The sequence below is a fragment of the Tamandua tetradactyla genome, chromosome X (assembly GCF_023851605.1).
Source record: "Tamandua tetradactyla isolate mTamTet1 chromosome X, mTamTet1.pri, whole genome shotgun sequence".
In the NCBI taxonomy this organism is placed as follows: Eukaryota; Metazoa; Chordata; class Mammalia; order Pilosa; family Myrmecophagidae; genus Tamandua; species Tamandua tetradactyla.
The window spans coordinates 41,164,530-41,308,708 of record NC_135353.1 but is presented as its reverse complement, the minus strand read 5'-3'; the positions used below and the strand labels follow the sequence as shown (position 1 = coordinate 41,308,708).

The 144,179-nt window shown below is 37.6% G+C and overlaps 1 pseudogene; it reads right to left on the bottom strand.

The window, feature by feature from the left end:
• Nucleotides 1-31,651: 31,651 nt before the first annotated feature.
• On the bottom strand, nt 31,652-82,985 carry LOC143671788 (E3 SUMO-protein ligase PIAS2 pseudogene; annotated as a pseudogene).
• Nucleotides 82,986-144,179: the final 61,194 nt, after the last annotated feature.

The following is a 144,179-nucleotide window of genomic DNA, read 5'->3' as shown; positions in this document are numbered from 1 at the left end:
TGTAAAAGTGGTGTCATCATTATGAGAAGGAGGATGCAACTAACTGATGTTCTTGGAGAGACTGGGTGCATCTGGGTTTCAGGGCCTAACTGGAATAAGAACAATCTGAAGTTTTAAGTTTCTGAAAAATAATTTTAGTGAGTGAAACTTTCATAGAGCCTCAGATAGAGAGCACCAGGTATTCTTTATGGTTTTCAGGAATACTGTTGGTTGGGGCTTAGCATAGCATGGAAATTAGAACTATCTAGCTGAAGCTTACACAAGGTTAACCTCCAGAATAGCCTTCTGGCTCTATTTGAAATATCTTAGCCACTTGTAACTTATTTCATTACATTCCTTTCCCCATTTTGGTCAAGAAGGCTTTGTGAATCCCACGATGTCAGGGCCAGGCTCATCCCTGGGAGTCATGTCCCCTGTTTCTAAGAGGGCTTATATCCCTTGAAGTCATATCACATGTAGGGGGGAGGGTAATGAGTTTACTAGCAGGGATGGGCTTAAAGAGAACCCACATGTGAGTAACAAAAGAGGTTTTCTGTAAGTGACTCTTAGGCATAATTATAGGTAGGCCTAGCTTCCCCATTACAGAAATAAGTTTCATAAAGAGCAAGCCTCAAGATCAGGGGCTTGGCCTATTAACTTGGGAGTCTCTAATGATAGAGAGATTGTCAGGAATTTCCCAGGTGGGGCATTTAAAAAAAATTTTTTTAATTAAAAAATTTTTTTAAACATAACATACAAACACAAACATTCTTACCATATGGTCATTCCATTCCTGATATACAATCAATAACTCACAATATCATCACATGGTTGTATATTCATCACCATGATCATTTCTTAGAACATTTGTATCAATTCAGAAGGAGAAATAAAAAAACTTGTACATACCATACCCCCACTCCTTTCTCTCATTGACCACTAGTATTTCCATCTCCCATTTTAGCCTTTGTTTCCCCTATTTTTTTCTATACCTCTTATTACTCCCTTTCATTGATCACTAGCATTTCAATCTACCAAATTTATTTTAACACTTGTTCCCCATATTATTTATTTATTTTTAATCCATATGTTTTACTCATTTGTCCATACCATAGATAAAAGGAATATCAAACACAAGGTTTTCACAATCACACAGTCACATTGCAAAAGCTGTATCATTATACAATCATCTTCAAGAAACATGGCTACTGGAACACAGCTCTGCATTTTCAGGCACTTCCTCCAGCCTCTCCAATATACCCTAACTAAAAAGGTGATTTCTATATCCAGGCGGGGCATTTTAATTCTTCCATATTTTTTCTCCAGTCCCTCTTGGGACCTTGCCAATATTTTTTAATTATCTGCCCAACATGCTCTGGAATATATCAGGGTATTATATTAAGCTATTCAGAATTAAAAGATCTCATTCCCAATCCTAGATTGTATGTGTTTAAGTTGATTAAATGAACTAGCTAGGCAGGTTAAGTTAGATTGTGTGCTACAGAAAATTTAAGGCTTGGGCAAAATAAAAATCTCTTCCTTTGTTCTCATACAGTAGGCAAAGTTCCAAAATATAGAAAATATTGTCCTTTATCTTGTATTTTGATTTACATTAGTCCCAACTAGATCAGCTTTGTTCTTATCTCTAATTGAAATCTGATCTCTTTTTCAACTTCTTTAGCAGTTGCTGTATGGAGCAACACTGAATTTCATTGCTACAGAATTTAAGTTCTGAGTCTTAGGTCTCATATAGGTACCCAAAGTTCTACGGAAATACTAGGTTATACATGTAGAACACAATATCTAAGAATTTAGAAATAAGACTTAAAACTCAGGAATAAATGTGATTACTGCAAGAGCTTACATTCTAGACCCCAATTTTCTTATAAGTATTTTCTAAAAGACACTGTACAATCTTTGTCCTTTTGTCTCTGGCTTATTTTATTCAACATAATGTCCTCAATTTCATTCACCTTGTTGCATGTCTCATGAATTTATTCCTTTCTGTAGCCTCACAATATTTCATTGTATGTATACACCATAGTTCACCCTTCTGCTTCTCAGTTGATGTACACTTCAACTACCTCCATCCATTAGGTATCATGGATAATGTCACCATAAACATCTGTGTGCAAATGTCTATTTGAGTCCCTGCTTCCAGTTCTTCCAAGTATATTCCCAGCAACAGGACTGCCTGATCATATGGCGACACTATGTTTAGTCTCCTGTGGATTTGCTACATTACCGTCTTGAAAGGCTACAGCAGTTTGCCACCCTATGAACATTGAATAGGTATAACTCTGTCACCACATTCACTCTAGCACTTGAATCTTTCTGTTCATTTATTTTGAATTGTAGATTTTGTTAAGTTATAGTCACATAGCATATATTCTATCCAAAATAAACCATGAATGTCTCACAATATCCTCACTTAGTTTTGTACAACTAAATCATCATTCTCATTTTTAGATAATTTTATTCCTCAAAAGGGAAAGTAACAGGTAGTCATACCCACATCAAATAGAAAACCCAAAACACCCCATAACTCTTATCCCCCCTATTATTTACTAATATTATTGTGGTACTAGTGATGTGTTTCTGTTAATTATAGTCAATAACATGCAATGCAATGAGTATTTTTTTCCCATACACCATTTGTGATGGTTATGTTCCTGTGTCAACTTGGCCAGGTGATGGTGCACAGTTGTCTGTCAGGCAAGCCCTGGCCTATCCATTACTCTGAGGACATTTTTGTGGACTTAAATCACCAGTTATTTGTTTGGATCTCTGGCTGATTACATCTATGATCAACTGAGGGGAGTGTCTTCTGCAGTGAGAAAATCCAGTGAGTTTCATTCAATATAATCAGCTGGATATAATCCAATCAATTGAAGACTTTTAAGGGACAGGGAACAATTTCAGTAGTCATAAGAGAGAACTTTAATCTCCACTTCAGCCAGCTAGCCTCTCCTAGGGGGTTTGTCACAAATCTTCATTGTGTTGCCAGCTTCTGACCTGCCCTACCGAATTTGGACCACACTTCCCCAAAGTTGCATAAGACACATATAAAATCTCATACTTACAGATATCTCCTGTTGGTTCTATTTCCCTAGAGAATTCTGACTAATACCCCACTTTACTATTAGCGTTTTGTACAACTGTCATACCTTTGAAGTAGTTCAAAGAACTTATTTAGATTTGTGGTGCTAATTGGTGAATACACGACTTTAAACATCCCCTTTCAATCTTACCTTTAGTATGGCACTATTGTAATCCCACTCACAAAAACTTCTATGCATTCCCATACACTTAAGTTCAATCTCATTAACAAGCAGGTACATATTAGGTAACCGCTCTCCCTTCTCTAGCTTCTGTCTATATCTAGGTCCCTTATATCTATCCTTTAAGAGTCTGAGTTTGCATTTTCTAGGGGTTTCATATTGCCGAAGTGATATACTATCTACCCTTTTGCATCCGGCTCATTTCACTCAACATTACATTCTCAAGGTTCGTGCATGCTGTCATATGCTTCAGAACCTCACTTCTTCTTACTGCTGCATAATCGTATGTTTATATCACAGTTTATCCACTTATCTGTTGATGGACACTTGAATTGTTTCCATCCTTTGACAATTGTGAATAATGTCACTATGACCATTGGCATGCATATATCTGTTCGTGTCACTGCTTTCGGATCTACTGGGTGTATACCAAGTAATGGAATTGCTGGGTTTTAGGGTAATTTGATACTTAGTTTTCTAAGGAACCGCCAAACTGTCCTCCACAGTGGCTGTACCATTATACATCCCACCAGCAGTGGATAAGTGTTCCAATTTATCCACATTCTCTCCAATATTTGTAGTTTACTGATTGTTTAATGGCAGCCATTCTTATAGGTGTGAGATGATATTTCACTGTGGTTTTTATATGCATTTCTCTAAAAGCTAGTGAAGATGAACATCTTTTCATGTGCTTTTTAGACATTTGTATTTCCTCTTCAGAAAAATGTCTGTCTTTTGCCCATTTTATAATTGGGTCATTTGTTCCTCTGTTGTTGAGTTGTAGGATTTCTTTATATATACTGGATATTAAATGCTTATCAAATACATGGTTTCCAAATATTTTCTCCCATTGAGATGGCTGCCGCTTCATCTTTTTGACAAAGTTCTTTGAGGCACAGAAGCATTTGATTTTAAGGAGATCTCATTTATCTATTTTTTCTTTTGTTGCTTCGGCTTTGGGTGTAAGGTCTAAGAAGCTACCTCCTATGACTAAGTCTTGAAGATGTTTCTCTATGTTTTCCTCTAGGGGTTGAGTGGTACTGGGACTTAATTTAAGTCTTTGATCCATTTTGAGTGAATTATTGTATAGAGGTGAGGTAGGGATCCTCTTTCATTCTTTAGGGTGTAGAGATCCAGTTCTCTGAGCCCCATTAATTGAAGAGACTATTCTGTCTCAGTTCAGTGAATTTGGGGGCCTTGTTGTCAATCAATTGACCATAGATCTGGAGGCCTATATCCACATTCTCAATATAATTCCACTGATCAATATATCTACCTTCATATCAATACCATGCTGTTTTGACCACTGTGGCTTTATAATAAACTTTAAAGTCTGGAAGTGTAAGTCCTCTCATTTCATTTTTTTTAAAGGATGTTTTTGACAATTCGAGGCCTCTTTCCCTTCCAAATAAATTTGATGTCTAGCTTTTCCAAGTCTGCAGAGAAGGTTGCTAGAGTTTTTATTTGTATTGCATTGAATCTGTGGATGAATTTGTGTAGAATTGACATCTTCATGATATTTAGAGTTCCTATCCATGAACATTGAATGTCTATCCACCTTTTTAGGTCTTCTTTTACTTCTTTTAGCAAAGTTTTGTAGTTTTCTGTGAAGTCTTTTACATCCTTGGTTAAGTTTATTCCTAGATACTGGATCCTTTCCGTTGCTACTGTGAATGGAATTTTTTAAATTAATTGCTTTCTCAGTTAGGTCATTACTAGAGTATAGTAACATGACTGATTTTTGTGCATTAATCTTATGTTCTGTCACATTGCTGAATTTGTTTATTAGCTCAAGTAGCTTTGTCGTAGATTACTCAGGATTTTCCAAATATAGTATCATGTCATCTGCAAATAATGAGAGTTTTACAATTTCCTTTCTGATTTGAATGACTTTTATTTCTTTTTCTTGCTTGATTGCCCTAGCTAAAACTTCTAGCCCATTGTTGAATAGTAGTGGTGACAGTGGCCATCCTTATCTCATTCCTGATCTTGGGAGGAAGGCTTTCAGGCTCTTGCCATTGAGTATGATGCTGGCTGTGGGTTTTTTATATATGCCTTTTATAAAACTGAGGATATTTCCTTTGATTACTACCATTTGAAGTGTTTTGTCAGAAAAAGATGCTGTATTTTGTTGAATGCTTTTTCAGCATCAATCGAGATGATCATGTGATTTTTCTCTTTAGATTTGTTAATGTATTATATTAATATATAATAGAATATATCAATTAATATAATTAATTGATTTTCATATGTTGAAGCACCCTTGTCTGCCTGGAAAGAGCCCCACTTGATCGTGGTGTATAATTCTTTTGATGTGCCTTTGGATTCACCTTGAAAGTATTTTGTTGAGAATTTTTCCATCTTTATTCATTAGGGATATTGGCCTATAGTTTTCCCTCTTTGTATTTTTATCTGGTTTGGGTATTTTTAGAGTGATGTTAGCCTCACAAATGCATAAGGTAGTGTTCCTTTTTCTTCAATTTTTTTTTTGGAATTGTTTGAGCAGGAATGGTGTTGGTTCTTTTTGGAATGTTTGGCAAAATTTCCCTCTGAAGCCATCTGGCCCTGGACTTTTCTTTGTGGGAAGATTTTTGATGACTGAATTGCTTTACTTGTTATTGGTTTTTGAGATCTTCTATTTTTTCTTGAGTCAGTGTGTGATGTTCATGTGTTTCTAGGAAATTGTCCATTTCCTCTAAGTTGTCTATTTTGTTGGCATACAGTTGTTCATAGCATCCTCTTATGATGCTTTTATTTCTTCAGGTTCCATAGTAATTATCCCCCTCTTGTTTCTGATTTTTTTTGTCTGCATCTTCTCTCTTCTAGACTTTGTCAGTCCAACAAAGGGTTTTTCAATCTTGTTGATCTACTCAAAGAACCAACTTTTGGTTTTACTGATCCTCTGTATTTTTTTCTCCAGTTTATTTATTTCTGCTTTAATCTTTGTTAGATCTTTTCTGCCACATGCTTTAGAGTTAGTTTGTTGTTCTTCGTCTAACTTTTTAGCCTTGATTTTAACTCTTTCTTCCTTTTTAATGTATGCATTCAGAGCTATAAATTTCCCTCTCAGCACTTTCTTTGCCACATCCCATAGATTTTGATGTGTTGTATTCTAATTTTCATTTTTCTTCAGATAGTTACTGATTTTTTTGTACAATTTTTTCTTTGATCCACTGTTTTTTTAAGAATGTGCTGTGTAACATCCATGTTTGTGAAAGTTCTGAGTTTTTTTGTGGTTATTGATTTCCAGCTTCATTCCATTATGGTTAGAGAAAGTGTTTTGAATGACTTCAATCTTTTAAAACTTATCGAGGGCTGTTTTGTGCCCCAGCATTTGATCTATCCTGGAGAACATTCCATGAGTGCTAGAGAAGAATGTATATTCTGGTGTTTGGGATGCAACGATCTGTATATGTCTGTTAGGTCTAATTCATTTATCATGTTGTTTAGGTTCTCCATTTCCTTATTGATCATCTGTCTGGTTGCTCTCTATATAGAAGAGAGTGGTGTATTGAAGTCTCTTACTATTATTGTTGGAACTTCTATTGCTCCCTTCAGTTTTGCTGATGTTTGAATGTTTGTGTCATGTAGTTTGGAGCTCCTTGATTGGGTACATAAACATTTTTTATTGTTATTTCCTCTTGGTGAATTTTATTGACCAAGAGTCCTTCCTTGACTCTTATGATATCTTTGCATTTAAAGTCTATTTTGTCTGATATTAGTATAGCTAGTCCTGCATTCTTTTGTTTATAGCTTTGTATGGAATATTATTTCCATCCTTTCATTTTCAATCTATTTGTATCCTTGGGTCTAAGATGAGTCTCTTATAAATGGCAGATAAATGGATCATATTTTTAAATCCATTCTGCTAATCTGTATGTTTCAATTAAAGAGTTTAATCCATTCACATTCAAAGATTTACTGTAAAGACAGTTGTGCTGGTTTCTTTTTACTCAAGAGTTCAGTTCTGAGCTTATCTCTTTCCTTTCACATTTCAGTATAAGCTGTGAGGAGAAACCAGGCTGCACTTTCGACACTTAATTTGGAAATCTCTTCTGCTAAATATCCAAGTTCATGGCTTTTAAAATCTACCTTCCAGCCAAAGCCACTAGTCAATTTTGCCAGATTATCTGCCATTTTAAAACAAGGCTCACTTTCCTTCCAGTTTTCAATAGCACATGCCTCATTTCTGTCTAAGGCCTCATCAGAGATATCTTTAGAGTCTACATTCCTACCAACAGTCTCTCCAAAGCAGTCTAGGCTTTCTCTATCAAGATTTTCACAACTCCTCCAGATTCTTCCCCTTATCCATTTAAAAAGCTGTTCCAACATGTTTGGGTATTTGCAAACTGCAGCAGCAGCACGCCACTTCTGGTACCAAAATCTGTTCTAGTTTGCTAGCTGCTGGAATGCAATATACCAGAAACGGAATGGCTTTTAAAAAAGGGGAATTTAATGAGTTGCTAGTTTACAGTTCTAAGGCTGAGAAAATGTCCCAATTAAAACAAGTCTAAAGAAATGTCCAATCAAAGGCATCTAGGGAAAGATACCTTGGTTCAAGAAGGCCGATGAAGTTCAGGGTTTCTCTCTCAGGTGAGAAAGCATATGGTGAACACAGTAAGGGCTCCTCTCTCAGCTGGAAGGGCACATGGCGAACAAGGCGTCATCTGCTAGCTTTCTCTCCTGGCTTCCTGTTTCATGAAGCTCCCCGGGAGGCGTTTTCCTTCTTCATCTCCAAAGGTCGCTGGCTGGTGGACTCTCTGCTTCGTGGTGCTGCAGCATTCTCTGCTCTCTCTGAATCTCTCATTCTCCAAAATGTTTCCTCTTTTATAGGACTTCAGAAACTAATCAAGACCCACTCAAATGGGTGGAGACATGTCATCCCCTAATCCAGTTTAATAACCATTCTTAACTAAATCACATCAACCAGGGAGATGATCTCATTACAGTTTCAAATATACAGTATTGAATAGGGAATATTCTACCTTTAAGAAATGGGATTTATATTAAAACATGGCTTTTCTGAGGGGGCATACTTCCTTTCAAACCAGCACAACAGTCCTTCAACCCACAATCTTATCCCTTGGTTTGTTTGTTATTTTTTAAATTCAACATAACAACATACAAACATAAACATTTTTACCACATGATCATTCCATTTGTGATATGTAATCAGTAACTCACAATATCATCACATAGTTGCATATTCATCATCATAATCAGTTCTTAGAACATTTGCTTCAATTCAGAAAAAGAAATAAAAAGAAAACAGAAAAAAATTCATACAAACCATACCCCTTACCCCTCCTTTTCATTGATCACTAGCATTTCAATCTACTAAATTTATTTTAACATTTGTTCCCCCTATTATTTATTTTTATTCCATATGTTTTACTCATCTGTTGATAAGGTAGATAAAAGGAGCATCAGACACAAGGTTTTCACAATCACATGGTCACATTGTGAAAAGTATATCATTATACAATCATCTTCAAGAAACATGGCTACTGGAACACAGCTCTACATTTTCAGGCAATTCCCTCCAGCCTCTCCATCACACCTTAACTAAAACAGTGATATTTTATAATGTGTAAGAATAATCTCCAGGATAACTTCTCAACTCTGGAATCTCTCAGCCATTGACACTTTATTTTGTCTCATTTTGCTCTTCCCCCTTTTGGTCAAGAAGGTTTTCTCAAGCCCTTGATGCTGAGTCCCAGCTCATTCTAGGATTTCCGTCCATGTTGCCAGGGAGGTCCACACCCCTGGGAGTCATGTTCCACATAGAGAAGGGGCGGACAGTGAGTTTGCTTGTCATGTTGACTGACAGAGAGAGGCCACATGTGAGCAACAGAAGAAGTTCTGTTGGGGGTGACTCTTAGGCCTAATTTTAAGTAGGCTCAGCCTATCCTTTGCGGGGTTAAGCTTCATATGAACAAACTCCCAGATTGAGGGCTCTGCCTATTGCTTTGGTTGTCCCCACTGCTTGTGAGAATATCAGGCATTCTCCACTTGGGGAAGCTAAGATTTCCCCCTTTCTTTCCATTCCCCAATAGGGGCTTTGCAAATGCTTTTTAATTCACTGTTCAAACACTCTGGGATTTATTGGGGCATCACTCTGGATAAACCTACAAAATCTCAGGCCCTACTCAAGGTTCCATGTACTTACGATGTTCAATTAAGCTGTCCACATAAGTTATATTAGGAAATTCACTAGTCAAAATATAAATTTTATACCAAATAAATATTTTTTGATTTAGTCTCACACATAAGTTAAAGTTTTAAAAAATGAATTACCATCTAATTTCAACACCCTGCAGTATTGACATTCCCTTTGTTTTTTATTTGTCAGATTTATTTTCTCCTTGTCTCTCTTTATATGCTTAGGTTAACCTTACTAATGGTTTTCAACTCTGTGCCTTTCTCCAGACCTCTCTCTCCTCTCCTTTTTTTTAGCCAACAGAACTCCTTTTAGTATTTCTTGTAGGGCAGGTCTCTTATTAACACGTCTCTTGGCATTTTTTTGGTCTGTGAATATTTTAAACACTCATTTTTGAAGGACATGCCAGATAAGGAATTCTTGGCAGACAATCTTTCTCTTTCAGAATGTTAGATATGTCACATGCTGCCTTGTTGCCTTCATGGGGACCATGGAGTAGTCAGAATTTAGGCTTATGTGGCTTCCTTTGTTCCTTTGGCTACTTTCAGGACTTTCTCCTTCTCTTCAGCATTTGACAATCTGATTAGTATGTGTCTTGGAGTGTATCTACTTGGATTTATTCTATATGGGGTTCATTGGCCTTCTTTGATTTGCATATTTATGTCTTTTATAAGGATTGGGATGTTTTCCCCAATTATCTCTTCAAATACTCTTCTTAACCCTTTACTCTTCTCTTCTCCTTCTAGGACACCAATGATTCTTGTATTTATGCATTTCATGTACTTTTTCACCACTTGTTCTTTGTGCATTTGCATTCAATTGCCCTATCCTCTAGTTCATTTACTCTTTCTTCTCTGGCATGGCAGGCAAGAACTCTGCCACTGAGCCACTGTCACACCACTTTCTAATATATTTTTAATTTGATCTACAATATCCTGAATTTCCATAAGATCTGCTATTTTGTATTTACTTTTTTCAAATTCTTCTTTATGCTCTTCTAGTGTCTTCTTGTTTTCCTTTATGTATCTTGCCAACTCATTGAAGTCATTTAGTACATTTCTATGCACTTATTTAATTAGTTGTTCCAAATTCTGTGTCTTCTTCAGCTTCTTAAATTGGTCATTTGGCTTGGCCATCTCTTCTTATGTCTTCATGTGCTTTGTGATTTTCTGTTGATTTCTCAGCTTTTGGTTATCTTGATAAGATTATTTTGAAAGTTATATTCCTAAGATTTTAGATTTGATTGAATTTTCTTTGAAGTTCTGAAAAGTTGTCTGCCAGAATGCGCATTTCACTGTCTTCCAAGAATTTGGAGCTTTTGGGCTACCTCTTCTCTACAACTCCTTCTCTCCCCAACTGTGGTAGCATGCTGGGCCAGGCCCCAATTGGGCTACAGTCCAGCCAAGTTCACCACTCTCCATGGTGCTGTTAGCCGCTGACTCCAGGGGTAGGGAGTGGGCACTGTAAACCATGAGCAAGGCCCCGCCTTTAGGCACAATGTCTGGTGCTTCTCAGGCTCCCATGTGGAAAAGCCTTGGGTTGCAGGAGTGAGACTTTTCAGTTCAGTAGTGAATAGCTGGCCCAAGATTGATCTAGTTTTTTCCATTCAGAAAAACTTGGGTTTGTATTAGAGCACTGCTTTGACTGTTGGGTTGTCCATGTTTATCAGCCAAAACAGGGCTGACTTCCTGTGCAGGGGGTGTAGACCAGCTCTGACTGTGCCTGGGATAGGGGCTGGAGAGGCTCTGGCAAGCCCTGTAATCCCTCTGCACTTTCTGGCCTGTCCAGCAGATGGTGCTTAGTTGTCCTTAGAAGATTTTGGGCTCTGAACCTAGGCAATATCTGATCAGGTGGGACTAAATAACCTCCAGGTCCCAGCTATGTCTGACCAGGCAGGGGTGAATTATTTCCAAGTCCCAGCTGCATCTGACCAAGTGGTTCTGAATTACCTCATGGGGCTCCTGCAGCATCTGATCAGATGGGGTTGCAGCTTTCAGATTCCTGTGCCCTCACTTTGCCACCAAAATTTGGCCCAATGTAGCACTGTGTCCCCCACTTTACTTGTGATGGAAGATTCATCCACTTGCCCCAGTATTCCACCTTCCCCCAGGCAAGGATCAGTCTTCATGCTGTGATTTCCCTCACAGGTGGTTGAGGAACACCAGGACCAAGGGGTGAAAACACAGTCTCTGTCCACATTTTCTCAGATTTTGTCCTTCACTGATCTGGACCTTGAAATGTCCTCCTCTGTGTTTGGTAAAATGTCTGGTATTTTCTTATAAATATAAACATTCACATACCCCTATGATCCAACAATTCCACTCTTAAGTGTTTGCTTATCAGAAGGGAAAGCATATGTCCAAACAATGACCTGTACATGAATGTTGTTTGCAGTTTTATTTATAATAGCCCCAAACTTGAAATAACTCAGGTTTGATCAATAGGAGAATAAATAAACATACTGAGTCTATTTGTACAATGGGCTATGACTCAGTAATAAAAAATAATGAACTACCAATATACGAAACAAGGACAAATCTCAAAAACATGCTGTGTGAATGAAGTCTGACACAATGGAATACACAGTATATATCTCCACTTATGTGGAGTTCTAAAGCAGATGAAACTATTTTACAGTAGAAAAAGTCATAATAATGGTTAGCCCTGGAGTATAGAGGCTAGGATTGACTGGAAAGAGACATGAGGGAATTTTCTATGGCGGTAGTGATGTTCTATATCTTGGTAAGTTTGGCCCTGTGTAACTCAAACTTCCACACTTAAGATTTCTGCATTTCACGTTATTTATATTTTACCTAAAGACAAAAATCATAAACAAAATTTTAACTCTGGTTAATAAATGTGCTGATGTGTTTCAGTGTCATGTGTACTGATGTCTTCAACTTACTTCAAAATATATAAAAAATATTAATTTATGGATGATGTGGATAGATGGATATGTGATAAAGCAAGTGCAATTAAAATGTTAATTGTAGTGGATTTATATGTGTTCACCATGTAATTCGTTAAATTTCTCTGTGTTTGAAAAGTTTCATGGCAAAATGTTAGGGAAGGTAGGGTCAAAAGGAGGAATGAGGAAGGAGAGAGAGAGTAAGCAGGAAAGAAGGAAAGAAAAGAAAGACTCACTTATCCCTTCCTTCTGCGGTTGGAGAATTTAGTCTGTAGAAACAGGTAAGACTAGCAACCTGTTCCTGGTACCAAGTAAATAGACACCGAGGTAGTTAATTGACAATACACAAACAATATACAGTTTTGGAAGAACAGTTAATTTACCACTGTTTTATAAAAGTGTGCAATTTTAATTAAAGAGCTTAAACAACAAAACACTACTGATGGCTTATTCACTTCCCTTATGGCAGAACTTCTCAAACTTAAATCAACCCAATCTGTTAAAATATGATTTTGCCATTACATAATTGGTACCTTGGCTGGATCAGAAAACCATTTAATTTTTATGACTCCTTATAGATTTGTAGAGCTGGAAAGAACCTTAGAAATCCCTAATCCACCTCTCCTCCTTTTATACAGAAGGAAGCATGCCCAGGGAATAACCATGTGGGTTAAAGGCTGGGTCAAGGTAAGAGCACAAGCTTTCCTGACTGACCTGTGTCTTGTTTTCCTCACTATCAGGAGTTTTCAAACATTTTAGTTGAAGAACTACCTTGTAAAATGAAATAGTACACAGAACCTGTATATGCAAAAGAGATAAAAATAACAAATTAGTTCCATAGGTAGTTTAAATCTCCATTCTTTGATAAAATATTTAACTGAAGACCCCCTAATGTTTGTAGGAGCCCATTTTGGAAAATATGGTTAAAGGCAAAAGGCTTTTGTTTGTTTCTTGGTATATTTTGTATCTATGCTTTGAAGGCAATTATTGAAATGCAAGAGGGCGGTTTTACAGTTCTCTTTTGCCCAACTGAAGCCTGGTTTGCTTTCCTCCAATATTCAAGGTCCTGTTGTTGCTCAGTCATGATTTGTGGAGTGACTAAACAGCCATTAACGTTTACATCCCATTTGGCTCAAACAAGGATAATATAACAATGTAAAAATAAGCAAGTAATCAGGATAAAGGGTAATAGAAAGTAAAAATTAAAGGCAGAATTGAGGGACTGTACACCTTCTAGAAGCATAAATTTGTTTTACCACTTTCTAAAGGTGAACACCCAAGGGGAAAAGTGATCAATTACAGGATTCATGTCTGGAATATAAAAAAAAAACAGTTTTTCATACTAAGCCTAACTCTTATTAGTATAGGATCTTAGGCAATGGAAGGAAGAATCTGACATTAAGACAAAACTCTAGTGTATTCTTCATGATGTCCTCATGATATCCCTAATGGTGTAGGCTATTAGTAGTAAAGGCAAATCCATAGAAATATTATTTTCAGTACCCAAAAAGTAAAAACAACCCAATTGCCCATCAAGTGATGAATGGATGAAGAAAACATGTTATGTCTATGCAATTGAATAATATTAAAAAATATTTTTACTGTAAACCTTAACAAACAGACATACAAACATTATTGACATACAAACATTCTTTACATGGTGTGCAATCAATGGCTCACAATATCCTCACATATTTGGGTACTCATCACCATGACATTTTTTTTTGAACATTTGCATCTCTCCAGCAGAAGAAATAAAAAAAGAAAAAAGTAAAAATTCATACATACCATAGACCTTGCCCCTCCCTCTCACTGACCACTAGTATTTCAATCCACTCAATTTATGTTAACCTTTGTTCCCCCATTATTTGTTCATTTTTATACATATTTTTTACTCATCTGTCCATATCATAGATAAAAGGAGCATCAGACACAAGGTTTTCACAATCACACCATCACATTGTGAAAGCTATATCATTATACAATCATCTTCAAGAAACATGGCTACTGGAACACAGGTCTACAGTCTCAGGTACTTTCTTCCCTCTAGCCACTCTAATTACCATAAACTGAAAGGGGATAGCTATATAATGAATAAGAATAACCTCCAGGAAAAACTCTTGACTCTGTTTGAAATCTCTCAGCCACTGACATTTTATTTGTCTCATTTGGTGGAGAAGGTTTTCTCAATCCCTTGATGTTGAGTCCCAGCTCATCACAGGATTTCTGTCCCATGTTGATGGGGAGGTTTACACCCCTGGAAGTCATGTCCCATGTAGAGGGGGTGGAGCAATGAGTTCACTTGCCATGTCAGCTTAGAGAGAGAGAGGCCACACCTCAGCAACAAAAGAGCTTCTCTGGGGGTGACCCTTAGGTCTAAATTTAAGTAGGCTTAGCCTATCCTTTGCAGGGATAAGTTTCATAGGGCCGACCCCAAGATTGAAGGCTCAGCCTATGGAATTGGTTGTCCTCACTGTTTGTAGGAATATCAAGAATTCCCCAAAAGAAAAAGTTGAATTTCCCCCCTGTTCTAGTTTGCTAGCTGCCAGAATGCAATATACTAGAAACAAAAAGCTTTAAAAAGGGAATTTAATAAGTTGCTAGTTTATAGTTCTAAGGCTCAGAAAATGTCTCAATTAAAACAAGTCTATAGAAATGTCCAATCAAAGGCATTCATCCAGGGAAAGATACCTTGGTTCAAGAAGGCCGATGAAGTTCAGAGTTTCTCTCTCAAGTGAGAAGGTACATGGCGAACACTGTCAGGGCTTCTCTCTCAGCTGGAAGGGCACATGGTGAACATGGCATCATCTGCTAGTTTTCTCTCCTGGCTTCCAGTTTCATGAAGCTCCATGGGAGGTGTTTTCCTTCTTCATCTCCAAAGTTTGCTGGCTGGTGGACTCTGCTTCACGTGTCTATGTCATTCTGCTTTGCTCTCTCTGAATCTCTTTCATTCCCCAAAATGTTTCCTCATTTATAGGACTCAGAAACTTATCAAGACCTATCCAAATGGGTGGAGACATGTCGCTCCCTGATCCAGCTTAACAACCACTCTTGATTAAATCACACTTCCAGGAAGATGATCTGATTACAGTTTCAAACACACAGTATTGAAGAGGGATTATTCTGCCTTTAGAAGATGGGATTTAGATTAAAACATGGCTTTTCTAGGGGACATACATCCTTTCAAACCAGCACACCCCTCTTTCTCCCCATTCCCTAAAGGGGATTTTGCAAATACTTTATTCAGTGTTCAAATCAGTCTGGAATTTATCAGGGCGTCACACTAACCTGGAGAAACAACAAAATCTCATGCCCCATTCAAGGTTTCATGTACTTATGGTGTTCAATTGAATTGGCAGAAAAAGTTAAATTAGGAAATGCCCAGTCAAAATATAAATTTTGTACCAAATAAACATCTCTCTGTTTAGTCTCACACAGCAGTTGAAGTTTTAAAGTATGGATGACTATCTATTTTCACACCCTGAAATACTGACATTCCTTTGCTCTTCCTCATGCAAAAATATTTTTTAATTTGTATGTTTAATTACCATCATTATACACTCTAGGCATTCCTAAATTATACCATCTCAGTCTTTATCATTTATCTTTCCTCCTGGTTTCTGGTTTCATATGTGCCCCCAGCCCATTCCCCTCTATCTTTCTCACATTCAGCTTCATTCAGTGTACTTTTGTTATTGTGCTACAATCAGGTAGTATTGTGCCATCCATTTCTGAATTTTTACAATCAGTCCTGTTGCACAATCTATTTCCCTTCAGTACCAATTACCCAATCTCTACCCTATTTCTATCTCTGGATAACCTGTGCTCCTCACTGAAATTCTCCAAGTTCACTCATTAATGTTAGTTCATATCAGTGGTACCATACAGTATTTGTCCTTTTGTTTCTGGCTAATTTCACTCAGAATAATGTCTTCAAGATCCATCCATGTTGTTACATCCTTCATAATTTTATTCTGTCATTATGGCTGCATAATATTCCATTTTATGTAGATACCACAGCTTGTTTAGCCACTTATCCATTGATGGACATTTGGGTTGTTTCCATCCCTTGGCAATTGTAAAAATTGCTGCTATAAACATACGTGTGCAAACGTCCATTTGTCACCTTGCCTTCATGTCTTCTGAATAGATACCTAGCAATGGGATTGCTGGATCATATGGCAATTCTATACTTAGCTTCTTGAGGAACCACCAAACTGCTTTCCACAGCGATTGTACTATTTTACATTCCCACCAACAATGGATAAATGTGCCTCTTTCTCCACATCCTCTCCAGCACTTGCCATTTCTGTTTTATTGATAATGGCTATTCTAGTGGGTATGAGATGATATCTCATTGTGGTTTTGATTTGTATTTCCCTAATAGATAGGGAAGTTGAGCATCTTTTCATGTGTCTTTTAGCCATATGTATTTCCTCTTCTGAGAAGTGCCTGTTCAAGTCTTTTGTCCATTTTTTAATTGGATTGTTTGTCTTTTTGTTGTTAAGTTGAACAATCTCTTTATATATTCTGGATACTAAACACTTATCTGATATGAGGTTTCCAAATATTGTCTCCCATTGGGTAGGATGCTTTTTTACTTTCTTGACACAGTTCTTTTTTTTTCCCTTCATATGGGCAGGCTCCAACAAAGTTCTTTGATGCATAAAAGGGTTTAATTTTGAGAAGTTCCTATTTATTTATTTATTTTTTCAATGCTCATGTTTTGGGTGTAAGATCTAGAAAACTGCTTCCTATTACAAGTTTCATAAGCTATTTCCCTACGTATTCTTCTAAAAGTTTTTATGGTCTTAGCTCTAAGGTTTAGGTCTTTGATCCATTTTGAATTCATTTTTGTATAAAGTGTGAGATATGGATCCTATTTCATTCTTTTGCATATGGATATCCAGTTCTCTAAGCACCATTTATTGAAGAGACTGCTCTGTCCCAGATGAATTGGCTTGACTGCCTTATCAAAGATCAATTGTCTATAGATGAGAGGGTCTATATCTGAATACTGTATGTGATTCCATTTGTCAGTATAGCTATCTTCATGTCAGTACCATGTTATTTTGACCACTGTAGCATCATAATATGCCTTAAAGTCAGGTATTGTGAGACCTCCAACTGCATTTTTTTCTCAATATATTTTTAGCTATTTGGGTTACCCTTCTCTTACAAATAAAGTTGGTTATTGGCTTTTCTATTTATGCAAAGTAAGTTTTTGAGATTTTAATTGACATTGCATTGAATGTATAAATAAATTTAAGTAGAATCGACGTCTTAACTATATTTAGTCTTCCAATCCAGGAACATGGTATGCCTTCCCATTTATTTAGGTCTTCCATGATTTCTTTTAGCAATTTCTTGTAGTTTTCTTTGTATAGGTCGCTTGTATCCTTAGTTAAATTTATTCCTAATTTTTTTATTTTTTTGGTTGCGATTGTAAATGGATTTTTTTTCTTGACTTCTTCCTCAGATTGCTCATTACTACTGTATAGAAACGCTACTGATTTTTGAGTGTTGATCTTGTACCCTGCCACTTTGCTATACTCATTTATTAGCTCTAGTAGCTTTGCTGTGGATTTTTCAGGGTTTTTGACATATAGTATTATATCATCTGCAAATGGTGAGAATTTTACTTCTTCCGTTCCAATTTTGATGTCTTTTATTTCCTTTTCTTGTCTAATTGCTCTGGCTAGAACTTCCAACACAATCTTGAATAACAGTGGAGAGAGTGGACATCACTGTCTTGTTCCTGATCTTAGAGGGAAAGCTTTCAGTCTTTCCCCATTAAGAATGATGTTAGCTGTGGGTTTTTCATATATTCCCTTTATCATGTTGAGGGAGTTTCCTTATATTCCTATCCTTTGAAGTGTTTTCAGCAAGAAAGGTTGTTGAATTTTGTCAAATGCCTTTTCTGCAGCAATCAAGATGATCATGTGGTTTTCTGCTTTGATTTGTTGATACAGTATATTACATTAATTGATTTTCTTATGTTGAACCATTCCTGAATACCTGGAATAAATCCAATTTGGCCATGGTATATAACTCTTTTAATGTGCTGCTTTATTCAATTTGCAAGAATTTTGTTGAGGATTTTTGCATCTATATTCATTAGAAATGTTAGTTTGTAATTTTCTTTTCTTGTAGTTTCTTTGTTTGGCTTTCATATGAAGGTGATGTTGGCTTCATAGAATGAGTTAGGTAGCTTTCCTTCCTCTTCAATTTTTTTTGCAAAGTTTGAGCAGCATTGGTACTATTTCTCTCTCGAATGCTTAGTAAAATTCACATGTGAAGCCATCAGGTCTTGGACTTTTCTATTTTGGCAGCTTATTGATGATAGAGTCTCTTTACTTGTGATTGGTTTGTTGAGGTCATCTATTTCTGTTCAAGTCAATGTTGATTGTTCATGCCTTTCTAGGAAGTTGTCCATTTCATCTACATTGTCAATTTTATTAGCATAAAGTTTTTCACAGTGTCCTCTCATTACCTCTTTTATCTCTGTGGGGTCAGTAGTTATGTCTCCTCTTCCATTTCTGATTTTATTTATTTGCATCCTCTCTCTTTTTGTCAAGTTTTCTAAGGGCCCATCAATTTTATTGATTTTCTCAAAGAACCACCTTCTAGTTTTGTTGATTTTCTTGATTGCTTTCATATTCTCAATTTCATTTATTTCTGCTCTAATCTTTGTTATTTCCTCCTTTTTGCTTGCTTTGGGGTTCATTTGCTGTTCTTTCTCTAGTTTTTTCCAAGTGAATAATTAATTCCTAGATGTTTGCTCTTTCCTCTTTTTTGATATAGGCATTTAAGGCAATGAATTTCCCTCTTAGTATTGCCTTTGCTGCATCCCATGAATTTTCTATTTTCATTTTCATTTGCCTAGAGATATTTACTGATTTCTCTTGTAATTTCTTCCTTGACCCACTGGTTGTTTAAGAGTGTGTTGTTTAGCCTCCACATATTTGTGACTTTTCTAGCCCTCTGCCTGTTATTGATTTCCAACTTCATTCCTTTATGATCTGAGAAAGGGTTTTGTATTATTTAAATCTTTTAAAATTTACTGAGACTTGCCTTGTGACCCAGCATATGGTCTGTCCTTGGAATGATCCATGAGTACTTGAAAAAGAGGTGTATCTTGCTGCTGTGGGGTGTAATGTTCTATAAATATACTGTTAAGTGTAGTTCATTTATTGTAGTATTCAAATTCTCTGTTCCTTTATTGATCCTCTTTCTAGATGTTGTATCTATTGATAAGAGTAGGAAATTGAAGTCTCCATCTATTATGGTAGATGTGTCTATTTCTCCTTTCATTGTTTTCAGTGTTTGTCTCATTTATTTTGGAGCACTCTGGCTTGGTACATAAATATTTATGATTGTTCTGTCTTCTTGTTGAATTGTTCCTTTTATTATTACACTGTCTTTCTTTGTCTCCTTAAATTGTTTTACATTCGAAGTCTAATTTGTCTGATAGTAATATAGCTACTCCTGCTCTTTTATGATTGTTGTTTGCATGAAGTATCTTTTTCTACCCAGTTACTTTCAATCTATTTTTGTCCTTGGGTCTAAAATGAGTCTTGTGTAGACATCATAGAGATGAGTGCTGTTTTTAAATCCATTCTGCCAGTCTATGTCTTTTGATTGAGGAGTTTAATCCTTTAACATTTAGTGTTATTACTGTAAGGGCAGTACTTTTTTCTAACATTTTGCCTTTTGGATTTTATGTGTCATACCTAAACTTTTTTCTCTCTTTACCTTTACTGATATTCTTCATTTATACATTCTCCTCCACATCTGTCTCTCCTGTCTTTTCTTATTTGCCTCTAGTACTCCCTTTAGTATTTCTTGCAGAACTAGTCTCTAGTCACAAATTCTCTCAGTGATTGTCTGAAAGCATTTTAATTTCCCCTTCATTTTTGAAGGACAATTTAGCTGGATGTAGAATTCTTGGTTGGCAGTTTTTCTCTTTTAGAGTCTTAAATATATCACACCACTGCCTTCTTGCTTCAATGGTTTTTCCTGAGAAATCCACACACAGTCTTATTTGGCTTCCCTTGTATGTGATGGATTACTTTTCTCTTGCTGCTTTCAAAATTCTCTCTGACATCTGACAGTCTGATTAGTAAGTATCTTGAAGTAATAAATATCTATTTGGATCTATTCTGCTTGAGTATGTTGCATTCCTTGGATCTATAATTTTATGTCTTTCATAAGAGATAGGAAATTTTCAGTGATGATTTCCTCCATTAGTCTTTCTCCCCCTTTTCCCTTCTCTTCTTCTGGGACACCCACAACATGTATATCCGTGCACTTCATGTTGTCATTCAACTCCCTGAGTCCTTGCTCATATTTTTCCATTCTTTTCCCTATGTTTTATTTTGTGTGTCGAATGTCAGATGTCTAATCCTCCAGTTCACTAATCATTTTTCTTCCTCTTCAAATATAATGCTTTAGGTTTCCATTTTTAAATCTCTTCTCCTGTGCCTTTCATTCCCATAATTCTGTGATTTGTTTTTTCAAATCTTCTTGATATCTTCTTTTTGTTCATCCATTTCCTTCCTTATATCCTCTCTCAACTCATTGATTTGATTTTTGATGAGATTTTCTGTCTTTTCAAACATCCTGAGCTAGTTGTTTCAACTGCTGTATCTCATTTGAATTGTTGGTTTGTTCCTTTGACTGGGCTATATCTTTGATTTTCCTAGTATGACTTGTATTTTTTTGCTGGCATCTAGGCATATGATTTCCTTAATTAGTTTATTCTGGAGATTGTTTTCACTATCTTACCTAGGATTTTCTTGCTGGATGGCTTTGTTATCTATCTGCTCTTTGACATTCAGTTCAGTTCATTCTAGACTTCTAGCATAGGTTTTGTTTAACTGATCAAAATTTTTCAAGTCTTGTTTTTCTGTTTCTTGGTCTACTTATATGGACCCTTCTTTTTTAGAACGGTCTACTCAGATATTATAGACCCCAGTCAGATTTTCCCAGACAAGACTGGCCTCCTCTCAGGAGGAAACAGTCACCTGCATCAGTTTTCCCTGAGGGTGAGACTCAGCAGGTTGACAGATTTTCTCATGAAACCTCTAGACTCTGTGCGTTTCCTATTCTTCCTTGTATACAGTGCTTGTCAGCCTGCAGCTTCCCAGCAGCATAAAATGATGTCCTTTTAGAAGTAGTGTCTTTAACTTCAGCAGACTCTCCCTGCTGGGGGAGTGGTTGAGACAGGCTGGCTTTAATTGCTTCAGTTTTCCAGTCCCTGGGGCCTGAATTCCTTGAGTGAGGGATTCCATCTGAATTTGGCCTCGCACCTCTCCTGGGGAAGGCACAGCCTCCAGGGAATTAAATTCTTTCACCTGACCAGCCACTTTTTTCTCTCAGACAAGCTTAATTCCGCCTTTGCTTCAGGCATTTAGAGTCTGAGAAGACTTGCTGTTCTATCTAATGTGGTGTTAATAGTAGAAACAAAGCAAGAAAAAATCCTTTTTGGCACAGGACTCCCATTCCTCAGGTTTGTTAATCAAGAACTTAAGTTGGTACATTGCTCTATGTATCTCCAGGCTCTCTGTGCCCCTCATTTTCTAGGGTCCAGCTCTTTTCAAGTATTTTGTGCTGCCTGATCCAAAAAGCCTTTGATTTTTTTTCCAGTCACCCTGTCCCCTCTCTACTGGGGCAAAAACTCCTAGTGCCTTCAGCTCTCATTCCAGGTTTATATGAGCTGGGAGACTATTTTCTGTAGTCAGAATTTGTTAATTAATTCTGCAATTAGAGCTTGGTTGAGCTAAGACCCTGATGCTAGGAATTTCTCTTTCCTTTCTCCTCAGGGAACCAGGCTGCTGTGCCCATGGTGGATAGGCACTCACCTCTGTGGCTTGGAGTACTTACAGCTTTGTGTGGGATCAAAGCCAGTCCAGCTTGTCCAGACTGGTGTATGGTGTATGTCCTGTCACTGATGTGGCCCCAGCAGTTGTTCTGAACAGTTCTTGGCAATTTTCTAGCTGCTCTAGAGGATGAACTAGATTCCACACCACACTACATTTCATCATCTTGCCCAAAATTGAATAATATTAATCCATAAAAGAGAATGAAGCATTAATGCATGCTACAACACGGATGTCTCTGGAAAACATGCTCAGTGAAAGATGTCATTCTCAAACGACAACATACTGCATGATTCCATTCATATAAAACCTCCAGAATAGGTAAATACATACAGAAAGAAAGAGAGTTAGTGATTGTCAGGTGTCGAGTGTAGGGAGAATGGTGGTGAAGGGAAAAGGGGTGTGACTGCTAAAGGTTTTGTGTTTTTTGAAGGAGGTGATGAAAATGTATAAATAAATAAATAAATAAAATTAAATTTATTGTGATGGCTGCACAAACCTGTAAATATTCTAAAAACCATTAAATTTCACAATTTAAATAGTGAATTGCCTCAGGAATTCATGATATTCTCAAAATTATTAGGGATTCCTAATTTAATAAGTCAGGCCCTTGATCTTGGGACCTGCCTTTATAAAACTTAATCCTGAAAAGGAGATGCTATGCCTACTTGTGATTATGCCTAAGAGTCATCCCCAGAGAACCTCTTTTGTTGCTTTGATGTGGCTTCTCTCTCTCAGCAAACTCTGCAAGTAAACTCACTACCCTCCTCTTATATGGGACATGACTCCCAGAAGTATATGTTTTCCTGGCAATGTGAGACATGACACACAGTGATGAGCCTGGCCCTTGCATTGTGCAATTGAGAATGACTTCTTGATCAAAAGAGGGAATAAATGAAACAAAACAAAGTTTCAGTGGCTGAGAGATTTCAAGTACAGTAAAGAGGTTATTCTTATGTATTATATAGATATTCCTTTTTAGTTTCTAGTGTGTTAGAAGAGCTGGAAGGATATATCTGAAACTGTTGAACTGTAATCCAATAGACTGAATTCTTTATGATTGTATAAATATATAGCTTTTATTGTGTGACCATGTGATTGTGAAAACTTTGTAACTAATACTCCCTTTATCCAGTTTATGAGCAGATGAGTAATATAATAAAGACAAAATAAATAAATAATGTGGAAGTGATAAGGAGTATGTGATGCTTTACGTGTTCTTTTTGTTTTTTTTCCTGGAGTAATGAAAATGTTCTAAAATTGATTGTAGTGATGAATCCACAACTATATGATGATACTGTGAGCCATTGATTGTATACTTTGGATGGATTATTTGGTGTGTGAATATATCTCAATAAAATTGCATTTAAAAAATAAAAATAGGTGAATTGTATGGTGTGTAGATTATATCTCAGTTAAAATAATACAATTTCCTTGATGGGCTCACTTTTATCCAGGATGAATTTTAGACTATATAAATGGATTGACTTCATTGCCTTCAGGCAATCCTCTGTAAATATTATTTCACTCAGCTGAGCTTTTGATAAATATTGAGCTGCTGTGAGTTTGAGTGTATGCTTTCTGCTATTCCTTAGAACACATCTCTTCTGTTTTGCCGAAGTACAGATCTGTGTGTTTTAAAAGTTAACCCAAACGAAAGATGAGCCAAACAAGGACCATCCTTGAATAGAATGCCATTGGCCTTCTGCATGGAGGCTGGCTGAAGGAGTACTCACTGTCAAGGCCAATATAATTCTTGAGAAATATGTTGTGGTCTGCTTTATTACATTGATGAACTAGACTACAAGTTTCTAAACCAAAGAAGAGTCACCACATTCATTTTAGGCTGGGAAAAAACAGTAATTGTTCTAGTTTGCAAGCTTCTGGAATGCAATATACCAGAAACAGAATAGCTTTTATAGAAGGTGAATTTAATAAGTTGCTAGTTTACTGTTCTAAGGCCAAGAAAATGTCCCAATTAAGGCAAGTCTATAAAAATGTCCAAATTAAGGCATACATGGAAAGATACCTTGGTTCAAGAAGACTGATGAAATTTAGGGCTTCTCTCTCCACTGGAAAGGCACGTGGAAAACATGGTGACATCTACTGGCTTCCTCTCCCAGGCCTCTCGCTTCATGAAGCTCCCCCAGGGGCATTTCCTTTCTTCATCTCCAAAGGTCTCTGGCTGATGGAGTCTATGGTTCTCTCCTCATTCTGTCATAGTTCTGAAGCTCTCTCCTCATTCTCAAAAAGGAAATCTCTCCAAAATATCTCCTCTTTTATAGGAGTTCAGTAAACTAACCAAGACCCACATAGAATGGGTGGAGACATGTCTCCATCTAATCAAGTTTAATGCCCACAATTTACTGAGTCACATCAACCTAATCAAGTTCCCAATCTATAGTACTGAATAGGGATTAGAAGAAACCATTGCTCCCACAAGATTGATTAGGACTAAAACATGAAGTTTCTAGTGTACACAAATCCTTTCAAACCAGCACAGTAATCAAAACTCAGTGTGCTGGTTTGAAAGGATGCATGTCCCCAAGAAAAGCCATGTTTTAATCAAAATCCCATTTCATAAAGGTAGAATAATCCCTATTCAATACTGTATGTTTGAAACTGTAATCAGATCATCTCCCTGGATGTGATTTAGTCAAGAGTGGTTGTTAAGCTGAATTAGGTGACAACATGTCTCCACTCATTTGGGTGGGTATTGATTGGTTTACTGGAGTCCTATAAAAGAGGAAACATTTTGGACAATGGGAGATTCAGAGAGAGAAGAGAACGCTCCAGCACCATGAAGCAGAGAGTCCAGCAGCCAGTGACCTTTAGAGATGAAGAAGGAAAATGCCTCCTGGGGAGCTTCATGAAATCAGAACCCAGGAGAGAAAGCTAGCAGATGATGCTGTGTTTGCCATGTGCCCTTCCAGCTGACAGAGAAGCCCTGACTGTGTTTGCCATGTGCCTTCTCACTTGAGAGAGAAACCCTGAACCTCACTGGCCTGCTTGAATCAAGGTATCTTTATCTGGATGCCTTAGATTAGACATTTCTATAGACTTGTTTAAATTGGGACATTTTCTCGGCCTTAGAACTGTAAACTTGCAACTTATTAAATTCCCCTTTTCAAAAGCCGTTCCGTTTCTGGTATATTGCATTCTGGCAGCTAGCAAACTAGAACACTCAGTCAGGAAAAAAATGCCAAGAAAAGTATGGTTTTCAACAACTTAACATCTTGATGAGCCAGACACCAAAAAGAAGCTGACTAAATGGTATGCCTAGGTAATTGAGTGAATTGACTTACTGAACAGAATTGTTAGTGATGAAGTTGATAAATGTTGAGGAATGTTTACAACAAAATGGTGACTTTGATTTTCTCAGGGTTGGTTTAAAGTCCCTCTGTATAGCTACCACTCTTAGTTTGTGACAATAAAATCTTCTGCTTATGGGCATGGATGAAGCATCAATCTTCTGAACTCAAAGTGGTATTATGTTATGCAAGTGCACCTAAAATTGAGGAGGAGCCAGAACATATGCCTGTTGATTGAATCATAAAATTTCCAGTGGGTTAATGGAATACTTCTACTGATTATAACATTATTGCTTAATTGCTGACTAGAGATAATATTTAGGCAAAATGTTAAATGGCCAAGTGTTAAAATCAACAGTTTCCTTGAAGCCAAGGCCCAAGCCCAATATTACCATTGGGGAAAAAACTTCTGGATTACAACAGTATATCCAAAATGGTGTTGAAAGTTATTACATTTCTTTTGTTAAAAAATTGGGTTTTTTAAATTTAAAATTTTGACATTGAAATGCAGGAACACTAATTTCTTAGCTCTCATTTTGGGGCATTGCTTAAAGAAAACACTTTTGAATATTTTCAGAAACAGTTTTAAGATTATTACCCTCATTTGTGTTGTTATTTCTGATGTTTTATAAGACTTTACCTTTTTTCTTTCTTTAGTGGATTATTTTAAATTGCATTTATTTTATTCATTAATTTAACATATGGTACAATTGACTGTTTTGGGGGGATACAGCTCTAAAAGGAGTTCACAAATAATTTTATGGGTTCATTTTCCTGAGCTTCTTCCTTGCTATGACCTCCTTGGAACTTTCCTGGGGTTCCCCTTTTCAGTCCTCTGGTCAGAATGTGGGGGTTTTACTTACTCTATTCTGTGATGTGTGTGCTTCTTGTAACTGTGTCCACATCTGGGGGAGAAAGTGAATGCAATTAGAGTTTGTACTACCCTACTGGGATTACAGCTTCCCTGACTGAAGAGGAAGGTTAGCCCTCCTCAGATTTTTATGCCCTTACTTCTGCTGCTGCCCCAATAGGATGGCTTGCGAGTGCTAGTTTGGTGGTGAATTGAATTCTTGTCTTTCTCAAGATGTCTGCTATCACATACTTCAGAGAGTCCTCAAATAGCTGCTCCATGCATTCTATAAAAGGTGCATACCTGTATTCAGTGAGAGAGACAGGTGGACTGTGCTTCCTTTTTCTTAACTGGAACTGGTACCTGCCTTTGCGGTTTCGTACAACCATTTGAGAAAAATTTGTCTTTAAATAATGTATTTAGAAATGTGACAGTGGAGCAATGTGACTCTTAAGAGAGAAAAATCATCATTGAAATTCCACCTGTATCTTAGAATTCATTGCATGCATACCTATTTTAGCTTCTTCCAATAATAGAATGAGGGAGGATTCTTACAACACATATGAAAAGGGTATATTTGCTCAGTTGAGGCACATCAGTTTGGTAACATTCCAGTAGATTCAAGCAAATTCACTACTTTTCTCTTCAAATGATAATAAGGATTAAGAAAATTTATGCAAAATTCACAAATAAAAACAAAGGATATAACGTCAATGACTCCATTTTCAATAGCACAGCACAGCAAACCAATTATATAGTTTTTAATTATCTTGGGGATGTACTTTTTATCTTTTATTTTATTATTTTTATTTTTGTACAAGTCTTTTATGTCCTTAATTAAGTTCATTCCTAGGTACTTGACCTTTTAGTTGCTATTTTGAATGGAATTTTTCCTGTAAGTGTCTCCTCAGTTAGGTCATTGCTTGTGTATAGAAACATTACTGATTTTTGCAGTTTTTAACTTTATATTCTGCCACCTTGCTGAATGTGCTTATTAGCTCAAGTAACTTTGTTGCAGATTTCTCAGGATTTTCCAAGTATAGTATCATGTCATTTGCAAATAATGAAAGTTTGACTTTTTCCTTTCCAATTTGGATACCTTTTATTTCTTTTTCCTGCCTAATAGCTCTAGCTAGAATTTCTAGTACAATGTTGAATAATGGCGGTCACATAGTGCATCCTTGTCTTATTCCGGATCTTAGAGGAAAAGCTTTCAGTCTCTCACCGTTGAGTACAATGCTGGCTATAGGTTTGTCATATATGCCCTTTATTATATTGACAAAGTTACTTTTAATTCCTATCTTTTGAAGTGTTTTTTTTTGTTTTGTTTTTACTAGCATATTTTATTATTTTTAATCATAAGTATTTCTGACCCATTTGGAATTTATATAGCTATACAGTATAAGGAATACATCCAATTTTATATTTTTCCACATGACTATCTAGCTGCCCAATGACACTAATTAAAAAGGCTTCCCTTACAAAATTAAGTTCTACCTGGACTGTAATTCTAAATGAGAAAGGTAAAACAATAAAACTCGGACTTCCGGAGAAGATGGCGGCTTAGTAAAACCCGCGGGTCTTAGTTCCTCCTCCAGAAAAGCAACTAAAGAAACAGAAACAATACGAAACAGCTCCCGGAGTCACGACAGAGACCAAAAAGACAGCGTACCCCATTCTGGAACAGCTGAACGGGCAGGGAGAATCTGCTGCGGTGAGCTACCCGAGGGGCGCGCGTTTTCCCGGCCGGGGCGGCTGGCGACTGGGGTCCCCTCCACGCACGTGGCTCCCCGGTCTGACTGGGAACGTTGGATAGCGGGGCCCTCCCGTCACGCTTGGCGTTTTGGGCCAGCTGGGCAATTAGGACCGGCACTCTCCCAAGCCAGGGCGGCCGGCAACACCCCCCGCCCTCCACGCGCGGTTTCCCGGGCCGACTGCCGTGCAGACAGACGAGTGCCACGAGCGCCACCTACTGGGCAGGAAAAGAAAAACAGAGCCCAGAGATTTCACAGAAAAACCTTTCAACCAGCTGGGTCCCACACCCAGGGAAATCTGATTAAATGCCCAGACACCAGCAGAAAATAATGGATGACGCTTGGAAAATTGAAGATATGGCCCAGTCAAAGGAACAAACCAATAGTTCAAATGAGATACAGGAGCTGAGACAACTAATGCTGAATATACGAACAGAAATGGAAAAATTCTTCAAAAACCAAATCAATAAATTGAGGGAGGACATGAAGAAGACATGGGCTGAACAAAAAGAAGAAATAGAAAATCTGAAAAAACAAATCACAGAATGTATGGGAGTGAAAGACAAAGAAGAAAAAATGGAACAAACAATGGATACCTACAATGGTAGATCTAAAGAGACAGAAGCTACAATTAGTGAACTGGAGGATGGAACATCTGAATTCCAAAAAGAAACAGAAACTATAGGGAAAAGAATGGAAAAACTTGAGAAGGGGATCAGGGAACTGAATGACAATATGAAGCGCACAAATATACGTGTTGTGGGTGTCCCAGAAGGAGAAGAGAAGGGAAAAGGAGGAGAAAAACTAATGGAAGAAATTATCACTGAAAATTTCCCAACTCTTATGAAAGACCTAAATTTACAGATCCAAGAAGTGCAGCGCACCCCAAAGAGAATAGACCCAAATAGGCATTCTCCAAGACACTTACTAGTTAGAATGTCAGAGGTCAAAGAGAAAGAGAGGATCTTGAAAGCAGCAAGAGAAAAACAATCTGTCACATACAAGGGAAACCCAATAAGACTATGTGTAGATTTCTCAGCAGAAACCATGGAAGCTAGAAGACAGTGGGATGATATATTTAAATTACTAAAAGAGAAAAACTGCCAACCAAGACTCCTATATCCAGCAAAATTGTCCTTCAAAAATGAAGGAGAAATTAAAACATTTATAGACAAAAAGTCACTGAGAGAATTTGTGACCAAGAGACCAGCTCTGCAAGAAATACTAAAGGGAGCATTAGAGTCAGATACGAAAAGACAGAAGAGAGAGGTATGGAGTAAAGTGTAGAAAGAAGGAAAATCAGATATGATATATATAATACAAAAGCCAAAATGGTAGAGGAAAATATTATCCAAACAGTAATAATACTAAAAGTTAATGGACTGAATTTCCCAATCAAAAGACATAGAATGGCAGAATGGATTACGACCCAGCAATACCACTGCTAGGTATCTACTCAAGGGACTTAAGGGCAAAGACACAGACGGACATTTGCACACCAGTGTTTATAGCAGCATTATCTACAATTGCAAAGAGATGGAAACAGCCAAAATGTTCATCAACAGACGAGTGGCTAAACAAACTGTGGCATATACCTACGATGGAATATTATGCAGCTTTAAGACAGACTAAACTTATGAAGCATGTAATAACATGGATGGACCTAGAGAACATTATGCTGAGTGAGTCTAGCCCAAAACTAAAGGACAAATACTGTAAGGTCCCACTGATGTGAACCGACATTTGAGAATCAGCTTGGAATATATCATTGGTAACAGAGACCAGCAGGAGTTAGAAACAGGGTAAGATAATGGGTAATTGGAGCTGAAGGGATACAGATTGTGCAACAGGACTAGATACAAAAACTCAAAAATGGACAGCACAATAATACCTAAGTGTAATGTAACTATGTTGGAACACTGAATGAAGCTGCACCTGAAATATGGTTTTTTGTTTGTTTGTTTGTGTGTTTGTATCTTTTGTTTTTGTTTTTTTTTCTTTTTCCTTTTTATATATATATATATTATTAGTATTATTATTTTAATTCTCTTCTCTATATTAACATTCTATATTTTTTTCTGCTGTTTTGCTAGTTCTTTTCCTAAATCGATGCAAATGTACTAAGAAATGATGATCATACATCTATGTGATGATACTAAGAATTACTGAGTGCATTTGTAGAATGGAATGATTTCTAAATGTTGTGTTAATTTCTTTTCTTTTTTTTTGATTAATGAAAAAATTAAAAAAAAAACAAACAATAAAACTCCTAGAAGATAACACAGGAAAATACTTCATAATTTGGAATAGGTAAAGATATTTAAAATGGAACATAGCACTAACCACACACACACAAAAAACTTTTCTCCTGATAATTTTTACTTTCTTTAGAATATTCTAAGTTTTTAAAAAATCAAGAGGTTAAAAAATTTTTTCTGACCAATAAAATGTTCACCTTTCCTTTACTATCTGGTAATCTTGGGACCCTCTGACTCAGTTTCTAATTTGTAAAATTGGAGCTGGTCAACAACTATTTGAAGGCCATTGAGGATTAATTGAGAAATTTGTTCTAAAAACACTGAAGCAGTATCTATTATACAGATTATGATTAACAAAAGCTAGTTTATCTCTAATTATGCCAAAATTTGTAAGTATAAATAAAGAAGATAGGTTGAGTCTGAAAATTTTTACCTAGCTCTAGAAATTGGCACTCTCAGGTCCTGACAGACAATAACAAAGGCAGACAATCACTGTAATATTAGTTGTTACCTGGCCCTAGAAACTGGCATCCTCGAGCCCTAACAGCAGCCCACAGATTAGCAGACAATTGCTGAGGGTTCTGGTGCTGTAATATTAGTTCTGTAACAGTTCTTTCTCCAAGTGAACGGGCTGCTCTCATGGCTCTTACACGACCTTCTTCCTCCACCAGTTGACAGTTTACAAGTGTCACCAGCTTCCTTTGCATTGGACGGCTCAGTGCACTCGGTTCAAACTAGCTACACCTCTTCCTCCACTTAGTGGTTTTAAGTAGAATGCCAAATCCTCAACGCATTTCTTTGCAACCTCATAGTGTTTGTTCTCACCTAGTTTACTTAATTTTATTGACTGATGATCTGGTACCTGGGCTCCAACTAACTGGAGAAGTGCAAAGTTGACAGGAAGCACATCAATATCTGTGTTGATGGCAGTCTGATCAAAAGGACAAGCTTTTCGGTGAAGTTTATTCAAGCAGGTCTTGCAAACAGTGTGTGAACAACCTAAACTGATGGGTTTGTGCACATTCTCATCAAATTCATTATAGCAGATTGGACAGGACAGAAATTCTGTCCATTGAGCTGCCTGCACAGGCATTTTGGAAGCTGGATGCACAGTCTAGCAGATCATTATTTTTCTGTGTAGTGTTTTGTAAGCTGAGGGGGCCTGGGTGGGGTCGCTAAGGGCCGCTCCCGGGAGCCCTGCGATGGCACGTCTCAGCGACTGAGGCGCCTCATCTTGCCGGGGCAGAGCTCGGCGGTGGCTCTACAACCTCAAGCTCCATTGGGAGCTACAGGGACAGCCCCGTTGGCGGTGGCAGCGGCGGCGGAGGCCGCTATGGGGCCTCCTCCCTCCGCCTCCTCCTCTGAAGTGTTTTTATCAGAAAAGGATGTTGAATTTTGTCGAATGCTTTTTCAGCATCAATCAAGATGATCTCATGGTTATTTCCCTTTTGACTTGTTAATGTGCTGTATTACATTAATTTTATTGTGTTAAACCATCCTTGCATTTCTGGTTATAAACTCCACTTGATTGTGGTGTATAATTCTTTTAATGTGTTGCTGGATTCAGTTTGGTAGTATTTTGTTGAGAATTTTTGCATCTATATTCATTAGGGAGATTGGCTTGTAGTTTTCCTTTCTTGTAGCATCTTTACCTAGGTTTGTTATTGAAGTGATGTTAGCTTCATAAAATGAGTTAGGTAGTGGTCCTTTTACCTCATTTTTTTGGAAAAGTTTGAGCAAGATTGGCATTAGTTCTTTTTGAAATGTTTGATAAAATTCTCCTATGAAGTCCTCTGTCCTGGGCTTTGCTTTGTAGGAAGATTTTTGATGACTGACTGAATCTCTTTACTTGTGATTGATTTATTGAGATTTTCTATTTCTTCTTGAGTCAGTGTAGCTTGTTCTTGTATTTCCAGGAATTTGTCGATTTCATATAAGTTGCCTAGTTTGTTGGCGTATAGTTAATAGTATCCTCATAATTTTTAAAAAAATTTCTTCAGGGTCTGTGGTAAGGATCTCCCTTTCATTTCTAATTTTGTTTATTTGCATCCTCTCTCTTTTTTTTCTTTGTCAGCCCTGCTAGTGGTCCACCAATTTTATTGATTTTCCAAAAGAACCAACTTTTAGTTTTATTGATTCATTGTATTGTTCTTTTGTTCTCCCATTCATTTAACTTTGTTTTAATCTTTGTTATTTCTCTTCTTCTATTGCTTTGGGGTTAGTTTGCTGTTCTTGAGAAAAGAACAGTTTAAGTCCTTGATTTTTGCTCTTTCTTCTTTTTTAATGAAGGCATTTAGGTCATAAAATGTCCCTTTCAGACTTTGCTATATCTCAAAAGTTCTGATATGCTGTATTCTCATTTTCATTCTTCTCCACATAGCTAGTAATTTCTCTAGCAATTTCTTCTTTGGCCTACTGGTTGTTTGAGAGAATGCTTATTTAATCTCTGATTATTTGTGAAACTTCTCATTCTTTGATGTTTGCTGATTTCCAGCTTCATTCCATTGTGATCAGAGAAAGTGCTTTGAATAATTTCAATGCTTTTAAATTTACAAAGACCTTTCTTGTGTCCCAGCATGTGATCTATCCTGGAGAATATTCCATCAGCACTAAAGAAGAATGTATATCTTGGTGTTTTGGGGTGTAAAGACCTATATATGTTTGTCCGGTCTAATTCATTTATCAAATTGTTTAAGTCCTCTATTTCCTTGTTGATCCTCTGTCTGGTTGTTCTGTCTATAGAGGACATTTGTGTATTGAAGTCTCTTACTATTATTGCTGAGACATATATAGCTCCCTTCCGTTTTATCAAGTTTGTCTCATGTACTTTGGAGCTCCTTGAGTGGGAGCATAAACATATGATTATTTCTTCTTGGTGAATTGTCCCTTTTATTAATATATAGTATCTTTCTTTGTCTTCTATGGGTGGCACTTTACATTTAAAGTCTATTTTGTCTGATATTAGTACAGCTACTCCTACTTTCTTGTACTTACAGCTTGTGTGGAACATCTTTTTTTTATGTCTTTTCACTTTCAATCTATTTGTATCCTTGTGTCTAAGATGAATCTCTTATAAGTGGCATATAGCTGGATCATATTTCTTAATCCATTCTGCCAATCAGTACCCCTTAATTGGTTAAGTTTAGTCCATTAACACTCAAAGTTATTAATGTAAAGGCATTTCTTGAATCCACCATCTTATCCTTTGGATTTTATTTGTCAGATCTATATACTTTTTCCCTCTTTCTCTTTTTATCCTCTAAGTTATTCTTACTGGTACTCTTCAATTCTAAGCCCTCCTCCATACTTCCCTGTCCTGTCTTTTTATTTCAGCCAGCAGAGCGCCCTTTAGTATTACTTGTAGGGCCAGTCTCTTGTTGACAAATTCTTTCAGGATTTGTCTTTGAAAATTTTAATCTCTCCCTCACTTTTGAAGGTCAATTTAGCTGGATACAGAATTCTTGGTTGGAAGTTTTTCTTTTTCAGGATCTCAAATATATCATATCACAGCCTTCTCAACCCCATAGTGCCAGTTGAATAGTCCAAACTCAGTCTTATGTGGTTTCCCTTGTATGTAGTAGATTGCTTTTCTCTTGCTACTTTCAGGATTTCCTGCTTCTCTTCAACATTTGACAGACTAATTAGTACGTGTCTTGGGGAAGGCTAATTTGGATTTATTCTATTTGGAGTTATGTCATTATCCATCCCATAGATTTTATTTAGTAGAGTTATATGAACATCTTTGATTAGTTGTTTCAAAGTCTGTGTCTCCTCCAGTGTTTTAATTTGGCCATTACACTGGGTTATATTTGTCTACATCTTGATATGATTAGTGATCTTCTGTTGCCTTTGAGACATATAAATATCTGGATAGGGTTACTTTTCAAGTTCGATATGCCTTTTGGGGGTGGTGGGGGTAGTGCATGGTCCAGAAATCGAACCTGGGTGTCCTGCATGAAAGGCAAGCATTCTATCTCTAAACCACTGGATACGCCTTTTTAAATGTACTATTTACTATATATTTTTCTCATGCAAATGGGATTTACCCCCTAGGCTACTAGTTTTTTTATTCGAGAAATTATGGGCTTATTTCATGTATAAATACAGGATTCCTATATACCACCTGTTCTAGTTTGCAAGCTGTTGGAATGCAGTATACCAGAAACAGAACAGCTTTTAAAAAGGGGAATTTATTAAGTTGCAAGTTTACAGTTCTAAGGCTGCGAGAATGTCCAAATTAAAGCAAGGCTATGAAAACGTCTGATCTAAAAACACCAACAAGAGGTTACCTTCACTCGAGAAAGGCCGATGAAGTTTGGGGTTTCTGTCTCAGATGGAATGGCACATGGCAAAGTCTGTTAGCTTTCTCTCCTGGCTTCTTGTTTCATGAAACTCCCCCGGGGGCATTTTCCTCCTTAATATCCAAAGGTCTCTGGTTGCATGGGCTCTAAAGCTTTTTCCCAGATGTCTCTCTCTTAAAGGGCTCCAATAAGCAACTCCACCTTGAATGCATGGAGAGACATCTCCATGGAAACCATCTAATTAAAAGTTACCATCCACAATTGGCTGGGTCACATCTCTATGGAAGCAATCAAAACCTCCCACACAACAATATTCAATGAGGATTAAAGGATATGGCTTTCCTCTGGTCCACAACAGATTCAAACTGGCACACCACCCCAGCACCAACACCCTTCATTGGTGTGGAATATTTGTTACAATCAGTGATTGCATATTATTATTATTGTACTATTAATTAAAATTTGTGGTTTAACTTAGGGCTCATGGTAGTGTAGTTACACGGATTTATAAAAAATTTCAATTCTGTTACCATATATACAATCTGACATTTCCCCTTTTAATCATATTTAGATCTATATTTTAGTGCTGTTAATTGTGTTCACAATGTTGTCTTACCATCACTATCATCCAATACAAAATATTTCCATCATTCCAAATAGGAACCCTATACATTTTAAGCCTCAACTTCCCCTTCCCTATCCATACACCATTCCCCTTGTAACCTATATTCTAGTTTCTGATTCAATGAATGTTCTTATTCTAATTGTTTCAAATCAGTGAGATAATACAATATTTGTCCTTTTGCATCTGGTTTACTTCACTCAACATGACATCTTCAATGTTCATCCATGTTGTTACGTGTATCAGGACTGCATTCCTTTTCATTGCTGAATAATATTCCATTGTATGTATACACTATATTTTATTTATTGATTCATCTGTTGTAGACACTTGTGTTGCTTCCATCTTTTGGCAATTGTGAATAATGCCATATGAACATTGGACTTCAAATATCTGTTTGAGTCATCGTTTTCATTTTTTTGTGTTTATACCTAAACACAAAATATTTAGGTATAAATGGTAGTTCTCTAATTAGCTTTCTGATCAACTGCCAAATTGTCTTCCAGGATGGCTGGATCATTTCACATTGTCACCAGCAATGAATAAGGGTTCCTATTTTTCCACATCTTAAACATTTGCAAGCTCTGGTTTTTTAAATAGTGGCCATTCTAGTAGGTGTGAAATGATATTTCATTCTTGTTTTGATTTGCATTTCCCTAATACCAAGAGATGCTGAGCATTGTTTTGGTTTGATAAATGCTGCCAGAATGCAATACACAAGAAACATAAAGGTTTTTAAAAGGGGGAAGTTATTAAGTTACAAGTTTACCATTCTAAGGCCATAAAAATGTCCAAACTACAGCATCCAGAGGAAGCTATCTTGACTGAACAAAGGTCAATGTCTGTCACATGGGAAGGCAAGTGGCTAGCTTCTTCTAGTTCTTGTTCCAGTTCTGTTGCTTCCTGTTTCTGATGCCAGTGGTTTCTTCTGTGAGCATCTGTGGGCCTTCACTTAGTTCCTCCAGGACACAACTCTGAGCTTTGACTTGCTTACCATCTCATGGAAAAGCACATGGTGACTGTTCTAATTTTCTAACTGCTGGAATGCAATATACCAGAAACAGAATGGCTTTTAAAAAGGGAATTTAATAAGTTGGTAGTCTACAGTTCTAAGGCCGAGAAAACATCCCCATTAAAATAAGTCTATAGAAATGTCCAAGCACAGGCATCCAGAGAAAGAAACCTTGGTTCAAGAAGGCCGGTGAAGTTCAGGGTTTCTCTCTCAAGTAAGAAGGCACATGGCAAACATAGTCAGGGCTTCTCTGTCAGCTGGAAGGCCACATGGCAAGCATGGTGTCATCTGCTAGCTTTCTGTCCTGGCTTCATGAAGCTCCCTGGGAGGAGTTTTCCTTCTTCATCTCCAAAGGTCGCTGGCTGGTTGTCTCTGCTTCTCGTAGCTATGTCATTCTTCTCTGCTCTTTCTGAATCTCTCATTCTCCAAAATGTTTCCTCTTTTATAGGACTTCAGTAAACCAATCAAGCCCCACCCAAATGAGTGGAGACATGTCATCACCTAATCCAGTTTGATACTTGATTGATCTCCAGGGAGATGATTGAATTACATTTTCAAACATACAACATTGAATAGGGATTAGAAGAAATGGCCACCTTTTACAAAATGGGATTAGGATTAAAACATGGCTTTTCTAGGGTACCTAAATATTTTCAAACCAGCACAGTGACATTTGCTGAGCTCTTCATCTCCAGACATTTGTGCCTATTTTTCTGCCCTCTGTCAGCATTCCAAACATCTCCAATTGTCTGTGTTTCTGTTAGTTCTGGTTCCTGTCTAGCTTCTGTTGGCTCTCTCAGCTCCTGGTCTTTCCTGAGTCTTCTGCATTTCTAAACATCTGTGTCTGCATCTGTATGTGAGGTTTCTCCAAGTGTTTCCTCCTTTAAAGGACTCCAGGAAACTAATCAAGACCCACCTTGAATGGGCAGAGTCACATCTCCATCTAATCAAAAGGTAACACCCACAGTTGAGTGTGTCACATCTCCATGGAACAATCCAAAGTGTCCTACCTCACAAGATTGAATCAGGATTAGAAGAAACATGGCCCTGCAAGATTGGATTAGGAAAAAGACATGGGTTTTTTGGGGTACATAACAGCTTCAAACTTGCACATTTGACCCTCTGGACTCCAAAAAGACATGCTCTTTCCATACACAAAAAAACATTTATTCAATCACAATATCACAAAAGTCTTCCCATTTCAGTGAAAATTTGAATACAATACCATGTTAAAAGTAGTACAAAATCTCATCAAAGTTGTTTAGGGGCACGGGCTGTTCTAAGGCAAAAAATTTCTCTGGCTGTGACCTGTGAAACTCAGAACAAGGAATCTGCTTCCAATATACAAAGGAGGAATATTCATGGGATACATGTTCTCATTTCCATAGGGACAAATTGGAAAGAACACAGGGGTCACAAGATGAACTTTTTGTCTATCTGTTCTTTGACATTCAGTTCAGTTTTTTTCTGGACCTCTAGCTTAGGTTTTGTTTAACAGAAGAGAATTTTTCAGTTCTTGTTTTCTTGTTTCTTGCCCTGCTTGTGTGGTGCCTTTCCCCCCCGCCCCCCACCCTTAGGAGGGTCTACATAGGTATTATAGACCCCAGCCATATTTTCCCAGGTCAAACTGGCCTCCTATCAGGAGGAAAGAGTCACTTGCATCAGTTTTCCATGAGGGTGAGACCCAGCAGGTTGAAAGACTTTCCTGTGAAGTCTCTGGGCTCTGTTTTTCTTATCCTGCCCAGTATGTGGTGCTTGTCTGCCTGCAGGTCCCACCAGTATAAGATGATGCAGTACCTTTAACTTTGCAGACTCTCCCTGCTGGGGATGTGGTGGAGACAGAGGAGAGGCTGTAGGCTGGTTTTAATGACTTCAAATTACCAAGCCCTGGTATCTGAATTCCTTGAGGGAGGGACTCCACCTGAGTTGGGCTTCACCCCTCCTCTGGGAAAGGCACAGGCTCTAGAGAAGCCCTCAAACGAGCTTGTTTCTGCATATGCCTGGGGCTGTTGCAGCCTGAGAAGCCCTGCCACTGGATCCAAAGGCAGCTAAGCCTTTGTAGAAACACAGCCACAAAAATCTGTTTCCTTTTTTTTTCTTCTTTTTCTGTTAGCCCTGCCCTCTTGGTGCTGGGGCAAAAATGAGCAACCTCCACTTTGACCAGGTTCACCTGAGCTGGAGGCCTATTTTTAGTAGTCAGAATTTGTTAATTAATTCCACAATTGGCATTTGGTTGGGCTCGGCCCCTGCTGCTGCTAAAGTCTCTTTCCTTTCCCCTCTGGGAAGCAGCCTGTGGGGGAGGGGCACTGGCCACCACAGCTTGGGAAACTCATGGTTCTGTGGGGGCTCATAGCCAGTCCAGCTGCTCCGGACTGGGGTACACTGTGTGTCCGGTCACTGATGTGGCCCCACGAGCTGTTCTGTACTGTTTCTGGTTATTTAGTAGTTGTTCTGGAGTATGAACTAAAATGCACACATTGTTAAACTGCTATCTTTACCATGATCATTTTTTGAACATTTGCATCTCTCCAGCAAAAGAAGGAAAAAAGAAAAACCAAAAACTCATACATGCCATACCCCTTACCCCTCCATCTCATTGACCACTAGTATTTCAATATACTCAATTTATTTTAACATTTGTTCCCCTATTATTTGCTTATTTTTAATCCATATGTTTTACTCTCTGTCCATATCCTAGATGAAAGGAGCATCAGACACAAGATTTTCACAATCACACAGTCACATTGTAAAATCTATATCATTATACAATCATCTTCAAGAAACATGGCTACTGGAACACAGCTCTACATTTTCAGGCAGTTCCCTCCAGGTTCTTCATTACACCTTAAACTAATAAGGGAATATCTATATAATGCATAAGAATAACCTCCAGGATAACCTTTCAAATCTGTTTGAAATTTCACAGCCACTGACACTTAAGTTTGTCTCATTTCTCTCTTCCCCTTTTTGGTCAAGAATGTTTTCTCAGTCCCTTGATGCTGAGCCCCATCTCATCCTAGGATTTCTGTCCCACATTGACAGGGAGGTTTACACCCCTGGAAGTCACGTCCCATGTAGAGGTGGGGAGAGCAGTGAGTCTGCTTGCCATGTCAGCTAAGAGAGAGAGAGGCCAGATCTGAGCAACTAATGAGGTTCTCTGTGGGTGACCCTTAGGCCCAATTTTAAGTAGGCTTAGCCTATCCTTTGCAGGGTTAAGTTTCATATGGGCAACCCCAAAATTGAGTGCTCAGTCTACTGATTTGGTTGTCCCCACTGCTTGTGAGAATATCAGGAATTCTCCAAATGAATTTTCCCCCCTTTCTCCCCATTCCTCCAAGGGAACTTTGCAAATACTTCTTTGTTCATTGTTCAAATCAGTCTGGGATTTATCAGGGCATCACAAACCTGGACAAACCAACAAAATCTCATGTGCTATTCAAGGTTCCATGTACTTATGGTGTTCAATGAAACTGTCCATATAAGTTAAACTAGGAAATGCACTAGTCAAAATATAAATTTTGTACTAAATAAACATTTCTCCCTTTAATCTCACACAGAAGTTGAAGTTTTAAAATATGAACGATTATCTATTTTCAACAACCTGCAATGTTGACATTCTTTTGTTTTTCCTCATGCAAAAAACATGTTTTAATTTTTACATTTAATCACTATCATTGTATACTCTAGGCATTCCTAGATTTTACCATCTCAGTCTTTATCATCTATCTTTCCTTCTGGTTTCATATGGGCCCCCAGCCCTTCTCCCTCTAACATTCTCACATTCAGCTTCCTTCATTGTGCTTACATTATTGTGCTACAATCAGGTAGTATTGTGCTATCCATTTCTGAATTTTTACAAGTCCTGCTGCACAATCTGTATCCCTTCAGCTCCAATTACCCAATCTATACCCTATTTCTATCTCCTGATAACCTATACTCCTAACTGAAGTTCTCTAAGTTCACTCATTAATGATAGTTCATATCAGTGAGACAGTATTTTTCCTTTTGTTTCTGACTAATTTCACTCAGCATAACATCCTCAAGGTCCATCCATGTTGTTACATGCTTCATGACTTTATTCTGTCATATAGCCATGTAATGTATATATACTACTTGTTTATCCACTCATCTGTTGATGGACATTTGGGTTGTTTCCATCTCTTAGCAATTGAAAATAATGCTATTATAAACATAGATGTGCAAATCCCGTTTGTGTCCTTGCCCTCATGTCCTCTGAATAGATAACTAGCAATGGTATTGTTGAATCATACGGCAATTCTATACTTAGCTTCCTGAGGAACCACCAAACTGCTTTCCACAGCAGTTGTACCATTTTACATTTCCACCAAGAGTGCATAAGTGTGCCTCTTTCTTCACATCTTCTCCAGCACTTGTTGTTTTCTGTTTTTTTGATAATGGCCATTCTAGTGGATGTCAGATGATATCTCATTGTGGTTTTGATATGCATTTCCCTAACAGCCAATGAAGTTCAGCATCTTTTTATGTGCTTTTTAGCCACTTGTACTTCCTCTTCTGAGAAGTGTCTGTTCATGTCTTTTGCCCATGTTTTAACTGGGTCGCTTGTCATTTTGTGATTGAGGTGAACAATCTCTTCACATATTCTGGATACTAAACCCTTATCTGATATGTGGTTTCCAAATATTGTCTCCTATTGTGTAGGCTGCCTTTTTACTTTCTTGACAAAGTTCTTTGATGCATAAAAGTGTTTAATTTTGAGGAATTCCCGTTTATCTATTTCTTTCTTCAATGCTTGTGCTTTGGGTGTAAGATCTAGAAAACTGCCTCCTATTACAAGTTTTATAAGATATTTCTCTACATTTTCTTCTAAAAGTTTTATGGTCTTAGCTTTAATGTTTAGGTCTTTGATCCATTTTGACTTAAGTTTTGTGTAAGGTGTGAGATACGGATCCTCTTTCATTCTTCTGCATATGGATATCCCATTCTCTAAGCACCATTTATTGAAGCGACTGCTCTGTTGGTGAATTGGCTTGACTGGTTTATCAAAAGATCAGTTGTCCATAGATGAGATGGTCTATATATGAACACTCTATTCAACTCCATTTGTCAGTATATGTATCCTTATGCCAGAACCATGCTGTTTTGAACAATGTAGCTTCATAATACGCCTTAAAGTCAGGTAGTGTGAGACCTCCTACTTTATTTTTCTTTCTCAATATATTTTTAGGTATTCGTGACACCCTGCCCTTCCAAATAAATTTGGTTATTGGTTTTTATATTTCTGTGAAGTAAGTTTTTGGGATTTTAATTGGCATTGCATTGAATCTATGTATCTATTTAAGTAAAGTTGACATGTCAACTATATTTAGCCTTCCAATCCATGAACACGGTATGCCCTTCCATTTATTTAGGCCTTCTGTGATTTCTTTTAGCAATTTCTTGTAGTTTTCTTTGTATAGCTCTTTTGTATCCTTAGTTAAATTTATTCCTACATGTTTTTTCTTTTGGTTGCAATTGTAAATGGAATTTTTTTTCTTGACTTCCTCCTCAGATTGCTCATCACTAGTGCTTAGGAACACTTCAGATTTTTGAGTGTTGATCTTGTACCCCACCACTTTGCTATACTCATTTATTAGCTTTAGTAGTTTTGTTGTGGATTTTTCAGGGTTTTTGACATATATCATCATATCATCTGCAAAAAGTGAGTTTTACTTCTTCCTTCCCAGTTTTGATGCCTTACATTTCTTTTTCTTCTCTGATTGCTCTGGCTAGAACTTCCAGCACAATATTGAATAACAATGGTGACAGTGGACATCCTTATCTTGTTCCGGATCCTCAGGGAAAAGTTTTCCATTTTTCCCCATTGAAGATGATGTTAGCTGTGGATTTTTCATATATTCCCCTTTTCATGTTGAGGAAATTCCCTTCTATTTCTGTCCTTTGAAGTGTTTTCATCAAGAAAGGATGTTGAATTTTGTCAAATGCCTTTTCTGCAGCAATCAAGATGATCATGTGGTTTTTCTGCTTTGATTTGTTGATATGGTGTATTACATTATTTGATTTTCTTATGTTGAACCATCCTTGCATACGTGGAATAAATCCCACTGGGTCATTGTGTATAATTCTTTTAATGTGCTGCTGGATTCAATTTTCAAGAATTTTCTTTAGGATTTTTGTATCTATATTCATTAAAGATATTGTTCTGTAATTTTCTTTTCTTGTAGTATCTTTATCTGGCTTTGGTAAGAGGGTGTGCATCAGCCATTCTTGAGTGAAGATGCATGTGTTATTTCAAACCGGAAGGAAGGTGTGCTGGTTATCAAGGACTGTGTACCCAAGAAAAGTTATGTTTTATCCTGATCCATCTTGTGGATACAGCCATATCTTTTAATTCCTATTCAGCACCATAGGTTAGAAACTTGATTAGATTATCTCCAGAAATGTGACACTGAATTTATATTCAGCACTGTAGGTCGGAAACTTGATTGATTATCTCCAGAGATGTGACACACTGAATTGTGGGTACTAACCTTTGATTAGAGAGTGATGTGGCTCCACCCAATCCAAGTGGGTCTTGATTAATTTACTGGAATCCTTTAAAAGAGGGAACATTTTGGAAAAAGCTTTAGAGCCACAAGAACCACGAGAACCCACACAGCTGGAGACCTATGGAGATGAAGAAGGAATATGCCCCTGGGGGAGTGTCATGAAACAAGAACCCTGGAGAGAAAGCTAGCAGATGTCACCATTTTCACCATGTGCCTTTCCACTTGAGAGAGAAACCCTGAACTTCATCAGCCATTTTGAACAAGGGTAACCTCTTGTGGGTGCCTACAGGAGATTCACTTTAGACCCAAGGGAAAACATATTGAAATTGAAGGTTTGGAAAAAGACACTTCATGCAAATAACATGAAGAGTGGGGATAGCTATACTAATATTTGACAACTTAGACTTCAAATGAAAAATGATTAATAGAGACAAATAATGACACTATGACTATGTATTAATAAAAATAACAATCCATCAAGAAGATATAACAATCATAAATATTTTCTTTTAATTTAATTGAAATATAGCATATATACAAAAAGCAATAAATTTCAAAGCACACCAGAACAATTAGTTATAGAACAGATTACAGATTTTGCTATGGGCTACAGTTCCACGATTTTAGGTTTTCCTTTTAGAGTCTTCAAAACACTAGAGACTAAAATAAATACCAATATATTGATTCAGCAGTCATACTCATTTGTTAAATCCAATCTTCTCTGTTATAACTCCACCTTCTCCTTTGATCTTTCTCCCAATCTTTAGGGGTATTTGGGCTATGCCCATTCTAATTTTTTCATGTTGGAAAAGGCTGTCAATAATATGGGATAGGGGGATGAAACTAGATGATATTCTGGAGAGACTGACCCTTCTGGATTTCAGGACTTACCTGGCTTAGGAACACATCTGGAGCTTGTAGGTTTCTGGAAATAATTATAGTGCATGGAACCTTTGTAGACTCTCAGAGCCCTATGTGTTCTTTAGGGTCGGTAGGAATGGTGTTGGTTGGGGCTTGGCAAACCATGGTAAATAATGATATCTAGCTGAACCTTGCATAAAAGTAGCCTCAAGAATATCCTCTTGACTCTATATGATCTCTCTTAGCCACTGATACCTTTTTAATTTATGATTATTTTCCCTCTTTTGGTCAGGAGGGCATTTTTGATCCCATGGTGCTCAGGCCAGCCTCACCCCTGTGGGTCATTTCCCACACTGCCAGGGAGGCTTTCACCCCTGGATGTCATGTCCCATGTATGGGGGAGGGTAATGAACAATCATAAATATTTATACACTGGGCCAGAGTGCCAAAAAATACATGAGGCACACACTGACAATACTACAATGAGAAGTAGATACCACTACAATAGTAGTTGGAGACTTCAATACACTGCTTTCATCAATGGATAGAGTATCTAGACAGAGGATAAATAAGGAAATAGAGGTTTTGAATGGTATGATATATGAACTAGACTTAACAGACATTTAGAGAACACTGCATCCCACAACAGCAGGATACACATTTTCCTCAAGTGCTCATGGACAATTCTTCAGAATAGATCACATGTTGGGTCCCAAGCAAGTCTCAAGAAATGTAAAAAGATTGAAATTATACAAAATACATTCTCAGATAATAACAGAATGAATTTGTAAATCAATAACAGACAGAAGCCAGAAAAGTCACAAATATATGGAGGCTAAACAACACACACTTAAACACCCAGTGGATTAAGGAATAAATTAAAAGAGAAATCACTAAATGTCTCGAGGAAAATGAAAATGTAAACACAGTATATCAACATTCATATGCAGCAAAGGCAGTTCTGGGAGGGAAATTTGTTACCCTAGATGCCTATATTAAAAAAGAAGAGAGCAAAAATCAAGGAAATAAATGCATACCTGGAAGAGCTAGAGAAATAACAGTGAACTTACTACAAAGCAAACAGAAGGAAAGAAATAACAAAGATTAGAGCAGAAATAAATGAAATTGAGAACATGAAAACAATAGAGAGAATCAACAATACCAGAAGTTGGGTCTTTGAGAAAATCCATAAAATAAGATAGGCTGACAACAAAAGAGGGAGGATACAAATTAATAAAATGAGAAATGGGAGAGGGGATGTAATGATTGACCCCACAGAAATAAATGAGATAATGAGAGGATACTATGAGCAACTACATGCTAATAAACTAGACGATGCACATGAAATGGACAACTTCCTAGAAAAACCTGAAAAATCAACATTGACTTAAGAACAAATAGAAGACATCAACAAACCAATCACAGGTAAAGAGATTGAATCAGTCAGCAAAAATCTCCCATGAAATAAATGCCCAGGGCCATATGGCTTCACATGTGAATTCTACCAAGCATTTAAGAAAGAATATTGAAGAGGAAGTAAAGTTGCTGAACACATACTATGAAGCCAACAGTACCCTAATACCAAAGACAGACAAAGATACTACAAGAAAAGAAAATTATAGACCAATCTCTTTAAGGAATATAGATCTAAGAATCCTCAACAAAATATTTGCAAATTGAAACCAGCAGCACATTAGAGGAATTATACACCATGGCCAAGTGGGTTTTATTCCAAGTCTATAATGGTGATTCAACACAAGAAAATCAGTTAATGCAATACACCACATTAATAAGTCAAAGGAGAAAACCACATTATCATCTCTTTTTAAACAGAAAAGGTATTTGTCAAAATTCAGCATCCTTTCTTGATGAGAATGCTTCAAAGAATAAGAGAAGGAAAATTCATCAACATGGTGAAAAGAATACAAGAAAAGCCCACAGCTAGTGTCATACTCAATGGGGAAATACTGAAAGCTTTCCCACTAAGATGTGGAATGAGACAAGGATGCCCACTGTCACCATTGTTATTCAACATAGTGCTAGAAGTTCTAGCTAGAGCAATTAGGCAAGAAAAACAAATAAAAGGAATCCAAATTGAAAGGAAGAAGTAAAACTTTCACTTTTTGCAGATGACATGATAATATATGTAGAATATCTCAAAAAATCTACAGCAAAACTACTAGAGTTAATAAATGAGTACAGTAAAGTGTGAGTGTACCAGATCAACACCAAAAATCAAGAAATCAGTTTCTATACACTGGTAATGAGAGTTCCAAGGAGGAAATCAAGAAATGCATTCCACTTACAACAGCAACCAAAAGATTTAAATATTTAAGAATAAATTTAACCAAGGCCACAAAAGATCTATACACAGAAAAGTACAAGAAATTTCTATAAGAAATTACAGAAGACCTAAATAAATGGAAGACAATACTTTGTTCATAGATTGATGTGCTGGTTTGAATCTGTTGTGTACCCTAGAAAAGCCATGTTCTTTATTCCAAATTCAATATTTGTGGGTAGGATTTTATTGTTTCCATGGAGATGTGACCCACCCAGTTGTGGGTGGTAACTTTTGATTAGGTGGTTTCTATGGGAGATGTGTCTTTACCGATTCAAGGTGGGGTTGCTCACTGGAGTCTTTTAAAAGGAAATCATTTTGGAAAAAGTTTTAGAACCGAGAGTCCCACACAGCCATAGACATTTGAAGATGCCTAAAGAAAATGTCCCCAGAGAAGCCCCTGAAGAAGCCTGGAGAGAAAGCTAGCAGATGTTGCCATGTGCCTCTCCAGCTAAGAAAGAAACTCTGAATGTCATCAACTTTCTGGAATCAAGGTATCTTTTTCTGGATGCCATAGTTTGGACAATTTTATAGCCTTGCCTTAATTTGGACACTTTTATGGCCTTAGAACTGTAAACTTGTAACTTAATAAATTCTCCTTTTAAAAGCCATTCCATTTCTGTTACATTGTGTTCCAGCAGTTTTTACAAACTAAAACTATTGGAAAAGTAAATATAGTTATGAGGTCAATTCTAACCAAATTGATTTATAGATTCAATGCGAAAACCAGCAACTTACTCTACAGCCATAGAAAAACCAATAGCCGAATTTATTCTGAAGGGCAGGGTGCCCTGAGTAGCTAAAAAATATCCCGAGAAAGAGGAATGAAGTGGGAGGTCTAACACTATCTGATTTTAAAGCATATTGCAAAACTCCAATGGTCAAAATAGCATGGTGCTAACATAAAGATAAATGTACTGGCCAATGGAACTGAATTGAGTATACAGAAAAAGACCCTCTTATCTACAGACCATTGATCATTGATAAGGTGGTGTGCTGGTTTGAAAGGATATATGCCCCCTAGAAAATCCATGTTTTAATCAAAATCCCATCTCATAAAGGTAAAATAATCCCTATTCAATAGTGTATGTTTGAAATTGTAATCAGATCATCTCCCTGGATGTGATTTAGTCAAGAGTGGTTGTTAAACTGGATTAGGTGACGACATGCCTCCACCTATTTGGGTGGGTCTTGATTGGTTTACTGGAGTTCTATAAAAGAGGAAACATTTTGCAGAAAGAGATTCAGAGAGAGAAGAGAATGCTGCAGCACCACGAAGCAGAGCGTCCACAAGCCAATGACCTTTGGAGATGAAGAAGGAAAACGCCTCCCAGGGAGCTTCATGAAACCTGAAGCCAGGAGAGAAAGCTAGCAGATGATCCTAGGTTCACCATGTGCCCTTCCAGCTGAGAGAGAAACAAAGAAAATGCCTCCCAAGGAGTTTCATGGAACCAGAAGCCAAGAAAGAAAGCTAGAAGATGATGCCAGGTTTGCCATGTGCTCTTCCAGATGAGAGAGGAACCCTGACTGTGTTCACCATGTGCCTTCTCACTTGAGAGAGAAACCCTGAACTTCATCAGCCTTCTTGAACCAAGGTATCTTTCCCTGGATGGATGCCTTTGATTGGACATTTCTGTAGACTTGTTTTAACTGGGACATCTTCTCGGCCTTAGAACTGTAAACTAGCAACTCATTAAATTTCCCCTTTTAAAAGCCATTCTGTTTCTGGTATATTGCATTCTGGAAGCTAGCAAACTAGAATAGCTGGTCAAGCCAACACAAGTGGAACAGGGCACCAGAATGAAAGATGACCCACATCTGACACCTTACATAAAAATTTACTCAAAATGGATCAAAGACCTAAATATTAGAGCTAGTACCATTAATCCTTTAGAAGAAAATTTAGAGAAATATCTTATAGATCTTGTGCTAGGAAGTGGTTTCCTAGACCTCACACCCATTGTGTGAGCAATGAGAAAAAAAATAGATAAATGGGCTCTCTTGAAAATTAAGCACTTTTGGGTGGGCCACGGTGGCTCAATAGGCAGAGTTCTTGCCTGCCATGCCAGAGACCTGGGTTCAATACCCAGTGCCTGCTCATGCAAAAAAAAAAAAAAAAAAGATTAATCACTTTTGTACATCAAAGGAATTTGTCTGGAAAATAAAAAGGCAGCCTATGCAATGGGAGACAATATTTGAAAACCATATAGTAGATAACGGTTTAATATCCAGGATATATAAAGATATTCTACAACTCAACAACAAAAAGACAAACAGCCCAATTAAAAAATGGGCAAAATAGTGGGTGCAAGGGTAGTTCAGTGTTAGAATTTTTACATGCCATGAGAGAGACCCAGTTTTGATTCCCAATCCATGCACTTCCCCCAAAACAAAACAATCAAGCAAAACAAGCAAACAAACAAAAATTCAACAAATGGTGCTCAATAACGGTATACTCACATGGAAAAACAATGAAATGTGACCCCCCCCCCATATAGCGTACAAAAAAAAATGGACAAAAGACATGGACAAATACTTTTCAGAAGAAGAAATACAAATGGTTCACAAACATACGAAAAGATTCTCAACCTCATTGGCTATTGGGGTAATGTAAATCAAAACCACAGTGAGATATTATCTCACAGCAACTAGAATGACCAGTAGAAAAACCCCAGAAAACTACAAGTGCTGGACAGGATGTGGAGAAAGAGGCACACTTATTCACTGTTTGTGGGACTGTAGAAATGTGCAACTGCTTTGAAAGAAGGCAGTTTGGCAGTTCCTCAGGAGGCTAAGTATAGAATTGCTGTATAATCCAGTAATCCTATTACTAGTTATATGTTCAGAGGGAACTGAAGAACAGGTTATACATTCAGAGGACACAAATAAACATTTTCACACCGAGGTTTATAGCAGCATTTTCCATGGTTACCAAGAGATGGAAACAGCACAAATGTCCATCAACAGAAGAAAGGCTAAACAAACTGTGGTATATACATATGGTAGAATATCATGCAGCTGTGAGACAGAATAAAGTCATGAAGCTTGTAGCCACATGGATGAAGCTTGAGGACATTATAATAAATGAAATTAGCCAGAAATGAAAGGACAAATGCTGTATGGTTTCACCAATATGTACTACATTAATGAGTGAACTTTGAGAGTTAAAGTGAAGAACACAGTTTGTTAAGAGTTAGAAAGAGGGTAGAGATTGTACATTTGAGGCTGAAGGAGTAGGGAATGTTCAACAGGTTTGATTTTAAAGATCCAGAAATGGATAGCAGAATATTTTCTAGTGGTAGCACAAAATTGTAAGTATACTGAATGAAGCTGAGTGTGAGTACAGTTGAGTGAGGGTGGCTGGGGACAGGTATGACATCAGAAGGAAAGACAGAGGATAATAATTGTGATGGTATAACTTAGCAATGCTTAGAGTGGACAATAATGATGATTAAATATATATAAGAATATTTCTACTTGAGGGGAAACAAATTAATTTCAACATTGCAAGGTGTTGAAAATGGGATGGTATACAGTGAAAAAATACAATCAATGCAAACTATAGTCTATAGTTAACAGCAATATTGTAATATGTTTCCATTAATGTAACAAAGGCAATATGTCAATGTCAAATGTCAATAAGCAGAGGATATGGGGGATGGGTATCGGATTCTTGGCAGAAGAAATGGAATTGTCCTCATATAGATTGTGGTGGTGAAGACATGGCTATGTGATTATACTTGGAACCATTGATTATTTACTTAGGTTTGATTGTATGATGTGTGAATAAAGCAGTTTAAAACAGAGATATACAAGTGTTGGAGAAAATGTGCACAGAGAGACATAATTAGTCACTGTTGGTAAGGAAGTAGAGTGGTACAGCCCCTGTGGTGGGCAGTGTCGTGGCTCCACAGGAGGCTAACTGTTGGGTTGCCATTTCATCCTGCAACCCTGTCGTTAGGCATATTCTTGGAGGAACTGAGAGCAGGGAAATGAATGGACACTTGTACACTGGTATTTATGGTGGCAGTGTTTGCACTTTGCCATGGATGGAGGTGGCCTATGGGTACATCAACTGAGGAATGGAAGAGGGAATTGCGGTGTATACCTATGTTTTAGTTTCATAATGCTGCCAGAATGCAGTATACTAGAAATGGGTTGTTTTTTATAATGGGAATTAATTAAATTACAAGTTTATAGTTCTAAGGTCATAAAAATATCCTAACTAAAGCATCCAAAGAAAGATACCTTGACTCCAAAGACAAGCCAATGTCTGTCACATGGGAAGGCATGTGGGAAGTATCCGCTGGTCCTAGTTTCTGGTTCCATTGCCTACAGCTTCTGATTCCAGTGGTTTCATCTCTAAATGTCCACACTTAGTTGCTCTGGGGCAAAACTCTGGCTTTCATCTCTTCACTTAGCATCTCCTGGGTCAGAGATTTCTTCTCTTCAGGTTCTGGCTATTTTCATGTCTCCTTGCTTAACACCTGCACAATTTCTGTCTCAATTTCCAAATACCTCTCTCAGCACTTCAAGCATTTCTAAATATCTCTGTCTGTTGGCTTTGAACTCTTTCCTTCTTTGTGAGTGCTCTCAAAGACTAGCATAAATAAGACCCACCTTGAATGGACACAGTCACATCTCTATCTAATCGAAAGATTACAACCACAATTCAATGTATCACACTTTCATGGAAGTAATCTAATCAAAATTTCACACCCACAGTTGAGTGGGTTAATCTCCATGGGAACAATCTAATCAAAGGTTCCACCCTAAACAATAGCTCTGCCACCATAAAATTGGATCAGGATTAAGAGAATATGGCCTTTCTGGGGTACATAACAGTTTCAAACTAGCACAACATACAATGGAGTAGCTGCAAGAAGGAATGAAGTTGTGAGGCATGCAACTAGGCGAATGAACATTGGGGATAGCATGGTGAATGAAATAAGCCAGAAATGGAATGACAAATATTATTATGCTCCACTACTACAGACTAACTATAATGTGCAAACTCTGTAAATTGAATTTGAGAGCATAAGTTATCAGGTGAAGGCCTATTGTAAAGGTTTCAGGATTGTAAACTCTTACAGCAGTCACATCTATTCCAGAGTTGTAACTGTTATTTTTAAATTTTGAGATGCTGGGTTTTTTGTATATAACCTGTCCATTCCCTGGAACTTCATGTATTTGTGTGACACCTGAGACTCAGAGCTAGATTTATGCAGCTATGAAAGTCAGTATTACCCCTTACAGCAACTGTTAAAAACACTGAAAAAATGATCAGATTTCAATTAGAGATATGAATGAAGGTGATATGGGTAGGAGTAAGGTAAAGCAGGTTAAAGGGTTAAGGATGATATTGACTAAATTTTTAAACTTCAACTTTTGTGTGAGACCAAAGGAAGAGACATTTATTTGATGCAAAATTTATATTTTCAGTAGCACACTAATCTGACTTGTATGGTCAGCTTATTCAAACACCACTATTACATGGAACCTTGAATAGGGATTGAGAGTTTGTTGGTTTGTGCAGGCTGGTGTGATGCCCTGCTACATCCTAGAGTAATCTTGACAGAAGATCAAAAAGTACTTGCAAAGTCCCCTTGAGGGACTGGGAAAAAGCGGGAAATATTAAACTTCCCCACCTGGGGAAGACCTGATATTCTTGCATTCACTGGGGACGGCCAATTTGATGGGCCAGGCCCTTGATCATGGGGCTTGCCCTTAAGAAACTCTTCCTGAAAAGAAGCTAAGCCTATTTATGATTATGCCTAAGTTTCACCCTTTAAGAACCTCTTTTGTTTCTCAGATGTGGTGTTTCTCTTTAAGCCAGCCCCACAGGTGATTTCACTGCCCTCCCCTATACATGAGACATGACTCCCAGGGGTGTAAATCCCCCTGGCAACATGGGACATGACTCCTGGAGATGAAACTGACCCTGGAATTGTGGGTTTGGGAAAGACTTCTTGCCAAAAAGAGGGAAGAGAAATGAAACAAAATAGAGTTTCAGTGGCAGAGAGATTTCAAATAGAGTTGAGAGGTCATTACAGAGGTTATTTTTATTAAGTATATAGATACCCCTTTTCAGTTTTTTGTTGTAATGGAGTAGACAGAGGGAAATACATGATACTGTTGAACTGTAATCCAATAACCTTGATTCTTGAAGATGATTGTATAACTACAGAACCTTTAAGGTGTGACCGTGTGATTGTGAAAACCTTGTGGCTTACACTCTATCCAGTGTATGGACAGATGAGTAAGAAAAAAAAATGCAAAGCATAAGTACATAATGGGGGGGTGGGTAAGGGATGTTTGGGGTGCTCTTTTTTACTTTTATTTATATTTTTATTTTTTATGGGGTAATGAAAATGTTCAAAAATCAATTACAATGAACACACAGCTATATGATGATACTGAGAAGCACTGATTGTACAGTTTGGATGATTATGTAGTATGGAAATATATAATGTATTTCAATACCACTCCTTAAATCCTCTGAGGAATTATTTTTAATGCAATTAGTTCATAATACATTGCATAAATTAGTTTCAAGATCAGTGTTACTTTCTCAGAATGATTTCCTACGCTCATAATTTAATATTTCCTTGTATCACCTTCGCATATATGAATAAATGTAAACATCACAAATAAGGAAAAGACTCACATGAAGTATTAAGGCACTTGTTGGAGAAAGCTGTGTGGCTCTCCATCTCTCACAATGACTCACAGTGTTGAATTGCCTTGTTGAATCTACCATGGTTCTGGTACAAGTCCTCAGTTTAGTAAAACCAGAAATTAGATTCGTTACATCACTAAAGGTGTCTCTGTGTCCCTAGGACTTACACTAACCAAGAGACTGATACATGAAATCAGAATATCAATTTATTAATTCATAATGATATGTGGGACTGCTTGTGGACCAAGTGAAGAAGTCCAATTATAATTAGAAAATGTATTGATGATCATGGAATCAGCAGAATTCAGGTAAGATACATTTACTAGAATGTAAGTGCCATGAGGGAAAAATTTTTTGTCTAATCTTTCCACTGCTGTAATTCCAAAGACTATAACTCATAGGATACAATAACAGTCTGTTGAATTAAAAAATATTATTAATTTCTTAATTAACACTGGAGCCTCTGTACCCTAAACTGCCACTCTAGCTCTACCTCCACTTGGGCTTGCCTAGTTATGGGAGTTGACAGTAAAGCCAAAACTAAAATCTCCACTATGCTTCTCCTTTGTCAAGGACATTCTAGTGTCAAATCAATTTCTCATGGTCCCTGAATGACCCACCCCTTCTAGGGATCTTTAAAAAAAATTGTGTAAAAAAACATTTACACAAAAAGGCAATAAATGTCAAAGTACATTTTAACAAGTAGTTATAGAACATATTTTAAAGTTTGGTATTTTTGTGTTTTCTTCTAGTTGCTCCAAGATACTGGAGACCAAAAGAAATATCAATATAGGGATTCAGCAGTCATGGTCATTTGTTAAATCTTATCTTCTCTATTATACTCCTTCTTTTTCTCTTTTCTTGAGAAAAATAACACATACACAAAAAAGCAATACATTTAAAAGCACATCACAAAAATTAGTTGTATAGCAGATTTCAGAATTTTGTATGGGTTAAAATTCCACAATTTTAGGTTTTCATTTCTAGTTGCTCTAAGGTACTGGAGACTAAAATAAATATCAATACAGTGATTCAGCACTCATACTCATTTGTTAAACCCTACCTTCTTGCATAATTCCACCATCACCTTTGATATTTCTTCCACACTTTAGGGATATTTGGGCTATGCTCATTCTAATTTTTTCATGTTGGAAGGGCTGGCAATAATATGGGATAGGGGGATGGAACAAATTAATCTTCTGGAAAAGCTGTCTCCTTTGCATTTCAGGACTTATCTGGTTTAGGAACCCATCTGGAGGTTATAGGATTCTGGAAAGTTATCCTAGTGCATGGAACGTTTATAGAATCTTATATAATACCCTAGGTATTCTTTAGGGTTGGCAGGAATGGTTTTGGTTGGGGTTTCACAAGTCATGATAGGCAACATCTAACTGAAGCTTGCATAAAAGTTACCCCCAGAATAGCCTCTCAAATCTATTTGCACTCTCTCAGCCACTGATACCTCATTTGTTATACTTCTTTTCCCTCTTTTGATCAGAATGGCATTTTTTGGTCTCTCAGTGCCAGGGCCAGACTTATCCCTGGAAGTCAACTCTCACACTACAAGGGGACTTTCATTCCTGGATGTCCTGTCCTATGAAAGGGGAAGCATAAAGTTTTCACTTGCAGATTTGGACTTAGAGAGAAAGAGGCCATATCTGAACAACAACAGAGGTCCTCTGGAGGTGACCTTTAGGCATAGCTATAGGTAGGCTAAGTTTCTGTACTACATACATAAGCTTCACAAGATCAAGCCACAAGACCATGGGGGCTTGGCCTATTGATTTCGGTGTCCCTAATGTTTGACACAATATCCAGGGTTTCCCCCATGGTAAAGTTTAATAGTTCCTTATTTTTTCTCCCATCCCCCATGGAACTTTGCCAATACTTTTTCATTATCTGCTTAATATACTCTGGAATGTTTCCAGGCATTACATTAAGTTATACAGGATTAAAGGCTCTCATTCTTATTCTGGGCTCCCTGTGCTTGGTTTGTTTAAATGATCTATCCAGGCAGGTTGAGTTAGATTATGTGCTATAGAAAATGTAAGTTCTGGACAAAAGAAACATTTCTTCCTTTGGTTTCAAAGAATGGGTGAAGTTTTAATATATAGACAATGTCTTCCTTACCCGTGCATTCTGAATTACCTTAATCCTGTCCTGTCAGTTTCATTCTTATCTCTAAATACCAGGTTATTCATATAGAAAACAAACCCTCAAAATCCGGAAATAACAATTACTGCTCCAGACTAAATGTGATTACTCTAAGAGCTTACAATCCAGGCCCCACTTTTCTTATAGGTATTTTCTAAGTGAGATCATATAATATTTGCTTTTTTATTTCTGGTTTATTTTGCCTCACCAAATGTCCCACAGGTTCATTTACATTACTGCATGCCTCACAACTGCATTCTTTTTCATAGCAGCACAATGTTCAATCATATGTATACACCATCATTCACCAATCTACTTCTCAGTCAGTGCATCTTTCAGCCAGCTCTATCAATTGGTCCTCATGTATAAGGTCCAAAGTCAACAGTCCATCAACACTCTCAATTTTAGTTAATTTAATTGTTCCAAGAGAAAGATAGCCAATAAACACCCTTACCAAATAGAAAATCCAAAATTCCCCCTAATTCTTATCCCTCCCAGCTCACTTACACCTTGGAATTGCTATTCTTGTTGTTTTTCTGTCACTTGGGGTAGGGATGAACTCAACCCATCCTATTCCATCTTCTTCCCAGAACTCTCTAGGGAGATCTTTTTCATTCTCTGAGGACCATAAGACTAGTAAACTCAGCTAGTGTTTACCCCCTTGTTTGTCCTGAAGCTTGTATAGATCGAGGCTCCTTGGCATCTCCCCCCAAATCCTTAAGCAAATAAATCTGTCTGTATGGAAAGGCATCCCAGGGTGAGACTGTAGAGTATGAATCTGAATGTCTGCATTCAAATTTTCAGTCCTAAATTTTAAAAATTCATTTTTTGTATCACTCTTCACCATAATTCTCAATACCTATTGGCTGTTAATTGGCAGGGACTTAAAAATAAGATTCCCACCCTACTCACTTAGACATTGCTACCCCAAGGGTTTAAAAATAATCCTTGTATCTTTAAAAATGCCTTAGCAGCAAACCTTACTGTCCTCTAACTGTCTCAAAGTACAGTCTTGCAATATGTTAACTTTGTAAACTAGCATACTCATAATATAAAAGTGAATTTTGTTTGTTGTAATCATTGCAAACTGAATGGATATGAAAAGTCACAAAAAGTTTTAAGAAAGTGAATTTTGTAGTTTTTACTGACTACAAGTCCTGAATATATGTGTAAAGTTGTGGAGAATTTAAGAAAGCAGGTTTTATTTGTATTAACTGCTGACTATTAGAAGTCATAGAGAATTTATAAAAATGAAGTCAGTCTGTTCTGTCCTAGCCAATGCTGCTCTCTGTTAAGCTGCTCTTATTGAAAAGTTATAAAAAGTTTTTCTTAACAATCTGTGTTCTCTGTCTAAAAATAAAATTTAATATCATATAAGAATAATATCCTTGTGCTGGTTTGAAGCTGTTGTGTACCCCAGAAAAACCATGTTCTTAAATTCTCATTCAATATTGTTGGGTGGAATATTTTTTATTGTTTTCATAGATATGTGACCCACCCAATGGTGGTTGGTAATTTTGATTAAGTGGTTTCCAGGCAGATTTGTCTGCACTGATTCAAGGTGGGGGTTGCCTACTGGATTCTTTTAAGAGGAAACCAATTTGGAAAATGCTTTAGTTCTGATAAAGCCCACACAGCCAGAGACCTTTGGAGATGCAGAGAGAATACCCCCTAGGTAAGCCACTTGAAAAAGCTGGCAGAGAAAGCTAGGAGACATCATTATGTGCTTTCCCAGCTGACAAAGGTGTCCAGAAGCCAAAGACCCCAGTAGCTGCCAGCCCTCTTATTGGCTGACCAAGGTGTTCCAGACAGCATTAGCCTTTCTTGAGTGAAGGTAATCTCTTGTTAATGCTTTAATTTGGGCATTTTCATGGCTTCCTAACTCTAAATTTGCAACTTAATAAATTCCCTTTTTTAAAAAGTCATTCCATTTCTGGTATATTGCATTCTGGCAGCTTTGGAAAAACTAAAACAACCTTTGTTAATGTTTATGTTAACATTATCATCCTTTACTTCAGTAGACAAATCACCTCACTCTTTAAAAAAAATATTTTCATTGAGATATCTTCATCCACATACTGTCCATCCAAAGTATACAATTATTGGTTCACAATATGATCACATAGTTGTGTATTCATCACCATGATCATTTTATAACATTTGCATAACTCCAGAAAGAAAAAAAAGAAAAATCTCATACATCCCATAACCCCTAATCCTCCCTCTCATTGAACACTAGTATTTCAATATACCCAACTTTTTACCCTTTATCCCCCCCGTTATTTATTAATTTTTAATCTTTTTTTCTCATTGTTCATACCTTGGATAAAAGAGCATTAGACACAAGGTTTTCACAATTACACAGGCACATTTTTTATTTTTTTTAACTTTTTTATTGTATAATATAACATATATACAAAGCAATGAAATAAAAAAGCACTCTTCAAAAAGTGGTTACAGGATAGATCCCAGAGTTTGTCCACATTTGAGCAACAAAAGAGGTCTTCCAGATGTAACTCTTAGGCATACCTACAGGCAGTCTAAGCTTCTGTGCTACCTACATAAGCTTCACAAGAGTAAGCCTCATGATCAAGGGCATGGCCTATTGATTTGACACAGTATCAGGGGATTCCCTGATGGTAAGGTTTAATAGTTCCATAGTCTTTCTCCCCTCCCTTGGGGGACTGTGCCAATACTTTTTGATTATCTGCTTAATATACTGTAGGATGTTTCCAGGCATTACAATCATTTACACAGGGTTAAAGGACCTGTTTCTCATTCTATGCTCTCTGTGTTTCAGTTGTTCAAATGAGTTATACAGATAAGTTGAATTAAATTATGCACTACAGAAAATTTCAGTTCCAGATCAAATAAACCCTTTTTCCATTGGTCTCAAAGAGTATGTGTGGTTCTAAAATATAGTCACTGTCTTCCTTACCCCTATGTTCTGAATTACTCTAACCCCAACCTGTTTGGCTTCATCCTTATCACTAAATATCAGATTATATGTATAAAACAGCCTCTCAAAATCCAGAAATAATAATCACCACTCTGGACTTAATGTGTCTTCTGTAAAAACTTACATTTTAGGCCCCTGTTTTCTTATAAGCATTTTTTAAAAGTGACCGTACATTGTCGTTTTTTTTTGTTTCTGACTTACTTTGTCTCACCAAATATCCCACATGTTCATTTACATCATTGCATGTTTCATGACAATGTTCCTTTTTGTAGCAGCACAGCCTTCAGTCATAAGTATACACCATCGTTCACCACTCTACTTCTCCATCAGTGCATCCTTCAGCCACCTGCATTCATCAGACATCATGTAGATGGCCCAAAGTCTGTAGTTCATCAACATTCTCAATTTTAGATAATTTCATTGTTCCCAAGAGACAGAAAACCAATAAACACACCCTCACCAAATAGAAGATCTAAACCTCTTCTTAACTCTTGTTCCTTGTCCCATTATTTATCTGTGTTGTTGCTGTGGTAATGCTGATGGTTTCCTTTTCAACATAGTTCATAGCATGCAACAGAAGTATTCCCCCTGTACCCTGGACTTAAACACTCATTATACTAGAATCATATCTTTGATGTGATTCTTACAAGAACTCATTTATATTTGTAGTGTGAGTCAGTGGGACACATAGGTCTATATAACCGCTTTCAATCATGTCCATCTTCAATATGGTAATATTAGTTCTAGACCCACTAGAGAATCACCTTCGCTCCTATCTATTCCCTTACATTGGAGTTCAACCTCATCAGCTAACGGTTCATCCATCTCTAGCTTTCATATATCTCTAAGTCCCCTATATTCTGTATTATAAGCCTCTGGTTATACCTTTATGCTGGTCATAAAAGTGGAATCATACAGTATCTGTCCTTTTGTGTCTGGATAATTTTCCTCAGCATTATGTCCTCAAGGCTCATCCATCTTGTCATGTCCTTCAGGATATCATTTTGTCTTACTGCTGCATAATATTCCATCATATGTATATAGCACATTTTGTTGATCCACTCATTTCTTGATGGGCATTTGGTTTGTTTCCATCTTTTGGCGATTGTGAATAATGCTGCTATGAACATCAGTGCACAAATGTCTGTCTGTGTCATTGCTTTCAGCTCTTCTGGGTATATACCAAGTAGTGCTGTTGCTGGGTCATAGGGCAGCTCGGTATTTAGTTTCCTAAGGAACCACCAAACAGTCTTCCATAGTGGCTGCACCATTGTATATTCCCACCAGCAATTCATAAGTGTCCCAGTTTGTCCACATCCTCTCCAACATTTATCATTTCCTGACTGTTTAATTGCAGCCATTCTTATAGGTGTAAGGTGGTATCTCATTGTAGTCTTGATCTGCATTTCCCTTATAGTCAGTGAAAATGAGCATATCTTCATGTGCTTTTGAGTCATCTGTATTTGCTCTTCAGAAAAATGCCAATCATATCTTTGGCCCATTTTATAATTAGATTGTTTGTTCTTTTGTTGTTGAGTTGTATGATTTCTTTGTATATACAAGAAAGTAAACCTTTGTCTGATATGTGATTTCCAAATATTTTCTCCCATTGAGTTGGCTGCCCCTTCACCTTCTTGACAAAGTCTTTTGAGGTGCAGAAGCATTTGATTTTGAGGAATTTCCATTTATCTATTTTTTCTTTTTTTGCTTGTGCTTTGGATGTAAAGTTTAGGAAGCTGTCTCCTATTACTAAGTCTGGAAGAAGTTTCCCTAAATTTTCTTCTAGAAGCTTTATGGTGCTAGTTCTTATATTTAGGTGTTTAATCCACTTTGAGTTAATTTTTGTGTAGGGTTTAAGATAGGGGTCCTCTTTCATTCTCTTGGCTATTGATATCCAAGTTCTTCCAGTTCTTCCATGCCCAATTATTGAAAAGACTATTTTGTCCCAGTTCAGAGAATTTGGGGTTTGTGGTAGTTAGATTCAGTTGTCAACTTGGCCAGGTGAAGGTGCCTAGATCTATTGCTGTGGACATGAGCCAACAGCATGTGAGCCTCATCTGTTGCTGATTACATCTGCAGTCGGTTAGGAGGCGTGCCTGTTGCAATGAATGATGTTTGACTTAATTGGCTGGTTCTTAAATGAGACAGCTCAACGTAGCACAGCTCAAGCAGCTCAATACCTCATCTCAGCATTTGCAGCTCAGTCCAGGCCTTTGGAGATGCAGAAAGGAATCACCCCAGGGAAAGTTGTTGGAACCCAGGGGCCTGGAGAGGCCAGCAGAGATCACCCTGTACCTTCCCACATAAGAAAGAACCTCAGTTGAAAGTTAGCTGCCTTTCCTCTGAAGAACTAATAAAATAAATTCCCTTTTATTAAAAGCCAATCCATCTCTGGTGTGTGACATTCAGGCAGCTAACAAACTAGAACAGCGGCCTTGTCAAATATCAGTTGACTATAGGTTTGGTGGTCTGTTTCTGCACTCTCAATTCAATTCCATTGGTCCATGCTTCTGTCTTTGTGCCAGTATTATGCTTCTTTGACCACTGTGGTTCTGTAATAGGTTTTAAAGCCAGGGACTATTAATCTTCCCATGTCATTCTTTTTTTTTAGGATGCTTTTAGCTATTCAGGGTCTGTTTCCCTTCCAGATGAATTTGGTAGTTAGCTTTTCCAAATCTTCAAAGTAGGTTGTTGGAATTTTGATTGGTACTGTGTTGAATTTGTAGATCAATTTGGGGAGAATTGACACCTTAACTATATTTAGCCTTTCTATCCATGAGCAGGGAATGTCTGTCCACCTATTCTGATTTCCTTGGATTTCTTTTAGCAATGTTATGTAGTTTTCTGTGTACAAAGTCCTTTGCATCCATAGTTAGGTTCATTCCTAAGTATTTGATTCTTTTAGTTGCTATTTTGAATGGAATTTTTTCCTTAACTGACTTCTCAGATAGCTCATTGCTTCACACAGTCACATTTTAAAAACTATATTCGTTTCACTCTTAAAGTAAAACTGTTACAAAAAAATTTGTTCTCTCACTTTGTTAATGTAAAGTGCTAAAATAGTTTTGCATATAACATAAAAATAGTGTTTAAGAAGTATTACAATAATTAAAATAGATTTTCTATCCTTCTGTTAGGTGAATTTGCATGGGTATTCATATATTTAGAAATTGTTTCTATCCTACTACTGATCTGTATAATATTTAAAGTTACAAATCATGGGAACAACAAAATTTGTCAATTATGCAACCTTACTCCAAACCTTCTCTAAAAGCACAGGTGGTCAGCTATAAGTCAAAGTTCATCTTCAGGGCAGGCCACGGTGGCTCAGTAGGCAAGAATGCTCACCTGCCATGCCAGAGGACCCGGGTTCGATTCCCGGTGCCTGCCCATGTAAAAAAAAAACAAAAAACAAAAGTTCATCTTCAACAAAAAGCATTTTAAAGGAGAAGCAGGGAAAGTATACAAACTATGTTCTACCTGTTAATTAATATAACCTTGGTAAAGTGTAAAAGGAAAACAGGACAAAACTCCTCTATAGTTTGTAGTTGATGACCCCAATAACTACAAATATAAACAACTTTCAAATATTTTTATTTCTAAAAGTAGTGTCATTAGCCAACCAACCAACCAACCAAACAAACAAACAAATGAAAAACAAAACAAAATATGCAGTGGTCAGGCAAACCAAAATGAAGCCAAACCTTACCCCCAGAGATTTTAGGTCAAAAAGTAAAACAAATTGCCCTCACCTGAGCTCTAGAAATAAGAAAAAGCTATTCCTTCCTAGTCCTGCATGCACATACAGCAGTGTAAGAGTGAGGCTTTCTCCAATTAAACACCACCAAGAAATACTCAATTGCTTAAATGCCACACCTTTAATGACAGATAGAGCTGTAATTCATTGCCCTGGCCATAAAAATAATACTAACATCTGTTAAGAAAATAATCTGGCTAGTATGGCAGCAAAACCTGCAGTCCAATCAATCAAACCCTTTCTAAACCTCATTCCTGCACCCCTTAATTTAGCACATATACTCTCTTATTCCCCAGTTGAGCAGGAATAAGCCTCCCAGCTAAGATTCACTCTTGGACCTGAAAGATGGTCATTTCCTTCCCTCTTCCTCAGGTTCACTTGGTTAATGCATCTCCTAAGCCTACTGACTTCTATCCTCTTCTTACTATTGATCAGCCCTTGCATTTTTTTTTTTGTTTGTTTTTTTTGCATGGGCAGGCACTGGGAATTGAACCTTGTCTCTGGCATGGAAAGTGAGAACTCTGCCACTGTGCCACCATTGCCTGCTCCAGCCCTTGCATTTTTAACCTTCTCACCCAGTTTATTTCTTCTAGGCTGAAGCCTTTCACACTAAACTGATACCTGAGGATTTTCAGCCATTCCAAACACCACTCTGGACTCTTCCATTCTCAAATTAAATGAGACAGCCAAAAAGTTCTGTGCCCCATCAGACAGGGTCTATAATCCCTGACAAGCCAGAAGCATCTACAGAAGATAGACCCTCATCCCTCAGACCCCTTAAGATTAAGGGGCAATATCTCTCTGAGGGGAGAATTTGAGGCTGGCCAGAACAGGGAGAGGGGAGAGAAAAAAAACATGAGGGAGCCCTTAAGCAAGGATGATTAATCCTGGTCAGGAGGGCCCATATTCTCAAGAGACAACCTGCATGGGGGCTATCCTGTTATGGGAAACACCCAGCAACAGCCAACCCATTTAAAGCCAAATGACCCCTACCTGAGCGATTCATCTACAGAGAAGTGTAAGCCAACCAACACACCCCAATGCACTACTTTCTATCATCAGGCACCACCCTGTAAAGAAGGTAGGTAGAAGAAAACGCCCTTAGCAAAGAAGGGGTAGGGGAATAAGTAAAGCTAATCTATAAAAGCAAATGTTCCCACATTGCCTATTGCTTCTTACCTTCAAACCTCTGTCTTTGAGAAAGTGCCTGCATGTCCTTTTACATGTGTTCTCAATAAATTTTCTGCCTGCTTACTCTAAAAAAAAAAGAGTGTGTTTTTTAACTTCCATATATTTGTGACTTTTCTAGCTCTCTACCTTTTATTGATTTCCAGCTTCATTCCATTATGGTCAGAGAAATTGCTGTATGTAATGTCAACCTTTTAAAAATTTCTTGATGTTTGTTTTGTGAACCGTCATGAGGTCTCTTCTGGTGATTAATCCATGAGCACTTGAGAATATAGATTTTGTTGTTTTGGATACAGTGTTCTATACATGTCTGTAATGACTAGTCAGTTTATCACATTATTCAAGTTCTCTGTTTCCTTATTGATCCTTAGTCTAGTTGTTCTACATATTGATGAGTGTGGTATATAGAGGTCTCCAACTATTATTGTAGAGTTATCTATTTCTCCCTTCAGTTTTTCCAGTATCTGCTTCATTATGCACCTAGCTGCATAAATATTATTTATTTATTTATTTTGTTAGCTGCATGAATATTTACTATTATTATTTCTTCTTGATGGATTGCCCCTCTATTAATATATACTATCCTTCTTTGTCTCTTATAACAGTTTTGCATTTAAAGTCTACTTGGTGCAGTGTTAGTATAGCTATGTCAGCTCTTTTCTTGTTTACTATTTGCATGGGATATCTTTTTCCAATCTTTCACTTTCAAGCTACTTGTATCTTTGCATCTAAGGTGAGTCTCCTATAGACAGCATATAGTTGGATCACACATTTTTTATCCATCCTACCAATCTGTGTCTTTTGATTAGGAAGTTTAATCTGTTAACATTCAATATTTTTTTCTTCATCAATTATTTATTGAGTGTCCATTTTGTGTCAGGTAGTATTCTTGGGATACATCAGAGAATAAGACAAAATATGGGGTTTACACTCCATTAGAGGTTTTGTTTAATATGATTTCCTACCTTCCAGAATTCTTGTGTGATTCAATTGAGATATTGTAAGTAAGGGCCCTTTATAGAGTGGTAACTAACATTGTCTAAGCTTGGAATTACTAAGAAGTCAACCATGAGACAATAATTTGAGTGTAAGGACTTTGTTTGGGAGTTCGGGAAATACTGGTAGTGGGTAAATGAGATAGGGAAGAAAAGGCATCTAATTAAGAATGCATTAGCTAGGAATTCACCGCTGTGGGAAACTAGAAATATCATAGGAAACTGTGGGAAATGCTGCAAACCCAAGCTTCTGTGATACTCCACTCCAGAGGTGTGGGAGTTGGGGTATTTATACACCAACTACTGAGAATCATAAGTTGAGGGTTGCTCCAGGGGTATTAACTCCCTGGAAGAGCAAATCAGTCTTCTGTGGATTTTGAGAGAGCCCTCAAGTACAGAGATGCAGATGCTAGTAATTGGAAATCAACATGAGTGCCCTGGCGATGGAAAAATATGGAGGGGGAATGTCAGAGAATGATACAGACATGCAAATAATTAATCCTATTGACATCATCATTACTCTGTCTCTCTAATGGTGCCTGCCTATCCCCATCCTGAACCCATGAGCTGCTAACATTTACCAGCCATCCACTTATCCACTGTTGGTGGGAATGTCAAATGGTACAACCCTTGTGGAGGGCAGTTTGGCGGGTCCTTAGGAAGCTAAGTATAGAATTGCCATATGACCCAGCAATACCATTGCTAGGTATCTACTCAGAGGACATGAGGGCAAGGACACAAACGGGCATTTGCACACTAATGTTTATAACAACATTATCTACAATTTTGAAGAGATGATGTATTAGTTAGGGTTCTCTAGAGAAATAGAATCAACAAATATAAAATATATTTTATATTTTACAAACATAAAATTTATAAAAGTGTCTCACGTAACTGTGGGAATGCAGAGTCCAAAATCCACAGGGCAGGCTGTGAAGCTGATGATTCCAGTGGAGGGTCTGGATGAACTTCACAAGAGAGGCTCACCGGCCAAAGCAGGAAGAGAGCCTGTCTCTTCTGAATCCTCATTAAAAAGCTTCCAGTGATTAGATTAAGCATTGCTCATTGCAGAAGACACTCCCTTTGTCTGATTACAAATGGAATCAGCTGTGGATGCAGCTGATGTGATCATAATTTAATTCTATGAAATGTCCTCATCGCAACAGACAGACCAGCACTTGCCCAACCAAACAGGTACCACCACTTGGCCAAGTTAACACATGAACCTGACCCTGACAGCTACCCTGCAGCACATTTGTTATCTTTCTCATTAACGAGTTGTATCTGGAAATATTTTAATCCTAAATTTCTGAATTTCTCAAGTAGGAATTTGTGGGCTCCTGTGGGTCTGTAGATGTAGCCTTCAGAGACCATAAAGTCAATGACAATTTTTCAATTTGCTTCACCTTCACTGTGAGAGATAATTTTGCTGGATATAAGAGTCATGGGTGAAAGTTGTGTGTGTGTGTGTGTGTGTGTGTGTGTGTACTGCCTTATGGCCTCCATTCTTTCCAATTAGAAGATAATTGTTAATATTACTGGAGTCCCTTTGTAATTGAAGAATCTCTGTCTTGATGGTTTCAAGATGCTCTCCTTGTCTTAAGCTTTCAGTATTTTTATTATTTTGTGTTTGTGTATCTCTTTTCATTTATCCTACTTGGGGTTCATTGATCTTTCTGTGTGTGTAGATTAACATTTTTCAGAAATTTGGAAAGTTTTCACCCACTATTTCTTCAAATGTATTTTCTGCTCCTTTCTTTTTCTCCTCTCCTCATACTCCCATTATGCTTATGATGGTTCACCTAAAGAGATATGTCACACATCTCTAAGGCTCTACTTATTTTTCTTCACTAATTTTCTGTCTGTTCTGCAGATTGTGTAGTCTCTATCAATCTTTAATTCACTGATTCTTTCTTCTCCCAGTTCGAAACTACTATTAAATGCTTCTAATGACAATTTTTCATTTCAGTACTTTCAACTCCAGGATTTCCTTTTCATAAAAAATAATTTCTATCTATTGATTTTTTTTATTTTATGAGAAATTGTCTTCATACCTCCCCTTACTTCTTTTTTCTTTTTATTGACAAAACATAACAACATGCAAACATGAACATTATTAACATATGAACATTCCATTCTTGGTGTATAATCAATGACTCACAATATCATCGAATAGTTGTATATTCATCATGATGATCATTTCTTAGAACATTTGCATCACTCCATAAAAACAAATAAAAAGAAAAAATTCATGCATACCATACCCCTTGCCCCTTCCTCTCATTGACCACTAATATTTCCATCTACCCAATATATTTTAACCTTTATTCCCCTATTTTTCCATACCCCCTACCACTCCTTTTCATTGATCACTAGTATTTCAATCAACTCAATTTATTTTAACATTTGTTCCTCCTATTATTTGTTTATTTTTAATCCATATGTTTTACTCATCTTTCCATACCATAGATGAAAGGAGCATCAGACACAAGATTTTCACAATCACACAGTCACATTGCAGAACCTATATCATTATACAATCATCTTCAAGAAGCATGGCTACTGAAACACAGCTCTACAGATTCAGGTACTTTCCTCTAGCCTCTTTAATACACCTGAAACTAACAAAGGAATATCTATATAATGCATAAAAATAAACTCCAGGATAACCTCTCAACTCTATTTGAAATCTCTGAGCCACTGACACTTTATTTTGTCTCATTTCTCTCTTCCCCTTTTTGGTAAAGAGGGTTTTCTCAGTTCCTTGATGTTGAGTCTCAGCTCATTCTAGGATTTCCATCCCATATTGCCAGGGAGGTTTATGCCCCTGGGAATCATGTCCCATGTAGAGAGGGGGAAGGCGGTGAGTTTACTTTCTGTGTTGGCTGGGAGAGAGAGAGAGAGGGGCCACATCTGAGCAACAAAAAAGGCTCTCTGGGGGTGATTTATAGGCCTAATTTTAAATAGGCTTAGCCTATCCTCTGCAGGGATAAGTTTTATATCAACAAACCCCAAGGTTGAGGGCTAAGCTTATTGATTTGGTTGTCTTTACTGCTTTGAGAATATCAGAAATTCTCCAAATGTGGAAGTTGAATTTCCCCGCTTTTTCTCAATATTATTACTGAAAATGCAGTGCTTACATCAACCGGTTTATCCTTTGGTTTTTATATGTCATATTTTATTTTTGTCTATTTATCCTTTTAGTTATCACTACTTATAATTTTCACTTCTACACTTTCCTTCAAGCCTCTCTCCTTTCTTTTCCTTTCAGCTTGCAAAACTCCATTTAGATTGCCCTTAGATAAGGGCATATCTCTTATTGATAAACTCTCTCAGTTTTTGTCTATCTCTGAATATTTTAAACTCTCCCTCATTTTTGAATGACAGTTTTGCTAAATAAAGAGTTCTTGGCTGGCAGTTTTTCTCTTTACATGAACTATACCATACCACTGTCTTCTTGCCTCTATTGTTTCTGATGTGAAATTGACCCTTAATCTTATTGTGGTCACCTTGTATGTGATAAATTGCTTTTCTCTTGGTGCTTTCAGAATTCTCTCTGTCTTTGGCATTTGGCATTTTGATTAGTGTGTTTCTTTGAGTAGTTCTATTAGGATATACATTTTTTGTGGGGAGTATCTTGTACTTCCTAGACATGTATATTTAAGTCTTCCATAATGGTTGGGATATTTTTAGCCCTTACTTCCTCAAATATTCTTTTATCTACTTTTTTTTTCTCTTCTCCTTCTGGGACACCCATGACATATATGTTTGTGCACCTTGTGCTGCCATTCAAATCCCTAAGAGCCTATTCAACTTTTCTACATTCTTTTCTCTGTAAGATTTTGGTTATACTGTCTTCTTGTTTGCTGCTTTTTCTTCTGCCTGTTCAAATCTGCTGTTTATGCCTATAGCTAATTTCAGTCTCTTCTATTGTACCTTTCTTTTACATGGTTCTGTTATGTTTCTTTTATTGTTACTTTCAAATTTTTGTTTATGCTCATTCAGTGTCCTCTTAATATACTTTATTTCTTTAGCCATATATTCCTCTACTCCATGAATTGATTTATGTGACTTGTCTGATATCTTTGATTAGTTGTTCCAAATTCTGTGTCTCTTCCACCTTTTTAATTTGTTCCGTTCACTGGGCCATATCTCCAAATCCTCCTGCTTCTTAGGTGGCTTGTAATTTTTTGCTGAAATCTAGGCATCTGATCATCTTGATGAATTTTTCTCTGAAAATCAGTTTCTCTTTATTGCATAATGTTTTATTGGATATTGGCTTTGTAGTAAGGTTCTTCTTTGATGCCTGGTTCAACTTATTTTAGACCTGTGGAGTAGCCCATGCTTAACTGATCAGATATTTTCAACTCTTCTTCATTGATTCTTGCCATGAATATGCAGTTCAGTTTTACAATTGCACTATTTGTGCAATTGTTTCACCTCCAGGAGAAAGCTTCTTTCCTCTTCCTTCTTCAGGAATCTTGATCTGTTTTGTTTCTTTTTGTTTTGCCTCCTATTTTCTTTACCTTCCTTTCATTGTCTCTTGCTGATTTTTCTTAGAGGGCAAATTCTGGGAGGAGGGTCACTCCAGAGAAGACCTACCCAAGTCAGTATTTACCAGCCAAAGCAGGGCCATGGACTTATAAAATGGGGCACAGTCTGGCTCCAAAGTGACCTGGAGAGGGGATCAGGAAACCTCCTTGATGGATTCACAAAGTTGAGCTTTCCTGGCCTACACATCAATGTAGTCCTTCCACTAACTGTTCCCCACAACCCTGAGGGAAGCACTTCATGTTTAAATTTCCACTACCTTGGTTCCTGTCTGGGGTGTGGTTGAAGCAATGGCTGCCACCATCTTTTTCCAGGGTAGGCTGAAACAGTACCTCAGAGCCAGGACTCAGCGTTACGATTTTGCTAATCAAAAGTCATGATCAATGATTAGTCATTCCCATCCCTGTTCTTAGAGAAGAAGGTTTTAATGTCCTTTTCTGAATACAGTGAGCCAGGGATTGGGCCCCAAGTCATCCTGCAGTGAGATTGGGACATGGAAAACAGTTGCCATGTGGAGAGAGTGATACACTGTTCTCCACCATTATTTATCAGCCTCTTCCTCTGCTCTTCCCTGGATGTTGTACAGCGTTCTGGCCTCCAGAAGCACAGAACAGTTGTCTCAGACAGTATCTGCAAGTTCAACAATTGTTTTGGTGGAAGGACTGAATTTGGATCTACCTACCCCACCAGCTTCGCTGGAAGTCCTTAATCCAATAAAACTTTCTGAGGATTCTCTTTTGAATCAGTTTTATTATCCTAATAGTTCACTCATTAATGAGTTAAATAATTCTTTGACACATTTTCACTCTATATTTGTATGAGTTATGTTTTTAAATTTTTGAAAATTATACTCTGATAGGTGGTTAGTAAGTCCTACTGTATTGCAAGTGTTATCTGCAAGCAAGATGTCTCTTATTTAGGATGCTTTAAAAAGTTTGCAATTTTATTTTGTATGAGCATCTTGTAGAGCAGTTCCAGATTCTTTTTTCAATCATGGCTTTTGCTGAAAAAGAATGACTAATGTGTTCCAGTATCTTTCTGCTTATGGCCTATAATAGTTTATATTATGCTGTACTATTGTTCCTTTTGAATCCATAACAGAAACCTGTGAAAAAAACACTGTATGATTGTGAATTCTAAATCTCTCATAATACTTGTTATTTTGTTCCTTTGTAAATGAGAAGTGCATGAAGCTTTACTTTACTGATTACCCATGCTATAACTATTATTTTAATCAGACTTACTTCATTTTTAGCTACATGAGCCCAGAAACTTCTCAGTAAGGTGAGAGGTTGATTGCATTCTTGGTCCCAATTAGTGGTCATCACTATACCCTTTGCAATGGACTTCAGTTTCTCCCATCAAGAGGTGGAATCTGTTTCCCAATCTCTTAAGTCTGTGTCTCGCACAGACTTGTGTGGTTTGAAGCTGTTATGTGCTCCAGAAAAACCATGTTCTTTTAATCTAGTCTTATGGATTCAGACTTATTATGGGCAGGACCCTTTGATTAGGTTGTTTCTATGGAGATGTGGCCCACCCAATTCAAGGTAGGTCTTAACCCTTTTACTTGAGCCCTCTATGAAGAGAATAAAAGACAGAAAACATGGAGACAGCTTGGAGTCAAAACAGGCAGCAGAGTGATGACAGATGCTTGGAGACAGATAATGCCTGGAGAGATGCTAAGCCAAAAAATAAAATCCAGAGTTTGCCCCAGAGAAGCTAAGAGAGGACCCTCAGATGCCTAGAGAGAGAAAACACCCCAGGAGAGGACAGAAGGGCCCACAAGAGCTAAGAGAGATATTTTGGAAACCAACTCAGGAAAGAAGGGCCAGCAGATGTCACCATGTACATTCCCATGTGATAGAGAAACCCCGGACATGATCAGCCTTTCTTTCTTTCTTTCTTTTTTTTTAAATATTTTTATTGAGAAATCTTCACACATATACATTCCATACATGGTGTACAATCAGTGACTCAGAATATCATCACATAGTTGTGTATTAATCATCATGATCATGTTTAAACATTTGCCTCACTCAGAAAAAGAAATAAAAGGAAGAAAGAAAAAACCTCATACAAACCATACACTTTACCCCTCCCTCTCATTAACCACTAGAGTTTCAATCTACCCAATTAATTTTATCCCTTATCACCCTATTATTTATTTATTTTTATCCATATTCTTTTACTCATCTGTCCACACCTGGATAAAAGAAGCATCAGACACAAGGTTTTCACAATCACACAGCCACATTGTAAAATTATATCTTTATACAATTGTTTTCAAGAATCAAGGCTACTGGAACACAGCTCAACAGTTTCAAGTTACTTCCCTTCAGCCACTCCAAATACTCCATAAATTAAAAAGGAATATCTATATAACATATAAGATTAACCTCCAGGGTAATCTCTTGACTCTGTTTGAAATCACTAAGCCACTGAAACTTTATTTTGTCTCATTTTTCTCTTCCCCATTTAGGTCAAGAAGGCATTCTCAATCCCTTGGACATCAACCTTTCTTGAGTGAAGGTACCCTGTTGTTGATGCCATAATTTGGACATTTTCATGGCCTTAGAACTGTAAATTTGTAACCTAATAAATCCCCTTTGTAAAAGCTAATTTTTTTCTTGGTATATTGCATTCTGGCTGCATTAGCAAACTGAAACAGACTATTAGAATGCAACAGAAGAATGTGTGCCAATTCTGAGCCTATGCCTCACAAGGCTTTATGCTCTTCTCTCCCTTGCAACTCTGCCAGCAAGAGAACAGTCTTGGGCTATCATGCTGGAGCATGGCAGACCATGCGGATAAGACCTGAAAGGCCCTAACTTATATCCAGTCAACCCCCAGAAGTAGAGTGGCCTAGCTGACTCTCAGCTGACCATAGATAAATGAAGCAGTCTGGCAGAAACTAGACTACTGGCCAACTCAAAGAAATGTGAGCTAATTAAACAGTTGTTATTTTAAGCAAGTAAGTTTTAGGGTGATTGTTTACATAGCAATAGCTAACTGATGAAAGTGTAAGCAAATAAAACAAAAGCATGAATTGATAGTGCTGTCCAATTAAAAAAAGATTTCTGGTTGTTTCCACATGTCCTAGTGTATAATGTAAAAAATTTAAAATTTTCTAATAGTATCAATAATTTTGCATTCAGGAGAATATAATTGAGACAAAACATTCCCCTGTAATTTAGTTTATAAAAGGGACTTTGCATCTGGAATTCATAGCTTGGACAAGCCTCAAAATTAGTCAGTAGTTTCAACTACTGAAGATGGTTGGTAGTCTATTAATGTCACATCAAAAGTTTTGTGTAGATTTTCAAACTCCATAGACTCCAAACAATAAGAAACTGTCTTCTTAAAACATTCTTGTAAAGTCTGTTGTTTTGAAGTTTGCTTAGTGAAAATTAAATAATTAAATAAGCTTTGGTTGTCTCAATTGTCTCTGGCACTTTCTTCCTTTCATATTCATTGCATTCTTTGTACATGTAATGGATGAAACACGTTTTATTATGTTGTTCATGATTTTGGAGTTTTTTCCTCTTTATGAAATTTTGAGATTGAAAAATTGACATTTAGCTTTTATTTCATCTTCATAAGCTATGAACGGTTCCCAAATACAACTTTTTCTTAAAATACTCATGATTTTATTACAATCAAATAATTCAAAATTAAATACTATTATTAAAATTTATTTTGCTTATGGTTATGAATGCTGATAGAAAAACTAATTCTACAAAGATTGAAATTATGATATAATCTAATTTTAATTTTTGTCTTATATTTAATTTAAAACTTATTGGCTCAAAATGGATATTATGCTCTTCAATTTCCTTGACCACTGCATGACCTCTTAATATTTATTGAGTGTTCATTTATTTCCCTATTTAACTGTTTGTACTTTCCTAATAATTGTTTGTACATGAAATTAAAAGCTTTCACAAACACCATTAAGCAGTATAGAATTTCACTCTTGCCATGATAAATATGCATTTATACTTAGACTGACTATAAGGATTTCAATATATAAAGCATATAGGAATATTTTCATTCCAGTTGGTGTCTAGAATGGTTACTTATATTTAACCATTTATATGGTTTATATTTGATTGGTGTGTGAAACATATACAAGCACACAATCATGTGACACCAAATATGCTCTTAGTGTTTAGCATCAGGTGTTACTTCAGCTCCTCAGTGACTATTGAGTATTTACTCTGTGCATAGGTTTGGCTCAGTATTATGGGCAGCAAAGAAGTATTAGACATAATCTCAGCCTTCACTGGGGTTAGGTAGATGCACCCATGAAAAATGAAAACAAACAATACAAAACAATATAATATTAAATATTAAGTAGTACAGATGTTAAGTTTTACTGGAGTTAATGTCAATAATTAATACATATTGCTTATCTTTTCAGTCAAGGTCCATTTTACTGAAGGTGCAATAGCACACTGACTTTAGTTTTACTTTATAAGGAGACTATGTAAGTATAGAAGACAGCAGGGGCTATGGAAGGGCATATAATTTAAAATTCAACTCATGTTTCAATGAGGAGGTAGCTTGAAAATTTTGTGATCTAATTAAGCCCAGTGTCTTCAAGGTCTGTCCCATCCATAGGTGGACTGAAATTTTAAAAAGTCTCATCTCCTTGGTCATTTTTTGTAGAAATTGATCCACAAATTTCTTTTGTAAAAGCATTATGCCTTCTGGAATACCCTATTAGAGTACTATTTTTGGAAATACCTTTTGAGCAAGCATTAATACCTTAGCATAGATTGGTTTATCTTACTGTAGATCTGGTAAACTTTAATAAAAATTAGAAAGACACTGAATACAGAGTATGGACACTATCCCCTTTAGAAGATAGTGAAAGAGAATGATGAGGTGTAGAACAGAGTGTGAAAAGACACTGGACATTGTCTCAATTATTTCAGGTAGTTGTGAGGATTCTGAAGGTTCCCTTTCTGTTGATCAAAAGCTCCTGTAAAGATCTAATGGCAAAAAGATTAGATCCTCTACTTCCTCTTTAAACTCTGATAAAGAGTTGTACTCACACTGGCTTTCCTCATTCTTGTAGAATCCTGTAAATCTTCAGTTGACTGCTTTCAGTCAATTTTAGGATTAGGGAGGCTCAAGACACTTCAACTCTGTCAGAAGAGCCAGTTATGTAGCTAACCCCTTCTTTTACCCCAAAATAGCTCTTTGGCAGGTTTGAGGCCAGGAAATATCCTATTAGAGTCCTTGTCTACAGGCCTTTTGGGTGTCATGAACCAGGCCTGGACTATAGATAGTACTGAGTATTGTTCTAAGACATAGTGATGATATCAGGGAATGACTTAAATTTATCTCAATTTAATGAGATCAGATACATGTACAAGAGATGTTGGAGTGGGGGGAAAGTAATAAAATATAAATCATGTTTCTTTTTATTCTGTGACAGTGTTAACATAGCACATTTGTAAAAACCAAGGTAGAAAATAAAAATAAAGAGAAACTATGAACACCACGTCACAGAGGCCTGCCACTGCTATATAAGATTGATTCCTATCTCCTCCATATCATCACCAGTCACCTACCTATTAATGTCTGCTGGTAAAAGCAGTGTCAAAGGCCCAGCCACTCTGCCAAAGTGAAAGATAGAAAGACCCCATCCATTCCTTCTTGGCTGCTCTAAACAAATCATCTGAGAGTGGAAATAATGCAGTGATTAGGTTTCCTTGGTTTACTCTGTTTAAAGCAATTTATCCAGATAAGCCTTCCCTTTTCCTCCATTTTTTCTGGCAAAATGCCATCAGAAAAGATCATGCAAAGCAAATATACTAGGCTTAAAGATTTCCCTATATATTCCACTTCCAAAAAATAGATTTAATGGAAACAAAATGAATTATGAAGTTATCTTTTCTGGTTTTAACCCAAATTAACCAAGTTAACACCTGGAAAAAACCTCAGCTTCTCTTGCTTCTGTAAAATTAGGTGGTGATTGAAGATTGTGAAAAATATGCTGATAAAGTCAAGAGGAAAGTTTTAAAGTGAAATATTGTGATTAAAAATTCCATCAAGAATTTGGAGAACAATTTGACAGAATTCAAGCCAACCAGTGTCATTTATAATACAGTTGACTCCAAGGACTGTGTGTGAAAAACAGATTAAAATGACTAGTTCCTGGGGAAAAAGGATTTGAATACGCAAACACTTTTCTACACCAGCCATATTTTAAAGTGTTTGAAAAGACTTTAAAACTCACATTTGTACTTTTTTTTTAATTTTTGGAAATGTAACTCATGTTTCTTTGGATAGAAATGGGCATTTATTTTATGAGAGAAACTGTCTCTTATTTCAAAACTATACCATAAAGTTTCTATTGGTGTAATAAAACAGTTGAATTAGTTTTGAATATTTGTACAATCAAAATGGCATCATGTATGAATTAACTCTATTATTATAATTCCAATACCCTGCTGTTACAGTATCAATACCCTGCTGCTTTTATGGTGTGCCTTGTTTTTTACTCAAGCAATGTTCAGGAAGATGAGTATGGAAACAGAATACTGTTATCCTCCACTAATATTACCTAATACAGTTCTGCTGCTTTATGGATACTACTTATTTCCCCCTCCCCTTCTTTTCCCCTTTTTTGTCCCTTACCCCTACTCCTGTCCAGTTCAGTAAGGTGCACTGGGCCAAAAGGACAGGAAGGGGAGAAGTGATATATTTGTTGGAAAAGTAAACTATTTTTTCCTAATAAACTCTTGAATGCAAACTACCTCAGGGTGGCTTAAGAGCATTTGCTAACACATTGAAGCAACTGGTATGATTTACATTTACTTTTTTCAGTCAACAAACAATAGCTGGATATCTTCTGTGTGCCCATTATTTCAAGCATTGGAAATACAAACATGAATAAGACAATCCCTGACTCAAAGAATTCACTGTTTAGTGTATGTGTTGATGGGGAAGTCTGTAAGGAGGGCAAGGCAGAAGGAATGGATGTACAAGGCAAGAAGAAACCATAAACAAATGGTGAGGGAAGAGGGGGCAGTAGGTAGCCAAAGATGGGGTTGGGAAGGGACAAGAATTATATCACAAAGGGTTTAGTGCACCACTGTTCATTACAGAGGTGGTTTCTTTTATTGGAAGGGGATGTTTCATGCAGTCTGGATGAAATATCCTCCCAAATCATCTGCTTCCCTTTATTCTCATTTCATGCTTACCAAGTTATTTTTTTTTGCTTGATTTTAGAGACACCATTTATGGTGAATTGTACTGTGTCCCCCATTTTGGACATGTTCTTGGACTTGGTTCACATTCTGGGATGTTTGGGCCCATTGTAAATATCTTCAAGATGTTACTTCAGTTAAGATGTGGCCCAACTAAATCAGGCTGGGCTTTAATCCAGGTTGCTGGAGTCCTTTACAGGTAAAGTGAAAGCCACACAAAGAGAGAAGCTAAGAGAGGCTGCTGTGTGTACTGCCATATGACAGAAAGGTGAAGGACTGAAGATTGCTGGCAACCAACTCCAGAATGTCATAGTCTTCTTTAAGAAAGCATCACCTTGCTGATGCCTCAAGTTTGGACTTCTCCTAGCCTCAAAACCATGAGCCAATAAGTTCCAATGTGTGGTATTTGTTTTAGCAGCTGGGAAACTAAAACACCATGATATCAGGAAAGGGTTACATACAGCAGTGGGCAAAATAACATGGTAACTGGAAAAATGAAACCGTCATTTAAAATGAAATAAATTGGACAGAATACAGGGCCTATTTGGGGCCCAGAGTATTTAGGAATTAATTATATGATAAAAATAGCATTTCAAATCAATATGGAAAATATGAACTATTTAAGAGATGAGGTTGGAACAACTGGTTAACATTTGGGAAAAGAAGAAAACTCAATCCATGGCTCATTCTTTATACTAAGTGTATTAGCTAGGGTTCTCTAGAGAAACAGAATCAGCAGGAGATATCTTTAAAAATAAAATTTGTAAAAGTGCTTCACATATAAAAATCTACTTGCAAAGTCCCCTTGGGGAAATGGTGAGAAAGGGGAAAAACTCAACTTCCCGAAGTGGAATTCTTGATATTCTCACAAGCAGTGGGGACAACCAAAGCAATAGGCTGAGCCCCCAATCTTGGGGTTTGTATATATGAAACTTAACCCTGCAAAGGATAGTTAAGTCTACTTAAAATTAGGCCTAAGAGTTATCCCCAGAGAACTTATTTTGCTGCTCAGATGTGGCCTCTCTCTCAGCCAACATGACAAGTAAACTCACTGCTCTCCCCCTCTCTACATGGGGCATAACTCCCAGGGGTGTGGACCTTTCTGGCAACATTGGACAGAAATCCTGGAATGAGCTGGGACTCAGCATCAAGGGATTGAGAAAACCTTCTTGAGCAAAAGGGGGAAGAGCAAAATGAGACAAAATAAAGTGTCAATGGCTGAGAGATTCCAAACAGAGTTGAGAGGTTATCCTGGAGGTTATTCTTGTGCATTAAATAGATATCACTTTTTAGTTAAGGCGTAATGGAGAAGCTGGAGGGAAGTGCCTGGAAATGTAGAGCTGTGTTTCAGTAGCCATGTTTCTTGAAGATGATTGCATTATGATATAGCATTCACAATGTGACTGTGTGATTGTTGAAAACCTTGTGTCTGATGCTCTTTTTATCTTCCTTATTGATAGATGAGCAAAACATATGATTAAAAATAAATAACTAGTAGGGGGAATAAATATTAAAATAAATTTAGTAGATTGAAATGCTAGTGAGAGAGAGGGTTAAGGGATATGTTATGTATGAATTTTTTCTGTTTTCTTTTTATCTCTTTTTCTGAATTGATGCAAATATTCTAAGAAATGACCATGATGATGAATATACAACTCTGTGATGATACTGTGTTATTGATTATATATCAAGAATGGAATGATCATATGGTAAGAATGTTTGTGTTTGTATGTGGTTATGTTCAATTAAAAAAAAAGTGTCTCACATAACCGTGGGGATGTAGAGTCCAAAGTCTGTGGGGCAGGCTCTGAGCTGGCAGCTCCAATGAAGTTCCTTAATGAACTCGCAGGAGAGACTGGCTGGCTGAAGCAGGAAAAGTGATTGTCTCTTCTGAATCCTGCTTAAAAGCCTTTCAGTGATTAGATTAACCACCTCTCACTGCAGAAGACACTCCCCTTAGCTGATTAAATGCAATCAGCTGCGGATGAAGCCAATGTGGTTATTATTTAAGTCCATGAAATGTCCTTATACCAACAGACAGGCCAGCATTTGCCTAACCAGATAACTGGGCACAATCACCTGGCCAAGTTGACACATGAACCTGACCATGACATTCTACCCCTAGTCAACTTGGCAACTATACACATCACCTTAAACCGTACTTAATCCCTAAATAGAAAACAATAACAGACACATTTTTCCCTGCCTAACAATACTCAACTGTCCGACATACAATCAGAAATGCAATAAATCCCTCCAGAATAAGGTGCAAGTCCTTGGGTAATAGTTACTCTTAAACTGGATATCTTACAACTTAAATACTATAACATGAACAAAACAGCTTATGTCATATGATAAAGGAGATAAAATAAAGAGGAAAACAAAGATATTTGAGTTATGTATAAATACATAGATACTAATTACAAAGCAAGGAAGAACTAGTCATACCATTACAGGCCTCGTTTCTGCAACTGATCAAGTGGTCATAGTTCATATTTATCATTATCTCCTTCCACTACCTATTCCATGTTCCCTTTACCCTCAGCAAGCACTTCAACTGGCTGTGATTCTTTGCCTGGTGGGGTGACTCAAACCTTCATTCCTCAAATTTCAGAGCCATTGGTAGTCCAGCCTGGATTGGGTTGCTGCAGGTTTCCATTGCTTTTTTTTTTTTTTTTCACTTTTTAACCTCTTATTATGGAAATTTTAAATATACACAAAAGTAGAGAGAACAACATGTGCTCAAAAACAAACTTTAAAAATTATCAGGGTGTTGTCAATCGTTCTTAACTCATCCTCCCCAAAACAAAACACACACGCCACATGCACAGACATTAATATTTGCTCCTGGGTTATTTAACAGCAAATTACAGACATGTCATATAACCCAATCCAGGCTGGACTACCAATGGCTCTGAAATTTGAGGAATGAAGGTTTGAGTCACCCCACCAGGCAAAGAATCACAGCCAGCTGAAGTGCTTGCTGAGGGTAAAGGGAACATGGAATAGGTAGTGGAAGAAGATAATGATAAATATGAACTATGACCACTTGATCAGTTGCAGAAACGAGGCCTGTAATGGTATGACTAGTTCTTCCTTGCTTTGTAATTAGTATCTATGTATTTATACATAACTCAAATATCTTTGTTTTCCTCTTTATTTTATCTCCTTTATCATATGACATAAGCTGTTTTGTTCATGTTATAGTATTTAAGTTGTAAGATATCCAGTTTAAGCATCTCTAATAATACTTAAAAAAAACAAAATGAACAGAACTGCAACCTTAAAAAATTAACCGTAATTCCTTAAAATCATCTAATCCCCAGCAGCATGTGCCTCACGATGTTTTGCAATAGGAAGTATGCAATATACCCTATTGCTGGGGACTGGCTCATTCCCCCTTCCTCAAAGATGTCTTTTTAACTTTCATTGCAGGAAATTTCAAACACATACACAAACAGAGAAAAAAGATATAATGGACCACAAATACCATCACCCAGGTCAATCATTTATTTTCTCATAAGCAGGCATTATCCACTCCACCTGACTTTCATCCCAGATTATTTTAAGGCAAATACCAGACATCATGTAATTTTATTCATATATAGTTCAGCACCTAAAAGATGTTCTTTCACTTTGAAACAGCATCTAAACTGGAGTCACAGTTTGTACTTAAATGTGTCTCCCAAGATTCAATTTATTCATTTTTTTTAAAAAAATTTTATTGTGAAATATAACATATATACAAAAAAGCAATAAATTTCCAAGTACATTTTAACAAGTAGTTATAGAACAGATTTCCATTTATTCTTTAACAGCCCCCCCACACTCCTTTTTTTCCCCAATGCCATTGTTATGTTAGACAAACTAGGAGTTTTGACCTAAAGAATGACCTTATATTTTAAATCAGGTAGCTGGCTTCCTCATCATATGAAGTTTTACTGCTCTATCTCCATACATATTTTTTAAAATCAGTAGTTGTCTTAGAGGCTGGATTAGACTCAGGTTCAAATTTTCAGAGGCAAACAGTTCATAAGTATATTTTAAAAATACTTTCTCTGTGGTTACCCTGGCATTTATATTACACAATCAACATAGAAAATGTACCAATTTAGTGCCCCAAAATATATGAGGCAAATACTGGCAAAAATGAAGGGAGAAATAGACAGCAATAAAATAATAGTAACAGACTTAAATACACCACTCAACAGGCAGAACATCTAGACAGAGGATCAATAAGAAAACAGAAAACTTGAATATGCTTTTAACAGTGTTTAAAACATGAAAATGCTTAACTTATTTTAGCCTATATTTACTGTGGGGTAGACCACTGTAATGACTAATAAATACCTGAGAAAGAACATTATGAGTTGAACTGTATATTCCAAGAAGATATACTGAAGTTCTAACACCCAGTACCTGTGAATGTAATCATATTTGGAAAAAGGGTCTTTGCAGATGTAGTCACGTTAAGGTGAAGTCATATTGAATTAGGGTGAGTTCTAGCTCAATATAACTGGTCTCCTTATAAAAGGAGCAGAGACCTGGGGAGAAAACCATATGCAGACAAGGCAGAGACTGAAGTGATGCCTCTACAAGCCAATGAATGCCAAGGACTACTGGCAAACACCAGAAGCCAGAAGAGGCAAGGAAGGATTCTCCTCTATAGGTTTCTGAGGGAACATGTACTTGCCAACACCTTAATTTTAGTATTCTAGCCACAGAGCTGAGAGACATAAGTTTCTGTTATTTTAAGGCATTTAGATTGTGGTACTTTGTTATGACAGCTTTAAGAAACTAAGACAAAGCAGAGATCTTGGAACTCAGAAATATAATTTATTAGGTAAAAGAGCTAGTACTGACAAGTCTTCTGGCTGCATAAAGAAGAACTATGTGGATATTTCTGCCAGCTAAATTGTAGCACGCATCCTCTCTATTCTTTAACTCTTTTTTTTTTTTTTTTAAAGGAAAGACAGAGAGAAGGAAGGAAGGAAGAAAGGGAAACATCTTTAAACATTTTCTTGTTTTATTGTATTTTGTTTTTTTGTTTTTGTTACATGGGCTGGGGCCGGGAATCGAACCGAGGTCCTCCAGCATAGCAGGCAAGCACTTTGCCCGCTGAGCCACCGCGGCCCGCCCTCTTTAACTCTTTTAAAGAAACACTCCTGTCATCCCGCATCCCCATTTTTGCTGCCTTACAACTCCTCAAGTTTTTAGAAATTTCTCCTCATCTGTTTAAAAAGGAAAGTAATTCAGCCTCTCAAAATAACTCCTTTAACAAAGAGTGTCTTTTTTTCTCTTCTGCCCATAAAAACATGGAATTTTCTCATTTGACTGACAGTCTGTATACTGGCAACCTTTGGAGTAAAAGTCCTGCGGGAGAGTCTCTGAGGTAGCTTCATTTGGTGTTTCTATTCTTCACACATCGTCATCTTCCAAACCCTCTGGGTGGGTCACTTGTCTTCCCTGTATCAAGAGAATCTGGCATAATCAAAATGGGAAGTTGTCTTGTAAAACTCATCATCTCAATGTTGGTAAAATAGCACAAAGGCTACTGATGAAAGTAGCCTATTTGTCCAAGGACACCATGCTATTATCAAAGTAATACCATTTTCCTTTTGGTATATTTACACAGGCAGTACAGTGGCCATGGTTCCATAATGTTTGGATACTGTAATAAAGCTATGTACATAGTATCTTGCTCCAGGATACATACAAACTCAAACATATTCAGAGCTCTAAAAATTATAATTATATCAAAGCTTGACCCTCCAAGTCCTGTCAGAGTCACTTCCCAGCAAGTTCTCCCCATTGACTTCAGCTTTTCAAATCTGTCTTTGCATTCCTCCTAATCCTCCATTATTTCTTCTCTTTCAAAAGTGCCCCTGGCTCTATGGATGAGAGCATGACTCATCAGACTAAAGATATTTTATGTAGCAGCTGATATATTCACAAACGATGTTGTATGGTATTGAATAGTTTCTACTTGAGAGGTTTATTAGTGCTTTGGGGGAGAAGTGAGCAGTGACAATGTGAGCGTAACATTGTCCCAGGGGAAGAGCTGAACTACCTAGACTTGCTATCTCTCAAGGGGACAGCAAAAGTGACAGATTCAGAGCCATCCATGGTGTTGCTGCAGACCTTATACATGAAGATATTATCCCAAGACATGGCACGATTGATCCATTTGGAAAATTTTCTGGAACTTGTTTGTATACACCTGTAACACCATGTTTTCTGCAGCAATGCCATGGATTTTAGTCAGTCTCTCACACATTTTAGACATGGCCTCCATCATCAGCATAGTCACATGATAATGGAAAGGTTTTCAGACATGAAGCCTTAGTTAAATATTTCTAGTAGTAAGAAAATCAAAAAGTGATGACAGTCAAAGATCAAAGAAATCTTAGCACATTCATGGAAAGTATCCAGAATCATTCTGTTTGTGATTTTGCCAGACTTCTTTTGCCACCACATCTGACCACCCATTGGCATCCTTCAGCTCCAAGTAGGAATGCTTCTTCTCACAATTCAGATCTTTGTGCAGTGCATTTAAATAAAAGACAGCTCCTGAGGATCTTGTTGCCAGTAGCCAAAAAAGGAAAAGGAAACAGCTTCCCATTTACTTGTTTTTTTTTTAATTGACAGCCTCCAGGAATCGAACCCTGGTCTCTGGCATGGCAGGTGGGAACTCTGCCAGTGAGCCACTGTTGCCCGACCTCTCATTTACTTTCATACATAAACTATTAGGATAATTATCTTCTTGAGAGCAACTTGTTTCTGCCAGGCAAAGTTTCAACTGAATTTGGACTGTAAAAGCTCTCCTAACATCTGGCAAAATCCCTTGAAATGCATATCTCTCTAACTTGCTGAGGTGTCAGAGCAAAAATAAATAAGTAAAACTTCTCTTTAAATCGTTAAATACTGCTTTGAACTAAACTCGGGGACTTGATGAAACATCAAGGATGTCCTAAAAGGGCAGTTTTTTTTTAACTGCACATCAGGATGGACAGGAGGAATTGGGGCAGATGGCTACTGCATCTCAAACGTGGGTTTAGTGTCTTGAAGAAGAACGGAACCAACAGGAGAAGACGATGAGTGAGATCCAACTGAGGTGGAAGGTAATGAATGGATTCCAGCTACGATGGTCAAGTCAGGTTCTACAGGTGATGAGCTACGATCCAAATTGAAAACTGATGATTTTATTGTGGATAAATCAGTAAGTCCTTCAAGAGTCCGTGGGTATCAGCATCTATACAATTCTCTGATTTTGATCTGAACTGCAGGGCTGCAGCCACTCTTCAATAAATGCAGAGCTCTCATCAGGAGGTCATGTTGCATCCAATTTTATTTTGTCCAGCAAAGCCTAGTAATACTTGTAGTTCAAACACTGTAAAACTAGAAACCATATTTCTCAACTCCTTGAAATCTGCCATTTTATACCACGGGTGGGCGCCGCAGCTGGTACTGTCACCACAGACCCTGCTGCCGCTAATTACTCCACCACCACCAGGGCCACTTCCATTGCCTCAAGCACAGTCCTGTACTGGGCACTCCTAAATACATTGCCTCCATTGATTTTTTTTTTAACATGGGCAGGCACCGGAAACGAACCCCGGTCTCCAGCATGGGGGGAATTCTGCCACTAAGCCACCATCCCACCACGCTGGCCTCCAATGATTTAAATCACAAGGCATGGTAGTACTAAGAGATGCCCTAGGGGATCACCTAAATTCCAGGAAAATTCTTCTTTACCTCCATTGTGTAGTTGCAGTCCTATTTCCCCCTGATAGTCGGGGTCAATCACCCCAGCCTTTTTGATCAAGGGGCATGAGTAGCTTAAAGTGACCAGGTGGCCGTCTTAGATTCCAGTTAAATGGAATCATTGTTGTTTCTTCTGGTGGAAGCATTCCAATTTCTAGAACTAAAACCTATAGGCCCGCAGAGGTCAAGGTTGTAAGGATAGAAAGCAAAAATTTTCCTAGTGGATCACTAGGGGTAACAGTGAATGGTGCCATTCCTATCTCCACCCCTCAGTTCCTGGACCCGTGAATCCTGGCTACGGGAAAAGCCGCACCATACAGTGTATGTTGACTCAGAGCATGCACAGCATCCTGGAGAACATCACCCCAGCCCTGCAAGGTATTGCCACCTAGTTGGCACCACAATTGAGTTTTCAAAAGGCCATTCTATCATTTTATCAATCTAGCTGCGTCTGGATGATGGGGAACACGGTAAGACCAGAGAATTCGATCAGCATGTGCCCATCCCTGCACTTTGTATGCTGTAAAGTGGGGTTCCTTGATCAGAAGCAATGTTGTATGGGATACCATGATGAAGGATAAGGCATTCTGTTAGTTCATGGGTGGTAGTTTTGGCAGAAGCATAGTGTGCAGGGAAAACAAATGCATATCCAGAGTACATGTCTATTTCAGTTAGATTAAATTGCTGCCTCTTCCATGATGGAAGTGGTCCAATGTAATGAACCTGCCCCCATGTAGCCAACTGATCACCTCAGGAAATGGTGCCATATCAGGGGCTGAGTGTGGGTCTCTGCTGCTGGCAGATTGGGCACTCAGCAGTGGCTGTAACCAGGTCAGCCTTGGTGAGCGGAAATCCATTTTGCTGAGCACATGCATAACCTCCATCCCTACCAACATGACCACTTTGTTCATGAGCCCATTGGGCAATGACAGGAGTTGCTGGGGAAAGAGACTTTCTCTTTCACAGAGCGGGTCATCTTATCCACTTGATTATTAAAACCTTCCCCTGCTGAAATCAGCCTCTGGTGTGCATCCTCATGGAACATAAATATCTTCATGTTTTTAGCCCATTCAGAAAGGTCTATACACATACCTCTTCTGCAGACCTCTTTGTCACCAATTTTCCAATCATGCTCTTTCCAAGTCCCTGACTGTCTAGCCAAATCATTAGAAACAGCCCATGAATCAGTACACAAACACACCTCTGGCCAGTTCTCTCTCCAAGTGAAATGAACAACCAGGTGCACTTTTCAAACTTCTGCCTGCTGGGAGGATTTCCCCCCACAACTGTCTTTCAGGGATATACTGGAAGGGGTTGTAGTGCTGCAGCTGCAGCTGTCCACTTTTGGGTGGAATCTGCATATCGTGCAGAACCATCTGTAAACCACACCCGAGTTTTCTCTTCCTCAGACAATTCACTGTAAGGAACTCCCCAAGAGGCCATGGCTCTGGTCTGGGAAAGAGAAGGTAATGTGGCAGGAATGCAGACCATGGACATTTGGGCCACTTCCTCATGTAACTTACTTGTGTCTTCAGGACCTGTTTGGGCCCTATCTCTTATATTCTATTTCCATTTTATGATGGAGTGCTGCTGCACATGCCCAAATTTATGGCTTGGTGGGTCAGATAACACCAAGCTCGTGATAGATGACTAAGATCTCATGGTAACTTGGTGTCCTATGGTTAAGTGTTCAGTCTCTACTAAGGCCAAGTAGAAGGCCAAAAGCCATTTCTGAAAAGGAGAGTAGTTACCTACAGCAGATGGTAAACCTTTGCTTCAAAATTCTAAGTGTCTGTGTTGTGATTCTCCTATAGGGGCCTGCCAAAGTCTCCAGACAGCATCTCTATTTACCAATGACACTTCCAGCATCATTGGATCTGTTGGATCATATGGTCCAAGCGGCAGAGCAGCTTGTACAGCATCTTGGACCTGTCTCAGAACTACCTCTTGTTCAGTACCCACTCAAAATTAGCTGCTTTTCTGGCCACTCAATGAATGGGCTGGAGTAGCACACCCAAATGAGGAATATGTTGTCAGCAAAATCCAAAGAGACAAACTAGGTGTTGTGTCTATTTGTGGTCATAAGAGGGTCCAGATGCAGCAACTTATCCTTCACCTTAGAAGGGTTATCTCATCATGCCCCACACCACTGGACACCTAGAAATTTCACTGACATAGAAGGCCCCTGTATTTTTGTTGGATTTATCTTTCATCTTCTGACACACAAATGCCTTAGCAATAAGTCTAGAGTAATTGCTATTTCTTGCTCACTAGGCCCAATCAACATGATATCATTAATATAATGGATGAGTGTGATGTTTTCTGGGAGGGAGAAATGATCACAGTCCCTGTGGAAAGATTATCACATAGGGCTGGAGAGTTGATATACCCCTGAGGTAGGTCAGTGAAAGTATACTGCTGACCTTGCCAGCTGAAAGCAAACTTTTTCTGGTGGTTCTTACTAACAGCTATTGAGAAAAAAGCATTTGCCAGATCAGTAGCTGCATACCATGTACCAGGGGATGTATTGATTTGCTCAAGCAGTGATACCACATCCAGAACAGCAACTGCAATTGGAGTCACCACCTGGTTGAGTTTACAATAATCCACTGTCATCTTCCAAGACCCATCTGTTTTCTGCATAGGCCAAACAGGAATGTTGAATAGGGATGTGGCTGGAATCATGATCCTTGCATCCTTCAAGTCCTTAAGAGTGGCACTAATCTGCACTCCCTCCAGGAATTTGGTATTGCTTCTGATTTACTATTTTGCTAGGTAGGGGCAGTTCTAGTGTCTTCCACTTGGCCTTTTCTACCATATTAGCCCTCACTCCACGAGTCAGAGAGCCAATGTGGAGATTCTGGCAGTTGCTCAGTGTGTATATTCCAATTATGCATTCTGGAACTGGGGAAATAACCACAGACTGGGTCTGGAAACCTACTGGATCCACTGAGATGGACCTGAGCTAAGATTCCATCAATCACCTGACCTCCATAAGCCCCCACTCTGACTCATGGACCACAGTGATATTTGGTGCTCTGAATCATTGTTTAATAATCCCCCAACATCTGATCATTTCTTTTTCACCAATGCACAGTTACTCTGGTAAAAGGCCATAGGTCTCCTTAGGGAGGCTTCGAGGAAGATTAACAGTATAAATTTGTGACAGTGTAACAGGGTCCTCCCCAAAGGGACCTGGCCTTCCTCTCATTCAAGGGGCTCTGGGTCTGTAGTCTGTTTCAAGTCTGAAAATTTATTAAGGGGCCATGACTCTGTTTTTGCAATTCAAGTTAGACTTTTGTTCAAGTTGACTTAGAACTCTTCTACTTATACAGCTCAAAGAAGAATTTATTGACTGCTGTGGTAGTTAGATTCAGTTGTCAACTTGGCAAGGTGAAGGCACCTAGTTCTGTTGCTGTGGACATGAGCCAATGGTACATGAACCTCATCTGTTGCCGATTACATCTGCAGTCTGCTAGGAGGTGTGCCTGCTGCAGTGAATGATGTTTGACTTAATTGCTGGTGTTTAAATGAAAGAGCATAACATAGTATGGTCCAAGCAGCTTGTCATACCTCATCTCAGAGCTCGCAGCTCAGCTCAGGCCTTTGGAGATGCAGAAAGAAATCACCCCGGGGAAAGTTGTTGGAACCCAGAGGCCTGGAGAAAAGGCCAACAGAGATTACCCTGAGCCTTCCCACATAAGAAAGAACCTCAGATGGAAGTTAGCTGCCTTTCCTCTGAAGAACTAATGAAATAAATTCCCTTTTATTAAAAGCCAATCCATCTCTGGTGTGTTGCATTCTGGCAGCTAGCAAACTAGAACATATTTGGTACCAGAGAGTGAGGTGCTGCTGCGGTTTGCAAATACCAGATACATTGGAATGGTTTTTTTTGGATGGCTAAGGGAAAGATTTTCGAGGAACTGTGAAGAGAATGATGGAAAAGTCCTGGAGTGCTTGAAGAGACTGCTGGTTTAAACAGAACCACTGCCAAGCTTTTTTTTTTAAATTAATTTATTTATTAATTAAAAAAAATTAACAACAACCAAACTAAAACATTAACATGTTATCATTCCGTTCTACATATATAATCAGTAATTCACAATATCATCACTTAGTTGCATATTCATTTCTTAGAACATTTGCATCAATTCAGAAAAAGAAATAAAAAGACAACAGAAAAAGAAATAAATCGAAAACAGAAAAAAAAATTATACATACCATACCCCTTGCCCCTAGCTTTCATTGATCACTAGCATTTCAAACTAAATTTATTTTAACATTTGTTCCCCCTATTATTTATTTATTTTTTAAAAATTTATTTATTAATTAAAAAATTAAGAAACCAAATAAAACATCAACTATATAATCAGTAATTCACAATATCATCACTTAGTTGCATATTCATCATTTCTTAGAACATTTGCATCCATTCAGAAAAAGAAATAAAAAGACAATAGAAAAAGAAATAAAACGAATACAGGAAAGAAAAAAAAGATTATACCTACCATACCCCTTACCTCTCGCTTTCATTGATCACTAGCATTTCAAACTAAATTTATTTTAGCATTTGTTCCCCTTATTATTTATTTTTATTCCATATGTTTTACTCCTTTGTTGACAAGGTAGATAAAAGGAGCATCAGACACAAGGTTTTCACAATCACACAGTAACATTGTGACAGCTATATCATTATTCAATCATCCTCAAGAAACATGGCTACTGGAACACAGCTCTACATTTTCAACCACTGCCAATCTTGACAAAGGAGGACACAAAAGGGAAAAAATTGGAGTTTGCAGAGTGAGAACCATGGAAGCTCGGGTCTGAAGCCAAGAAACCTCAGCCAGGAGAGTGGACTGACCCATATACATGGAGAGGGTGAGTTTATCCTGAAGAGTGAGGATGAGTTTCCCACCTCATTGCAGTGGAAGAGTCATGCGGCCTCAGACCTTGGAGAAGGTACAGCATGCTCTCTGGGGGACTGGGGAGAGTCTGGCTGCCACCACATGGAGGGATTGAGCATGTGCCCTGGAAAAGGCAGAGAGCCCAGGGGTGGTCCTGATGCCTGGAGAGAGTGGAGCCAAGAAAAAGATGGTCTGTTCAATGTTCCCCAAGGTTGATTTGGAAAGAGGCCAGCCACTGCATAGGCCCTCGGAAAGGGTGGGACTGCCACTTTCTAAACCAAAGGATGAATGACTTTCAGACTTTGAAATCCAATGGTGTTTGCCCTGTAGGTTTTACATCTGTGTTCTTCCAATTTCACCCTATGGAAATGAACCTGTATCCTGTGAATATCCCCCTTGACATATTGGCACCAGACAATTTGTTTTGAGATTCACAGGTCCACAGCCAGAAGAGAATTTTTTGCACCTTAATATTGTTTAAGGTGATGTCTGTAGTTGCCAAGTTGACAAGGGGAGGAAATGTGATAGTTAGATTCAGTTGTCAACTTAGCCAGGTGAAGGTACCTATTTCTGTTGCTGTGGACATGAGCCAATGGTACATGAACCTCATCTGTTGCCAATTACATCTGCAGTCAGCTAGGAGGTGTGCCTGCTACAATGAATGATGTTTGACTTAACTGGCTGGTGCTTAAATGAGAGCACAACGTAGCACAGCCCAAGCAGCTTGGCATACCTCATCTCAGCACTCGCAGCTCAGTCCAGGCCTTTGAAGATGCAGAAAGGAATCACCCCAGGGAAAGTTGTTGGAACCCAGAGGCCTGGAGAGAAGGCCAACAGAGATTACTCTGAGCCTTTCCATGTAAGAAAGAACCTCAGATGAAAGTTAGCTGCCTTTCCTCTGAAGAACTAATGAAATAAATCCCCTTTTATTAAAAGCCAATCCATCTCTGGTGTGCTGCATTCCTGCAGCTAGCAAACAAGAACAACTGCCCATCTATTGTACTTCTAGGTACCCCATGATATACTAGCCAGTGCCACAAGCCTCTGTGTCTCAGATTATTTTGATTCTTGCTTTGAATCTGCTGTCCATTATGATAGCCATGTTCACCTTGTCTTTGGAGATAAAGTGCTGCTACCTGGTTTCTGCTAAATCAGGATCTGATCATCCCCATTGTGTTTAAGGATTCCAGCTCAGTCATGGCAGTTCCCACAGTAATATCTGACCTACAGAGAAGGACGACTATAGAGCTCTTTAGGGATGTGGAGCTAGTCTCACAAATTTATTTCTCACAGTTCAGGTAAATGGTGCATCCTCTGGACACTCCTGGGGTGTATAAGCAGGCTTTCCATGATAAATTCACACTAACATTCCAATCTCTCTAAGCCAATGGATCCCACATTTACATTTTACAAGGGCAGCTCTGGTAATTCAACCTCAGGTAATGTTGGCCACCTTTTGATCCATGTTTCAACCAACCATTCAAAACAAACTGTTAGTGCCCTTTCCAATCCCTCGGGCTATAACTGAATGCAGAATCTCTGCTTAATGGGCCCATATCAATAAATTTAGCCTGATTCAGCTTTATATTATCCCACACCTTTAAAACCCATTGCCACACATATTCCCCTGATTTCTCTCTATATAAATTGTAAAACTCATGCAGTTCTTTTGGGGTGTAGTGTACCTCTTCATGGGTGACACTTTGTACCTCACCTTTTGGGGTTTATTGAGACTTTAGTCTAGTTATGGGTTATAGTTATGGGTTTTTTGAAGAAAAGAGGGGTGGTTGGAGCGGGTCATGAAAAGAATTAGAAATATCTTCCAAGCCAATTGCTTCAGGGCCTTCATTTGCAGTTTCATCTGATTAAACATGATAAATCACTCCAGGAAGAGGAGCAAGGACTGTTTCCCCATGGAGGGTAATTACATCTTTCACAGGTACTGAAAGATTTATCCCTTCAGGTGGAGGTTGGGTGGCCAATTCCTCAGATCAGGCTAGAGGTGGGGTGACTCTGTCCTCAAGACACTATTACAGGGTTAACTAGAAAAGACTCAGCACGATCTAGGGTTTCAACATCTCCACAGCCATCAATCCATATGTCAGCATCCCATTTTTCAGGGTCCCACTCCTTTCCAATCAATTCCTTCATTTCAATGGCAGACACCATGGAAGGTTGAGATTTGAGTTTACGGTTTTTTAAAGTTGCTACTCTAACAATGAGACTCTGAGTCTTATTTTCGACTCAGAAAATAAGGTTATATTATCCCACACCTTTAAAACCCATTGCCACACATATTCTCCTGATCTCAAGTCTCTGGCTATAGGAAATAAGATTTTCCTTCAGGACACTCATAGAAACTTTTACATCTGTCATTTGAAGCCTTTAGCTCATCCCTTTCCATCATCAGTGAGTACAGTTTATCTAACAGCACACAGCCAACATCTCTATACCTCTTAATTCCACAGAACTCTGTAAGGGTGTCAAAAACATTGTCACCCAAATCCTGGCTTATATAAGTGAACAATTAGAAGAATCTAATGGTGATATTTTGACTATTTCTTTTGTCAGCTCACCCCATGGATTGACAGTGTCATTCTGATTAGGGGAAACAGAGTCATTAGTGCCTTTGAGTCTAGTCAGAGTAGAAAACCAATCATAAAAAATACATTTTTAAGATTATGTTTCTTAAGAACCACTCCCCTGGTATCCAGGTCTATTAGCTAGTGTTCTCTTGGGAAACAGAATCAGCAGGAGATATCTGTAAATACAAAATTTCCAAAAGTGTCTCACATAACCGTGGGGATGTAGAGTCTAAGATCTATAGGACAGACCACCAGCTGGCAGTTCTAATGAAGGTCCTCAACAAATTCTCAGGAGAGGCTGGCTGGGCAACCACAAGGCTGTAAGAATCCAAGATCTGTAGGGAAGGCCACAAACTAGCAGCTCCAATGAAGGTCCTCAATGAACTCTCAGGAGAGGCTGGCTAGTGAAGCAGGAGGAGTGTTTGTCTCTTTTGAATCCTCCTTAAAAGCCTTGCAGTGATTAGATTAAGAATCACTCATTGCAGAAGACACCCCCCTTAGCTTATTGCAAATGCAATCACCTGTGGATGCAGCCAGCATGGTCATGATTTAAGTCCATGAAAGGTACTCATAGCAACAGACAGGTCAGTACTTACCTGACCAGACAACTGGGCACCACTGCGTGGCCAAGTTGAACATGAACCTGACCATGACACCAAGTAAATTACAGTTGGAGCAAAGATTTAAATACTAAAACAAAAAGATTAGAAGAAAGTATGGGAAAACATTTCAGTATTCTTGAAATAGGAAGATATTTTAAGTATGATTTCAAACTCAGAAACCTAAATTAAAAAAATAAAAATTTGATTACATAAAAATTTGAACTTCCTAATAGCACATGAGAATATAAACAATGAACTGGAGAAAACATATGCAACATTTATAACAAAGTACAAATTTACTTAATGTATAAGGGTTCTTTTGAATCAGTAAAAAGAAAAAACCCAACAAAAGAATGAGGAACAAGGTCAATGCATGTTATAATGAAATCAGCCTCTCCCTAATCAAAATAACTTTAAATTATGTATTATAAATGTTAAAAGTTCAAGTAAAAATTCCTTAATGTTTTATTTCCTCAACCCCTTTCATTTTTCTGTGACTGTAACACTTTCCTTTTGTAATGTGTATATTTAAATCTCCATTCAGGTGAATATTTTACCTTCTTTATTGTGAAGGTTGTTGTTTTCAAAATGTATACTTGAATTGCTTTTCACATATATATTATTAACCTTTTGTAGTATATTTACTTGTGAGTACAAGGGTCTTTCCCTGTGAATTCCAAAATAATACATGGAAAGGTATGGGGGTAGGTCTTAGTGCTCACTTGAAAAGAAAACTTAGTGGAACTGATGTGTTGAGAGCTGAGGCTGTGATGGTCCCTGAATTTTGGCTGGTGCCCAGTCCCCCTCATTTCTTCTTGCAGGCACATAAATCACAAAAGCCATACTTCAACTTTTCCAAGTCTGTGGTTTTATTTCTGTTATGTATATTAATGATCAATTCATTAAAAAATACAAATGGCCAATAGACAAATAAAAATGCTCAACCTTACTGGTAATAAAAAAGATACAACTTAATCCAACACTGAGAAAGTTTCTACCTCTAGACGGTAAAATTAGAAAAAAGATAGTGGTGAACTGTGTTTGAGAAACCTTTATTCATTTACTTGTCAAATATTTATTATGTGTCAAGCACTGTGCTAGGAAAACAACAGTAAACAAGACAAAGTCCCTTACTCTCATGGAGCTGACATTCCAGTTAGGGAGACAAATAATAAACAAGTAAACCAAATCATAAGATATTTCAAATTGTGATATGTATTAAAAAAAATAAAACGAGGTAATAGAATAAAGAGTGCCTGTCCTTCTTAGGTGGTGATACTTGAGCTGAAACCTAAAACTCAAGAGTGAAACCATTTTAGTTTGTTAAAGTTGCTGGAAAGTCAGTATACCAGAAAATGGATTTTATAAAGGGGATTTATTAAGGTTACAAATTTATAGCTCTAAGGTTATGAAAATATCTGAATTTAAGGCATCAACAAGATAATATCTGGACTCTGAAGAAAGGCCATTGGCATCTGGAACACTTCTTTCAGCTGGGAAGGCATGTGGTTGGCTGGCATCTGTTGGTCCTTGCTCCTGGCTCATTTGCTTTCAGCTTCTGATACCAGTGACTTTCTTTACTATGTCCTGTAGGTCTTGTCTTAGCATCTCCAGGGCATTTTTTTCTCTAAGCATCTATGAGTCCTCCCTCAGCTTCTCTGGGGCAAACTCTGGATTTCATTCCTTAGTTTCTTTTAGCTCTCTCTGTGTTCTGAGTCCTTCTAGTTCTGTGGGTCCTTGCTTAGCATCTCCCAGGGGTTTCTATCTTAGCTCCTCTAAACTCTCTAGGCTCTCTTAAAGGATTCCAGGAAAGGATTAAGACCCAGTGTGAATGGGCAAGATCACATCTTCATGGAGACAACTTAATCCAAAGGTCCCACTCAACCATAGGTCTGCCCCAACAAGAATGGATTAAAAGAACATGGCTTTTCTGGGGACACAAAACAGATTCAAACCAGCACAGCCCTCATGCCAACCTGGAGGAAGAGCCTTCCAGAGAGAGGAAATGGCAAATGCAAAGGCCTTGAGGTAGGAATGGACTTAGCATGTTCAAGGAAGAGAAAAAAGTGTACCTGAGTGTAGTGAACTAGGAGGAGAGAAGGTGTCAGAGAGGTATGCAGAAGTCTTCATGTAAGGCAAGGATTTACCCAACATTTTTTCTTTTTTGATATCCTGACACATAGCAAAAATATTTATTTATATTGTGATAAAATGCACACACTTGAGAGAGAGAGAGAGAGAGAGAGAGAGAGAGAGAGAGAGAGAGAGAGAGAGAGAGAGAGAGAGAGAGATGTATATAACCAAAACATTGTAAATCAGCATACACATACATATATAGAAATCTCTGGAAGATTACATTTTCCAAAGACAGCCACAGCAATCCTAACCTATATTGATATTGACACCATTATATCAAGAGGTAGGATCTATGTTCACTCCTCTTGAACCTGGGCTGACCTCTGTAACTGCTTCAAACAATAGAAAATTGCAGAAGTGATGGTTTGTAATTTCTGTGGGTAGGTCAGAAAAGGTATTGGAGTTTCCACCTGGATTTCTTGCTCTGGTGGAAGTTTGATGTCATTCCATAAGGACACTCAAGCGGGCCTGTGGAGAGATCTACATGGAAAGGAAGTGAGACCTTCAATGAACAACCACATGCATGAACTACTTTGGAAGTGGAACCTGTAGCTCAGTGAAACCTTCAGGATGACTGCAGCCTGGGTGACACATTACTAGAACTGCATGAGAGAATGCAAGTGAGAACTTACCAACTAAGCCATTCTTGAATTTTTAACTATGACATGTAATAAATGATCATTGTTGTTTTAAACTGCTAAGTTTTGAGGTAATTTGTCATGAGCACTAGATAACTAATACAACTGACCCAAAAGTTTTGTGAGATATCTGCGAGTGATGAGCTCTGACATTTTCTCTCCTCTTCTATAATATTTAACTTTAAAAAAAAATTGGTCTTAACTCTCCAAACTGATTTTATGACCCACTAATGGGCCACAAAGTGCTGCTCAGAAAATGTTACCAGATATGGTAAGGGATTTACATTTCCAACCAATTTATAGGACTGCATACTGGTTTAAGATTTCTAGATGGTAGTTTGAGTATATACATACATGCTATGTGCATACAAATTATATATATATATATATATATATATATATATATATATATATATATATATATAGTGGTTTGAAGCTGCATGTATGTCAGAAAAGATCACATTTAGAAAAAGATTTGCTAATCCATTCCTGTGTGAATAGATGTATCATGGGTAGCCCCTTTAGATTAGGTTAGTTCAGTAGAGGATGAATGGGTCTTAATCCTTTCACTGGAGTCCTTTATAAAAGGAGAAAACACAGACACAAACAAACAGAGTAAAGTCCCAGAGAAGCTAAGAGTGCCAGAGAGGAAGACACTGAAGCCAGACGCTGGAAGCAATGAAACCCTGGAGAGAAGGGAGAGATCAGCAGATGTGCTGGGTGCTTTCCCAAGTGATAGAAGAGCTGAGGATGCTTGGCAGCCTGCCTTCAAAGTCTAGGTATCATCCTGTTGATGCCCTGATTTGGACATTCTCATAGTTTTAGAACTGTTAGCTTGAAAGTTAATAAATCTCCATTGTAAAAGCCAACCCATTTTTGGCATATCGAATTTCATCAGCTTTAGCAAACTAAAACAGTATATATGCATGCATTGTGAATTAAAATAAATAGAGGTTATGTTTATCCAGTCACTGAAAGATAAATTGTGTGTGTGTATATGTGTGATTACATGCAAGGAGAGATTTCTGGAAACAGGTTCACCAATGTTAACATCACCATCTTTGTCTCTTCAACAGAGAGACAGATAAGTTTGTTTAGATTTATGAAAATAATAATTTGTTCAAGTTACCACCTTCACCAGCCACCTCACTACAAATGAGAATTTCCTGACCATTTCATTAATGTGCATTAGTTCCTCAGAGACTGAGTGATTCTTGGTACACCAAGTAAGCCAAGTTTCTAGTCCTACAAAAGTAAGGGTCAGACCCTGGACCATTGTGGTTCTACCAGGCAATAGCCTCTTTAAAAAGGCAGCAGAACTCATGTATCCATTCATTTAACGAATATATATTTTCTTCTTAGAAATTTTTTATTTTAGAGTTTCTTATTTCAAGAAAATATGAAAGTACAAATGTTTTTACAATTAACATATGGAAATCTTATCTCATGATATCATAGCTTTAAAATATATTTCAACTATTACTATAGCTACTTATGATTTCTCTTGGTTACAGCTTACATAAACATTTATTTCCTCCCTTTGTATTCTTGGGTCTAAGATAAGTCTCTTGTGAACAGCAAAAAGATAGATCATATTATTTAATCTGTTCTGTCAATCTGTGTCTTTTATTTGGTGATTTTAGTCCGTTAACATTCAAAATTATTGCTGTAAAAGCAGCTCTTGGATCTAGCATCTTACCCTATATCTATATTTACAAATACAGATATCAGAGTTTTTAAAATTCTAAATATTAAACACTAACTTCAATACCATTTGATTAGCTTTCAAATCTGTGAAGGTTCTTGAAATATCAAGTAGAAAGTTATCACAGATATTAACTTTGTTATAGTAATGACCTATGTTAATGAGCATTGTCAAGTTTTGAATTTCAAGAAAATATAAAGATACAAATATTTTTGTAATTAACATTTGAAACTCTGAACCACCAAAATGGATGTCTTAGTTTGCTTATTCATAGGCATATTAAATAAAATATAATCATTGTAAAGCCTGTGTTTGTACAGAAAGTTTCATAAACTAATTTAAAATTTAGGCAAATCAAAAAAAATTAAGGCAAACCAGGAAGAAACCTAGAGGTACTGATATTAGAGATTCTTGAACTCTAAATATTCAACCCTAACTTAATTACCATCGATTAGCTATCAAAACTGTGCACATTCTCAAAATATCAAGTAGAAAGTTAATAGAAACATCAACTTTGCTCTAGCAATGAACAATGTTACCAAACAACAACAAATGCTTATTGTGGATATACAATGGGCTAGGCATTGGAGAATACTGCAGTGAATAAAACATACAAAAATCTCTGCCTTCGTGGAAATTACACTCTGGTATACTTGATAGGTGTTTCTATTCATTCATTCACTTATGAAAAAATTCATTCAATAAATGTAAATTATGCATAAATGTGGGGTCAGACACTTCATTGCATCAGTAATTCAGACTAGCAGAATCAAAGTTAACAGCCCTAGTGGTTTTTTTTTCAATTGAGATAAAATCAACAGAATGTAAAATTCAGCATTTTCACCACTTTAAAGTGTATAATTAAGTGGTTTTAGGTATATTCACTACTATCTAATTATAGAATATTTTCATCCACCAAAGAAACCATATATCCATTAACCAGACACTCCCTTCTCCCTCAAACCCCTGGACATAAATCTGCTTTCTGTCTCTTTGGATTTGCCTATTCTGGATATTTCACTGTGGTAGGGGACAGTCTTAGTGTGGCCTGCAGGCTTTCACTGGGACCCATGAAAACATCTTATGCTCAGGATTAAGTGTGTCAGCTTGGCAATATGAAACACATACCTTTAGTAGATTAGGAGACCATGGGTATATTCCTTTTCCCATCACTCCATGCATATGTAAACATGAGTCTGTCTCTGGTGGGCATGTTTTTTATGACATTCAACTCACACCCTTGTGTCGTATCTCTCCCTGACATGGGGGGAGTGGCATTTCACCACTGCAGCAGCACATGAACATCTCCCTGCTTCTGCCAAAGGATTAAGACATGCTGGCTATAGGGAATGGTCACCCACTTAGTGAATCTGACCTTGTTTTCTCTTCTCTGTGTGAGTAAAATATTTTTCCACCAGAAACCTGTGTGAATTGTGCTTTTGCTGGAAGATTCAACTGTATTATAGTTCATTGACATCTCTTTTGGTGTCTCTCCTTCTGATCAATATTCATATAATGGAATCAAACAATACATGATGTGTTATGTCTGGCTTCATTCACTCAGCATAACATTTTTGAGGTTCATCTACATTGTAGCATGTATCAGTATTTCATTTCTTTATACAGTTGAATAACGTTCTGTTGTATGGATATATCATATTTTGTTTATCCACTCATCAGTTGATGGACATTTGGATTGTTTCCACCTTTGGGCTATTATGAATAATGTTGCTATGAGATTTTTTGTATAAGTTGTTGTGTGAACATATGTATTCAATTCTTTTGCATATATATATATATATATATACCTATGAGGGGAATCATTGGGTCATATGGTAACTCTATGTTCAGCATTTTAAGGTACAGCCAAGTTGTTTTTTATGGTACCCACACCATTTTATATGACCACCAGCAAGATACGATAGTGCTCATTTCTAAATATTCTTGACAACACTTGTTATTTTCCATTATAAAAATAGCCATTTGGGTGAGTATAGAGTGGTATTTCATTATAGCTAAAATTTTTTATATATATGATGAAATTTGCCATTTTACACATTTTAAGTGTACAATTCAGTGACATTAATTACATTTACAATGTTGCACTATCATCACCATGATCCATTACCAAAATTTCTAATCTCCCAAAGTAGAAACTCTGTACTCATTGAGCAATGAGTGTCTAATCCTTCTACCACCTAGCCCCTGAGGACCTTTATGTCTCTATGAATTTGCTTATTCCAGATATTTCAAGTAAATGAAATATACAATATTTATCCTTTGTGTCTGATTTATTTCACTTGGCAAAATGTTTTCAAGGTTCACCCATGTTATATCATATATTAGCAACTAATTCCTTTTTATTCTTCCAAAATATTCCATTGTAAGTTTATTCCACATTTTGTTTATCCATACATCTGTCAATTGACACTACAGTTGTTTTCACCTTTTGGTCATTGCAAAAAATGCTCTATGAACATTGGTATACACATATCTGTTTAAGTCCCGGCTTTCAATTCTTTTGAGTACATACTTAGGAGTGGAATTGCTGCGTCATGTTGTCATTCTATATTTAACTTTTTGATGGAATGCCAAACTATTTTCCACAATGACTGAACCATTTTACATTTCCACAATTAATATACAAGGGTCCCTAATTCTTCATATCCTTTCCAGCTCTTGCTATTTTCCATTTTTAAAATAATAATCATCTAAGTGGGTCTGAAGAGGCATTTCATTGTGGTTTTGGTTTGCATTTCCTTAATGGCTAATGATGTTGAACATCTTTTCATGTGCTTATTGGTCCTTTGTATATATACTTTTTGGAGGAATGTCTATTCATTTCAGTTTTAACAGGGTTCTTTGTCTATTTTTTAATGGGTTCTTTATCTTTTTGTTGTTGAACTCTTTATATATCCTGGATATTAAACCCTTATGAGATACATGATTCACAAGTATTTCCCCCAATCTGTAGGTTGTCTTTTCACTTTTAGATAGTGCACTTTGATGCACAAATGTTTTTAATTTTGATGTAGTCCATATTATCTACTTTTCTTTTGTTGCTCATGCTTTTGGTGTCATACCTAAGAATTCTTATACTTAAGAATCCTTTGCTTAATATGAATTTCTAAAGATGTTCCCCTGTGTTTTCTTCTAAGAGTTTTGTGATTTAAAATCTTATATTTAGGTTGCTGATACATTTTGAGTTAATTCTCTATATGGTATAATGTAGGGGTCACTTTCATTCTCTTCCCTATGGACATCCAGTTTTCACAGAACTATTTATTGAAGAGATTATTCATTCCATATTAGCAGACTTGGAAACCTTGCAAAAATCAATTGGCCATAGAGGTGTGAGCTTATTTCTCAGCTCTAAAATCTATTCCATATATCTATATGTCTAGCCATATGAAAATACCATACTGGTTTGGTTACTCTGGCTTTATAGTAAGTTTTGTGATTGGGAATGTGAGTCCTCCAACTTTTTTTCTTCTTTTTCAATGTTGTTTGGCTATTTGGAGTCCTTTGCTATTCCATATGAATTTGAGAACTGTTATTCTAGTTTGCTAGCTGCTGGAATGCAATGTACCAGAAATGAAATGGCTTTTAAAAAAGTGAATTTAATAAGTTGCTAGTCTACAGTTCTAAGGCCAAGAAACTGTCCCAATTAAAACAAGTCTATAGAAATCTAAGGCATCCAGGAATAGATACCTAGGTTCAAGGAGGTCGATGATGTTCAGGGTTTCTCTCTTGGTTGAAAGGGCACATGGAGAAGTCTGCTAGCTTTCTCTTCTAGCTTCTTGTTTCATGAAGCTCCCCAGGAGGCATTTTCCTTCTTTATCTCCAAAAGTCACTGGCTGATGGACTCTGCTTCATGGTTTTGTGGCATTCTGTCATCCTGCACTGCTCTTTCAGAATCTTCAAAGGTTCCTGCTCATGGACTCTGTGCTTCATGATTTTTGCAACACTCTGAAGCTTTCTCCAAAATGCTTCCTATTTTAAAGGATCCCAGTAAAGTAACCAAAACCCACCTGGAATGGGTGGAGACATGTCTCCACCTAATCAAGTTTAATACCCACTTGATTGAGCCACATCTCTATGGAGATAATATAATTAAAGTTTCCAACATACAGTACTGAATAAGGATGAGAAGAAATGGCTGTCTTTACAAAATGGGATTAGGATTAACACATGGCTTTTTCAGAGCACATTCTACCCTCAGGACCCTAAAACAGACATGCCCCATATACAAAATACAATTCATTCCATAACAATATCAGAAAACTTAAAAGCATTTCAATAAAAATCAAATGAAATACAAGGTTAAAACCAGTACAAAGTCTCGTCAAAGTCAGTTACAGGCATGGTCTGTTCTAAGGCAAAATTCTCCTCTGACTCTTGACCTGTAAAACTCATAACAAGTTATTTGTTGCCAACATACAAAGGAGAAACAGTCACAGGATACATATACCCATTTCCATAAGGAGGCAGGAACAAAGAGTCACTGGACCCATATAGTTTTGAAAACCCACAGGACAAAGTCCATTAGATTTTAAAGCCTGAGAATCATTTATCTTCAGGGCTTTAGAAAGCAGCAGTCCAAACTTTTCCAAGGGCCTACGCAGTGGCTTACCTGTCTCTGAATGCAACCTTGGGGGACATTGGGGAGTAACCTTTTTCTTGGCTCCACCCTTTCCAAGGATTGGGGCTGCACCTGGACACTGTGCCATCTGTGATGCACATGCACAACTCTTCCATGTTGTGGCAGGCAGGCTGTCCCCAAACCCCAAGGAATGTGCTCCACCTTCTCCAAGACATGAGGCTGCATGGCTCTTCCACTGCAATGAGGTGGAAGGCCTATCCTTTGTCTTTGGGGCAAACTCACCCTCACCACATGCTTGGGTAGGCCCTTTCTCCTGGCCTGAGGCTTCTTAACTTCAGAACCTAGCCTCCTTGGCTTTGCCTCTGAAGTTATTTTTCCTCCAATGTGTCCCTTTTCTATCCCTATCAGTTCCAGTTGGCAGTGGTTCTCTTTATACAGATCCTACAGCACTCTTGTTGGCATTTTATGCAGTAACCTTGGGTTGTACCCATCAGACATAAGGAGTTTCCACAAATCTTTCCTGAAAAACTCCATGCCCAATCCTGGCTTTCTCTGAAATGGCTGACTGGTTCTTCATTTGGCCAAATCCTCATATGGGGCACCATTCTTTGGGGTCTCCCTTCCTGGAAGCCCAGAATTTTCCAGAACATCAATTTCTTGTTTCTTTGTACCAAAGAGTTCAGTTCTCAGCTTATTTCTTTCCTGTTGCATTTCACCATAACCTGTGAGGAGAAACCAGGCTGCATTTTACACATTTAATTTGGAGATCTTTTATGCTAAATATCCAAGTTCATGGCTTTTAAAATCTGCCTTCCAGCCAAAGCCACTAGTCAATTTTGCCAGATTATCTGCCATTTTAAAACCAGGCTTACCTTTCTTCCAGTCTATAATAACACATGCCTCATTTCTGACTAAGGTGTTATCAGAAGTGTCTTTAGAGTCCACATTTCTACCAACAGTCTCTTCAAAGCATTCTAAGCCTTCTTTATCAAGTTCCTCACAACAGAGTTGAGAGGTTATCCTGGAGTTATATAATTACACAATTATCATAAAGAACCAAGGCTACTGGATTACAGTTCAACAGTTTCAGATTTTTCTTTCTAGCTGTTCTAATATATAAGAAACTAAAAAGGAAACTCTATATAATGCTTAGGAATAGCCTCCAGAATGATTTCTTGATCCTATTTGAAATCTTTTAGCCACTGAAACTTTATTTTGTTTCATTTATTTTCTCCCTTTTGTTCAAGAAGGCTTTCTCAATCCCATGATGCCAGAGTCAGGCTCATACCTGGGAGTCATATGCCACATTGACAGGTAGCTTTACACTCCTGGGAGTCATGTCCCACATAAGGGGGAGCGTAATAAGTTTATTTATATGCAGAGTTGGTTTAGAGGGTGAGGCCTCATCTGAGCAACAAAAGATGTTTTCTGGGGGTGATTTAGGCACAATTATAAGTAGGCTTAATTTCTCCTTTGCAATAATCAGCTTCATAAGGGCAAGCCCCAAGATTGAGGATTTGGTTTATTAAATTGGGAGTCCCTAACTCTTGTGAGAATATCAGGAATTCCCCAGGTGGATAATTTAATATTTTCACCCTTTCTTGAGTCCCTTAAGGAGACCTTGCAAATAACTTTTGATTTTCTGCCCAAATTACTCTGGGCTGTTTTAGAGTATCACATTAACCTTTACAAAATAACAAGATCTCATTCCCTATTCAAAGTTCCATGCAATTTTGTTGTTTGAATAAACTGATGATACAGGTTAAATTAGACAATGTGCTACAGAAAATATAAATTTTTGTACCAAATAAACATCTCTTCCTTTGGTCTCACAGAGAAGTTGAAGTTTTAAAATACAGTCAATGTCATCCTTCTGATTTACCTTAGTCCTAGCCAGATCAGCTTCATTTATATCTCTAATTGAAGTCTGATCTCTTTTGCATCTTGTTTAACTGTTGCTGCATTGGGTAATGCTGACTTTCAGAGTTGTAGAACTCTAACTCTGAGCCTCAGGTGTTACACAGATACCCAAAGTTCCAAGGAACTGCCAAGTTATATGCAAATAACTTAGCATCTCAGAATTTAGAAATAACAGTTAAAGCTCAAGAATAGAAATGACTGCTGTAAGAGTTTACAATCTAAGAACCTTTACAGTAAGTCATATTGAACATTACATGTATGCCTTAATCATTTATTGCCCTGTCTTTGCCCATGTTATATTCCCTGATAACCTGTGCTCTCAAACTCAATTCACAGAGTTTGCTCATTATAGTTAGTCCATATTAATGAGGCCTTACAAAATTTATCCTTTTGTTTCTGGCTTATTTCACAAGACATAATGTCCTCAAGTTTCATTCACCTAGTTGCATACTTCACACCTTCATTCCTTGCAACCACCCAGTATTTCATTGTATATACACAGCACAGTTCACCCTCTCATTCATCAGCTAATGTACCCTTAGGCCTCCTCCTTCCATTGCAAATTGTGAATAATGCCACCATAAATACCAGTGTGCAAATAATCTTTCATGTCCCTGACTTCAGTTCTTCCACTTATACACCAAATAATGCAGTCACAGGATCATATGGCTCCTGTGGAACCACCACTCTGCCCTCCAGAGGGGCTGCATTGATCTACTTCCTTACTAACAGGAAATAGGTATATCTATCTCTCCATATCTTCTCCAGCACTTGTATTTTTGTTTATTTTAAACAGTTTTATATCTAAAACACTTGTGCTTTAAATAATAATCATCCTACTGAGTGTAAAGTGGTATTTCATTGTAATTTTGATTTGCATTTTCCTAATGAGTAATGATGTTGAGCTTCTTTTCAATTTATGAGGCTTGCTGCACATCCTTGCCTGGTTTCCAGCACCATTTGTTGAAGAGACTGTTTTGTTCTTTTCCCATTGAGTGAACTTGGCTTCCTTATCAAAAATTAAATGACCATAGATGTGAAAGTGTATTTCTGCACACTCAGTTTCACTCCATTTGTCTATATGTCTCCTTGTGGCAGTTCCACATGGTTTTGATTACTGTAGTTTGTAGTGAGTTTTGAAATTCTTTAATTATATTTATTCATAGGTATTTTGTTCTTTTTGATGCTACTGTAAATGCAATTGATTTCTTAATTTTCTTTTGGGATTGTTCATTGGTGGTTTATGGCAACCCAACTGGTTATTGTTTGTTATTCTTGTACCCTGTAAATTTGCTAAATTTGTTTATTAACTCTTGCAAATTTCTTTGGATTCTTTAGAATCTTCTATTTATAGGATCAGTTCATCTGTGAATAAAGACAGTTTTATTACTTCCTTTCCAATTTGAATGCCTTTTATTTCTTTTTCTTGTCTAATACTTTTGGTAAAGTATTAACTAGCAGTGTTGAAAGTGACTATTCTTTCTTGTTCTGATCTTAGGGGGAAAGCTTTAAGTCTTTCACCATTGAATGTGATGTTAGCTGTGGCTTGTTCATAAATACCTTTCAACATGTTGAGAAAGTCCTATTCTGTTCCTAGGCTTCTGAGTGTCTTTATTCTGAAGGGCTGTGGAATTTTGTCAAATCCATTTTCTATATCAATTAAGGTGATCATGTGTTTTTCCCTTCATTTTATTAATGCAGTGTATCCCATTGATTGATTTTCTTATGGTGAACTACTGTTGCTTTTGGATGATAAAAATAGAACTTAGTCATGGTATATAATATTTTTAATATGCTATTGGAGTCACTTTGATTTTTGGTGAGGAGTCTTCTATCTCTGTTCATAAAGGATGTTAGTCTGAACTCTTTTTTCATGGGTTATCTTTATTTGGCTTTGCTATTAGGGTATTGCTGGCCTTATAGAATGAGTTATGAAATGCTTCCTCTTTGTTATTGATTGGATTGTGTCATCCAAAAATATATGTTGAAATCCTAACTCCCTGTTTTAGTTTGATAAAGCTGTTGGAATGCAATACACCAAAAATGGATTGAATTTTATAAAGGGAATTTATTTAGTTACAAATATGCAGTTTCACAGAGTAAAGATAGCTTGCTTTCATTTGAGTTTCTCTGTCACATGGGAAGGCACATGGTGACATCTGCTGGCCCCGTCTCCCAGATTCTGTACTCAAAGGACTTTCCATGGAATGTTTCTTCTCTGCATCTCCAAACATCTGGGTTTATGTTGGCTCTGAGCACTGAGCTAAGGTGTGATGGGTTGCTGAGCTCTGCTGAGCTCTCTTCTGACATCTCATTTTTAAGCCTCCAACTGATTAAATTAAATGCCACTTATTGCAAAAGGCACTCCCCTTAACCAACCACAGATGTAATCAGCCAAAGTTGAATTTCACATGCTGATGATTTAAGTCCACAGCATCAGAACTGGACACCATCACCAGGCCAAGGTAATGCCTGAACCTACCTAATACACCCCAAGAAATATTGACATTATTTGGAAATAGGATTTAGCAATGTGAATCAAGTTAAGATGAGGTCATGCTGAATTAGAATGTGCCTTAATCAAATATAACTGGTGTCCTAATAAGAAGAGAAGAAGAGATACAGACTCAGACACAGAAGAAAGACAAAACTAATACACTCCTAGTTTTTGGAATAGTTTGAGAAATTATTTTTTCTTTAATATTTGGTAGAATTCACCAATGTATCCTTATGAGCCTGGGCTTTTCTTTGTTAAGAGAAAACAAGAGAACTACTGATTCAGTGTCTTTATTTGTTATTGTTCTGTAGAGATCTTCTATTTCTTCATGAGTCAGCTTTAGTAATTTGTGTCATATTTTTTAACGTTTTTCAGTAAATGTCATGAAGTCATCTTTTCATCTTAGATCCCATCTTGGTTATTTTTATCTTTTCTCTTTCCTTTTTTATTGACTGAACTCATTGACAGGTTTTCCAATTTTGCTAATAGTTAAAAAATACCTCTCAGCATTGTTTCAATTTTATATGTTTTAAGTCACTTGTTTCTTTTCTTTTTTCTTTCCTTCTACTTTTCTTATGACTTTGTTTTTGCTCTTTTTATCTAACTTATTAACATAGATGCTTTGTTAATTTTCAGCTTTTCTTCTTTTTCAACATATATGTTAAGCTGGACTATATAAAATTGACTTTTATATAGGTAATTTATGATAAATTATTGGTAATTTCATGTAGTCTATCCTAATATTAAAGGTAAATTTTTGTTATGTGCACTATTTCTCACAAGCAAATAATTTATTTTTACAAAATTACTTAGTTTGTGAGTACACTAATCTTTTGTAAAGTTGCAAATCATGCATGAGAAAGATGCACACCAAATTTAGGATGGTAGTTCCCTTGGGGAAGGAAGCGATAAGGAAGAGATATATATGTAGTATTTAATTTCTACAAAGGAACAATTAAAAATAAATATGTGATGAAAAGAAAGCAAAATATTAACATCTGTTTAATTTTGGTGGTAGGTTAGACCTACAAGACTTGCTGGTTGGATTTAGAATTTTGTTATACAATTCAAAATATTTTCATATATTTATTGTGATGTGTGATTTCTTTTTCTTTCTTTCCTTCCTTTTTTAATTATTTGGTTGTTTCAAAGTCTCTTTTTAAATTTCCATATAAATGGATATTTTCTAGTATGTGTTCTGTGCAAGTATGTGTGTGTGTAGAAAGAGAGAGGGGGACAGATGTGGTAATGCATCAATATTTGGGGAATATGGCTGAAGGGTAGATGGGAATTCTTTGTAGAATTATCAAAACTTTTCTACAGTCTGAAATTATGTCAAAATTAAAAGTTAAAAAATATTTAAAAAGACAGATCCAAGAAGTGCAGCATATCCCAAAGGGAATAGATCCAAATAGACATACTTCAAGACACTTACTAATCAGAATGTCAGATGTCAAAGAGAAAGAGAAAATCTTGAAAACAACAAGAGAAAAAAATCCATAACATATAAGGGGAGCCCAATAAGACTATGTGTAGCTTTCTCATCAGAAACCATGGAGGTGAGAAGACAGTGGGATGACTTATTTAAGACACTAAATGAGAAAAACAGCCAACCAAGAATTATATATCCAGCAAAATTGTCCTTCAAAAATGAGGGGGAAATTAAAATATTTACAGACAAAAATTCACTGAGAGAATGTGACCAAGAGATTGGCTCTGCAAAAAATACTAAAGAAAGCACTAGAGACAGATAAGAAAAGACAGGAGAGAGAGGTGTGTAGAATAATATAGAAATGAAGACTATCAGTAAAGGTAAAAATAAGAAAAATTAGATTTGACATATAAAATCCAAAAGGTAAAATGGTAGAAGAAATTATTGCCCATACAGTAATAACACTAAATGTTAATGGATTAAACTCCCCAATCAAAAGATATAGACTGGCAGAATGGATTAAGAAACAGAACCCATCTATATGCTGTTTACAGGAAACCCATCTTAGACCCAAGGATAAACAGGTTGAAAGAGAAAGGTTGGGAAAAGATATTTCATGCAAATAACAATCATAAAAGAGCAAGAGTAGTTATACTAATATCCAACAAATTGGACTTCAAATGAAAAACAGTTAAAAGAGACAAAGAAGGACACTATGTATTGATAAAAGGAACAATTCAACAAGAAGACATAACAATCATAAATATTTATGCACAAAGCCAGAATGTTCCAAAATGCATGAGGCAAGCATGGAAAATTCTGAAAAGAGAAATAGACACATTGCCATAATAGTTGGAGACTTCAATTCCCCACTCTGATCAATGGAAAGAACATCTAGACAGAAGGTCAATAAAGAAACAGAGAATTTGAATAATACAACAAATGAGCTAGACTTAACAGACATATATAGAATACTACACCCCACAACAGCAGGATACACCTTTCTCTCAAGTTCTTATGGATCATTCTCAAAGATAAACCATATTCTGGGTCACAAAGCAAGTCTCAATAAATTGAAAAAGATTGAATTCATACAAAACATTTTCTCAGATCATAAAGGAATGAGGCTGGAAATCAATAATAGACAGAGTGCCAGAAAACTCACAAATATATGGAGGCTCAACAACACATTCTTAAACAACCAGTGGGTCAGGGAAGAAATTACAAGAGAAATCAGTAAATATCATGAGCCAAATGAAAATGAAGACACAACATATCAAAATGTATGGGATGCCTCAAAGGCAGTATTAAGAAGGAAATTTACTGCCTTAAATGCCTATATCAAAAAAGAGGAGAGAGCAAAAATCGAGGAATTGACTGTCCATTTGGAAGAACTAGAGAAAGAACAGCAAATTAAACCCAAAGCAACCAAAAGGAAAGAAATAATGAAGATTAGAGCAGAAATAAATGAAATTGAGAACATGAAAGCAATTGAGAAAATCAACCAAACCAGAACTTGGTTCTATGAGAAAATCAATGATTGATGGACGCTTAGTGAGGTTGACAAAAAGAAGAGAGAGGATGCAAATAAATAAAATCAAAAATGGAAGAGGAGACATAACCACTGACCCCACAGAAATAAAGAAAGTAATGAGAGGATACTATGAACAACTTTATGCTAATCAACTCAAAAATGTAGATGAAATGGACAACTTCTTAGAAAGGTATGAACAATGAACATTAACTCGAGAAGAAATAGATGACCTCAACAAACCAATCACAAGTAAAGAAATTGAATTAGTCATTAAGAAGCTCCCCCAAAAAGAAAAGTCCAGGGCCAGATGGCTTCACATGTGAATTCTACCAAACATTCCAGAAAGAATTAGTACCAATCCTGCTCAAACTCTTCAAAAAGATTGAAGAGGAAGGAAAGCTACCAAACTCATTCTACAAAGCCAACATCACCTTCATGCCAAGCCCAGTCAAAGATATTATAAGAAAAGAAAACTACAGACCAATCTCTCTAATGAATATAGATGCAAAAATCCTCAACAAAATTCTTGCAAATCAAATCCAGCAGCACATTAAAAAACTTATACACCAGGACCAAGTAGGTTTCATCCCAGGTATGCAAGGATGGTTCAATATAAGAAAATCAATTAACATAATACACCATATCAACAAATCAAAACAGAGAAACCACATTATCATCTCGATTGATGCAGAAAAGGCATTTGAGAAAATTCAACATCCTTTCTTGTTTAAAACACTTCAAAGGACAGGAATAGAAGGGAAATCCTCAATATAATAAAGGGAATATATGAAAAACCCACAGCTGACATCATCCTCAATGGAGAAAAACTGAAAACCTCACCCCTGAGATCAGGAACAAGCAAGGATGTTCACTATCACCACTGTTACTCAACATTGTGTTGGAAGTTCTAGCCAAAGCAATTAGACAAGAAAAAGAAATACAAGGCATCAAAATGGGAAAGGAAGAAGTAAAACTCTCACTGTTTGCAGATGATATGATACTATATGTCAAAAACCCTGAAAAATCCACAGCAAAACTACTAGAGTTAATAAATGAGTACAGCAAAGTGGCAGGTTACAAGATCAACCCTCAAAAATCTGTAGTGTTTCTGTACACTAGTAATGAACAATCTGAGGGGGAAATCAAGAAAAAAATTCCATTTACAATTGCAACAAAAAGAATAAAATATTTAGGAATAAATTTAACTAAAGAGACAAAAGACCTATAGGAAGAAAACTACAAGAAATTGTCAAAAGAAATCACAGAAAACCTAAATAAATGAAAGGGCATACTGTGTCCATGGATTGGAAGACTAAATATAATTAAGATGTCAATTCTACCTAAATTGATTTACAGATTCAATGCAATACCAATTAAAATCCCAAAAACTTACTTTTCAGAAATAGAAAAATCAATATTCAATTTATCTGGAGGCACAGGGTGCCCTTAATAGATAAAAATATCCTGAGAAAGTAAAGTGAAGTTGAGGGCTCACACTACCTGACTTTAAGGCGTATTATGAAGCTACACTGGTCAAAACAGCATGTTACTGGCATAAAGATAGATATACTAACCAATGGAATCAAATAGAGTGTTCAGATATAGACCCTCTCATCTATGGACTACTGATCTTTGATAAGGCAATCAAGCCAACTCACCCAGGACAGAACAGTCTCTTCAATAAATGGTGCCTAGAGAACTGGATATCCACATGCAAAAGAATGAAAGAGGATCCATATCTCACGCCCTATAAAGAAATTAACTCAAAATGGACCTAAGACCTAAACATTAGATCTAAGACCATAAAACTTTTAGAAGAAAATACAGTGAAATATCTTATCAATATTATGATAGGAGGCGGTTTCCTAGACTTTACATCCAAAGAAAAAGCATTGAAGAAAGAAAGAAATGGGAACGCCTCAAAATTAAACACTATAGTGCATCAAAAATCTTCATTAAGAAAATAAAAAGACAGCCTACACAATGGGAGACAATATTTGGAAATGATATATCAGATAAAGACCTAGTATCCAGAATATATAAAGAGATTGTTCAACTCCACAACAAAAAGACAGACAACTCAATTACAAAATGGGCAAAAGAATGAACAGATACTTCTCAAAAGAGGAAATACAAATGGCCAAAAGGCACATAAAAAGATGCTCAACCTCCCTGGTTATTAGGGTAATGCAAATCAAAACCACAATGACATATCATTTCACACCCACCAGAATGGCCATTATCAATAAAACAGAAAATGACAAGTGCTGGAGAGGATGTGGAGAAAGAGGCACACTTATCCACTGTTGGTGGGAATGTCAAATGGTACAACCACTGTGGAAGACAGTGTGGTATTTCCTCAGGAAGCTAAGTATAGAATTGCCATATGATCCAGCAATACCCCTGCTAGGTATCTACTCAGAGGACATGAGGGCAAGAATACAAACGGACATTTGCACACCAATGTTTATAGCAGCATAATTTACAATTGCCAAGAGATGGAAACAGTCAAAATGTCCATCAACAGAAGAGGGGCTAAACAAGCTGTGGTGTATACATACAATGGAATATTATATAGCTGTATGACATAATAAAGTCATGAAGCATGTAACAACGTGGATGGACCTTAAAGACATTATGCTGAGTGAGATTAGCCAGAAACAAAAGGACAAATACTGTATGGTCTCACTGATATGAACTAACATTAATGAATGAACTAGGAGAATTTCAGTTAAGAACAGAGACCATCAGGAGATAGAAATATAGTAGATATTGGGTAATTGGAGCTGAAGGGATACAGATTGTGCAACAGGACTGATTGTAAAAATTCAGAAATGGATACCACAATCCTACCTAACTGTAACACAATAATGTTAGAACACTGAAAGGAGCTGTGAGAATGATAGAGGGAGGAGGGCAGGGGGCACAAATGAAATCAGAAGGAAAGAAAGACCATAAAGACTGAGATGGTGTGCTGGTTTGAAAGGACTATGTCCCCTAGAAAATCCATGCTTTAATCAAAATCCCATTTCATAAAGGCAGAATAATCCCTATTCAATACTGCATGTTTGAAACGGTAATCAGATCATCTCCCTGGAGATGTGATTTAATCAACTGTGGTTGTTAATCTGGATTAGGTGACGACATGTCTCCCCCTATTTGGGTGGGTCTTGATAAATTTCTGGAGTTCTGTAAAAGAGGAAACATTTTGGAGACTGAGAGGTTCAGAGAGAGCAGAGAATGCTGCAGCACCATGAAGCAGAGAGTCCATCAGCTAGCGCTTTGGAGATGAAGAAGGAAAATGCCTCCCAGGGAGCTTCGTGAAACAGGAAACCAGGAGAAGAATCTTGCAGATGATGCTGTGTTCACCATATACCCTTACAGATGAGAGAGGAAACCTGGCTGTGTTCACCATGTGCCTTTCCAGATGAGAGAGAAACTTTGACTGTGTTCACCACATACCCTTCCACTTGAGAGAGAAACTCTGAACTTTATCGGCCTTCTTGAACCGAGGTATATTTCCCTGGATGCTTTATATTGGACATTTCTATAGACTTGTTTTCAATGGACATTTTCTCAACCTTAGAACTGTAAACTAGCAACTTATTAAATTCCCCCTTTAAAAAGTCATTCTGTTTCTGGTATATTGCATTCCAGCAGCTAGCAAACTAGAACAGATGGTATAACCTAGGAATGCCTAGAGTGTATAATGATAGTGACTTAATGTGTGAATTTAAAAACATTTCTGCATGAGGAAGAACAAAGGAATGTCAATAATGCAGGGTGTTGAAAATAGAAGGTAATCAATATTTTAAAATTTTAATGCGTGTGTGAGACAAGCAAAAAATGTTTATTTGGTAAAAAATTTATATTTTGACTAGTGCATTTCCTAATATAACTTATGTGGACAGCTTAATCGAACACCATAGTACTTGGAACCTTACATAGGGCATGAGATTTTGTAGCTTTGTCCAGAGTGATGGCCAGATAAATCCCAGAGCAATTTGAACAGTGAATAAGGAAGCATTTGCAGAGTCCCATATGGGAAATGGTGAGAAAGGGGGAAAACTCAACTTCCCCAAGTGAAGAATTCTTGATACTCTCACAGGCAGTAGGGACAGCCAAAGCAATAGGCTGAGCCTCCAATCTTGGGGTTTGTTCATATGAAACTTAATCCCACAAAGGATAGGCTAAGCCTACTTAAAATTAAGCCTAAGAGTCACCCCTAAGAGAACCTCTTTTGTTGCTCAGATGTGGCCTCCCTCTCTTGGCCAACATGCAAACAAACTCACTGCCCTCCCCCTCTCTATGTGGGACATGACTCCCAAGGGTGTGGATCTTCCTGGCAACTTGGACAGAAATCCTAGAATGAGCTGGAATTCAGCATCAAGGGATTGAGAAAATCTTGTTGACCAAAAGGGGGAAGTGTGAAATGAGACAAAATGAAGTGTCAGTGGCTGAGAGATTCCAAACAGAATTGAGAGGTTAATCATGGAGGTTATTCTTACTCATTAAATAGATATCACCTTGTTAGTCAAGATGTAATGGAGAAGCCAGAGGGAACTGCCTGAAAATGTGGAGCTGTGTTCTGGTGGCCATGTTTCTTGAAGATAATTGTATGATGATATGGCTGTCACAGTGTGACTGTGGGTTGTGAGGGCTTTGTGTCTGGTGTCCCTTTTGTTTATCTTATGATGGACAAGTAAAACATATGGATTAAAAATAAATAAATAATAGGAGGAACAAATGTTAAAATAAATTTAGTAGATTGAATTGCTGGTGATCGGTGAAGGGGAGGGGTAAGGGGTATGGTATGTATGAATTTTTTCCTGTCTTCTTTTTAGTGCTTTTTTTGAATTGATGCAGATGTTCTAAGAAATGATCATGATAATGAATATACAACTATGTGATGATAGTGTGAGTTATTGATTATATTACAAGAATGGAATGATCATATGATAAGAATGTTTTTGTATGTGGTTATGTATCATAAATAAAAAATAAATAAATTTAAAAAAGAAAGGGAGGGGTAAGGGGTACAGTATGTATGAAAATTTTATGTTGTCTTTTTATTTCTTTTTCTGAATTGGTGCAAATGTCCTAAGAAATGATCATGATGATGAATATACAACTATGTGATGGTATTGGGAAGTACTGATTATATATGTAGAATGGATGATCATATGTTAAGAACATTTGTGCTTCTTTGTTGTCCTATTTTTTTAATTTAATAATTAATAAAAAATTAAAAATATATATTTAAAAAGGATATTTGCCTTCTATGGACACTTATGCTTAAAATAAACTTTCTTTAGTTGTATGGTATAAAATTTATTTTAAAAGACTTGCATGTTAAGGCAGTGTGACAGCGGCTCAGTGGCAGAATTCTCGCCTGCCAGGCCAGAGAACTGGGTTCAATTCCTGGTGCCTGCCCATGAGAAAAAAAAAGACTTGCATTTTAACTTTCTCCTTTTATCTCTTCTTTTCTATAGTACTTAACAAGAATGAGTATATTAAAAAATTCCAGTATTTTTTTAACTCTTTCTGATTAGATTTATTTATTTATTTACTAACTTTTCAAATTGTATGGTATAATATATATACAAAGCAAAGAAATAAAAAAGCAATAGTTTTCAAAGCACATGTCAACAAGTAGTTACAGGACAGATCTCAGAGTATGTCATGGGCTACCATAAGATCCTTTCATATTTTTCTTTCCAGCTGCTCCAGATATATGGGGCTGGAGGGCTTAAATATTTTTTTTATCATCGCAATTGACTTTTTCTCCTTCTGAAAAATGACATATATACAAAAAGTCTTTAAATTTCAAAGCACAGCACCACAATTAGTTGTAGTGCATATTTCAGAGTTTGACATGGGTTACAATTCCACAATTTTAGGCTTTTACTTCTAGCTGCTCTAAAATACTGGAGACTAAAAGAGATATAAATTTAATGATTCAGCATTCATATTCATTTCTTAAATCCTATCTTCTCTGTACAACTCCACCATCACCTTTGATCTTTCCATCCCTCCCTTTCGAGGTGTTTGGGTTGTTGCAATTCTAAATTTTTCATATTGTAAGTGCCTGTCACTAATATGGGGTAGGGGAATGAAATTTTATCTGATGTTCTGGAGAGGCTGGGCTAGATTTCAAGACTTATCAAGACCAGGGACCCATCTGGATGTTGTAGGTTTCTGGAAAGCTATTCTAGTGCAACGAACCCTTGTGGAATCTTATATATTGCCCTAGGTGTTCTTTAGGATTGGTTGGAATGGTCCTGGTTGGGGTTTGGCAGGTTATGATAGGTAGCAAGGTTTAATCGAAGCTTGTGTAAGAGCAACCTCCAGAGTAGCCTCTTGACTCTATTTGAACTCTCTCTGCAACTGATATTTTATTAGTTACACATTTTCCCCCTTTTTGGTCAGGATAGAATTGTTGATCCCATGGTGCCAGGGCCAGATTCATCCCTGGGAGTCATCTCCCACATCACCAGGAGATTTTCATTCCAAGATGTCATGTCCCACATAGGGAGGAGGGCAATGATTTCACTTGCAGAGTTGGGCTTAGAGAGAGTGAGGCCACATCTGAGCAACAAAAGAGGTCCTCCAGAAGTAACACTTAGGCATGCTTATAGGTAGTCTAAACTTCTCTGCTACCTACATAAGCTTCACAAGAGTAAGCCTCATGATCGATGGCATGGCCTATTGATTTGGGTGACCCTAAAGTTTGACACAGTATCAGGAGATTTCCTGATGGCAAGGTTTAATAGTTCCATATTTTTTCTCCCATCCCTCTGGGGACTTCAACATTACTTTTTGATTATCTGCTTAATATACTCTAGGGTGTATCCAGGCATTACAATAATCTATGCAGGATTAGAGGACCTCTTTCTTATTCTCTGCTTCCTGTTTCAATTGTTCAAATACAGTTAGGTTGAATTAGATTATGTACTATAGTAAATTTCAGTTCCAGACCAAATAAACCTTTCTTCCATTGGTCTCAAAGAGGTTTATTTGGTCTGGAACTGAAGTTCTAAAATATAGACATTGTCTTACTTACCCCTATGTTTTGAATTACTTTAAGCCCAACTTGTTTAGCTTCATTCTTATCTCTAAATATCAGGTTATATATATATAAAACAGCCTCTCAAAATCCAGAAATAATAATCACCACTCCAGACCTAATGTGCCTGCCCTAAAAGCTTACAGTCTAGGCCCCTATTTTCTATAAGCATTTTCTAAAGGTGACCATATCATTCTTGTTCTTTTGTTTCTGGCTTATTTTGTCTCACCAAATGTCCCACACATTCATTCACATCGTTGCATGCCTCACAATTTGTTCCTTTTTGTAGCACTCAACCTCTGTTCATAAGTATAAACCACTGTTTGCCAATCTACTTCTCTGTCAGTGTATTCTTCCGGCACCTGCATTCATTGTGCATCATGTAGAGGTACCAAAGTCCACAGTCCATCAACATTCTCAATTTTAGATAATTTCATTGTTCCCAAGAGAAAGAAAACTAAAAAACACACCCTCGCCAAGTAAGAAATCTAAGCCTCCTCTTAACTCTTGTCCCTCCCCCCATTATTTACCTCTGCTGTTGCTGTAGTAGTACTGATGTTTTCCTTTTGAACATAGCTCATAGCATGCAATAGCAGTTTCCCCCCTGTATTCTGGACTTAAGCACTCGTTGTACAAGGATCATATCTTTGAAGTAATTCTTGCAAGAACTAATTCATATTTGTAGTGTGAATCAGTGGGACACGTAGGTCTATACAACCCCTTTCAATCTTGTTCATCTTCAACATGGTAATATTACTTATAGACCCACTAGAGAACCACCTTCACTCCTATCTATTCCCTTACATTGGAGTTCAACCTCATTAGCTAACAGTTCACCCATCTCTAGCTTCTATGTATCTCAAAGTCCCCTATATTCTGTATTATAAGCCTCTGATTATACTATTATGCTGGTCATAAAAATGGAATCATACAGTATCTATCTTTCTGTGTCTGGCTAATTTCACTCAGCATTATGTCCTCAAGGCTCATCCATCTTATCACATGCTTTAGGATGTCATTTTGTCTTACTGTTGCATACTACTTCATCATATATATATACCACATTTTGTTGATCCACTCATCTGTTGATGGGCGTTTGGAATGTTTCCATCTTTTGGCGATTGTGAATAATACTGCTATGAACATCGGTGTGCAAATGTCTCCTTGTGTCATTGCTTTCAGCTCTTCTGGGTATATACCAAGTAATGCTATTGCTGGGTCATAGGGTAACTCAATATTTAGTTTCCTAAGGAACTGCCACACAGTCTTCCGTCATGGCTGCGCCATTATACATTCCCACCAGCAGTGCATAAGTGTCCCAGTTTCTCCACATCCTTTCCAACATTTATAGGTTCCTGTTTGTTTAATATCAGCCATTCTTATAGGTGTGAGGTGGTATCTCATTGTAGTCTTGATCTGCATTTCCCTTATATGCAAAGAAAATGAGCATCTCTTCATGTGCTTTTGTGCCTTCTGTATTTGCTTTTCAGAAAAATGCCTATTCCTATATTTTGCTCATTTTATAATTGGATTGTTGCTAAGTTGTGATTTCTTCGTATATACTGGAAATCAAACCTTTGTCTGCTATGTGATTTCCAAATATTTTCTTCCATTGAATTGGCTGCCTCTTCACCTTTGTGACAAAGTCTTTTGAGGTGCAGAAGCATTTGATTTTGAGGAGTTTCCATTTATCTATTTTTTGTTGTTGTTGCTTTTGCTTTGGATATAAAGTTTAGGAAGCTGCCTCCTATTACAGGGTCTTGAACATGTTTCCCTACATTCTTCTAGAAGTTTTAGAGTGCTGGTTTTTATATTTAGGTGTGAGGTCCACTTTGAATAAATTTTTGCATAGGGTTTAAGTTAGGGGTCCTTTTTCATTCTTTTGCCTATTGATATCCAGTTCTTCCATGCCCAAATTATTGAAAAGACTATTTTGTCCCAGTTCAGAGGATTTGGGGACCTTGCCAAAAATCAGTTGACCATAGATTTAGTGGTTTATTTTGGCACTCTCGATTGAATTCTATTAGTCAATGCTTCTGTCTTTGTACCAGTATCATGCTGTTTTGACCACTGTGACTTTATAATAGGTTTTAAAGTCAGGGACTGTTAATCCTCTCACTTCGATCAACTTTTTAAAGATGCTTTTAGCTATTTGGGGCCCCTTTCCCCTTCAGATGAATTTGGTAATTAACTTTTCCAAATCTTCAAGGCAGGTTGTTGGAATTTTGATTGGTACTGTGTTGAATCTGGAGATTAATTTGGGAAGATTGACATCTTAACTATATTTAACCTTCCTATCCATGAGCAGGGAATGTCTTTCCACCTATTTGATCTCCTTTGATTTCTTTTAGCAATGTTATGTAGTTTTCTGTATACAAGTCCTTTACGTCCCTAGTTAAGTTCATTCCTAAGTATTTGATTCTTTAAGTTGCTATTTTGAATGGATTTTTTTCCTTAACTGACTCCTCAGGTAAGTCATTGCATGTGTATAAAAATGTTATTGATTTTTGTGCATGAATTTTATATCCTGTCACCTTGCTGAATTTATTAGTGCAAGTAACTTTGCTGCAGATTTCTCAGGATCTTCCAAGAATGGTATTGTGGTAGTTAGATTCAGTTGTCAACTTGGCCACGTGAGCGTACCTAGTTTTGTTGCTGCGGACATAAGCCAATGGTACGTGAACCTCATCTGTTGCTAATTACATCTGCATTCGGCTAGGAGGCGTGTCTGCTGTAATGAGTGACGTTTGATTTAATTGGCTGGTGCTTAAATGAGAGAGCGCAACTTAGCACAGCCTAAGCAGCTCGGCATTCCTCATCTCAGCACTAGCAGCTCAGCCCAGGCCTTTGGAGATGCAGAAAGAAGTCACCCCAGGGAAAGTTGTTGAAACCCAGGAGCCTGGAGAGAAGACCAGCAGAGACCATCTTGTGCCTTCCACGTAAGAAAGAGCCTCAGTGGAAAGTTAGCTTCCTTTCCTCTAAAGAACTAACAAAATAAATCCCCCTTTATTAAAAGCCAATCTGTCTCTGGTGTGTTGCATTCAGGCAGCCAGCAAAATAAAACAGGTATCATATCATTTTCAAATAATGAGAGGTTTACTTCTTCCTTTCCAATTTGTATGCCTTTTATTTCTTTGTCCTGCCTGATTGCTCTAGCTAGAGCTTCTAGTATAATGTTGAATAATAGTGGTGACAGGGGGCATCTTTGTCTTGTTCCTGAGCTTAGGGGGAAAGCTTTCAGTCTCCATTGAGTATGATGCTGGCTATCAGTTTTTCATGTATTCCTTTTATCAAATTGAAGTAGTTATCTTTGATTCCTGTCTTTTGGAGCGTTTTTATCAGAAAAGCATACTGAATTTTGTTGAATGCTTTTTCAACATCAATCGAGATGATTATGTGATTTTTCCCTTCCAATTTGGGAAGATGTGTGGTATTACATCAATTGATTTTCTTGCGTTGACTCTTCCTTGCAGACTGGTATAAATCCCACTTGTTCATGGTGTATAATTCTTTTAATGTGTTGTTGAATTTGATTTGCTAGTATTTCATTGACAATTTTTGCATCTGTGCTCATTGGGGAGATTGGCCTGTAGTTTTCCTTTCTTATAGCATCTTTACCCGGTTTTGGTATTAAAATTATTTTAGGTTCATAAAATGAGTTAGGTAGAGTTCCTTTTTCCTCATTTTTTTGTAAAAGTTTGAGCGGGAATTGTGTTAGTTCTTTTTGCAATGTTTGATAAAATTCCCCTGTGAAATCATCTATTCCTGGGTTTTTCTTTGTAGGAAGATTTTTTTTCAGTTTTTTTTTATTAATTAAAAAAAATTAACAAAACATTTAGAAATCATTCCATTCTACATTTACAATCAGTAATTCTTAATATCATCACATAGTTGCATATTCATCATTTCTTAGTATATTTGCATCAATTTAGGAAAAGAAATAAAAAGACAACAGAATAAGAATTAAAACGATAATAGAGAGAAAAAAAAACCTATACCTCACATGCAGCTTCATTCAATGTTTTAACATAATTGCATTACAATTAGGTAGTATTGTGCTGTCCATTTCTGAGTTTTTATATCCAGTTCTGTTGCACAGTCTGTATCCCTTCAGCTCCAATTACCCCTTCTCTCTTTTTTTTAAAATTAACGGAAAAAAGAAATTAACCCAACATTTAGAAATCATACCATTCTACATATGCAATCAGTAATTCTTAACATCATCACATAGATGCATGATCATTGTTTCTTAGTACATTTGCATCGGTTTAGAAGAACTAGCAACACAACTGGAAAAGATATAGAATGTTAATATAGAGAAAAAAATAAAAGTAATAATAGTAAAAACAAAACAAAACAAAACAAAACAAAAACCTATAGCTCAGATGCAGCTTCATTCAGTGTTTTAACATGATTACTTTACAATTAGGTATTATTGTGCTGTCCATTTTTGAGTTTTTGTATCTAGTCCTGTTGCACAGTCTGTATCCCTTCAGCTCCAATTGCCCATTATCTTACCCTGTTTCTACCTCCTGCTGGACTCTGTTACCAATGACATATTCCAAATTTATTCTCGAATGTCCGTTCACATCACTGGGACCACACAGTATTTGTCCTTTAATTTTTGGCTAGACTCACTCAGCATAATGTTCTCTAGGTCCATCCATGTTATTACATGCTTCATAAGTTTATCCTGTCTTAAAGCTGCATAATATTCCATCATATGTATATACCACAGTTTGTTTAGCCACTCTTCTGTTGATGGAGATTTTGGCTGTTTCCATCTCTTTGCAATTGTAAATAATGCTGCTATGAACATTGGTGTGCAAATGTCCGTTTGTGTCTTTGCCCTTAAGTCCTTTGAGTAGATTCCCAGCAATGGTATTGCTGGGTCGTATGGCAATTCTATATTCAGCTTTTTGAGGAACCACCAAACTGCCTTCCACAGTGGTTGCACCATTTGACATTCCCACCAACAGTGGATAAGTGTGCCTCTTTCTCCGCATCCTCTCCAGCACTTTTCATTTTCTGTTTTGTTGATAATGGCCATTCTGGTGGGTGTGAGATGATATCTCATTGTGGTTTTGATTTGCATTTCTCTAATGGCCAGGGACATTGAGCATCTCTTCATGTGCCTTTTGGCCATTTGTATTTCCTCTTCTGATAGGTGTCTGTTCAAGTCTTTTTCCCATTTTGTAATTGGGTTGGCTGTCTTTTTGTTGTTGAGTTTAACAATCTCTTTATAAATTCTGGATAGTAGACCTTTATCTGATATGTCATTTCCAAATATTGTCTCCCATTGTGTAGGCTGTCTTTCTACTTTCTTGATGAAGTTCTTTGATGCACAAAAGTGTTTAATTTTGAGGAGCTCCCATTTATTTATTTCCTTCTTCAGTGCTCTTGCTTTAGGTTTAAGGTCCATAAAACCGCCTCCAGTTGTAAGATTCATAAGCTATCTCCCAACATTTTCCTCTAACTGTTTTATGGTCTTAGACCTAATGTTTAGATCTTTGATCCATTTTGAGTTAACTTTTGTATAGGGTGTGAGACATGGGTCTTCTTTCATTCTTTTGCATATGGATATCCAGTTCTCTAGGCACCATTTATTGAAGAGACTGTTCTGTCCAAGGTGAGTTGGCTTGACTGCCTTATCAAAGATCAAATGTCCATAGATGAGAGGGTCTATATCTGAGCACTCTATTCGATTCCATTGGTCGATATATCTATCTTTATGCCAATACCATGCTGTTTTGACCACAGTGGCTTCATAATATGCCTTAAAGTCAGGCAGCGCGAGACCTCCAGCTTCGTTTTTTTTCCTCAAGATGTTTTTAGCAATTCGGGGCACCCTGCCCTTCCAGATAAATTTCTTATTGGTTTTTCTATTTCTGAAAAATAAGTTGTTGGGATTTTGATTGGTATTGCATTGAATCTGTAAATCAATTTAGGTAGGATTGACATTTTAACTATATTTAGTCTTCCAATCCATGAACACGGTATGCCCTTCCATCTATTTAGGTCTTCTGTGATTTCTTTTAACAGTTTTTTGTAGTTTTCTTTATATAGGTTTTTTGTCTCTTTAGTTAAATTTATTCCTAGGTATTTTATTTTTTTAGTTGCAATTGTAAATGGGATTCGTTTCTTGATTTCCCCCTCAGCTTGTTCATTACTAGTGTATAGAAATGCTACAGATTTTTGAATGTTGATATTGTAACCTGCTACTTTGCTGTACTCATTTATTAGCTCTAGTAGTTTTGTTGTGGATTTTTCCGGGTTTTCAACGTATAGTATCATATCGTCTGCAAACAGTGATAGTTTTACTTCTTCCTTTCCAATTTTGATGCCTTGTATTTCTTTTTCTTGTCTAATTGCTCTGGCTAGAACCTCCAACACAATGTTGAATAATAGTGGTGATAGTGGACATCCTTTTCTTGTTCCTGATCTTAGGGGGAAGTTTTCAATTTTTCCCCATTGAGGATGATATTAGCTGTGGGTTTTTCATATATTCCCTCTATCATTTTAAGGAAGTTCCCTTGTATTCCTATCTTTTGAAGTGTTTTCAACAGGAAAGGATGTTGAATCTTGTCAAATGCCTTCTCTGCATCAATTGAGATGATCATGTAATTTTTCTGCTTTGAATTGTTTATATGGTGTATTACATTAATTGATTTTCTTATGTTGAACCATCCTTGCATACCTGGGATGAATCCTACTTGGTCATGATGTATAATTCTTTTAATGTGTTGTTGGATATGATTTGCTAGAATTTTATTGAGGATTTTTGCATCTATGTTCATTAGAGAGATTGGTCTGTAGTTTTCTTTTTTTGTAATATTTTGCCTGGTTTTGGTATGAGGGTGATGTTGGCTTCATAGAATGAATTAGGTAGTTTTCCCTCCACTTCGATTTTTTTGAAGAGTTTGAGGAGAGTTGGTACTAATTCTTTCTGGAATGTTTGGTAGAATTCACATGTGAAGCCATCTGGTCCTGGACTTTTCTTTTTAGGAAGCTTTTGAATGACTAATTCAATTTCTTTACTTGTGATTGGTTTGTTGAGGTCATCTATTTCTTCTTGAGTCAAAGTTGGTTGTTCATGTCTTTCCAGGAACCTGTCCATTTCATCTAAATTGTTGTATTTATTAGCATAAAGTTGTTCATAGTATCCTGTTATTACCTCCTTTATTTCTGTGAGGTCAGTAGTTATGTCTCCTCTTCAATTTCTGATCTTATGTATTTGCATCCTCTCTCTTCTTCTTTTTGTCAATCTTGCTAAGGGCCCATCAATCTTATTGATTTTCTCATAGAACCAACTTCTGGTCTTACTGATTTTCTCTATTGTTTTCATGTTTTCAATTTCATTTATTTCTGCTCTGATCTTTGTTATTTCTTTCCTTTTGCTTGCTTTGGGATTAGTTTGCTGTTCTTTCTCCAGTTCTTCCAAGTGAACAGTTAATTCCTGCATTTTTGCCTTTTCTTCTTTTCTGATATAGGCATTTAGGGCAATAAATTTCCTTCTTAGCACTGCCTTTGCTGCATCCCATAAGTTTTGATATGTTGTGTTTTCATTTTCATTCACGTATTTGTGAATTTTCTGGCACTCCGCCTATTATTGATTTCCAACTTCATTCCTTTATGATCCGAGAAAGTGTTGTGTATGATTTCAATCTTTTTAAATTTGTTAAGACTTGCTTTGTGACCCAGCATATGTTCTATCTTTGAGAATGATCCATGAGCACTTGAGAAAAAGGTGTATCCTGCTGTTGTGGGATGTAATGTCCTATAAATGTCTGTTAAGTCTAGCTCTTTTATAGTAATATTCAGATTCTCTATTTCTTTATTGATCCTCTGTCTAGATGTTCTGTCCATTGATGAGAGTGGGGAATTGAAGTCTCCAACTATTATGTTATTTGTGTCTATTTCCCTTTTCAGTGTTTGCAGTGTATTCCTCACGTATTTTGGGGCATTCTGGTTCGGTGCGTAACTATTTATGATTGTTATGTCTTCTTGTTTAATTGTTCCTTTTATTAGTATATAGTGTCCTTCTTTGTCTCTTTTAACTGTTTTATATTTGAAGTCTAACTAGTTGGATATTAGTATAGCCACTCCTGCTATTTTCTGGTTGTTATTTGCATGAAATATCTTTTCCCAACCTTTCACTTTCAACCTATGTTTATCTTTGGGTCTAAGATGTGTTTCCTGTAGACAGCATATAGAAGGATCCTGTTTTTTAATCCATTCTGCCAGTCTATGTCTTTTGATTGGGGAATTCAGTCCATTAACATTTAGTGTTATTACTGTTTGGATAATATTTTCCTCTACCATTTTGCCTTTTTATTATATATATCATATCTGACTTTCCTTCTTTCTACACTCTTCTCCATACCTCTCTCTTCTGTCTTTTCATTTCTGACTCTAGTGCTCCCTTTAGTATTTCTTGCAGAGTTGGTCTCTTGGTCACAAATTCTCTCAGTGACTTTTTGTCTGAGAATGTTTTAATTTCTCCCTCATTTTTGAAGGACAATTTTGCTGGATATAGGAGTCTTGGTCAGCAGTTTTTCTCTTTTAGTAATTTAAACATATCATCCCACTGTCTTCTAGCCTCCATGGTTTCTGCTGAGAAATCTACACATAGTCTTATTGCGTTTCCCTTGTATGTGATGGATTGTTTTTCTCTTGCTGCTTTCAAGATCCTCTCTTTCTCTTTGACCTCTGACATTCTAACTAGTAAGTGTCTTGGAGAACGCCTATTTGGGTCTAATCTCTTTGGGGTGTGCTGCACTTCTTGGATCTGTAATTTTAGGTCTTTCATAAGAGTTGGGAAATTTTCAGTGATAATTTCTTCCATTAGTTTTTCTCCTCCTTTTCCCTTCTCTTCTTCTGGGACACCCACAACACGTATATTTGTGCGCTTCATATTGTCCTTGAGTTCCCTGATACCCTGTTCAAATTTTTCCATTCTTTTCCTGATAGTTTCTGTTTGTTTTTGGAATTCAGATGTTCCATCCTCCAAATCACTAATTCTATCTTCTGTCTCTTTGAATCTATCATTGTAGGTATCCATTGTTTTTTCCATCTTTTCTACTTTGTCCTTCACTTCCATAAGTTCTGTGATTTGTTTTTTCAGTTTTTCTATTTCTTCTTTATGTTCAGCCCATGTCTTCTTCATGTCCTCCCTCAATTTATCGATTTCGGTTTTGAAGAGGTTTTCCATTTCTGTTCGTATATTCAGCATTAGTTGTCTCAGCTCCTGTATCTCATTTGAACTATTGGTTTGTTCCTTTGACTGGGCCATATTTTCAATTTTTTGAGCGTGATCCGTTATCTTCTGCTGGCGTCTGTGCATTTAGACAGATTTCCCTGGGTGTTGGATCCAAAAGTTTGGAAGATTTTTCTGTGAAATCTCTGGGTTCTGTTTTTCTTATCCTGCCCAGTAGGTGGTGCTCGTGGCACACGTTTGTCTGCGGGTCCCACCAGTAAAAGGTGCTGTGGGTCCTTTAACTTTGGATAACTCTCACCGTCCAGGAGGTTCGCTAGCCGAACCGGCTTGGAAGAGTGCCAGCCGGCCTGGGGTCCGAACGCGGGGAGGGTCGTTGGCCGCCGCAGCCCGGGAAAGCGCCCGTCCGAATTTCCTAGTCGGCCCGGCGCGCCAAGCGTGGCAGGAGGGCGCCAGCCGCAGCGGCCTGCCCGGGAGAGTGCACGTTCCCTGGGAGTCACGAGTTTGGAAGGGGCCCCCCCTCACCGTTCTCCGCGGCCTGGGGATTTCCGATCCAATTCTCTCAGTTGGTCTGGGGGGCCGCGCGTGGTGTGGGCGCCAGCCACCATGGTTTGAGGGGACTGCCTGTCCAATTCTCCCAGCCGGCCCGGGAAGGGGGAAGGGAGTGACTCCGGCCGCTTGCCGCCCCGCCTGGTGAAGCCCGCGCCCCTCGGCGATCTCACCAGAGAGGGTTCTCTCAGCCAGCCAGCCGTTCCAGGATGGGGTACGCTGTCTTTTTTATCTCTGTCATGGCTTTGGGAGCTGTTCTGTATTGTTTCTACTCCCCTAGTAGCTATCCTGGAGGAGAAACTAAGATCCGCGCGTCTTACTAAGCTGCCATCTTCTCCGGAAGTCCTGTAGGAAGATTTTTGATGACTGATTGAATCTCTTTACTTCTGATTGGTTTGTTGTGATCTTCTATTTCTTCCTGAGTCAGTGTAGCTTGTTTGTGTGTCTTCAGGAATTTGTCCATTTCATCTAAGTTGTCTAGTTTGTTGGTGTATACTTGTTCATAGTATCCTCTAATGATTTCTTTTATTTCTTCAGGATCTGTAATAGCACACCCCTTCTTATTTCTCATTTTATTTATTTGCATCCACTCTCTTTTTTTCTTTGTTTGTCTTGCTAGTGGTCCATCAATTTTATTGATTTTTCTCAAAGAACCAATTTTTGGTTTTATTGATTCTTTCTTTTGTTCTCTGCTTTGATCTTTGTTATTCATCTTCTTCTATTTGCCTTGGGGTTACTTTGCTATTCTTTCTCAAATTCCTCCAGTTTTGCTGTTAAGTCTTCAATTTTTGCTTTTTATTCTTTTTTAATATAGGCATTTGGGGCAATAAATTTCCCTCTTAGCACAACCTTTGCCACATCCCATAAGTTCTGATACATTGTATTCTCATTTTCATTCATCTCCAGATAGCTACTGATTTCTTTGGCAATTTCTTATTTGACCCATTGGTTGTTTAAGAACGTTATTTAATCTCTGTATACTTGTGAATGTTCTTCTAAGATAAGTCTCTTGTAATCAGCATATAGCAGGATTATGTTTCTTAATCCATTCTGTCAATCTGTATCTTTTAATTGGTAAATTCAGTCTATTAACATACAAAGTTACTACTGAAAAAGTGTTTCTTGAATCCACCATCTTATCTCTTATTTTATTTGTCAGATCTATATATTCTTTTCCCTCTTTCTCTTTGTATTCTTTAAATTACCCTTAGTGGTACTCTTCAATTCTGCACCCTCCACTAAACCTCCCTCTCCTGTCTTTTTTTTCAGCCAGCAGAACTCCTTTTAGTCTTTCTTGTAGGGCTGGTCTTTTGTTGACAAATTCTTTCAGGACTTCTTTGTCTGTGAAAACTTTCTTGTCTCCCTCAGTTTTGAAGGACAATTTGGCTGGAAGTTTTTCTCTTTCAGGATCCTGAATATATCATACCAGTGCCTTCTCACCTCCAGGGTGTTAGTTGAGTAATCTGAACTCAGTCTTATTTGGTTTCCCTTGTATGTAGTAGATTGTTTTTCTCTGACTGCTTTCAGGATTTTGTGCTTCTCTTCAACGTTTGACAGACTAATTAGTATGTGTCTTGGGGAAGGCCTATTTGTATTTATCTTGTTTGGTGTTTGTTGGGCTTCTTTGACTTGTATATTTATGTCCTTTATGAGGGTTGGGAAGTTTTCCCACATTATACCCTCAACTTCTCTTCCTATCCCTTTACTCCTCTCTTCTCCTTCTGGGACACCAATGATTCTTATGTTTGTGTAGTTTGTTTTGTCTGTGATTTCCCTGAGATCCAATTCAAAAATTTCCATCTTTTTTGCCATTTGCTGTTTTGAGTCTTTGAAGTCAATAATCCTGTCCTCTATATCACATTCTTTCTTCTGTCTCTTCACATCTGGTGTTGTGTGCCCCTAGTATGTTTTTATTTGGTCAACAGAGTCTTTATTCTCTGTGATGTCTGCTATTTTTCTATTTATTCTTTCAAATTCCTCTTTATGCTCTTCTACTGTCTTCTTGATCTCCTTTATGTCATTTGCTATTCCACTTATTTTATTAAGTAGAGTTGTATGAAAATCTTTGATAAGTTGTTGCAACATCTGTGTTTCCTCTGGTGTTTTAATTTGGTCGTTAAGCAGGGCTATATCTGTCTGCATTGTGATATGCTTAGTGATCTTCTGCTGTCTTCGTGCATGTAAATATCTTGATTGATTTACTTTGGGAATTGATTTCTTTCAGTAGTCTAAAGCCTTGTATTTGCAGGATGATTGTGCAGCAGGGAGCAGGGTATGGTGTGGGGCACTCATTGTGTAATTTGTTTCAGGGCAGGTATACATGCAGGTTGGGAATGTTATGCTGATGCTTGTGAGTGTGGTCCCCCAGTGGCCAGGGAATATGTAACTGTGTGAGTGCACCAGTCTGGGGGGTGTAACCCTGGTGTGTACTGTTCTAAGGCATGGGGCTCTTTTTGCACATACATAGAGCTGTGGCAACAGGTCAGCATTATGCCTTTGTGGTTTTAGGGCAAATGTGACTCAGCTGTGCAGGTCAGCTTGGAAGTGTGGGTGACAGTTGTGTGCATATGCAGTTCTAGGACTGGTGTAAACTGAGGTTCCCAGAGCTGAATGACCTGATTGAGGGCCCATGCTCATGCATGGGCCTAGGAGTGCTCTAAACTGATTCACAGAGCTTGGGATGGATGAGGCTGTGCAACGCTGTGGGCAAGGGGGCATGTGTAGCCTAGGTATGGAGGTTAGTGCCTTTATGCAGTGGCAACAGCCTGGAAGGGAGAGGGAGGTGAGGTAGTGCTCAGGAGGGGTGCAGGAGAAGAGGGTTGGGCTGCACTTGGGGTGGCAGTGTGGGCAGGTATGTGCACTGGGTGCTGGTTGGTTGGGGGTGCCCGGAGCATGGAAAATGGGAGGGGTCATGGTGTTTGGTGCATGGGTGTGGGGAGAGTCATTGGTCACGGGGCTGTGCTGGTGAGGGTAGTGCACCCATGGAATGCAGCTGGGTTTAATTCCTAATCCCTGGCTCCCATCCATGCACTCCTGCAGGCTCTGTGCCTCCACGCCAGGCTCCAGCTTTTTGCCTCTCAGTTCTTTGGGCTCTGCAGCTAGGGCTGCCCTATGTGGTGCCAATGTTGTGGGGTGCACCAAAAGAGTGACCACACAATTTAAAACTGTAAGCCAATTGGGAGTCTTTATTAGCCGGCTGATGACTGCCTAAGAAACCTCCAAGAAGGGAGATTCAGAGAGCAGCCCCCTGACATTTTCAAGGTGTGCTTATAAAGGCTAAAATCATGTTGTGGTTTTGCAGTTGCTAGCAAGCAAGTGTAATCATAGAAGCAAGAAAATGCCATTAGCTGTTGCCAAAACACATCTCATTCCTTCATTTCCCTAACATTGGTTATTGTTTAACTCTTGGGGACATTCCGCCCCAATGTTGTGGGGACTTTCCCTGCTTGGGCCTGATTGATTGCTCCTGGCCCTTCACATTCCCCACTGGCTTTATGAGAGAATCAAATCATTGTTTCTTCATTTTGATTATAAAATCTGTTGATATTGGGTTTCAAGGACTAATAATTTAACAGTTTGTATTTTTTTTTTGCACGTATGAGGTTAGACAGTTGATTATAGAGGGTCCAAACATTAAGCCTAATAATATGAGAATTAGGGGCCCTGCTATGGTGGACAAGAGCGTGGTTAGCCACGGGCACCAGGAAAATAAGTTTTCATACCAGCTGGTTTCAGTTTTTCAGCGTTCTTCCCGCTCTCGTAACTTGCTACAGAGATTAGGGATAGACTAGCTCTAATTATTCCAGAATGATTGGCATAGAAGTAGCAGGTCTCTCCGAGGGCCATGCATAACCCCCTTGTTTCTGAAATAAGAGGTCTAAGCTTCTGCGGTTTTGGAGGACAACTTTGGCCAGTGAATTTAGGGAGTTTTCCAAATGACAGACTGAGCTTTCTAATTCACTAAGATCCAGATCAACTTGCTTGCTAAGGGCTTTTAATTTTTGGTCCCTGATGATAAGGGCTGAAGTTCTGACTGCAGTTGATCCTGCGATGCCCAGTCCGATAAGGAGGGGCACCAAGATTGGGGCTCGCTTGGCCCAGTAAGTGATTTCTAAATGTTCCTTACCTACTTCCCCAGAATAATAATATACCTGGAGAATAGTATGAACTGAAATATAAAATTCATCCTCGACTGCCATTATTGGGGGAGTTATACAAGGGGTAATACCGGATGTGCAGGCAAACCAAGTACCATCAAGGGCTACAAGGAGGCGCTCCCATTCACCCGGGGTTGAAGTTAAAATGTCCTTTAGTGACATGATGAGACTGCAAGAGTCATTATAGGGGGATTTGGCTAGATTAAAATCCTTAGAATAAATACAGGTTCCCTGCCCTTGGAGATCTCCTAGGTAGAGTTTCGGTTCCTGTCCCCACCTGCATAGGGGTTGGCCTTGTGCCTCTTGGACTGAGAGGTTTCTGATATGGGTACCCGCGAAGCCTAGGGAGATATTAGCTCCTATTCCTATGTAATAAGGGGGTTCAGGGTTTAAGCAAAGCCAATAGTCTTTAGTAATAAGTGAATTGGTTTGATTCATGAACTGGAAAACTGAATTTAACATGTCAAGTGGGATTTTTTAGGGGAAGAAGAGGAATTATTTGGAAGTTTGGGGGTAGCATAGGTTTTTGAGCTCAAGCCTATCAGAGGCAGGACCCTGAGTCTGGGGGGCTGTGCCGGTTTTATGCCAGGGTTGAGAGCTTGATTAGGTCCTATGGGATTGTCCGCTTTATGGAGAAGGAATCTTTGAATTATGAAAATGGTGCCTGGGTTGTAACCTGAGACATATAACCTCAATCCCCAAGTTTTCCCACTCACCCAGGTTTGGCTACGCCAGCAAGGGATAGTAATAATCATTGGGTTACAGGCGCCTCAGGTGCAACTGTTGGGGTTATGGGCTGGTGCCCTTGTTAAGGTTATGAACGGGTCTTGGTTAGCCCATTCTGTGATTGTTTCTCAACCCCATTTGGCACAATATATTGGCCTTTCCCTTGGCAGTTTAAATTTCCCTCTGCAGGACAAGCACAGTATTTGGTATGCCATAAGCCTTTTTCTTGGTGGGAGGTAGTACACCTGTATCTGATCATGTTACCATAACTCCCCTTCCCCAGGTGTCCAAACAGTTGGCAGAGATCAAAGTGGAGGGTTGGTTGGGAGGGAGTGGTGGTTGTAGCCACCACTACTCTAACCACCGTTTTAGTGAGTTCCCAGGTATAGTTTATAACCTGGTGAGGGTTTCTTCCCACGATCCCCACCAGGGATATTAAGAGGACCCAGAGGGATTTCTGGAAAGTCTTATCTTTAGTGGATACTCAGTTCACTGAATGTTCCATTTTTCAGGGATCTGGTCCGGGGCAGCCTTTTTTATCTGGGTGTGATGAATTCAGTGCTGTTTTCCCGCAACTTTCACTGCTGTTGGAGTTGAGAGGATCACTGGCAGGGGTCCCATTCATCAGGCCTCCAAGGTGGCTGGTTGAAGCTTCTTTACCCAGACTAGGTCTCTGGGCTGCACCTGAAATAGATCTTTTTTCAGGGCAGGATTTGTTGGTCCCAGATGGGCTGCCTTCACCAGTTCCCAAGTTTGCTGGGTGGTAGATTGCAGGGCCTGTAATGATTTTAGAAGAGAATGATTATTTAATTCAGCTATTTTTCCCCCAATTTAGGGATTAGTGGAGGTGATCATCCAAACATGATTTCATATGGGATAATTCCCTTAATGTAGGGAGTACATTTAGTTTTTAGGAGGGCAAATGGAAGGAGACTCACCCAGTTTTCACCAGTCTTGAGCTTTAGTTTATTTAAAGTTTCTCTTATTGTTTTATTCATTTTTTAACTTGCCCTGAACTCTGTGGTCTATAAATACAATGTAATTTCCATTTGATATTTAGTATTTTTGCTAACAGTTGGGTAACTTGGGCGATGAATGCCAGCCCATTGTTGGACCCCATTGCAGTTGGGAGGCCAAATCGGGGGACAGTTTCAGAAATTAGTTTTTTACTACTATTTGTGCTGTTTTGGTTCTGATAGGACATGCCCCAGTCCATCCGGAGAAGGTGTCAATGAAGACTAATAGGTATTTGTATCCATGTGGACCAGGTAATATTTCTGTGAAGTCTATCTCCCACTGTTCTCCTGGGGAACCCCTCAACCTGGTTCCTTGGGGCATTTTTTTCCCTTGACAGGAATTTACTGGACACAGATGTGGCATTTGGACGATATTTGCCGGGCTTGTTGTTGCAATCAAGGAATGTAGCAATCTCTCTGTAAGAGTTCAGTTAGTTTTATACTGCCCAGGTGTGTACTTTGGTGAATCTGGGTAACCAAATTTTTCCCCAGGTGCTCTTGACATTAGGATTCTCCTGTCCGGGAGAATTTTCCAACCATCTGGATCTGTTTTAGTGCCCAGAGTTTTGCCCATTTTAATTTCTTCCCTGGTATATTTTGGAGGGCTCAGCAGCACTCGCCCCAGTAAAACGGGAAGCATCTGCAGTGTCCCCACTGGTTTTGGGGCAACCTCTTTTGCCCTTTTATCAGCCAGGACATTTCCTCTGGCAATTTGAGTTTTGGCAATCTGATGTCCTTTGCAATGCATAACATTTGCCCTTTTTGGCAACCAGATAGCCTCTAGCAAGGTGAGTATTTCTGGTATATTTTTTATTTCCTTTCCTCCCAATGTCAAAAGTCCCCACTCCTGATATAGTGCCCCATGGATGTGTGCAGTTGCAAAGGTGTATCTGCTGTCCATGTAGATATTGACAACCTTCCCTTTTCCCCACCTTAGAGACTGGGTCAGAGCTATTAGTTCAGCCTTCTGGGTTGAAGTCCCATGTCCTAAGGCCTGAGCCCAGATGACCCGGTCCACAGTTACCACCGCTACCCCTGCATATCTGATTCTCTCTGAGACGTAACTGCTTCCGTCTGTATATAATTCTTCATCAGGATTTGGCCAGGGGTTGTCAATGATATCAGCCCTTAGGTTCATGAGAGATTCCAAGATCTCGTGACAATCATGGATGGGCTCGGATGGGTCATCATCCAGGAAGCAAGGCAGCGGGGTTAAGAGCCACCATTTTTAGAAAGCAGATTCTTGGGGGATCCAGTAGCAATACCTGATACTGGGTTATCTGGGCATTTGAGAGCCATATTTCTGGTGGGGTCTTCATTAATGTTTCTATTGAATGTGGGGCGACTATGTATAAGTCCTGTCCCAGAGTTAATTTGGATGCTTCTTTTACTAAAATGGCAGTGGCAGCAATGGCTCGGAAGCAGCTTGGCCACCTGGCTGCCACATAGTCTAGTCTTTTAGACAGGTAGGCAACTGGTCTTTTCCATGGTCCTAGCATTTGGGTGAGGCCGTCTTTTGCTATTCCTTGGGTTTCAGTAATGTGTAGTTGAAAAGGTTTGTACAGGTCAGGCAAGGTTAAGGCGGGGCACTCATAACTGCCTGTTCCAGCATTTTAAAAGCTTTTTGCTCAGCCTCAGTCCAGGTTAGAGCTTCTTCCTTTCCCCCTGTGCTAGTGTACAGGGGTTTTGCTATCTTTGCAAACCCAGGAATCCAGAGCCATCAATATCCAACTGCTCCTAAGAACTCTCATACCTGCCTTTTCATTTTTGGTTGGGGTATTCTTAGGATAGCTTCAATCCTATTAGAAGACAGAGCTCTTTTCCCCCCTTCTAATTCATACCCTAAGTATGTTGCTGAACTGGTGCAGAGTTGGGCCTTTTTGACTGAGACCCGATAGCCCAACTGGGCTAGTTCTTGTAACAAGTTTTTGGTTGCCTTTTTGCAGTCTGACAGATTATTAGCTGTCAGTAAGAGGTTATCCACATATTGTAGGAGGGTTATTTCTGGATGCTCTTGTTTAAAATGAGCCAGATCCTGGCTTAAGGCCTCGTCACACAGGGTGGGAGAATTTTTGAAACCCTGTGGCAACCGAGTTCAGGTTAGTTGTCCAGAGAACCTCCCCTCTGGGTCAGTCCATTCAAAAGCAAAGATGGGTTGATTTACCATGGTCAGGTGAAATGAAAAAAAAAAAAACATCCTTTAAGTCCAAAACAGTGTAGACCTGCTGGCTGGGAGGTAACAGGCTCAAGAGCATATATGGTTAGGCACAGTGGGGTGAATTGTTTCAATCTTTTGTTTACCTCTCAGAGATCTTGCACTGGCCGGAAATCATCGGTCCCGGGTTTTTGGACTGGGAGAAGAGGGGTGTTCCAGGCCGAATGGCAGGGGACTAGAATACCTGCTTCCAGGAGTTTTTAGATATGGATTGCAATGTCTTTTTTAACCTCTATGCTTATTGGATATTGTTGGACTCTGATTGGGGTGGCGATGCTAGTCAGCTGGACAACAATGGGGGGCTAGTGGGTGGCTAATCCTGGTAGGTTAGTTTCTGCCCATACGTCTGGTATTTTTTCTTTAAATTCCCACAAATATGGACCTGGGACTGGCAGCACCACCTCTGCAGTAAGTAATGCTCTTCTGACAAGGGGATTTGGTCAGGGTGGCCTGGATCACCAAAAATTGTCCTTTGGACTTTATAAGCTATAGATAGGTCTGTGGTTCCCTCAGAAGGCCACCCAGAACCAAAAGTCAACCACTCCCATGAGCAGAATTTTTCCAAGTCAAAGGCATTGACAGGGGCTCCTTGGTCTCTGGCCTTCCACTGAAATTCCTGGAAATGTTTCCAAAAACACTGAAGGGAAGTACAGACAGATGAACTTGACTGACCCATGGCAATTATGACAAGAACAACACAGAGTGTGACAAGACCAACAACTGAGAGGAGGGACAAAATGAACCAAGACAAACAAAGCATTATTCCTAATTGATTCCTAACCAGAATCCAGGGCAATGTCTTGCTCTGGGACTGGATCTTGGAAGTAATGCTGCGTCCAGCCTTCCAGAGGTCCTCACAGGATCCAGTAACAGACCTGTACTCACCGGTGAGGTTTCCATAAACAGATGACTCCACCAGATTTTGTATAATTTTGGAGGGTCCTGTAGAACCAGCCTGGTCCCTGGTCCTTGCTTGGGGCAGAGGAACGTCTCTCTGAGGCCTTCCCCTAGGCCGGACCTCAGTTCTGAGGATGATCCCTAGGACCTGTGGTCACCAGATGTCCCATTAGGGATGATCTCACTAGGGCCTCCAAATGTTGTGGGACGCACCAAAAGAGAGACCACACAATTCAAAACTGCAAGCCAATTGGGAGTCTTTATTAGCCAGCCAGCGATTGCCTCAGAAACCTCCAAGAAGGGAGATTCAGAGAGCAGTCCCCAGAGGTTTTCAAGGTGTACTTATAAAGGTTAAAATCATGTTGTGGTTTTGAAGTTGCTAGCAAGCAAGCATAATCCTAGAAGCAAGAAAATGTCATTAGCTGTTGCCAAAACATATCCTATTCCCTCAGTTCCCTAACATTGGTTATTGTTTAACTCTTGGGTACATTCCACCCCAATGTTGTGGGGACTTTCCCTGCTTGGGCCTGATTGATTGCTCCTGCTTGGGCCTGATTGATTGCTCCTGGCCCTCCACACTGAAGGCTCTTCCAGGTCAGCCACACTCCAGAAATCACTGTCTCAGTTGCTCTCCTGTCCCTTCTCTCCAGTATTCTTATATATGATATCAACTATATCTCATGAGTATTTATAAATATCACATACCTAGTTCAGTTATTGAAATTTACTTATCTTTGTCTTATGAGGAGAAATGCATTGTTAGTGATTAAACAGGTTATTGAATTTTAAAAATCACCATAAGATTTATTTTCATTTACTTTTATAGTTAATATTCACTAACATTTACCCACTGTGTTAGTCAGGGTTCTCTAGAGAAACAGAACCAACAGGAGATATCTGCAAATATGAAATTTATGAAGGTATCTCATACAACCATAGGAATGGAAGTGTCCAAAATCTGTAGGGCAGGCCGTGAAGCTGGCAGCTTCAATGAAGGTTCTGGATGAACTCCACGGGAGAGGCTCACTGGCTGAAGAAGTGGTAAAAAAGTTCTACTTCTTCCTTAAAAGCCTTCAGCTGGTTGGATTATCTCATGAGGGATGTGCCTTAGTTTGATTGCAGATGTAATCAGCCACAGATGCAATCAACTGACTGATGATTTAACACACCAACCTTCTGGTTTATCAACCAGCTGTGAAATATCCCCGCAGCAATGGTCAGTCCAGTGCTTACCTGACCAGACAACTGGACATGATCACTAGGCCAAGTTGACACCAGAACCTAAACATCTCATGCACCTAGCAGCTAAGCCAAAAAATATATGAAGAAAATACTGACAGATTTGAAGGCAGAAATTGTTTGCTCTACATTAGTAGTAGGTGATTTTAATACACGATGTTCAATGATTGGTAGAATTTATAGTGAGAAGATCAATAAGTATGTACATGACTTGAATGATGCACTAAACCAACCAGATCTAACAAACGTATATGAAAACTGTACCCAATGAAAACAGAATGCACATTCTCCTTGAGTGTAAATGGATCATTCTTCAGGATATACCATATGTTAGGTCACAAAGCAAGTCTTAATAAATTAAAAAATATTGAAACCATACAATTTATATTCTCTGACAGCAACAAAATCAAGGTAGAAATAAATAATAGAAGGAGACATGGAAAATTCACAAATATGTATAATTTTTTCAAATACGTGTAAATTTAACAACATAATCTTAACCAATGGGTTAAGGCAGAAATCAGATGCAAAATTAGGAAATATCTTGAAGCAAATGAAAATAAAACTACAACATACCAAAACTTGTGGAATGAAGTGAAGGTGGTGCTGAGATGGAAATGTATAGTTCAAAATGCTTGCATTAAAAAGAAGAAAGTCTTCATATCAGAGATCTAGCCTCAAAACAGAATGAATTATAAAAAGAAGAGCACACTAAACCCAAAGTGATCAGAAGGAAGAAAATAGCAAGATTAGAGTGGAAATAAATGAGCTAGAAAACAAACAAACAAAAAAATAGAATCAACAAAACCAAAATTTGGTTGTTTAACAAGATCAATAAAATTGACAAATCTTTAGCTAAGCCAAGAAAGAAAAAAAGATCTGAATAATGAAAATCAGAAATGATAAAGGAAGACATTATTACCAACTCAACTGTAATAAAAAAGACCATAACAGGATGCCACGAACAAGTGTATACCAATAAGTTAGATGACCTAGATGAAATGGACAGTTTCTCAGAACTGTACAAAATTACCTAGATTGACTCCAGAAGAAATAGAAGAACCAACAAACCCAATTACTACTAAAGAGATTGAATTAGTCGTCAAAAACTTCCCACCAGAGAAAAACCCAGGACCAGATGGTTCCACAGGGAATTTTACAAAGTATTCCAAGAAGATCTAACTATAATTCTGTTCAAAATCTCCCAAAAATTGAAGAGGAGGAAACACTCCTTAATCCATTCTATGAGGTCACCATTATCACTACACCAAAGCTGGATAAAGATACACAAGAAAAGAAAAACACAGACCAATATCTCTTCTGAATATAGAAGCAAAAATCCTCAACAAACTATGGGCAAACTGAATCCAATAGCATATTAAAAAATATATACACCATGATCAGGTGTGATTTATCCTTGGTATGCAAGTTTGGTTCAAAATAAGAAAATCAATTAATGTAATTTACCTCATTGGCAGAATGAAGGAAAGAAACACACATAGTCATATCAATTGGTGCATAAAAAGCATTTGACAAAATATACACCCTTTCCTGAAAAAATCTTTGAGTTCTAGGAATAGAAGGAAACTTCCTCAACATGATAAAGGGCATATATGGAAAGTCCACAGTGAACAACTTACTTAATGGTCAAAGCTTTCCCAGTGAGATCAGAAACAAGAAAATGATGTGCACCATCACCACTGTTATTCAATGTTGAACTAGAAGTTATTATCAGGGAAGTTAGGCAAGAAAAGGAAATAAAACCCATCCAAATTGGAGCGAAAAAAGTAAAACTTTCATTATTTGCAGATGATATCCTATACACAGAAAACTTGAAAAATTCACGACAAATTTCCTAGAGCTAATGAATAAATTCAGCCATGTGGCATGGGTACAAGATCAACACCCCCAATTCAGTAGTGTTTCTATACACAAGCAATGAACAATCAGAAGAAATCAAGAAAAAAATCCCATTCACAATAGCACATAAAAGAATCAAATATCTAAGAATAAATCTAACCAAGGACAAAAAGGATTTGTACACAGAAAACCCAGTACCTTGCTAAAAGAAATTTTAAAAGACCTAAATAAATGGAATGAAATTCCATGCTTTTGGCTTGGAAGACTAAATATATTTAATATGTCAATTTTACCCAAACCAATGCAATTCCTAACAAAATTCCCACAGTATTCTTTGCAGAAATGAAAAGGTCAATCAGCAAATTTGTGCAGAAAGGTAGGAGCCCCAAACAGCTAAGGCCACCTTGAAAAAGAAGCATGCAGTTGTAGGACTTTCACTTCAGAATCTTAAAACATATTCCAAAGTCACAGTATTCAAAACAGCATGGGACTGGCACAAGGATAGACATATCGACCAATTGAATCCAATTTAGAACTAAGAAATTAACCTTCAAATTTATGGCCAACTAGTTTTTGACAGGGTGGCTGTCATGGTCAGGTTCATGTGTCAATTTGGTGAAGTGGTAGTACCTGTTTGTCTGGTTAGACAAGCGCTGGCCTGTCTGATGCAACGAGGACATTTCATGAACTTACATCATGATCACGGTAGCTGCAGCCACAGCTGATTCCATCTGTAATCAGTCAAGGGGAGTGTCTTCTGCAATGAGTGATCCTTAATCTAATCACTGGGAGCCTTTTAAGGAGGATTCAGAAGAGACAGGCTCTCTTCCTGCTTTGGCCAGCAAGCCTCCCCTGTGGAGTTCATCCAGACCCTCCATTGGAATCGTCAGCTTCACAGCCTACCCTGCGGATTTTGGACTCTGCATTCCCATGGTTACGTGAGACACTTATAAATTTTGTATTTGTGAGTGCTTCCTGTTGATTCTATTTCTCTGGAGAACCAGTTGAGAAAGCCACTCAACTGGGAAAGAATAGTCTCTTCAACAAATAGTGCTGGGGAAACTGGATCTCCACTTGTAAAAGAAGAAAAAAAGAAAAAGAAAGAAAGAGGACCCCTACCTCATATCATATACAAAATTCAATTCAAAATGTATCAAATACTTAAATATAAGAGTTAGAACTATAAAAGCCCTTGATGAAAGCATCCTCAGGACCTTGGGTAGGCAACAGTTTCTTAACTTTTACCCTCAAAGTGCAAGCAACAAAACAAAACATAGATCAATGGGACCTCATCAAAATGAACAACTTTTGTTCCTCAAAGGACTTTGTCATGAAAGTAAAAAGACAACCTATACAATGGAAAATATTTGGAAACCTCATATAAGATAAAATATTAATATCCAAAATATATAAAGCCATTATACAACTCAACCAAAAAAAAGATAAACAACCCAACTAAAAAAATAACAAAAGACATGAGCAGATGTTTCTCCATAGAAGATGTTCAAATGAGCAAAAAGCACGTGAAAAAATTATCAACATCATTAGCCATCAGGGAAATCTAAACCAAAACCACAGTGAGATTCCCCTTCACACCTGTTCTAGTTTGCTAGCTGACAGAATGCAATATATAAGAAACAGAATGGCTTTTAAAAAGGAGAATTTAATAAGTTGCAAGTCTATGAAAATGTCCAAATTAAGGCACCAACAAGGGGTTACCTTCATTTAAGAAAAGCCAGTTAAGTTCAGGGTTTCTCTCTCAACTGGAAAGGCACATGGTGAACATGGTGACACCTGCTAGCTTTCTCTACAGGTTTCTTTTTACATGATGCTCCCCAGGAGCATATACTCCTTCTACATTTCCAAGGGTCTCTGGCTGCATGGGCTCTCTGCTTCTCATGGCTCTGCTGCTTTCTCCAAACCACTTCTTCTTTTACAGGATTCCAGGAAACTAATCAAAATCCAACTGGAATGGATGGAGTCACAACTCCGTGGAAGCCATCTAATCAAAAGTTACCACCCACAATTGGATGGGTCACATCTCCATGAGAAAAATCAAAAAGTTTCTAGCCAGCAATATTGAATGAGGATTAAAGGACATGGCTTTAATGGGGTCCACCACAGATTCAAACCAGCGCAATGCCCATTAGAACAGCTGCCATTTAAAATGCAAAAATAACAACCGTCAGAGGGGATTTGGAGACATAGGATCATTCATTCATTGTTGGTAATGTTAAATGGTGCAGTCGCTGTCGAAAAAAAATTGGCAATTCCTCAGAAGCCTACATATAGAACTATCATATGACACAGTAATTCCAGTATTTAGTATTAACACAAAAAATTGAAAGCAGGGACTTGAACAGATATTTCCATACCTAAGTTCATAGTGGTATTATTCACATTTGCCAAAAGATGGAATAAACCTGAGTGTGCATCAACCAATGAATGGATATAAAAAATGTGGTATATGCATAAAATGGAATATTTTTCAGTCTTAAAAAGAAATGAAGCTTTGATAAATGCAAAAACATGGAGAAATCTTGTGGATGCAATGTTGAGTGATATAAGCCAAATACCAAAGAATAAATATTTTATGATCTCACTGATTTGAAATAATTACAATAAAGAAATTCATAAAGCCTAAATCTAAGGTATAGGTTACCAGGGGATGGGGTGGGGCTAGGGAATGGGAAATTAAGGCTTAAAATGTACAGCATTCCTATTTGAGATGACGGAAATATTTTGGTATTGGATAGTGGTTATAGTAGTATGGCAATTAACAGCAGTGAAATATATATCTGAATATGATTAAAAGGGAGAAATGTTAGATTGTATATATGATAGAATGAGAACTTTAAAAAATCTATTGAGCTACATTCCACAGTGAACCCTATGTTAAGCCATGTATATAGTTAATAGTACAATTATAAACATGTGCTATCATAAATTGGAAAATGCTCCCCACTGATGTGAGGTGTTGGTGTTGGGGTGGTATATAGGAATTCTGTTTATTTTTCTTTTTTATGTGGGCAGGCACTGGGAATCAAACCCAGGTCTCCAGCATGGCAGGTGAGAATTTTGCCACTGAGGGGAATTTTGTATTTTGCTATGTAAACACACATCTTCTCTAACTAAAAATCAAGTAAAAATGGTCTTAAATATCCTCAAAGTGCTAAGGGAATACATGTGCAAGGAACTAAAGGAGATCAAGAAAAAATAGATGAACACAAAGAGAATATCAGTAGAGAGATGGAAATTATGGAATGTAAGCAAATTGAGCTGAAGACCACAGTAGCAGAAATTAAAAATTTCCCAGAGGGATTCAATAGCTAATTGGAGCTTACAGAAGAAAGTCTCAGTGAACTTGGAGATAATACAATTGAAATCATTCTCTCTTGGGGAAGAAAAAAGAAAGGATGAAGAAAAGTGAGCAGACCTTTGGTACCTGTGGGACACCATCTAGTGTACCACATATCCATTATTGGAATCCCAGAAGAGGAGCAAAGAGAGAAATTGGCAGAAAGAATATTTAAAGAAATTATGCTTGAAAACTTCCCAAATTTAACAACATCAATATACAGATTCAAGATGCTGAACAAAGCTCCAAACAGGATAAACACAAGTAGATATACACCATGACATATTATAATAAAGCTTTTGAATGCCAAAGATAAACAGAGAATTTTGATAGCCACAAGAGAGAAGCAAGAAGTCATTACAAAGGTGCCCAATAAGATTAAGTGTCAATTTATCATTGAAACCGTGGAGTCCAGAAAGCAGTGGCATGACATATCTTAAAAAGTGCTAACAGGAAAAATTTGCCAACGATCTTTCTAAAATGAGGGAGAGATTAAGACACTTCCAAATGAAAAAAGCTGAGGGAGTTCATAACCACTAGACCAGCCCTACAAGAAGCACTAAAGAAAGTTCTGCAGATTGAAAAGAAAAGGTATTAGGCAAGAGATTGAAGATGCATGAAGAAATACAAACCTCTGGTGGAGGTAATGACATGGTGTGCTGGTTTGAAAGGATTTATGTACCCTAAAAAAGCAATGTTTTAATCCTAAAAAATCTTGTGAGAGCAATGGTTTCTTCTAATCTTTATTTAGTACTGCATATTGGAAACTTTAATTAGATTATCTCCATTGAGATGTTACTCAATCAAGTGTGGGTATTAAACTTAATTAGGTGGAGACATTCTCTACCCATTCCAGGTGGGTCTTCATTAGCTTACTGGTATTCTATAAAAGAGTAGACTGTTTTGGAGAGAACACCTTTTAAGAACAAGAAAGCTACAGCAGAGCTGAGCAGAGCCATGAGGCTGGAGAGAACCATAAAGTCCACCAGCCAGCAACATCTGGAGATTCTGAGAGAGCAGAGATGGATGTCAGAATGCCGCAGAACCATGAAGCAGAGTCCACCAGCCAGTGACTTTTGGAGATGACAAAAGAAAATACTTCCCAGGGAGCTTCATGAAACCAGAGGCCTGGAGAGAAAGCTATCAGACAGTCATCATGTTTGCCACATACCTTCCCAGTTGAGGGAGAACCACTGAACTTCATCAGCCTTCTTGAACGAAGGTATCTTTCCATGGATGCCTGAGATTGGACATTTATATAGACTCGTTTTGATTTGGACAATTTCACAGACTTAGAACTGTAAACTAGCAACTTATTAAATTCCCCATTTTAAAAGCCATTCCATTTCTGGTATATTGCATTCCAGCAGTTAGCAAACTAGAACACATGGGTAAATATAAATGCTAGTAATGTCATATTTTTGGTTTGTAACCCCACTTTTTATTTTCTGTGTAATGATAAATCATTGGTTTTGAACTCATAATGTATAAATATGTAATATGTGACAAGAACTGCATTAGGCTGTGGGTAAAGAAGGCATAGAAACATAGTTCATGAATGCTATTTCAGTCGGTATCTAAATGAGATTTTTATAGATTTAGGATGTTAAGTTTAACTCCCATGGCAATTATAAAGAAAATGTCAGTGAATATGCAAACTCATGGAGATAAAGAGTAAGGTTCAGGTTACCAGGGGTGGGGGAGAGGGGGAGTGGTAGAGTAAATGCATAAAGGGTATAGGGTTTCTATTTCAGGTGGTGGAAAAATTATGGTAATGGATATGGTGAGGGTAGTGCAACATTGCAATTGTGACTAATTTCACTGAATGATATGTATGGGTATGATTGAGATGGAAAAGTTATATGTTACATATATGTTCCCAAAATTAAAAAAAATAAACCACAATTAAGGAGATGATAATTAAATTCAATATGTGATCCTGGATGGGAACTGACAATGGAAGATAAAAGGCTCAAAAGATCATTATTAGGGCATATGAAAAAAATGGAATATAGACTGTATACTTCATATCAATGCTAAATTTCTTGAAGCTAATAAATGCATTTAAGGTGGTTGCATAAGATCTTTGTTCTTAGGATATGTATATGTAAGTATTATGTGTTCAAGAATCGTGATGCATGCAATGAACTCCCAAGTGTTCAAGAAATACACAGAAAAATGGGCAGACATACAGTCAGATGATTTATAGATAGATAGATAGATAGATAGATAGATAGATAGATAGACAGATAGAAGATAGAATGATACAGCAAACGTGGAAAAATGTTAAAATTGTTGGATCTTGGTATCTGGGGGTTATGTTGGATTTCTTGGTTTGGGGGTTTTATTATTTTTGCAACTGTCTTATAAGTTTGAAATTATTTCAAAATAAAAAGATTTTTAAAAAAGTTTTTGGCTTACTATGCTGACTTTTATTAAAGTGAAATAATACTGCTAAATAGGTCTCACAAATATATTTGCTTATGAAAAAAGTGGCCCTATTTTCTTGAAATGATGCCTTTTCCATTCTACTAAGACATGCCAGGAATGTAATCATTTTGGTTGATGGCTCTGGGTACAACATAGTCAACTGTTCAGCTTAAGCAATTTTCACTTTTGTTTTGACAGGCTAAGGAGCCCAAACTGAGTTTTTAAAAAAATTTTATTATAGAAGTTGTGGGGTTACAGAAAGATCATGCAGAAAATACAGAGTTCCCATATACCACCCGATTATTAATTAATACTATGCATTGGTGTGGTACATTTGTTACAATTGATGAAAGAATATTATTAAAATTGTACTATCAGCTATGGTTCTGAAAAACAAATCACAGAATTTATGGGAATGAAAGGAACAGTAGAATAAATGAGAAAAACAATGGAAACATACAATGTCATATTTCAAGGGGCAGAAGATAGGATTAGTGAGCTGGAGGATGGGACATATGAAATGTGAAAAGCACAACAAAATACAGGGAAAAGAATGGGAAAATATGAGTAGGGACTCAGGGAATTGAATAATAACATAAAGCACATGAATACACGTGTTGTGCATATCCCAGAAGGAGAAGAGAAGGGAAAAGGAAGAGAAAAACTAATGGAGGAAATTATCACTGAAAATTTCCCAACTCTTATGAAAAACTTAAAATTACAATCCAAGAATTGCAGCATACCCCAAGTAGAATAGATCCAAATAGACATACTCCAAGACACTTACTAATCAGAATGCCAAATGTCAAAGAGAAAGAGAGAATCTTGCAAGCAGCAAGAGAAAAACAATCCATCACATACAAGGGAAGTCCAATAAGACTATGTGCAGATTTCTCAGCAGAAACCATGAAGGTGAGAAGACAGTGGGATGATATATTTAAGATACTAAAAGCAAGAAACTGCCAACCAAGAATTCTATATCCAGCAAAATGGTCCTTCAAAAGTGAGGGGGAAATTAAAACACTTTCAGGTAAAAAAATCACAGAGAGAATTTGTGACCAAGAGACCAGCTCTACAAGAAATACTAAAGGGAGCACTGGAGAAAGATACGAAAAGACAGAAGAGAGAGGTGTGGAAAAGAGTGTAGAAATGAAGACTATCAGTAAATATAAAAAGAAGGAAAATTAGATAAAACATATAAAATCCAAAAGGCAAAATGGTAGAAGAAAGTACTACCCCTACAGTAATAACACTGAATGTTAATGAATTAAACTCCCCTATCAAAAGACATAGACTGGCAGAACGGATTAAAAAATAGGACCTATTTTTATGCTGTCTACATGAAACACATCTTAGACACAAGGATAAACATAGGTTAGAAGTGAAAGGTTGGGAAAAATATTTCATGCAAATAACAATCAGAAGAGAGCAGGAGTAGCTATTCCAATATCCAACAAATTAGACTTCAAATGTAAAACAGTTAAAAGAGACAAAGAAGGACACTATGAATTAATAAAAGGAACAATTCAACAAGAAGACATAGCAATCATAAATATTTATGAACCGAGCCAGAATGCTTC